This window comes from Thermobia domestica, chromosome 17 (assembly GCF_964235325.1).
Source record: "Thermobia domestica chromosome 17, izTheDome1.hap1.1, whole genome shotgun sequence".
NCBI classification, from domain to species: domain Eukaryota; kingdom Metazoa; phylum Arthropoda; class Insecta; order Zygentoma; family Lepismatidae; genus Thermobia; species Thermobia domestica.
In genome coordinates, this window is record NC_137470.1 from 148,118,519 (window position 1) to 148,262,697 (window position 144,179).

Below are 144,179 nucleotides of genomic sequence, written 5' to 3' on the forward strand. Positions count from 1 at the left end.
GGATCTCACATACAAATGGACGTATATAACATATAGCGGACGAATATAATACATGTATATATATGTAATGTACAGAAGACTGTTAGATGTCATACATCCTGCAACGACAAGATGTAACATCTAAGTGCAGTGCCTATGTAGCATATGGATAACGTATTCTCTCTACTGATTTCTCTAGTAAGCAAGAGGATTCCGTATACTTGTACAATATACTGCTGTCCGGAGAACGGATTTATCTCAGTGTTGTTGCGAGTAAACTTTTTAAGGATAGGTTGTATAAATATTTATAATTATAAAGGTAACCAAGAAAGTTCTGTCGCTTTTTCACCTACCACATTCGAACATCGACATGTCACCTAAGATGTGCTTGGAAAATGAAAAATAGTCCCCACCAGCATCGACGACCTTCAGCCAACGTTCTGCCCATGGATTTCATCGTGGTAGAATTTGATTTGCCGTGAAGCGAGTGTATTTTGCACATCTACTAGGAATTTGAACTTTCGTCTAAGGTGATTGTTCAAGGAATGGATCAGGTGATAATCGGACGGTGCAATGTCCGGGGAGGATGGCAGATGCAATAGTCCTTTCCCATCCAAGGTGTAGAATGGTGTCCCACGCATCCTAGCCAAGTGGGGCTTAGCGTGGTCCTGTAACAGGAGGACCTCTTTGCGATTCAGAAGTGCTGCCTGCAGAGATTTGAATTTTTCTTGAAGACGACTAAATTACTGACGGTATATTTTGTATTGCTCCTCTGACCAGCTGATAGAAATTCCCGTTGCACGATGCAGCGAACAGTCTATCGAACATACAGGAGGGCCTTCCTCTGGTGCAGTGCTGGTTTCGGTTGTTTCGGAACCAGTTTATGAGATGCTAACCAATGATAACGGTGCCGTGGATCTTAGTACAGGACCCACTTCTCATTATATGTCAACACATCTGTCAAAAAATTTCTTCTACGTCAGACGTAACAGCAAAGAAACACAGGTGTCTGATCGCGTTGTCTTCTGGCCCGGAGTGAAATTATGTGTTATCCCTCGATCTAACTTAAAATGCTTCCCAAGTTGATGGAGGTGTTATGAATGGTTTCTCTACTCACACTGAATTGTAGTCCAAGTTCCTCACATATCTGGCGACTGTTCGCCTCTATTGCTGCCTGAAGATCTTCATTTTGTACACGTGTTGATCTTCCAACACGTGGTGCGTCTTTGAGTGTTTTGTCACCGTCTCTAAACTTGTTAAACTTCCACTGCATTGTTCGTGTAGTCACGGCACCCTCATCAAAGTCATGGAATATCTTCCTCTAAGCTGCAGTGGCATTTTACCCCAGTTTGAACTCGTACAGTATACAAGCCCTTACGACGCTCTGTGAATATGTCATGTTCATCCTGTTCTTTCGCAAGTTCACGGTGCAACGGAACTGATATAAGAGGTAATACGTTGGATATATCCACTCCGAAAACTGACCTTCGTCTTATCTCAGTTTACATTCAACTCACGGTACGAGGGCCAATTGAACACAGATCTCCACAAAAAGCGACAGGACTTTCTTGGTTTCCTTTATTATTTTCAAGATATCATACTGGTATTTTTCACACTCTTTGCGTACACCACTTAGTATTTTTCAAATGTCTTTCAGATCTGTACGTTAACACATGCCTAATCTTTTGAAAAAATCTTTTTTTCAAAAGTTTGGGTCCTGTGTTAACGTACAGATCTGAAAGACATTTGAAAAATACTGCAAGTGAGTCATTACCCTTCTGTTCACAAGAGTTTGGATATCATTTGATTTCATGTGGAACGGATTTTCCATATCCTTCCCACTCCCCTCACTCCATGACTCCTGATGCCTGCAGGGGCCGCGTTGGCTCAGTGGTAGAGCGTTCACCTCTGGTGCTTGGGGTCCCTGGTTCGATCCCAGCCCCCACCAAATGTGCTTTGTGGTGGACAAACACCGTGTTCGTGGGTTATTTCGGGGTTCTCCCGTTTCCTCCCACTTTCTTCATTCCACCATTTCATTCATTACTCATCATCACCGTCTTCTTTAGCATAACCGGCATAACCGTGGGACGTAAAACACAAAGATTTCATTTCATTTCTTCTGATGCCTGCATAGAGGGAATGTTGGAGGATGCAATTTTCCGAACAGATAACTTCCTACCACCATACTAGAGTTAAGAGAAAAGATTCGGTCATTTGCTTTGTCATTCCACCAAACTGTGTTCACTAACATGTTCATCGATCTACAAGATCGCTATGAAGAATATGTGCGACATAATGTTCAACATTTTGAACAAATGATGTACGGAATAATTCCTTGTAAACTTACAATATATATTGAGTAACATTTAGTTGACATCCATTAGCCAACCTTTCTTATGTTTAATCATGTTGTACAAAAAATAAATAAATGTCAACGATGTGATTTTAGTACTGTTTGTTTTGCCGCATACTTTATTTCGATGCAACGACATTGCGCAAATTTTTCTAAAGATTAGATCGTTGATAATCTAAGTAATTTATGTCTTATTAACGAGGAGCAGAAAGTGCTGAAATTGCGCAAATTTCCGCCGCGACGTTGCCAACAACAGGATTTAAGGAATTGTGTGAAATTTTGCATCGAAATGAAATGTATAAAGCTATTCCTTTATGAGATATATTTTATTGCATTCTAATATTTACAAAGCAACATACTTATTTACAGAAAATTTCATTTTACAGTTTGAATGCTTGAAATTTAAATCCTACAGCTTTTAAAAATGTCATACGTGCCTTCTCATAGTTTCTCTGCGAATTCCTGAACTCAGCATACTTCCTCATGACAAACTCGCTCCTTTTGACTTCTGCTGGTCTTTGGGCCTTTGAAATTCCTTTTAATATGGACGTTATTTTCATGGCAGTTTCCGTTTGGATCTCTAACAAAGCAGAAATCACCGTATGAATATCAGGAGCAGGGAAGTAAAATTGACTATTATAATGTCTGTGAAAAGCTTCTGGTCCATTTGTCGTCCGACGCATCGTGGATGGTATAGACGCCCACATGACAGGTGGATACCTAAAATTAATAAAATAAAAAGATCCTTAGTTCATGCACACAATTATTGACAATTTATATAAAACACTAAAACATTTATAACACTAGATTCAAGAAATATTTATAGTCTTGGTCCGTAATTTGTTTACAACTATCAAAACCTGCATTTTAATCTACGTCTTACATGAAGACAGAAGAAAATTTCACTATAATTAAGTTGCATTGAGAGAAAATACCATATCAGCACAACCATTAATGTTGTGTTCAAACTAGGACAACAGTTTTTGCAGTATTAAGAGTTATTGAAGCATGTGCTACTATAGATGAAATTCAAAAGGAAGCTACTTACTTGCAACCGTCTTCTATGTAGTTTTCTAGGACGTAATCGGAAAATTTATGCCCTGTATCATCCGGCGTCATTGATATTAGTTGAGTAAAGGCATCTGATACTTCTGTTGGATGTAAATATGGCAACCCAAAAAATGCCTTTATCCATGAACCTGTAAGAAAAGCAATAATAATAATAATAATAATAATAATAATAATAATAATAATAATAATTTGTTAGAATAAGCAAGCATTGGGAAAGTAGTGAAATTGATGGATCTTACTGTTGGCTTTATAATTTCTTCATTTCGTACATTATTAGAACAGCAGTTTATTTGCTTTTAAGAATGGTGACTGAATTAAGATTCTTCAGTCAAACAGAATAAGATTCTATTTTCAACTGTATTCTGTATTAATATATAACAAAACAAAGTCCACATGGTATTATTAAATTAATAATAAAGAATAATAGACCATAATAATATCAATAATACCTAGTTCAGATTTTGGATCCATATATGCTTGTCGCAGATCATTGTCGGCTTGAATCCTCCGCCACCATGTTTGTCCCAAATGGAATCTGCAGCCACGAATGTCACAATTTGGAAACACATTCTTGATGGCTTCGTGAGCAGCTGTTTCAAAATCAACGTAAATGATTTTCAAGTCGAATCTACTGTCTAAGTTTCTTATCATCTTCCACATGGCCACACACAGAAAACTGAAAAGAAAATAAGATTAGTGTCAGAAAAGAAAATAGTAAACAAGACTGTAGTGTCATATCGTTAGGTGAAATGCTATGTTACGATATATTTTGTGAGAATCAAAAAAAAAAAAAAAACTATTTTACTATAATTTGGAAATAAGACGGAAAAAGGAACTTTTCTGTTCAAGCAACTACTTCCTATTCTACTTCTTGATGCTGTAAATGAAACTCATTTCAAAGTTAATGGTTATAAATGAAATTATACTTACTCGATATTTTTCTTACACGTGAAAAGAATTATATTAGCTTCATCATCAACAAAGATGAATCTTTCTCCGTCAATTGCTATATCATCCTGCTTCTGAACCATTTGCTGTATAGCCTCTACGGTGTTTCTGGGTAGACGAGGAGTCACCTTTCTTCGATTTTTATAAATAACGTCTCGGCATCTTTTAATTTCTTTATGATCAAGTGTGTCATGATGTTCCAATTTTGAAACTTCCTGCCTTATAATTTTATTTGGCTTCTCGTTCAATTGTTCAGTGGCTCGTCGCTTACAATTCTCTCTAAGAAAATGCCGTTGAACACCATCTTCATCTTCACAATGATTATGAATATCTTTCCTTTCTAAAACTTCACTTGTATTTTCATCCATTGTTATACTAGCATTACAGCTTTTCTTAGTACATCTGAAAGAAAGGAAATAATAATTAAATCGTATCACGTGTTCTAAACTTACTATTTAAAGAAAAATGTATTCACTATTTCACTGGCAAAAATGTTATATCTTCCATCACCTTTTAACAAAGTATAGGTCCAATTGACTGACATAAATACTAATGCAGGCTTACTTATTCACTTACGAAAGTATAGGACAAATTGCCTGGCATAAATATTAAAATAGGGACTAGACACATATTTTAACAAAATATAGACCCAACTGACTGACATGGATATTAATGTAACTTTCCATTACTTAACAAAGTATAGAAGCAACTGAATGGCATAAATATTAATATAGGTTACATCACTTAACAAAATATAGGTCCAACTTCCCGACATTAATACTAATAGTGTGTTACATCTTTTAACAAAGTATATATGGATCCTATTGACTAGCATAAATACTAATATAGGCTTACAGAACTTACTAAAATATAGGTCAAGCTGACTACTGAAAATACTAATGTAGGCTTTGCATAACTTAGCAAGCTATAGGCTTATATACATGCAAAAATTATGTACTACATTAACTTACCTCCAATTTGAGCCTTTTTTTCCTTGGCGAAAGAAACGATACTTAAAGCCTCCCATTAATACACAAGGTACACCTTTTTCTGTTTTCGTCAATGTAAACTCCATTCTGAAAGTTTCACTTATGTTTCTCCAGTTTATTGCTTCCTGTTTATATTACCCTCCTCACTAAATATCCTATGACTGCTTAAATATCTAGAAATTCGAACTTTTTTAGTCAGTATCACGGGAACGGTAAGTCATAGAGAGATGATATCAGTGTTAATCCCTAATAGAACATTAAACATTTTCGTACTGATATTAATTGATGGCCAGTTGCACAGTGGCCACCGGTTACTATTTGCTACCAAAATATTTACCACCCTTTTAGATATTGACCAACACCAATATGACCTCTCTATGACTTACGGTTCCTCAAATAATGCTCCTTAAATCTCTGGAAATCGGCCATTTTTGGCCAATATCATGGGAACGGTAATTCATAGAGAGACGATATTGGTCTTAATCAATACCTAAGAGGATGGTAAACACTTTGGTAGCAATATTAATTGGTGGCCATTGGCCAAACCAGAACTCTTTAAGTTCGTTGAAAACCGCGGCGAGACACAACATTCGACATGCTGCTTTAGAATTCTAACTGCATGTAGGAGGTACACGTAGATATAAGTTGCTGCATCACTCAAGGGGGCGAGCTTTCTTGCCAAGGGGCCCTATTTATCTCTAATACACTGACCACTCATTCTTGTAACAATTTATACGATAATACCTAGGTAATATATAACAAATGTTTCTCACAGCACCTAAGAACAACTAAGACGCAAATGCAAATCTAAGTATCATTTATAGAAAGGTGAAAGGATAGTTATTAAGATATGTGGTAGACACACCTGAAATATGTATACAAGTGCTTGTTTCTGATTGGCCAAAACTGGAAGATATAGACAAATCTTTATTTCTGATTGGTCGAACGTCTGTTCACGATATTTCAAGAGAACTTCTAGAAATATTTATATATATTGTTTATTTTATATATGTTTGTTTTCCTTACAGTATTTCAAAACTATTTGCTTTCAATAACTATATTCTTACAGTTTTAATCTTACAGTTAGATATGATACGGAAAATGAATGACTGGGACACATTCCCCAGTCACCCTCTCTAACGACGCCATTGCACACATATAATATAGATGACTGAAAATGCTATTGTTATCCATTACTTTGTATTTTTTTTTTTTTTTTTTTGTTAAAACGACTTGCATTTTGGTGACTGTTTTTATTAGTCGATATACTTATGGTAATGATGGCAACGTTGCACAAGATTTTTTTCGCAATTTCCAATTTTGTTGCCTGCTCATTAAGGCTTTATCTGTGTCAACAGATAAGCGTGGGAAAATTTGCGCAATGTCGGTGCACCCACTTTATTTATCCTCTGTGGGTGCACGTACAGAAAATTAAGAAAAGAAATGTCATTATGAGCCTTAACATGCGTCAATGGTTGAAATGTTAGCCTCATGGCCGGATAGACTTGTATGTGCTCTTGCAACAACATGCTGAGATTTTATTTCAGTACACAGAGGTGACCCGAATTGCAGGGGTAAAGATAACAAACATGTCACATTATTTTCAGTTTTCGTTTGTCATACAGGTTTCAAATACTGATGAAATTAATTACTCTAACAGATAGGAATAAGTACTAAACTCACTATGCTAGCCAGATGTAGCATGTTCAACTGCACGATGTGGAGAGCGCATCAGCTCTCAGGTGTCATTATTTCTGACTTTCTGAACCTGAGTTCGCTACTTCTTAATTCACTTAGTTCTCCAATTGTCTCATGATAATGAAAACTGAAATTAAGCTTTTCTTTTTACGTTCCATAATTATCCCTTGCAGGCAGAGGGACCTAATGATAATGAATGAAATGGTTGTTCATCACATGGTTCGCTTAGTTGAATAACATTAAATGGTTCACCAACCGGGCTCAAGATTTTAATGCAGTTACAGTACAGAATATGAGGCAAGACTATGTAGTACCATAATGGCAGCCATTTTGAAGTCTGACATTTTGGATTCAGGATCATTTTTTTAATAGGAAGAGTATCACATGACATGTGGATTCGGGGTAACTTTTCACCACAAACACACATCTAACATTATTTCCAACTTATTCGTAATCAGTTGTAGTTATTACCTTCAAAACACGTGTTTATTAACTTAAATTTGTCTTTCCAAATTTGCAAGGTGTCTCAGCTCCTTTTATGTAGATAGTGTACTCGCCTTTGGCGTGGGAGACACGGCTTCGATTCCCCGCGGGAACTCATGTGGTTCGAATACAACGTTAAACGGTAGCCTCGCTGCTCAATTAAACTCTAAAATTAAATTCAATGCAAAAAGTGAAAGAAATGAAATCTTTGAGTTTTAGGTCCCACCGTTATGCCGGTTAGGCTAAAGGAGACGGTGATGATGAATAATGAATGAAATGGTGGAATGAAGAAAATGCGAGGAAACGCGAGAACCCCGAGAAAACCCACGCACACGGTGGTTGTCCACCACAAAGTTCACTTGGCGGGAGCCGGGATCGAACCTGGGACCCCAAGCACCAGATATGAACGCTCTACCACTGAGCCACCGCGGACCCCAAATTCAATACAATGTAATACAAGGTGCATTTGCCTAATATTGCCTAGCGTAAAGGCATTAAAAGCTTGGGATCGCTCATAGCATTATATAATATTATTCAATTGAGCTGTTTCTCAACGAACTTTAAAAGTTCGTTACTAAATTCTATATGTAGGTGTGTCTGTCTGTCCATCTGTCTCTTATTTGCAATTTTTCATTCAATTTTGAGCCGTCCATTCGATATAGCATCAAAAACTATCTGAGAAACTGATAGAGCTTTTCGAGTCACTCTTACCGTTCCCGAGATATTGGCCAAAAAGTGGCCGATTTCCGGAGATTTAAGAATCCATATCTCGGGAACCGTAAGTCATAGAGAGATCATATTGGTGTTGGCCAATACCTAAGAGGATGGTGAACATTTTGGTACCAAATAGTAACCAGCGGCTACTGGGCAACTGGTTACTGGCAAACTGGCCATCGTTCCGCAGATATTGGCCAAAAAGTTCGAATTTCGAGAGATTTGAGGGTCGTTTTCTCGGGAACTATAAGTCATAGAGAGATGATAGTTTGCGAATTTTTGCGAGAAACAGAACGAGGTGTGGATAAAAAGATTTACATATAGGGATAATCACAGTTATCCTTTCCACTCCATCTCTCCATTCTTTTTAAGTTCGTTCTGGCAGTGCTCTTGGAGCATTCTCAACTGGTTCTTATTGGTTACTTTCGACTGATTTGGAGCCATTTTACATGTTGATACTCAAAAATCCTGGAACGCAAAAAATATGGCCCACTCTGTTAGACGTAGGTCTATATAGGCCTATATAAATTTACTCGATATCTCATACTGTTTTTATTAGCTAGCTTATAGATTTATTTGTTTGTTTAACTTCTGTGACTGTTTTCAACCTACGCTATATGAGACATAGACCTACAGTTGAGGGTAGACTTCAAACCACTGCGCCCGGCGGGAGCTCATATGGTCCGGATCCCACGTTAATCAGTAGGTCCCGTCTTATAAAGTCTCGCTGCTGAAAAAGACGTTGAAATAAATTGAACTGAACTCAAACCACCGCGGTGCACCGTACCACTAGCGTTCATTGCTCTCCCACCGGAAATCGAACCGAGGACCTCGTGTACTAAATCCATTAGCATTAGCTACTAGACCAGCAGGAAGAACATAAACTTTTGAAGATGAGTTGTATATTTATTTATTGCTAAATATTTTCCCATTAATAAGTTTTCAAGATATCAGATTGGCATTTTACACACGCATTGCGTACACCAGTTAATATTGTTCAAGTGATTTTGAGATCTTTACGTTAACACAGGGCCTAAACTTTTGAAACAGGTATTTTTCAGAAAAATCCCAATTTCCCTTAAATTTTTCTTTTCAAGTATATGATACAGACTTCCGAATGCTACCGTTTGGAGGGCTGCGTTATTCTGAAGAGAATGAAGTACGAGCTAAAATCCTAGGATAAGTTGTGATGATGCAGTAGCTGCTTGACTGAAAGTCTAAATTTTATTTTAAAAGTCCCAAAATCAAAAAAAAGGGTTAATTATACCGACCAAGATAATTGTGAAAAAAATAAAGAATCACTTCCGTTCAAGAGTTATCGTGAGAAGTTCCGTAAGTAGGTATAGACGTATTACTTCTTTGATTTACCTGTGCATGCGGCAGTAATGCGAACTAATTTCCTTGTTTGCAAGTGACACCACCATCATAATAGGGTTGCCAGAGGTACTGGTTTTACTTGAGACTTCTTTCATAAGCAGTTTTTCAGGAAAGTCCAAAGGACATTCTGAACCGAATCAAATTTAATGAGAGCAGTAGTATACATACTTGAAATAATTTTTGGCAGAATGTACTTTATATGTGTGTATATGTGTGAATGGAGGCAGTCAGGATATACGCGTTGAAAGAAGACAAGGCTTAAAAGTTCACACATCAAATTGATGTCGACACTTATGGGAGAGGGATGACGGGGGAATGATTTACATAAACTTTCTCGAACGCGGAATGACCATTACAAAATATCTCGAACGTGAATATTAGTTCGTCCTGAGAGAAGCTGCAGCACTTTGTGCAAACAAAGAGGCCAGGGTTGCACCTAAAGGACATCAAATTGCATCACAGTAATGCAAGACTGCACACATAACAGTTCACAACATTAGCCAACTAGGATAGACAGTGACGCCACAAACCCATAAAATACCGACCTAATGACATCATATTTACATTTCTGATGGACTGAAAACTTATCTGCGTAGGAAACAGTTTCAAGATGATAATGAGCTCATTGTATTTGTTAAAAGCGTGTCGCGACAACCTCAAAACATTTGCGAATGCGTTTGTGTAATGGAAACGAATATACGGTGTATCTACATTGCAATGAAGCAAATGGATTATATAGAGTATCCATAACTTTTTGGGTCAAATTTATACAGGTGATACAGGTATTCAAAATACCTTTTTGAAATAAGAAACTTAAGGTCGAAAAATGGCTAGGTCAAGCGTCACGCCATCTTAAAGTTGTAGCAATTTGTGGGAACAAGCACGACGTTTCAATAACAAATGTGTTTACTAAGTCGACGTAACCTCCTTTATTGTGCATAACACTACATCTGAGTATATAGGTTTAGTACAAACACACTACTGCTCCACTGTAATTACCAAAAACTCACAGTGATTGTACAAAGAGACGAAGAGCAACCTCAATTCGCGTAACATAACGACTAAGGAAATTTTGCCTCAAATATTCATGGCGTCTGTTGCACAATCAAACAGACAGATAGGACTTTCGCAAGCAAGTCCTCCTCGGATTCTACTAGAGATTCATACACCAAGGACCTTCGTTCCTTCGTGATGTACTACACGAACTATTGGAGACTGTACTTCTAGATGTTCGCGCGAGAATGTGGGTGCAACATGACGGCGCACCTGCTCACTTTGATGTGGATGTTCGCCATTATTCAGATATAACCTTCCCTAATAGTTGGATTGAAAGACGAGATCCTATCCGGTGACCAGCGCACTCTCAGTACCTCAACCCTCGCAATTTGTTTTTTTGCTTTGAGGACACATGGAGTCTTCGGTGTATGAATCGCCAGTAGAATCCGAGCATGACTTGCTTGCAAGAGTCCTAGCTGCCTCCTTAATTGTGCAACAGACGCCAGGGATATTTCAGCGAGTGAGGCAAAAGTTCCTTAGGTGTTGTGCTACGTTAATCGAGGTTGGTGGTCGTCACTTTGAGCCGTTACTCTGAACTTTTGGCACGTACAGTGTTCGTAGTTTGTAGTGCAGTAGTGTGTTTGTACTAAACCTTATATACTCAGATGTAGTGTTGTGCACAATAAAACGGGTTACATCGACTTGATAAACACATTTATTATTGACACTTCGTACTTGTTCCCACAAATTGCTGTAACTTCAAGATAGCGTGACGCTTGGACTAGCCGTTTTCAACCTTCGGTTTCCCATCTCAAAATACGTATATTGAAGCCCTCTATCACCTGTAAAAATTTGACACAAAAGATTATGGACACCCTGTATAGTGATTGACATTTCCAAAGAATCAGTGCTTCTATCTACAAATTTCGTTTCTCTACTACCTACAATTACCAAACTACAATGGACTGTGCGTTACATGCTGACGGACCTTTGTATATTCTAGAAATATTATTTGTAAGATAATGAATCTGATTTGAAAATGTAAACTATTAATTTTAGCTTTGGAAAATTCAATATTGTTAATAAAACTCCGACTGACCAAACTTCTTTGGTCAGTTGGAGTTTTATTAACAATGATTTGAAGAGTACAATTTCCATGTAAGATGCGTCTTAGTTGTTGGTATTATCTGATATATGGAATCGATTTTTTTTTTTGTATGCAGTCTTGTTTATTCTCGTTTCGATTACATGTATAAAAGGAATTAAGCAGGAATTTATTTGGTGGCTCAAACTTTTTCGGGGGCCAAACTCAATATAAGGATATATTATATAAAAATTTGTAAAACAACCTCAAAATTAGACAAAATTTACAGAAAAGTCAGGCTCTCGGGGGACCGGACTCTAAGAACACCCCATTAAGTATGTTTCTGAATACATACAACTTATCAATCTCCCTAGGAGCTCATTTCTTCTATGGTGCTTGGGGTCCCGAGTTCGATCCCAGCCCCCGCCAAGTGAACTTTGTAGTGGACAAACACCGTGTGAATTTTCTCGGGGTTCTCCCGTTTCCTCCCACTTTCTTCATTCTACCATTTCATTCATTACTCATCATCACCGTCTCCTTTAGCCTAACCGGCATAAGCGTGGGACTTAAAACTCAAAGATTTTATTTAATTTTTCTTTCATTTCTTCTATATTTTTCTTGGTGAAACACGAAATTAAATAAAAGTAACCTGTTAAATTTCATATAATCGAGTAAAATGATTCAGGGGACGTACACTGCAAGAATTATAGTAAAATTTAACCGCTCCTCCTCCTCCTCCTCCTCCTCCTCCTCCTCCTACTACTACTACTACTACTACTACTACTACTACTACTACTACTACTACTACTACTGCTACTACTACTACTGCTGCTACTACTACTACTACTACTGCTACTACTACTACTAGTATTACTACTACTACTGCTACTACTACTACTTGTACCACCACGGCTACTATTACTACTACAACTTATTACGCGCAGCGGCCAGTCTCATTATTTTTGGACACACCCTATGTGAGCACAGTGCTTAACCGCGAAGAATGATGTTAATATTTAATCGTTTGTAGTTAACATGGACAAACACACGCTGCAAAATCAGAAATCATTGTTGGAGGTTTGTGATGAATGCGAATAGGAGAACTTCTGTCCAGATATATTTTCACATAACACTGAAGGCAACGATACGCAGTCGAAGGGTAAAGAGCAACTATCAGGTGCGCACTCGCTAGGGGGTCTAGTGGGCCCGGATCCCCCAAAACTTACCATATATTTGTACAATTTCTCAATTAAAATATAATTGTTTAACACTGAAATGATTGATGTAGTATGAAAATTTGACCTTACACTTCATCTGTGTTCTTTTTCTTATAAAAGCTATCTACTTCCATCTTTTTTTTTTTTCTGAAAATATAGGTGGAAGTATTTTACAATTACTTATCGCCTTTTCGGTTAAGAATAATACTCGTTCAATACTACATAGACGTAATGGCTTGGAGTAATGAATCCCATCCCTTCCCAAAGCTTGGACACGTCTCAACAAAAAATTCTGAGTGCACGCCTTCCAATGATGATTTCAGTGGATGGCACGAAGGAAAGTCTCTCCCTTATCTAGAGCTACTGCATTATCCCACGGGGCATTTATCCGATCGTCTTCAACCTGGGTTCCCTGTATTTTCGCAGTACTATTACCACCTCCGCTTAATCAATATTCCTTCGCAAGAAATCTTCTGAAATCATCACTGAGGTAGGGTTGGTTACCATACGACAGATATGAAAAATGAAATTTGTCTGTTTAACGTCCCACAATTATGCCTTTTTAGACTAAGAGAGACGGATGAATTAGGGAAGTGAGTGATGATGGTATAATTAGTGGAGAGAGAATGTGGGAGGGAACGGGAGAAAACTCACGTACACAATGTTCTCCACTCCATATTTACTTGTCCCTGATGGAACCAGGGACCTCAAGCATCAGAGGTAACTGCTCTATTACTGAGCCTCCGTGCCTCCGTGACAGATATGAAAAAAGATGACATTACTAGATTGTATTCGACAGAACTACTGGCATACGATAACATATAATGTATGATGCTCATTACGAAAATATTAAGCGTCTTTCTTCTCGCTTACAGCTAAACGGCGTGTAAAACATCTTGGCATTTGAAGGCGGCGCTCCAAGTTTCCTTTAAATGCTGCTAGCCAATGAGAGGCCAGCGGTATTGCCATGTTTATTTTGTACACAACCACGTCTATCCTCTGCCACCTGACCGTGCTGTACTTCCTCTGCTTAGCCATAGTCACATCCCTTAGCACTCGGCAACGTCGCGTCAGAGCTTGCGTTTTATTCGTTTAGCTGAAATGCCAAGATGTTTGTCACAGGCTTTTTTTTTTTTTTTTTTTTTAGATACAGTGACGCATTCAGAATATCATTGAAGTGTGGGTTAAAACTCAGAAACTCTTCCCTTACGTACGCCACTGGCTGAATGCGTCTTATTTACTTGGAAATTGAACAAAGCGGATGATTAATCAACGATAATAAAAGAAGTCTTGGAATGAGAGTGTGGGAAGAAAGGAAAAAAGTCTCGAGAAAACTCATTGACATGATGTATTGGTCTGAGATCTAACCACCAAACATAAGCGTTTCACCATTCAGCCAATACGCTTCCCATTAATAAAACTATGTATATTACTTTAGATTCAAATTTTCTTCCTCTACATTTGCTTCACTTACTGTCTACAGCAGTGAGGAGAATGAGTGGTGCGATGGCCCCAGGCGCCGAAGTAAAAGGGGGCAAAATTTGGGAGAAAAAGAAAAACTAGAGGAAATATTACTTGAAATATATACATGGGGGCGCCGTCGTATACTCTCACCCCGGGCGCTGATTTTCCACGGCACGGTACTAGTCTACAGACATGTTTGCTTCACTTACTGTCTGCAGACGAGTCAATATATTTTTAGAATTCTAAACTTCTCAGAGCAATTTCCTGGCTAAGCGGTAAGCGTACGCGACTTTGACGTGGAAGATCGGGGTTCGATTCCCGGCAGGAGATCATGTGGTTCGGATTCCACGTTAATCAGTCGGTGCCGGTGCCATCTCATATAGCCTCGCTGCTGAAAGAGACCTTAAACTCAAAATCAACTAAACACTAAACTTCTCAGAATTGTTGGTTGAGATAAACGGTTCTGTTCCGTGAAATAATAAAAACAATATAAAACTAGCATCTTTTTCTTAGACTGGTTCTAAAATAAGTAAAGTAATTATTGTTTTGTTAATATAAGCTACAATTAGAGCAATATTAACCAATTTTAATAGCGACCTATAACAGTCCTCAATCACCGTAAAGATACAATAATAGATAGACAAATAATAGATTTATTTATCTTCGTGGGGCTCAAACTGAAAATACTTTGTTTTTAGTTTCACTTGTTCGCCAATATAAAGAGAAAAGTGTTTGTGTTAATTCCTAGAGATTTTCAAAATTGTCGCTAGATGTAATCAATATTGTCTTGTTAGATTGAAAAGCTATCAACAAAAGTTAACATATATTTATTTCACAGTCTCTGAGGCAAATAACAAAACTATTATTCTGTTAACATAAGCTTTGACTGGGGTAAGGTTAAGCCGTATTAGAGAAAATTAAGATATACAACAACAGTTCTCAATTGGAATATGATGCAATCAAGTTAGAAATAAGTTAAGGCTGAATTGAATGTTACTTTTTGTTTCTCCATTAGCATTTTATTTTTGGAGAGACATATGGGTAATTTAAGCCCGTGTCTTAATTAATCGTAATTATCTCCTATGATCTTGAACTAATTGATAAGTATTTTTTTTTTTTTTTAAGTTTAGTGCTCTTTAAGGTTGTCATATTTCAAAAATGAAAATCCAAGACGCTACTAAATTACGAGAATCATTGAAATGCTTAAAATGAAAAGAAATGTTCTATACTAATTTACATTCTTCCAATAAATACAGTTATTCAAGTATGACGTAATCATATTTTAATCACTTTAGCAGACTCTCTCCTCACTAACTAAGCAAACGTAAGTAGATGATTTATCCCCTCCGATGGTAAGATTTTTTTTTTTTTTTAATTTCTCAGGATCTGTTGTGTTTCGTGGCTTTCAAAGTCTGTTTTAGCTCATTCAAGGTATGTTGCTTCCTTTCACAATATGTTTTCTTCTTGCATGGCCAACGGAAAATTATCGAAACTATCAATCAGGGTATATTGATTAAAATATTTCAGAAGCAAGATGCACATTGAAACAGAGTGCTAAAGATAAAAATAATATTGGGCACCAAATTCTTTTGCCCCTGGCCCAATGAAAAAAAGTATTTGTTCAATGTCGAAGTAGTTAAATCGTGAACTTAATTAAATCCATCTTTTATGTATTCAAGTTTTTTCTTTCAACTTTTGAACTGCCATACTCAGAAGTTGAGGAGAATAATTATACACCTAATCCTGTCAAAAAAAAAAAAAAAAAAAACGAACTATAATATTCCATTTATTCCTCTTTTGCTGAGATCCGGGGCATTTAAGCGTCCTGAGAAATATTTTCGTAATGCCGGGAAGCAGATCTCGATTCTGAGACGGTTCCGGATTCCCCGGGACGAATGACAAAGCTAACTTTTCTAAATATGAAAGAAACACTGAGAATGCTGTGTTGGAAGTAGATGGAACTATTTGAGTGGAAAAGTGCTTAAAATGTTGCGAAATGAGTAATACAGATTTAATAGCAAAAGTTCGGTCTTTTTCTTGAACACGCTCATTATAAGAATTTTTTCTTCTTTTCATTTTCAGTTTAGGAATACATTTTCTCAAGTTTTTGCAGGTATATCAATATGTGAAGTAGATACAATAGTAAATAATTGAGCCGCTCGGGAGAACATAATAGTAAGCTCCACTTTTTAACAAAATTGAGTTATTAGGCAGAATAGGTTGGCATTGAACCACATAATAGTATGAAGGTAGTTTAATTTCTCATATGTACCTGCAGATGGTAAAAGAAGTTTGTTTGCTATGTGCCATTGCGTTCAAGTGCATGGGAACGTTGATCTCTTTTCCCCAGTTTTCTCGAAAGTTAGAAAATGTTACATACCATTATGTTCCCCCGAGCGGCTCAATTTGTTCTTATATGTTCTATGCGGGAATCGAAGTGAAATTTCCTCTTGGAACGTATGGATGTCATTAATATCTATTATACTCTAAACTTCAAGCGAAGAATAATGTATATTCTCAGATGTACTTTAAGCATGTCAGATAAGCAAACGATGACTGAAGTTAATCAAGATACGCAGTAAGAGGAAGTGTTCTTTGTACATTTATGAACAACAGTTCGTCCGTTTTCTAAATCTAGCGATAGTAGAATGTCGGCAGTGTTTCATAAATTGATAGAGTAAAGCGTCTATGAGCAAAAATGCAGATATAGCAAATATTTCGTCTTAAATTGCTTCTTTATGTTTTTTGGATCCAATATATTTCATGCAAAAAAAATTCTTGTAGGGCTTATATCTAGACAACTACATACAGTGTAGCCAAACCCAAACTATCACATAACTCAGTATGATGCGCTTATTAAGCAAAAAAAAAAAAAAAAAAAAAAAAACGAAAACTCGATTTAGGGACAGTTCGAAAATTTTGTGCCCTTGATCCAAAAAATAATTATTGATCTAGATCCCAACCTTTTGATGCATTTTTTTTTATCATTTCTAAAATTCTTGTTTAAGTTTTCTTTTAGTCTGTATATTTTACATTTGCGTCCCGACTGAAAACAAAATGACATTTTTCAGTTTAACATCCCACAATTATGCCGTTAGATGATGATAAAGCAAGTGAATGATGAAAGATTTGGTGGAATGAGAATGTGTGGGGAAACGGAAGTACCACGAGAAAACCCACAGACACGATGTTGTCCACCCAATTTACTTAGCTGGGGATCGATCCAGGGACCCCATCCACCAGAGATAAACGCTCTACCACTGAGCTACTGTGGTAGAGCAATCATATAATATTGTCATCTCGCCATATTTATATTCATTATCTTTATGGAGGCCATAAACGCACAAACTTGCATGACCAACATGCATGAAAGATTTGTTTCATCATGCATGTTGGAAGATTTTTTTTTTTGGCCACACACGTACCAACTTGCTGTTTAACTTAACAACCCTGGCATTACGAAGGAAAGAGTCACGTGATTTCTTCCGCTCTCGTGGTTGGCGAACCTAAATATAAAAACAACCAACTTGCATGAACGGGCACATATACGGTAAACATGCATGGAGAACGGCTAAACCATCATGCATGTTTACAGAAGAGTTTGAAAACTTTCAACATGCATGAAAGAGGCCATACACGATCAACTTGCCCGTGGTTTTATCATTTTTATGCATGTTGGACGGTTTCTTCGTGCACGTCTTCTTTTTCGCACACACAATGATTATTGCTCATAAAAAAGATGAAATGAAATCTTTAGCTTTACGTCTCACGGTAATGCCGTATAGACTAAAGGAGACGGTGATGATGAGAGACGAGTGAAATGGTGGAAAGAAGAAAGTGGGAGGAAACGGGAGAACCCCGAGAAAACCCACGAGCACGGTGTTTATCCACCTATTGCTCATAAAACTCAATAAAGGAAACAAGATACATATTGCATTTTATTATCTGACAACCCTGTCAGAATTACATAGTTTGCTATGTGTAATACTTTAACTTCTCTCCTCTTGAGACCAATCGTAAGTTGACCAGAAAACAGGACAGCCAAGCTGACGATCAGTGCACTGTAAAAAAATCGTTGTGTTATTTCAATGACATGTCAATGTATTAACACTATTGTGTTAAAATATAACACCAACAGATGGTTAGAACAACTCACTCTCCATTTGGAGTTGTGTATCAAATGCCGGTAGTTGAAATGACACACAACCTGTGCGTTAAATTACTACAAGTGTAGAATCTTCGGTGTTTTTTCTGCGTGATTGCCAAATATGCTGGCCATCTAATTATAAAGGCTTATGTTTGAAGCATTTTCTTGTTATTTCAACACACAATCTGTGTCATAATTTTGGATTTTCTACACTATATCTATGTTATTTAGCTTTCTCCCAACTTTCTAAAATTGTTTCTACAATGGTTCATATTTAACTTTATGCTCTATAGTCAGGTTCACAGAAGAATTCACAAAAACTATCAATTATATTTCGTCTTTAGCCAACTGGATCTAGTATATTCATATTTCTGCGACATCCACCTTAGTATTGTCCTCCTATCTGCGTCTAAGTCTCCCTAATGGTATTTCTTAGATTTCCAGTTAAAATTGTGAAAGCATTTCCACTTTCTTTCATTCTGGCTACACGACCTGTCCAACTGATTCTTCTTGACTTAATCACACTAACAAAGATAGTTAAACAGTATAAAATATGTGGTTGCTCAATATGATGTTTCCGCCACTCCATAGTTTTGTCCAATATTAGCCTCAGGATTATGTTTCCAAATACTTTTAGTCAGCGTTCTTCCTTCTAAGTAAACCTGCATATTCCGCAACTATGTAGCACAATAGCATAATCATCGTTTTATTAACTCCCGGCTTAAGCATAGGGGTGTTCATAGTTTCATTCTAAGTGTGTGTATCTGTGCGTGTGTGTATGCGCGTGTGTTTGCGTGTCTGTGTGTGTGGTACTATATTTCTGGGCAATAGTTGACATTATTAACTTCAACACGTAGAATTGCTGGTATTTTTTATTCGTTTGTGAACGAAAAACTCTGTTCCCAGTTGGTGATTTTTATTTGCTTTCGGGGGCCACAGTGGATCAGTTGTAGAACGTTCACCTCTGGTACACGGGGTCTTTGGTTCGATCCTAGCTCGTGCCAAGTGAACTTTGTGGTGGACAAACACAGTGTGTGTACGTTTTCTCAGGGTTCTCCCATTTCCTTCCACTTTCTTCATTCCTCTATTTCATGGCACCGTGGGACGTAAAATTTAAAGATTTCATTTTATTTTATTTTATTTACTTTCCCGTAAAAAGGAATGTAAAATTCCTGATTTACACTGCTGCCTTTTCCTCCCATCTAACTTTGTGAACTTCCACCAAGTCCGTCCTATATTTCGCACATCTAACTATGTAGTTCAATTGTTATGTATTTTAATGTGACTGTGTTGTAAAGAATTCTTGCATTCCATGCCTAAAACCATATTTCATTTAATTTTGTTAGGTCATGGCAAGTTATTAGTCTTGGTTCGAGGCTTCTATGAGTGTTGCTGATCAAGTGCCCTTTCGCAGCATGAAGTTCCTAGCAACGCGCCAACTCCCCAAGCTGGAGAACCACCCTTTCCTTTTGTCCGCGAGTCATTATTTAATATATTCGCAACTACCCTTCATATCTTGATATCTTCTCCTCGATCCACAACCTGGAGACTTCCCATGCTATGGTGCTAGGAACCTACGTAATATGGAAAATGCTTTCAAGTATAAATACGTGGTCAATGGTTCCTATTTAAGAATTTTTACTCGAATCAAACATGACGCTTTCCAAAATGGCCACTGAAGTCCTTATGTTTCCTACCATGTTGGCTTCATTGATCATATTATACAATGTGCGATGAAAAAACACTGTAAATGATTTTTTCTAGCATCAACTACTCTCGTTACAACCATTTGATGTAATGTCCGATACTCTGATCCATTGAGATAGACAACATCAAGTTGGAACACGTTCTGACTTGTTAGTCAGCGTCCAGAGCCGCTAGAGTGAGGTTGTGTTTGCTGAGTCTGTCACGCATCAACAACGCATGAACATTAAGTTATGTTTCAAGTTGCATAAAGGTGCCAAAGAAACTCAAGAAATGTTCAAATTGTTGTATGTCAACAATGGTTAACTCTAAAGACTGTTTATAAGTGGTATGAGTGGAAATGAGTCTGTAGAAGACGAGCAACGTTCAGGACGTCCACTGGCCTCAAAAACAGAAGAACGCGTGCAAAATGTGGCGAAAAGTGTTTGTTCAAACAACCGAATAACTATGCGAGAGCTTTCCAAAGAGCTAAACATCTCGTACTGGTCCGTACAAAGCATTTTAATCACTGTTTTGAAAATGAGATGAAAGAGTGCGAAATTCGTTCCCTACTTTTGTCTGACGTACAGGAGTCTTTGGTCGAAAAAATATTTCTATCTGCCCACGTTAACCGTACTCTCCAGATATAACATTACGCTACTTCTGGCCCTTTATCAATACCGTACTTAAAAGAAACAGTTTGGACACATGCGCGCCGATTACGTGAGTGCTCCGGGGCTTTGGCATGGATACAATTAATTTTGTGGGTGCGCCGCTCACACAAGAAGTTTAGTTTGGATCCGGGTTTGAAACCATTTCTCTTACGTTTAAGTCAGCCGTGTTACCGAATGAGCTAGTGCAGCCCCAATTTATCCTTATAGTACCGCTATATTCTACTTTATCACAGCACAGTCCCTTATGACAGTGTTCATAAAAAGATTTTAACTAAAAATAAATCAATCAAATATCGAGACTTCCCTGAAAACATATAAGCTAATATGTCCCGTCATTTATATGCACCCACATAAACTTTGGAAAGTCAACGCCGTTCTTTGGACACTATTCCTGATATTGAGCGCGCGCATCCAAAGGAAGCCTTCCAGAAATGATTCCAGTCATGGATTCAATGTTGGGTTAAGCGTATTGCTAGCCAAGGACAGTGCCTTGAAAGAGACTAAACCAAATTCCATGTAAACTTATTACTCAGTTTCTAATAAAATAATTCACCATATTCTTTGATCACACCTCGTATAGATGAGAATTTTACGAGTTTTACATCATTCCAAAAATACTTGCGTATTTAAGCTTTTAGACCATCCTGCGTTGTATGCTTACAAACATGACGAATAGGAATTAGAAAGAAAATTAAGATAAAATTACTGTTATGACAACGTACTTTTCATATTTCCAAATCCATTTTTATTATTATTTTGATGTTTTCTACGATCTACTTTTTTGTTGAGTCATCACTTAACTATGTCTTACATTAGGTGAAAAATGCGACATTAAATTATATATATTTTCGTCGTGACGGTGTATGAAAGAATAACCAGTGATTTTTCAACAGATGGTTTGGTAATAATAACAATAACACTGATAAAATGCATTTTTGCATGTAAATTACTTTCTCGTGGTCTCAGGTGTTCTGCTTATAAGTTTCTTCCTTTCACGGTCACTTTCACTCGAATAAAACGATGATACAGAATCTCCCTACGTTGAGATGAAGCTGAAAGTGAATGTGTGTGAGCAGCTCCTGATATGATACATACGCAAATGAACTTCCGTTAATATAGAAAAAATCATATTTCATTATATAAGAAAAAAAAAAAGACAATAGCCAAAATCATAATAGCTGCTTCCGTGTTTTTCGTTTTTCACATTTATTTAAAACTAGCCAAAGTGGCCGTTCTGTGCACGGGGAGAGTAGGTTTTCTGACAGTACAAGGTGTTTCAAAATGTATATATGTATTTTAAGGTTTTATTGTATTTATTACAAGAAACCCAGAATTATAAAAAACATATCAAATGAAAGAAAAACTAAGTTTCGCACACAGGCATGCGCATGCACTGTCTCCTCTGCCTACCGTTAGAACGAGCTAGTAGCGAAGATGTCGACTAATGAGCAGAAAGCTTTTTGTGTTTTATATATTGCTAAGACTGAATCTGTAGTTACAGTGCAACCGTCTGTATGGAAAATTTTAAGGAGACACATACAACTACGTCCTTATCATTTGCAGTTTTTACAAGCTCTAAAGCCCTTAAACTGCGGTTTACCAGTCAACTTTACAAATAAAATTACTCCTTCCAGTTTGGACATTACGGAAAAGCACTGAAATACTAGATTAAGGAAGATAAAAAACAAATTCGAACAACAACAAAGTCAACAAAGGAATACCATGGAGCTTACAATTAGAAAATGGCAACAATGGCAAGAATGGAAAACTGAAGATGGAGGAAGAAGGACGTATGAATTCATACCTAACATTAATTCATACCTAACATTTTTACTAAATTATGGATTCATACACTTTTTATCGCGACGTAGCCCACACGAAGCAACTCTACAGGTTGGAATTCTGGATGACACCTCCCAGGGGCGTCATTTCAGGTTTTACTGGGGGCCAAGATCCTTCATATACATATATACATAAGTATATATATATATATATATATATATATATATATATATATATATATATATATATATATAGGGGATAGGTAAAAAATCTAAAAACACTTCATACAGGATATGTAAGTTTGGCCATCCACTGTACAACACACACTGTACAATGTGTCATGCGGACCTTCCTTCTCCGTCAGCAGTAACCAGTTCACCTGTGAATGTCGTGGTGTGAAAGTGGTGCGGTAAAATGGGCGACCTGACAGACTTCCAAAGAGGCATGATCGTTGGTGCCCGCCTGGTTGGAGCTTCAGTGGCAACAGTGGCGAACATTGTGGAGGTATCGAAAGGCACTCTGTCCAATGTCACGAGGGCATACACATTTCATGGGCAAACGACGTCTGCAAAGCACAACAGTGGTCGAAAGACAATCCTGTCAGATAACGACCGGATAGCATTAAAACGGATTGTAGCAGCTAAAGAAAAAAAGACCACTGCAATGAAAATTACGTCTAAACTCAATTCCGTCCTACAGAACCCGGTTTCATCCAAAACAGTCAGACGGGAACTTCATAAAATGAAAATTCATGGCAGGGCCGCTATCGCCAAACCCCTCGTCACAGCAGTAAATGCGAAGTGGCGTATCAAGTGGTCCAAGGACCACAAGGCGTGGACTCATGAGCAGTGGAAACATGTAATGTAGTCCGATGAATCGACCTTCACCTTGTTTCCAACAACCGGTCGTGTTTACGTATGAAGAACACCGTCGCAGGCCTATGATACAGACTGTATACTCCCAACTGTAAAGCATGGGGGTGGTTCTGTTACAGTATGGGCAGTGATATCGGGTTTTCTGCAGGTCCCATCTTAGCCCTGCATGTAATGATGAATGCTAAGGCGTATGAGGCCATTTTGGGGACCAGGTTCTACCCATGGCCCAAACATTGTTCCCTGATGGCTATCACACCTCCCCTGGGTCCCACAATCACCAGATCTGAACATCATTGAGCCATTTTGGTCTGAGTTAGAAAGGCGTGTACGGTCTCATTACCTTCAACCAGCATCCCTTAAGGAACTGGAGCATGTTTTGGAGGAACAATGGTACAAAATTCCACACACCACGATTCAGGAGCTGTATACATCCATTTCGCGTCAGATCCAAGCTGTTTTGGACGCAAAAGGAGGCCCCACATCATATTAGGTATGATTTTCACACTTTTGCAAACGTTTTAGATTTTTGTCCAACCCCTGTATATATATATATATATATATATATATATATATATATATATATATATATATATATATATACAGAGAGAAAGAGAGAGAGAGAGGGAGAGAGAGAGATTAAAGGATAAATATATGTACAGTGGGCCACAGAAATTCTTGAGGTACAAAATTCGTGAGTTAGGCAACCCAACTAAAGCCCACTCCAAGATTCATTACGCCTCGTAGAGCAGCTAGAACAACAGCATGAAGTTGTCCCCACCTGTTAAAAGAACAAATCATAAAGAGTGTTTTTGTGCAGGAGTGAGGCAAAACGCTGGCTGACGAAATGTCAAAAGGGAGTCTTTGCATACCGGTACTTGTACTCACAGTACAAAACATAGTACCAGAAAAAAAATATATACGGACATCAGAGGCGCCGGTGAGACTTAAATAATCTTATAAGTAACTCAAATTAGGGATTATATAAACAAGTTAACTTACTTCAAACGATTATACATATATGCGTATCAAATAATATACGAATAGATTATGCGGTATATGTATTAGTTTATTTTTTAAAGTAAACACAAAGCCTTGCGCTGAGTTTCAAAACTATTAACAGTAGTCCTACCTGCAAATCAATTAAAGTATTGATTGATTATTCAGAGGAAGAACCCAGCACATAATGCAAATTTTGGGGGTCTAACAGAGCGTGAGCTCCTAGGTTCCGGTGCCAATGATTGAAACGTATTGTTACTTCGAAAGAAGAACATGTGTGATTTCGTTATTCGTTAAATGACTTTTGAAAACTCTAAATATTGTTATGCAGTAATTTATTTTTAAATATTAAAAATGCAGTAATTCGATAACACTTAAACGAGTTGGAGAACTCATCCGTACTAAGCGTCTTTCCCCTTATGTTGCAAATATAACTGAGGATTCGCGATTTGTTTAATATTTGTGCAAATTTACACTTTGAGACAAAGGAGAAAAGAACTGAATATAGTCAATAAAAAACAATTTTAAAATGCACGAAATTAACGGTAAATATCAAATATAGAACCATTAACAGAATTAACTCTGTAACTCATTTTCTACATTCATTTCTCTTCCTTTATTATCAGGATTGCATCATCACTGAATTTCTCCACTGGAGATTATCTTTCATTTAGCAGCATCCAACTGGAGCTCAGTCTTGTAAATGAAACATTTTAAAAAATGTAAACGGTGAAGTTGAGAATCGAACACGGATTGTTAGATTATGAAAATACAACGCTAAGCACTTATCTAAAGCGTTACTTCTTCCGACTCGACTAAATAAAGAGCCTTTTTTGTTCGCTGAAAACAGTAGCTTGTTAATAGACTGATTGGCAAAACACAGGAATATATAATTGAGGACTCGAAGGGCATTATATTATTGTATTCAGTAAATTATCAACATTACAGATTTGAAAAAAAAAATACTAAACTCCTTTATTTTGAATCAAATACGACGCGTGTATTATACTCGTAAACAAACTAAAGACAAATCAATTGCTGCATAGTAATCATGGTTTAGTAGTCAAGGCGCTCTACCAGTAATATGAAGGTAGTCGAATCGAATCGGATCCACGAACGACCAGTGCTTCTTTTTTTAATTAAAAATTTTTGGTGGTGATTGATCGGCGATGACACACATTTTATTATCTTTAGATATTTGAATACTCGGATATTTCAATACTTGAACTATCAAATCTCCAGGAATAATAATAGTAATAATAATAATAATAATAATAATAATAATAATAATAATAATAATAATAATAATAATAATAATAATAATAATAATAATAATAATAATAATAAACTAATTATAATTATTATTATCTCATTGAAGATTAAAAGTTAGGAGCTTATTATCGCTCAGGGCATAACATTACAACCAAAAACATAACATTTGGCAAAAATATTTCGATTTTGTTTAGTGTTGCTCACGAGAAGAGGAATTTCTCATTTAGTCTCTGGAACAAAACAAACAAAATTGAAACGAGAGTTAACATTTTACATTTGAGACGGGACAAGGCTAACTCAAATTATCGCTTTGCTTTGGAGATGGAATACGAGACGAGACGAAAAGTATCGTAAACATTTCTCATTTTATCTTGTACAGGCAGCATGTCTTGGCGGCCATTTGGAAACGGTGACGCATATGAACGATCTTCTGCCACAATGCTGTTTAGTGTATAAAGATCTATCGAAGGAGGTATCACTTGCTCCATATTTTCGTTTAAAATTTCTAAGTTGGGCCTGTGCCACCATGAAACGCGGCCCTGGGGAGCACCGCGACAACATCATTCGATTTGCACCATGGCTTTCCTATTTGGGTTCTTGTTTGGTTCATTTATGTTCTATCGTTTTCATACTAGTGGTACTGGACTAGCGATGGTACCGAGATCGAGACGCACTTTTATATTACGAGACGAGACCGAGATCGAGACAGACCTCTATAAATCGAGACGAGACTTCGGTCATTCTCGAAAGTCTTGGTCTCGTCTCGAATATTGATAGCTTTTTTATCGTTACTCAAAAATTGTTTCGTTACTGTGTGAGATAATATGGGAACTGTTGACTGATGTGCAGTGGCGTATTTAGGGGGAAAGTATCGGGCTCAAGCCCCTCCCGAAATAAATTTGAGATCGTTTCTCTCGCATTGCACGTACAACGCAAATGTTTCTTACACGTTCCTCAAGCCTCTCCCGAAACAAAATCAACTGCTGATGTATATAATATTTACTCTCTCTCTCTCTCTCTCTCTCTCTCTCTCTATATATATATATATATATATATATATATATATATATATATATATATATCAAACCAGGATTGAAGCTCATTTTATCTAGTGTATACCTTAGCGTTAAGGGGGCTATAGCGCCTATAGGCGTTCCTTTGGATCCGCGCCTATATATATAGTGGCGGATCCAAGGGGGTAGCTATAGGGTTTATCGCGAAATTTTAGAATTTACAACATTTTAGTGCCCTTTGTTGAAAAAAATGAAATAAAATCTTTCAGTTTAACATCCCACGTATATGCCCTTTAGGCTAAGGGAGACGAATCATTAAGGCAAGTAAATAATGATTAATGAATTAATGGAACGAAATGTGGAACGAAACGGGAGTAACACGAAATGAAATGAAATAAAATCTTTGAGTGTTACGTCCGACATATCTGCCGGTTAAGCTAAAGGAGACGGTGATGTTGAGAAATAAATGAAAATTTTTGAATGAAGAATATGAGAGGAAACGGGAGAACTCCGAGAAAACCCCCACACACTGTGTTTGCCCGCCAAAGTCCACTCGGCGCGAGCTAACATGAAACCAGGAACACCAAGCACCAGAGGCAAGCGCTCTTACACCGACCTATCATGCACTCCTTAGAAAATTTTAGAATTTAGTTGATATTTATTTTAAGAGAGACTGTACCATTCAATGCCTCCAGCGCCAGAAATACTGCTCAGTGCTACATAGAATTTCTTGTTTAAAGAAACTTACAGTCTTACACTACTGTAATGTATATGATTATTAATAATATATCAAACAAGTGTGGACGCGGTGGCTCGGTGGTAGAGCGTTCACCTCCGGTGCTTGGGGTCCCTGGTTCGATCCCAGCTCGCGCCGTGTGGACTTGGTGGTGGACAAACACAGTGTGCGTGGGTTTTCTCGGGGTTCTCCCGTTTCCTCCCACTTTCTTCATTCCACCATTTCACTCATCTCTCATCATAGCCGTCTCCTTTAGCCTAACCGGCATAACCGTAGGACGTAAAACAAAGATTTCATTTCATTTCATTTCAAACAAATGTGTCACTATGTCATAGATCGTTCTGTAAAGTGTATCGTCAATCGAAAAAGTTTGGAAACCACTGTATTAGTCTATACTAATTCTATGGAATCAAATTCAATAGCTTTCTACTGCAATAGAGAAGAATTTTGCTGCATGTACGGCTATCTTAAAGCGCTTATTAGCAAAACAGTCTGTATGAGCAGCTACAACATGCGTTCCTGATATCTAGAGACTAATTTGTGCCTACATACAAAGAAGGAGATACACATACTCGCTAGACACTTTGCGAACGTTTGTTGTTAGTAAGTAAGCAATAACTCTGTTCCAAGATGCAGTAGTCAGTAGGTTTGAGAATACGAATACATTTATACATGTAACCGTAGACACAATGGGCCGGATGCAGAGTCATTTTGACGCGTGATCAGTGCCATACTAAAATGTTCGACTAACATAAGGTTCCTGTAGTAGTCAGACCCTTACTATAACGTTAAACGACTCTGCACAAGGCAGAATAGATTTACTGTGCGTTATATTCAACTGTTCAAAGTGTAAATACTTTGTCGTTAATTTTACTCGTTTGCCGATAGAGGCGCAGCAACATTATTAGAATTCGCCCAAGACGTTTTCAGAATTGTTGCTAGATGTAGCATTTCCCGTTCTGTTGAGTTCAAACAGAATAATCAGAAGTTGACATAAATTAAATGTATTATTTCTGAAGAAAATAGAATAGTAATTATTCTGTTGGTATAAGCTATGAATTAACCAATATTAAGTTATGGTAGGTCATTCTAGGATCTAGAACAACAGTTCTCAATAAAAATATGTTACAACTAACTAAGAAATAAAATTAAACCTGAAATGGATGTGGCACAAGAAGGTCACTTTTTCTTTTCCTTTGTTTATTTTATTTTTGAAGAGACATATGGGTATTTTAAGCCCGCGTCTCCAATAATCTAACCTAATATAAAGAAAACAAACAGTTTGATTGTGTGACTGTCTGTGTCTGTGTGCGGCCTGAGGACCAGAGGAGTGGACCAAGAGTTACCAGTTTTGGTTACGGGTACGTTGGTCCAGGTCCAAACCAGAACGAAGCGTTTTTTTTTTTTTAATTCGCACAAGGTGGGTCTCAGAGGGGTGTTTACCAGAACAGTACAAGTACTAGAAAATGAACGATATTAGTGTCAAATGCATAGTTTTCGCGGTCGCTGAGATCAATGATAACACTTCCATTAGCGATGACTTTCAAATTCAGCTACCATTGTATGATTAATGGTGATCACCTGCTGGGGGTGGGGGTTACCGAGACATGTAAAAATAATCCAAAATGTCCGATATTAGTGTCAAATCCATGGTTTTCGCGGTCGCTGAGAGGAACGGTGATACTCCTGCAGGCGTTGACTTGCAAATACAACTCCCATCGGCTGGGGCGTCAGGCTTTTCTTTTTATTTCGAACCAGGTGTTTCAGGGGGCGTTTACCGGGATATGTAAAAGTAGTATAAAATGACCAATATTTTTCTCTTTCGTTGTTTACTTTGTTTACATAAATATTTTATATGATCCACTCGAAGAATGGGTATTTCAGCTAGTTGTTAATAATCTTCAATGCTAGAAGCTAACTTATAAGTTTCTTTAACTTCAGTGACCCTTTTCAGCTACTAGGCTATGCGAGACATAGACATATAGATTAAAGTAATACCGGAATGCGTTCATTCATCTGAGCCAGGAATCGAACCCAGAACGTGCATGCGCTGACTACCAGACCAGGAGGTAGAGCAGACATTCTTAAGAATGGGTTGTATGTATATCCGAATCCTAGTCCTTTCTATATATAAAACTACACGAATTGACATAAAATAAAATGGTACTTCCGGTTCATATGGAAAGTTGAAATTTGGCATGATTGTAGCTTTCTGAGACTAAACCACAGGAAAATTGCCAAAATTGAATATCTTTAAGTCTTAGGGAGTCTAAAGGGGGGATGAATTGAGTTGGTTTTGAGTTTAACGTCCCTTTTCAGGAGCAAGGCTATATGAGACGTGTACCTACTGATTAACGTGGAATCCGATGCACATGAGCTCCCACCGGGAGTCGAACGCGGATCCGCCACGCCAAAGGCGCGAAGGCTAACCGCTTTGCCACGAAAGGACTCTAAATATTGGATGAAGAAATTCCCCATGGCATATAAATAGACGTTATTTTAGACATATAATATCAGGTTTTTGAATATTTGGAATTAGAATAGAAACTTGAATTCGGCATGCTTGCAGGTTCTCGTTAGAGTTACCTGAACAAGTCACCAAAAATAAAAATTTCAAACTTTAGTGGGGATTTTATGGGCAATTGAAAAACCTTTCCTATGTAATTTATACGGAACATCTTCTACACCTCAAAATGTTCAGGGGGGGCCGCGGTGGCTCAGTGGTAGAGCGTTCACCTCTGGCGCTTGGGGTCCCGGGTTCGATCCCAGCCCCCGCCAAGTGAACTTTGTGGTGGACAAACACCGCGTGCGTGGGTTTTCTCGGGGTTCTCCCGTTTCCTACCACTTTCTTCATTCCACCATTTCATTCATTTCTCATAATCACCGTCTCCTTTAGCCTACCCGGCATATCCGTGGGACGTAAAACTCACAGATTTCATTTCATTTCATTTCAAAATGTTCAGGCAGTTCCTGTAGGGTTACAAAACTTAAATTTGGAACGATTGTAGCCTTTCGGCAGTAACCCACTGAAAAATTGCGAAAAGTGAATTTTTTTTTTATTTTTACGGGTCTGAAGGGGAAATGAAAAATCTCCCTGTTATTTATATGGACGTTTTCTTGGAAAATAAAATATTAAATTTTAGTTAGTTGAAATAGAAAAACAAATTTGAAAGTCGATAGAATTTTGGGTCTCAGGTGCAAGGCCGTAGGCCGAGCAAACGCGGGGGTCTGGGGGCAAGATCCCCAGCTGGTCAAAGGCTAGTATAAATATTTATAAAAGAAGAAGTGAGTCGCTTTTAATAACAAACTATTAAGTATAAACGTGAAATTTGAACCAAATACTACTTTTGTCAAAAGAGCAAAGAATAAGGTAGTAGTTTTAGAAAGATAAATATCTATAGCTGAAGTACCCATTCTTTCCATGAGTCAGATAAAATATCTATGTAAACAAACTGAACAACGAAATACAAACAATATGGGTGATTTTCTACTATTTTACATATTCCGGTAAACGCTCCCTGGGATCCCCTGGTTCGAATTTTGAGGGGGAAAAACGCCTCTGGCCTGCAGCCGATGGGGGATGTATTTGGAAGTCAACGAATGTAGGTGAATGACCATTCATCTCAGCAACCGCGGAAACTATGTGTTTGACATTGATATCGGTCATTTGGATTATTTTTACTGTCTCGGTTACCTCCCGGTGACTCCGGCCCGCAGCTGAATCGGGTAAATTTGGAAGTTAATGCGATCAGAGTTTCACCATTTATCTCAGACACCGCCAAAACTATGAATTCGACACTAATATCGGTCATTTTCTATTACTTTTACATGTCCCGGTAAACGCTCCCTTGAAACCCCTCTGGTTCGAATTTTTTTTTTAAAAAAAGTTATTCGTCTTGGTCTTGACCTGTACCAAGGTACCCGTGTGGTAACTCTCGGTCCAATCGTCTGCTCCCCAGGCCACACACAGTCTCACAGACAGACACGCAAACAAACTTTTTATTTTACATATATTCGATTAGATAAGGGGGTAAATGGGGGTTCATGACTTTTCCCCAAGAATAGTTTATCTCATATTGTAGATAGGAAGGTGAAACTTGGCATAAAAACTCACCATTTAAAATATAAATCTTGTCTCTTTACCCTTAGAAGCGCACCTAAAAGGAAAAGGAGCAATTTCTATAATAGACCTATTTAAATTTTCCCATTATTTATTTTCAAAATTCCAAATGCAAGGATATGAGTAAATTGGAGATACAAAATTCGCCATTTGAACTCTTAACTAAAAATAATGGAATATATATTTCAGAATCGGCGATGCAACTAGCTAGTTGTCGCCCGTGGCATGAACTCACCTTAGCGCCTCCGGCCCTGACGAACCAAACCAAAACACTCCCCGACTTCACTTGATATTGGTATCACGCAGTAAATCTCCTATTCTATTTTTATTCAAATGGTAAAGCAAAGCTTGGTTTCAAAATTGCAATTCACAATTTAGTTTTTATTACAAGATAAAACACCAAACTAATTGATATTTGATTGCCAAATAATCTGAGAGTAGCATGTTTGACGTATTCTTATAGTCTTATGATCATAATTGAAAATCACAATGTTTTTGGAATTGTATCGGGATGTGCATATGTGTAGAATGAATCAACAGTCTGTTGCTTTAGAATAGAATATCTAATTATGACAAACAGTCAATTTGGTGTCTCGAATACTATACTCGGATATTTAACAAATCTCTTAAATCGATGTAAGTGAAATAAAAACACAAAAGACTGGAATCAAAATTTAACTTTGCGGGCTCTTTTGGCTGCAAAGGATTTTACAATGTCCTCAAAACATACCTTTGAAGCTAACTTATGCTCCTTGGATATGATCCTAAGTTTGTTGACTGTGGGGCGCAGTAGCTCAGTGGTAGAGCATACACCTCCGGTGCTTGGGGTCCCTGGTTCGATTCCAACTTGCGCCGTGTGGACTTTGTGGTGGATAAACACCGTGCTCGTGGTTTTTCTCTTGGTTCTCCCACTTTCTTCATTTCACTCATCTCTCATCATCACCGTCCCCTTTAGCCTAACCGGCATAGGCGTGGGACGTAAAACTTAAAAATAAGGTTGGTGATCGTTGTCGTTTAGGTGGTTGTTGTTGTTCTGTTAAGTTTCTGAGGTATATTTTTTTATGATCTTTTAGTTTCCTAAAACTACTTTCCTTGCCTTACAGTTAAAATAAATATTTGCCCAGTTTTGCGCCCCAAATCCGGTGAATGGGGCACAAGCCCCGTTTGCCCCCTTAGTTACGTCCCTGTTCAGAACGTAAGTTTATGAACAAATAACTTAATTGAGGAATTTGTAAAGCATAAAACGAATTGAATTATTAGAAATCGAAAAATTTTGGTACTGTGACATTTTTATTTTCAATCTATCTTCATTGACATTGAGACTTTGTGAACAACCAAATATTAATATAACAGAATGAGATTTCTAATTAAGTATCGTTAAAATTTTAATGTCCTGAATTACAAGAGTAAAACGAAGATTTTGCCGCCTTCTCGAAACAACATTTTTAAAAATCCTATAGTTTACATACATTCATAAATATAGAAAAATAGATTCACGCTATCTTCCAGTGATCAAAATGAAAATACTTTCTCACTAGTTTTACTCGTTTGCCGATAGGGACGCGCCAACGCTTTAGAATATATTCCAGACCTTTCCAGAATTGTTTCTAGATGTCGCTTTCTTTCATGTTTATGAAATCAAACAAAATAATCAAAAATTAACCTAAACTAAATGTATTATCTCTGAAGCAAATATAATAATAATTTCTCTGTTGGTATAAGCTATTAATTAACCAGTATTAAATTATGGTAGTTCTCGTAAGTATCTACAACAATCGCTCTCAATAGAAATGCATAATGAACAACTTAGATATGAACTTGAACATCAAACGTGGGGGGCGCGGTGGCTCAGTGGTAGAGCGTTCACCTCTGGTGCTTGGGGTCCCGGGTTCGATCCCAGCCCCCGCCAAGTGAACTTTGTGGTGGACAAACACCGTGCTCGTGGGTTTTCTCGGGGTTCTCCCACTTTCTTCATTCCACCATTTCACTCATCATCACCGTCTCCTTTAGCCTAACCGGCATAACCGTGGGACGTAAAACTCAAAGTTTTCATTTTGAACATCAAACGGATGTTACCAGAAGAAGAAGCAGCCTTTTTCTTTTCCCTTTCATATTCTTGTTTATTTTTGCAGAGACATATGGGTAAGTTAAGCCCGCGTCTCTAATACTTGTTACTAATCTTTTATGGCAATGGTTTTCAGCCTAATTTCTACCAAGACCCCATTTCATCACATCCTCTTACTAGTGACCCCCCTGATAATTTATGGTTTGTAATAAGCTTGTGTGGGATTTTTTTTATACCTACTTGCTGAACCTGCCCTCTCTACCAGCGCATCATTCATAGATGAGCATGAATCCTTGTCATTGCTCACTACATCTGTGCATGTCTCTTTACAGACACAAGTTAAAAACTCTTCATAAAAATCGGCAAGAGATACCATAAATGGAAATTTTTTCGATTTTTTTCAATATCTCGCAGCGTTAGCAACATTTGAGTTTACTTCCGGTTGGAGTTTCTAATTCATGTATGATCAGTATTTTTCTTCTTACATGCAGTATGAAATAAGCAAATACATTACATAGACAATTAATTATATATCAGTGATATGATATTTATTGGGCAAACCACTCCGAACAATAAAGATCGATCTTAGACTGGAGAAACGGTTATCCTTCATTTATAGTTATCATTTGGCCATGAAACAAACGTCTGAGAGATATACAACCCTTGTATACAACTATGTGGTGCTGGAATGTATAACTCATAGGATAGGACGCTTTACTTAAAAAAAAATCAAAATTTCCCAATGAACACCTAAAAGCGTAATAAAGAAATAACACCCATTTTTAATACTCAATTAGAACTGGACAATCTACAAAAAATTTGGAATCGACGGCACGTTTCTAGCACTTCAGGTTTTCGAGGTCTCATTGTCGGAGGAATTGGAGACAAACATATAAACTTTTCTTTGAAGACAAATATATAGACCTAGCATTTTAATATATAGATTGCGGAGATCTCGTGATATTCATATATTTCTATAATATTAGAATCCATTTTTTTTTTTTTTTTTTTTGAAAAAAGTGAATGGATTAAAACCAAATTTAGTCAGTTCATTCATATTACAAATATCGAATCCAATCGGTCATACTGTTCCAGAATGGGGTCCGTTTGAAAATTTTAAAACTTCATAACTCCCTTAATTTTGGATCAAATGATAAAAAAATAAAGTTATTTATAATTTTGGTTTAAAAAAAGCTTGAAAAAATAAAGTTATTTATAATTTGGGTTAAAAAACTTGAACAGTTGTTTAAAAAGTTATTGACTATTTTAAAGGATTTGATGATGTGCACCACGAAAATTGAACCGGACATTGTCGCACTAGTGAAATCACACCGTACTCAGTTATCTCATTAGATTTCAATTTTAATTGTGTTTCAATATGCATTTTTGGTTGCATTTGTATTTTTTTGGTATTTCAATATGCTGTTCTCATTAGCTTCATATCGAACCTCATTCATTTAAATTGATTTTTAAACAACTCTGCACCTGTTGAAAACGTTTAGTACAATTATTTTTTGTTGTTCGTAACAAAAAATAAAAATAAAAATATACCTATCAGAACAAAATTCAAAATAATATTTAAAAATATTTTCCGGTATTAAAATCTAATTATGTTTTTCCTTTCCGCTTATCTTCGCAACCCCCATGAAACTCTCTCGTGACTCCCAGGTTGAGAAACTCTGTTCTATGATATTAACCTTAACTGTGCTGGTAAAAAAGTCACTTTTGTCTGCTGGTGGGGTATCTGAAAACCCCACATTAAATTTACACTATAAATCTTATAGTTTTATTGCATGCAATACTTGCAGATATGGTTACACATAATCAGGACAAACGTACAAATGATGTTCCTTGTAAATACTATCCTTGGAATTGCATTGAGCAACAAATATATCTGCCTACAACGAGAAAATGCACGTCGCTGAAGAGAGGCCGTGGGATATTTAATTACCCCACAGCACAGTCAAGGGTTAAGTTAATTTATAAGATTGTTTGTTTGTTTGTTTAACTTCAGTCACTCTTTCCAGCACCTATAAGATATGAGACATACCTAAGAATCCAAACCACCGTGATGTGCTCAATGCTATCCCACCGGGAGCCGAATCCAGGACCATGTGCACTAAATGCATGAGCACTAGGTACTACTCCAGCAAGAACATAAACTTTTGAGGATGGGTTGTAGGTATATTTATTGGTAAATATTTTCCCACTAGTTAGTTTTCAAGATATCAGATTGGCATTTTGCACACGCATTGCGTACACTAGTTAGTATTGTTCAAGTGACTTCACACGCAGTGATTTTGAAATCTGTACGTTAACACAGGGCCTAAACTATTAAAAAAGGGATTTTTTAAGAAAAGCATCCCAATTTTCCTCAAATTTCCCTTTTAAGGTATACTACACACACATCCGAATGCTGCCGTTTGGAAGGTTGTGTTATTCTGAAGGGAATAAAGCACGAACCAAAATCCTAGAGTAAACAATGATGATGCAGCAGCTGCTTGACTGAAAGTCTAAAATCTTCCTTAAAAATCCCCAAACCCCATTAACTAACTCAACCAAGATAATTGCTCAAGCTATCCATTGCGGAAAAAAAAATAACAAGAATTTTAGGAATGATCCAAAAAATGGATTAAAAGACTGCGATCATGGAAAATAAATAGTTTTTGGATCAAGGGTTCCACAAAATTTTGGAACGGCCCCTAAATTCAGAGTTTTCGTATTTTTTTACGGAATAAGCACATCATACTAATTTAAGTGATAATTTGGATTTGGCTACACTGTATGTACTTCTCCAGATATAAGGCGAATAAGAAAATGTTTGATTGAATGAAATTTACTTTTTTTTTTTATGAAGGACCACAAAATTTTAGAACGGCCCCTAAATCGAGTTTTCGTATATTTTAAGGAATAAACACATCATACTAAGTTAAGTGAGAGTTTGCGTTTGACTACATTATAATGTAGTTCTCCATATATAAGACTACAAGAAAATGTTTGATTGACTTAAATATATTAAATTTTTTGGATCAGGTGCCACACAATTTTAGAACAGCTCCAAATTCAATTTTTCGTATTTTCTGCGGAATAAGCACATGATACTGAGTTAAGTGATAGTTTTGGTTTGGCTACACTATCTGTAGTTCTCCAGATATAAAATGTAAAAGAAAAATATTGCCTGAAATATATTGGATCTTTCGACACAAAAAAGTTGTTTCCGTTGAAGAGTTATCGTGCGGAGTTCCGGAAGTAGGTACAGACCTATTACTTGTTTGATTTATCTGTGCATGCGGCAGTGTTGCGAATTAATTTCCTTGTTTGGAAGTGAAGCCACCATCATTGAAGGGTTGCCAGAGGTACTGGTTTTACTTGAGACTTCTTTCACATGTAGTTTCTCAAAAAAATCAAAAGCATGTGCTGAACCAAATCAAATTTACTTACAGCAGTAGTGTACATACTTGAAGTAAATTTGAACTGAATAGATATAAGTCGATCACTTGACCACGCGTTAATGATTAAAATGTTAGAAGCATGGTCATAGAGACTTTCATATGCTTCTGTGACATCACCCTGAGATTGTATTTCAGTACACAGAGGTGAACCAAATTGGAGGGGGGACAGATAACAAAAAAGTCACATTATTTTCAGTTTTCGTTAGTCATACAGGTTTGAAATACTGATGAAATTAGGTAGAATCCATGAAGGGTTATGGCTATCCAGATGTAGCACACTCAACTGGGTAATGTGGTCAGTGCATCAACTCTAAGATTATTTCTGACTTTCTGGAGCTGAGTTCGCTGCTTCTTAACATTCACGTAACTTCCCAATTGCCCGACGATAATGAAAAAAAAAAAAATCAAACCTTTCAATTTTACGTCCCTTGGAGGCTAAGGGAGATGACTCATGATAATAATGATCGGAATTGTTGTCCATTACATGGCCAGTTTGACTCGAGCTCGAATCGAATCAAGGACCCAACTCATCAGGTCGAGCCCTCTACCACTGAGGCACCGTGACTTTTTATAATTCAGGGTGAATCCACTGGAAAATGAAATGAAATCTTTAAGTTTTACGTCCCACGATTATGCCGTTTTTTTAGGCTAAAGGAAACGGTGATGATGAGTAATAAATGAAATGGTGGAATGAAGAAAGTGGGAGGAAACGGGAGAACCCCGAGAAAACCCACGCACACGGTGTTTGTCCACGACAAGGTTCACTTGGTGGGGGCTGGGATCGAACCCGAGACCTCAAGCACCAGAGGTGAACGCTCTACCACTGAGCCACCGCGGCCCCCTTCTGGAAAATGTTTGTTATTCAATTGGGAGCAGAACCGAGAACCACGTACTACGAATTTGAGTTCACGTGCGTTAACAATTAGGCTAAACAAAAGTTCAATATTTTTTTTAAAAGAACTTGAGCATTTCGTTTCTTTTCTTAATGGTCAGTACTTGCAACCGGAGATGGTAAATTTTCATCCATATGTTAATAAGAAAGAGACCCTTCCCAAAACAAGAAGAATACAGTACACAAAATCTCACGTGAGCTCCTTCGTGGCTAAGCGGTTAACGTACGCGCTTTTGGCGTGGCAGACCCGGGTTCGTTCCCGGTGGGAGCTCATGTGGTTCGGATTCCACGTTAATCAGTAGGTCTACGTCTCATATAGCCTCGCTGCTGAACGCTACGTTAAACTCAACTCAACAAAATCTCACTTGGAATTAAAGAAAGCTAACGGAAGGCATTTTTACCATGACTGTACAATACTTGTGATAAATTGTAAGAGAAGTCGTGTTATCGGTGATTACAAATGGAATATACTGCATATTAGCATAATTAAATTTTTCATATTACTATACTAAGAGAGGTGGAGTTGAGTGCGTCATCTCCTTGTCTACGCCACTGGTTTACAGTGTGCATTTACGCATATAGTTTTAACAGTACGGCTGCATTAAATATATCAACTTTAATAACAGTTATCACACTTCTGTGTACCTCGCAAACAGCTCTTTCTATCGTTTTATTATATACAATATGAATTCACTTTTATCTTTCTTTTCTAAAAAGTTTTAACACTTTGTATGTGGTTCTCAAATATCGGAGTACGTTACCATCTGTGTCGATTTTCTTTTTTTAAATTTTCATATTCTACTTCCAGATTCGGTGCCGCGGTGGCTCAGCGGTAGAGTGTTCACTTCTGGTGCTTGGGGTCCTGGGTTCGATCCCAGCACCCGCCAATTGAACTTTGTGGTGGACAAATACCATGTCCGTGGGTTTCCTTCCATTTTCTTCATTCCACTATTCTATTAATCACTCATCATCACCATCTCCTTCAGCCTACCCGGCATAACCGTGGGACGTAAAACTCAAAGATGTCATGTCATTTCCACTTCCCGGAATTAAATTTCTGGGCTTTCGGCATCTATAGCCATGGTAAACCTCTCGTATGAGAGATGATGTTCCTCGGCGATCACATTATTCGAGGAAAGGGAGGGAAGAAAGATTGCGGAAGAAGGAAGAAGCGTAGGACCTGTTTGTTAGGTAAGCAAGAAATGAACTACGCTGAAGGAAGTAGTCATTGAATGATAGGGATAGGTCGGAGCATGTAATCACGACAAATGAAATACGTTGTGGTAGACCATCTCATCTCTACACATTTTGGTGCTCTAATGTTCTAGCCACCCTGTAAAGTATTACAGAAATCCACTCATACTCACGAAAATTTCTCCAACTAATAACTTCCTGATTCGATCTCTGGCCAAGTAAGTTTGTGATGGACAACATCGTGTTCTTGGATTTTCTTGGGATACTCCCGTTTCCTCCCATATTTTCATTCGACAAATTATTTCATCATCATTCATCTCCCTTAGCCTAATGGGCATAATCTAGGTCTTAAAAGGGTACATTTCATTTCAAGTAATCGCAGCATATAAATACAACAACAGCGACTCCACAATCACACGTACTCATTAGATCTTTCATACCAGCATAAGTCTCACTTCTATAATTCTAATAAAGCCTACGATATTGCTTTGTAGTCTAAAATAATTTTATGATTTTTTTTTGAGGATAGTCATTAGACAAATTACTGTATTAAGAGCATAAATAGCTGTAGGTACGTAGAAGAATTGGAACAAATCGCGTCCGATTCACAAGCACGAATTAAGAAAATGGTGGTAAGGAATAGTGGAAAATACGAAAGTAGAAATTAAATACAAGAACACTGTTAAATTATATTGCATGGTAAAGCAATTCAGAAGGGATAGCATTCAAGTAATCCCTAACTGAAAAATGAAATCTTTAAGTTTCACTTCCCACGATTATGCCGGCTAGGCTAAAGGAGACGGTCATGATGAAAAATGAATGAAATGGTGGAATAAAGAAAGTGGGAGGAAACTGGGGACCCTAGGAAACCCACGCACATGGTGTTTGTCCACAACAAAGTTCACGTGGCGCGAGCTGGGATTGAACAGGGGACCCCAAGCACCAACTCCACCACAGAGCCACTGCGCCCCTAACCCCTGATGCTAAACTGAAAGATTTCATTTCATTTACGGTCGAACGGTGGCTCAGTGGTAGAGCGTTCACCTCCGGTACTTGGTGTCCCTGGTTCGATCCCAGTTCTCGCCGTGTGGACTTTGTGGTGTACAAAACCAAGCACGTGGGTTTTCTCGGGGTTCTCCCGTTTCCTCCCACTTCCTTCATTCCACCGTTTCACTCATCTTTCATCATCACCGTCTCCTTTAGCCTAACCTGCATATCCGTGGGACGTGAAACAAAGATTTCATTTCACTTACTATTCAAATATATTTATACATATAACCGTAAATGGAATATAATTACTCACCTCAACTTGTTAAATATTAAAATTTGTCTTCAGTTTTTTGAGTTTCTCACCCCAATCCGGTGCGCCAAACTTTTGGAGTACGCGTAAGTAACAGGAATGTTGAGTGGTAACGCTAGAGGTAGACAATTACGCTACGCTAAGTAATTAAATGGTCTTCGAAAAATAAATTAACTATAATGCACGTGCTCTGAAATAATTTTAAAAATTATTATCCTGTTCTTATACGTCATGATTTGAAAAATATTAAGACACGTTAGATTAAGTAATGGATCTAAAATGAAGCTTCTTAAATGAAAAGTGTTGCATTCAACTTAAAAATAATCCTGACTGTAAGGCTGACCGTAAGTAAAATTTTATTTTTAACAACACCTGGTAACGATTTTTATATCTAATTTACAATACTTTCAAGGTGATTTCCTTTACACTGTATAATTTCAGAAATTAATTTTCCACCTGGGAATTGAATTTCGATTAGGTTCAAGCACGTTCGCATTAAATCATCGTTGGGCGCTCACCTACGCATTTCGTTCTGCTGCTATGTATCTGCTTCCTCTGTTTCCATCTACCTTTCGTTCGGCGCTTTCAATGTATTATTATTAGTTGCTACATAAATGTATACGACATGTGAGAGGAGTGCTTACACCAGGCATGTATCCAGAAATTTTCAATGGGGGGGGCAGTATATATATATATATATATAGTGGCGGATCCAGGATTCGATCAAGGGAGGGGTTAAACCAAAGTCTGCAGCTTTATCCACTGTAAAGCAGGATTGAAGTCCATTTTATCCAGTGTATACCTGAACGTCAAGGGGGATATAGTCTATATAGCCCCCCTTGGATTCGCGTATATATATACACACACTGTATTCATACATTAACAAACATGCGCAGGAGAAATGTGACAAGAACAGAGAGTGCCGAATTGGAGTAGGGATTTAAAGCGTTCCGCTGCAAAAAAAAAAATTCGCTTGTTAAAAGAGTTGAGTTGATTTTGAGTTTAACGTCCCTCTCAGCAGCGAGGCTATATGAGACAGGACCTACCGATTAACATGGAATCCGAACCACATCAGCTCCTGCGTGGATTCGAACCCGGGTCTTCCATTCCAAAGGCGCGTGCCCTAACCGCTTAGCCATGAAAGAGCTCTCGCTTGTTAAAAGTGTTTGTTGGTATGTGTGTGTGTGGTGGGGGTGATGAGAGATGGGTCGTTCTGTTACACATATGCTGCCTTTTCTTCTGCATTTCGACAAGAGACGTTAGGTGACAATTTCACGAGTTTTTTTCTTATTGCTGCAAGTACATTAAAAAAATGCATTCAATGTTAGGGCTCGAGCGCCCTAAATACACTACTGGCTCACCCACGACTAATGACATTAATATTTACTCATTGTAGGTCCAATATGGACAAACACAAGCTGCAGAAAAGGCAATCACTGTTGGAGGTTTGTGATGAATGCAAAGAGGAGAACTTCTGTCCAAATATATTTTTAAGTACCACTGAAGGCAACGGTACTCAGTCAGAAGGTAAAGGACAACTATCAGGGGCGCACCAGTGAGGGGTTCACCGCGTTTGGACCCCCCAAGACTCAACATGCATTTGTACACTTTGTCAATAAAATTATATTTGTTTAGCAGAGAAATGATTGACGTAGCATGAAAATTTCATCTTACACTTCATCTGTATTTTTTTTTTCTTATAAAAGCTGTCTACTTCCATCTTTTATTTTCTTCTGAAAATATAAGTGGAAACAGCTTACTATTACTTATTGTCTTTTCGGTTGCAGAACAATACTTGTTCAATACTAATACTACATAGACGTAGTAGCTTGGAAGAGTGAATTCCCTCCTCTTCCAAAACTTGATCTCCTCTCAACAAAAATTTCTGAGTGCACGCCTGCCAATTATGATTTCAGTGGATGGCACGAAGGAAAGTCCCTCTCCTATCCAGAGCTATGGTACCTCCCCCCCCCCCCGTCGTGGAGCATTTCAACCGATCGTCTTCAACCTGAGTTCTCACTATTTTCCCAGTGCTACCTTCCCCTCCGCTTAATCAACATTCCTTCATAAAAAATCTTCTGAAATCATTACTTATATAGAGTTACCGTATGACAAATATCAAAAATTAAATGAGCTTAACGTCCCACGTTGTGCCCTTTAGACAGGGAGACGGGTGATTAAGGCGAGTGAGTGATGATAGAAGAATTGGTAGAATGGCAATGTGGGAGGAAACATGAGTACTTGGAGAATACCCACGGTTATCATGTTGTACATAACACAATTACTTGTCCGGGATCGAAACAGAGACCTCAAGTATCAGAGGTAACTGCTCTATTACTGAGCCGCCGTGTTTCCATGAGAGATATGAAGAAAGATGGCATTTCTAGATTGTATTCGACAGATCTACTGGCATACGAAAACATATGCGATGCTGATTACGAAAATATTAAGCATCTTTATTCTCGCTTACAGCTAGATAGAGTGACGCATTCAGAATATCATTGAAGTGGGCATTAAAACTCGGAAACCCCTCCCTTACGTACGTCACCTCTGGTACTTGGGGTCCTTAGTTCGATCCCAGCTCGCACCGTGTGGACTTTGTGGGGAACAAACACCGTGCTCGTGGGTTTTCTCGGGATTTTCCCGCTTCCTCCCACTTTCTTCATTCCACCATTTCATTCATTTCTCATCACCACCGTCTCCTTTGGCCTAACCGGCATACCCGTGGGACGTAAAACTTAAAGATTTCATTTCATTTTTCCCTTACGTACGCCACTGGCTGAATGTGTTTTATTTACCTTTAAATTGAACAAAGCGGATGATTAATCAACTTCAATGATAATTAAAGATGTCGTTTAATGAGAGTCTGGGAAGAAACGAAGAAATCTCCAGAAAACTCATCCACATGATGTGATCCACCTGAAACTCACTACGGGCGTCGTTAGCAGGGAGGGGTCGAGAGGCCCCCTAGATTTTAGTCAAATATATCTAAAGAAACTATACTACTTTGTGTATATATAAAATTTGTCAGAAAGAGGATTTTGATTTTGATTCATCCGTGTTAGGGATAAGAGGGTTAAAAAAAGCTAACGACGTCAGTGAACTCACTAGGCCTGGGTTCGAACCACGAATCCCTAACACCGAATATGAGAGTTCTACCAATGAGGAAATTGGCTCCCTTCTAAATATACTTAGATAGCTAAATAGGCTATATAATATTTCTATAATACTTTAGATTCAAATTCTCTTCACTTACATTTCCTTCACTTACTGCATGTATTCGGTCTTTCAATATATTTTTAAAATTCATAGAACTTCACAGAATTGTTGGTTGAGGTAAACGGTTCTTTTTTGGGAAATGAAAAAAAAATCAATACAAAATTAGCACATCCTTTCCTGAATTTATTCTAAAACAAGCAAAATAATTATTATTTTGTTAATGTAAGCTGCAATTAGAGCAATATTAGAGACCTACAGAAGTTCTCAATCACCGTATATACAATATATTTATATATCTTCACAGAGTCGACCCTAGGCAATTTGTCTCCCCGTGCAATGGTATCATTTGCAGCTCTCCTCCTTTCTTCAGAAAGAGCAAATCTTAAAAGCCACGGTTTTAAGTATGCTACCACTCATGAACAACAAAGGAGAGAGAAAGTGCACTCACACTCAGAAAGGCTCAAACACTACAAATATAATCTCTTTGCGTCTGCTTTTTTTTCTTTTAAATAATAATCTATTATCTGACTGAAAGACTTGTTTTCAATATCAAGCTTCAATCTCAATATATCAGTTTGCAATTCCAGTGCAACTAGCTCTTATATCTTTATTTCTTGATTTTCCTTCTAAAATTGTTAAAAAAAATAAAAAGAAACTTATTTCCACCTTCAATGATAAGGGACTTACTTGTGACAAAGACAAGACTAGTTTTCATATAACAACCGCGAGAACAAACTAAATGGAACAGATGTTCGCTACTGTTTGAGAATTGAGTTCTTGTATTTGACAACAAGTTCTTGTTGGGATTTGTTTGACCATTTGCTTTAGCACTGTCCATGTGACCTTAAACTAATGTGACCTAAACGTGATTAATGAATGTAGTATTTAAATAGAAGGTCAGCTTAGTAAATTTAAATACCATCATCATGAAGTTTGTTTCCAACTACAAATATTTATTTTAAATAATATAGTTATGATACATTTTTCCACCTGTCGAAACTTGCTGCTCCGTTCAAATGCACTTTTACACATTATGGTATAGCCAGCTCTGTATCTTCATGCGGTTCAACTTAAAATATTTCGTTATTAGTTTCACTTGTTCGCCAATAGAAGGAGAAAAGTGTTTGTGATAATTCCTCGAGCTTTTTAAAAATTGTCCCTAGATGTAATCAATACTGTCTTGTTAGATTAAAAAGCTATCAACAAAAATTAACATATATTTATTTCACATTCTCTGAGAAAAGTAACAAAATTATTATTCTGTTAACATAAGCTTTGACTTGGGTAACGTTAAGTTATATTAGACCAAATTAAGATATGCAACAGCAGTTCTCAATTGGAATATGCTGCAATCAAGTTAGAAATAAGTTAAGACTGAATTGAATGTTGCTTTTTGTTTCTCCATTAACATTTATTTTATTTTTGAAGAGACATATGGGTGATTTAAGCCCGCGTCTTAATTATTCTTAATAATCTTCTATGACATTAAACTAATTGTTAAGTATGTTTGTTTTATCGAAGTTTAGTGCCCTCTCCAGAACAGAGAGTATGAGACGTTGAACAACAATTTAAGGTTAAAACCTAAATCACAGTAACGAGATCAATGCTCTCCTCCCTTGAATTGAACCCTGAATTGCTTCCACCAAAAGTACCCAAACAGAGATGCCCACTTGATTTTTATTTCAAGAGGAAAGTGGTAAAAAAAAAAAAAAAAAACAATACGCATTTCGTACAACTTAATGTAAGTGTGAACATAATACTTACGTTAGTGTAACACACTTTGCATAAATTTATTAACTATAGTAAATATACTATATTATACACAGCGATTTATTTCTAAAAATAAAGGTGCCGGTATGCAAGACCTCAGGTTCATCATGGTTAAAATGTAGCATACCTTTCAGGGTAATAATAATAATAATAATAATAATAATAATAATAATAATCCATTAGCATATCACTGCAGTCTTGTAACTAAAAGGTCTAAGTACAGAAGCGAAGATATATAATGAAAGCATGGAAGTGAAAAAATGCACATTCAACCCTGTTCAGAACAGTGGCGGATCCAAGGGGACGATGGGGGAATCGTCCCCCCCCAAGAAGAGGAAGCTTTCTTATTTCATGTATATAAATAGAACCCATCCCAGAGTTTGAAGCTCTTAAAAGTAGCTCTAAGTAGCAGTATAACAATCCGCCGCCCCCCTCTAGAAGTCGGTCCTGGATCCGCCCCTGCTTATTTCATGCAGAGAATAAAATAAAATAGTCTGTCTACTCCTTGGCATTAAGTATTTGAAAACCAAAACTGTTCTGAATATCCATTTTCTAATTTCCATAAAAGAATAAAGGTAACAAGAAAGAAAAAAATATACATCACACAGATAAGGAAATAAAATACTATATTTTATTTCGTTGGTGTTGAGTGTTTTTAAAATTATTCAGAATGTTTTTCCTCATCTGCGACACGGGAGAAATGCGAACGAATCCTGGTGGGACCTTATGTGATTCGGGTACAATGTTAAGGTGTAGTCTACGTCTTAAACAGCCTCGGCACTGAACTCCAAATCAACCCACCACCTAACCAATTGAAGTCGGACTGGGCAGCGCCTTTCCCTGTTATAATTCGGGTATAGTGAGTGGCTCAATGAGAAAGGTCTCATCTCTGATTTCAAGATCGCAATCTTTTGATCCACTTTTTGGGTCATTCTTAAAATTCTTGTTTACCCCGTACAAACCATTTTCTTTCTTTCTTTTCTTTTTTTTTTTTTTGTATTCTTTTCCTTACAATAATATACGTTGAGCATAAAATTTCGAAAGCTGATTTCCAATATTATAACGAACTTGAAAATCAGATTTGAAACACTTTCCACTATTAGTTTAGGAAATAAAATGTTTTGAACTTTAAAAATCGTTTCTTGAAATATTAGTAAAAAGGATCATCCCCTTTTCTCACTGTACTCTTCAATTATTATGCATGTAGAGTATGTTAAAATTTACATGAACATTAGTGAACGTAATTATATATACAAGAAAAACAATTATCAAACGTGAAAAAGTGTAGTGGTTCTCAAGAGGAAAACCAAAGTTAATTAAGTGGAAAATAAAAATAATCAGGAGGGAAATCAAAATTAATTTTAAAAACCCAAGAAAGTAACCAAAAGTTAAAATGTTTATTTAATACATTTTTTAATGTAAACACACAGGGTGGACATTTATCTTGATCATCTGCTATAACGGAGAAACCAAAAGGAGAAAAAAGCGAAAATTTGCAAGAAGCAACTATAGGGAAGGGGACATCGTTGCGTGTATTAAAGAGAAAGACCCAAAAACGGTGTTGTCAACCCAATATAAGGTTATAATTTTTTTTTCAAATGGCACTACTTCAAGTTATTACATATTTCAAATCAACATGTCAAACGTAAACTTAAAATACAATCTTTATTATTTAGTGTTGCAAACTAAGGATGTTCTAGTATCACAAACATCTAAAGCTCGGAAGCCTCCAACACACATGAAGCACAACGGAGGTACACAGGATAATGCATATCGAAAGTGCTTTAGCGATGGATACTATAGTCATGGTATGACTTGTTTCGAATGAATAGGAACTACGTTATCAAGGCTTATTTTTTTTTTTTTTTTTTTTTTTTGAAAGCCTATATTTCAAAAAACTTACTTGTATGGTTTGTAATGAATGAGTAAATTATTTTGCCGTTTACAGCACTTCGATATCTCAACCCAGAGATATGATAAACATTGTTGAAGTTTGCTACACTGCTTAAATCGTGTAATTGCTAGAGCTTGATGTAATTACAGCTACTAAAAGCTATTGCTATAATGCTATGGAAGAGAAGGGAAACAACAATCATTTTAGATATTTTCCACAAATACGCCATTTTCAGCATTATATTGGGTTGACAACACTCTTTTTGGGTCTTTCTGTTTAATACGTGCTAAAATGTCCCTATCCTTATAGATGCTTCGTGCAAAGTTTCGCTTTTCTCTCTCTTTTGGTTTGTCCATTATAGCGGATGATCAAGATAAACTATTCACCCTGTATATTATCAAGGCAGAGGCAGGTTAAAGATTGTAATAAAGTTCCTTATGCAGTGATTCCCAGCCGATGTGTCACGAAGTCCCGTAGGGTTTGTCGCGAAATTTGAGAATTTACAACATTTTAGAAAAAATGAATCAGTTTAACATCCCACGCGTATGCCCTTTAGGCTAAGGGAGACGAATGATTAAGGCAAGTGAATAATGATTAATGAATTAATGGAACGAAATGTGGAACGAAACGGGAGTAACACGAAATGAAATAAAATCTTTGAGTGTTATGTCCGAGGTATCTGCCGGCTAGGCTAAAAGAGACGGTGATGATGAGAAATAAATGAAAATGGTGGAATGAAGAAAGTGAGAGGAAACGGGAGAACTCCGACAAAACCTACAAACATGGTGTCTGCCCGCCAAAGTCCACTCGGCGCGAGCTAACATGAAACCAGGAACACCAAGCACTAGAGGCAAGCGCTCTTTCACCGACCTATCATGCACTCCTTAGAAAATTTTAGAATTTAGTTGATATTTATTTTAAGAGAGACTGTACCATTCAATGCCTCCAGCGCCAGAAATACTGCTCAGTACTACATATAATTTCTAGTTTAAAGAATCTTACAGTCTTACACTACTATTGTGTATATGATTATTAATAATATATCAAACAAGTGTCTCACTATGTAAAGTGTATCGTCAGTCGAAAAAGTTTGGAAACCACTGTATTAGTCTATACTAATTCTATGGAGTCAGATTCAATAGCTTTCTACTGCAATAGAGAAGAATTTTGCTGCATGTACGGCTATCTTAAAGCGCTTATTAGCAAAACAGTCTGTATGAGCAGCTACAACATGCGTTCCTGATATCTAGAGACTAATTTGTGCCTACATGCAAAGAACGAGATACACATACTCGCTAGACACTTTGCGAACGTTTGTTGTTAGTAGTAAGCAATAACTCTGTTCCAAGATGCAGTAGTCAGTAGGTTTTAGAATACGAATACATTTATACATGTAACCGTAGACACAATGGGCCGTATGAAGAGTAATTTTGAAGCGTGATTAGTGCCATACTAAAGAATTCGACTAACTTAAGGTTCTTGTAGTAGTCAGACCCTTAGTATGACGTTAATCATACTTCAAAACGACTCTGCAGAAGGCGGAATAGATTTACTGTGCGTTCAAAGTGAAAATACTTTGTCGTTAATTGTACTCGTTCGCCGATAGAGGCGCAGCAACATTTTTAGAATTCGCCCCAGACGTTTTCAGAATTGTTGCTAGATGTAGCATTTCCCGTTCTGTTGAGTTCAAACACAATAATCAGAAGTTGACATAAATTAAATGTATTATTTCTGAAGCAAATAGAATAATAATTATTCTGTTGGTATAAGCTATGAATTAATCATTATTAAGTTATGGTAGGTCATTCTAGGATCTAGAACAACAGTTCTCAATAAAAATATGTTACAACTAATTAAGAAATGAAATTAAACCTGAAATGGATGTGGCACAAGAACAAGTCACTTTTTCTTTTCTTTTGTTTATTTTGAAGAGACATATGGGTATTTTAAGCCCGCATCTCTAATAATCTAATCTAATATAAATAAAATAACAGTTGGTTGTGTGTCTGTCTGTGTCTGTGTGCGGCCTGAGGACCAGAGGAGTGGACCTAGAGTGGGAATGAGGTACAGGACCGACACTTCACAGGATCGACACGGCATACGACCGACAATTCAGCTCAGTGTCGGTCCTGTGCATGTAACCCCCTAGAGTTACCAATTTTTGTTATGGGTACGTTGGTCCAGGTCCAAACAAGGACAAAGTGTTTTTTTTTAATTCGCACAAAGGGGGCCTCAGAGGGGTGTTTACCAGAACACTACAAGTACTAGAAAATGAACGATATTAGTATCAAATCCACTGTTTTCGCGGTCGCTGAGATGAACGGAGATACTCCTACTGGAGTTGACTTGCAAATAAGCCCCCATCGGCTGGGGGCGTTAGGCTTTTTTTTTTCTTCTTTCGAACCAGGCGGTCTCAGGGGGCGTTTACCGGGATACGTAAAAGTAGTATAAAATGACCAATATTTTTTTCTTTCGTTGTTCACTTTGTTTAAATAAATATTTTATCTGATCCCGTCGAAGAATGGGTATTTCAGCTAGTTCTTAATAATCTTCAATGCTAGAAGCTAACTTATAAGTTTGTTTAACTTCAGTTACCCTTTTCAACTTTTAGGCTATGCGAGACATAGACATATAGATTAAGGTAATACCGGAATGCGTTCATTCCTCTGAGTCAGGAGTCGAACCCAGAACCACGTGCGCTAACTACCAGATCACCTGGTAGAGCAGAAATTCTTAAGAATGGGTTCTATGTATACAACAATCGTAATCCTTTCTATATATAAAATTACACGAATTGACATAAATAAAATTGTACTTCCGGTTCAAATGGAAAGTTGAAACTTGGCATGATTGTAGCTTTCTGGGACTAACCCACAGGAAAAATTGCCAAAACTGAATACTTTTAAGTCTTAGAGAGTCTAAAGGGGGGATGAATTGAGTTGATTTTGAGTTTAACGTCCCTTTCAGGAGCGAGGCTATATGAGACGTGCACCTACTGATTAACGTGGAATCCGATCCACATGAGCTCCCACCGGGAGTCGAACGCGGATCTGCCACGCCAAAGGCGCGTTCGCTAACCGCTTTGTCACTTAAGGACTCTAAAGAGGGAATGAAGAAATTCCCCATGGTATATAAATAGACGTTATTTAAGACATATAATATCAGGTTTTTGGATATTTGGAATTAGAATAGAAACATTAAATTCGGTATATTTGTAGGTTCTCGTTAGAGTTACCTGAACAAGTCACCAAAAATAAAAATTTCAAACTTTAGTGGGGATTTTATGAGCAATGGAAAAACCTTTCCCATGTAAGTTATATGAAAATCTTCTACAGCCCAAAATGTTCAGGGACTTCCTGTGGGGCTACAAAGATTAAACTTGGAACGATTGTAGCCTTCCGGGAGCAACCCACAGAAAAGTGAATATTTTTGGATTTTTAGGCGTCTGAAGGGAAAATGAAAAATCTCCCTGTTATTTATATAGACGTTTTCTTGGAATATAAAATATTATCTTTAAGTAGTTGAAATAGAAAAAGAAACTTGAAATTCGATAGAATTGTGGGTCTGAGGTGCAAGTCCGTAGGCCGAGCAAATGCGAGGGTCTAGGGGCAAGATCCCCAGCTGGTCAAAGGCTAGTAGACCTATAAATATCTATAAAAGAAGAAGTGGATGGCTTTTAATCAGCAAACTACTAAGTATAAACTTGAAATTTGAACAAAATACTACTTTTGTCAAGAGATCAAAGAATAAGGTAGAAGTTTTAGAAAAATAAATATCTATAGCTGAAGTACCCATTCTTTTCATGAGTTAGATAAAATATCTATGTGAAGAAACTGAGCAACGAAAGAAAAACAATATGGGTCATTTTCTACAATTTTACATGTCCCGGTAAACGCCCCTGAGATCCTCTGGTTCGAATTTTGAGGAAAAAAAAATGCCTTTGGTCCGCAGCCGATGTAGGATGTATTTGGAAGTTAAGGAATGTAGGTGAATAACCATTCATCTCAGCGACTGCGGAAACTATGCGTTTGACACTGATTTCGGTCATTTTGGGTTATTTTTACTGTCTCGGTAACCCCCCTGGTGACCCCGGACTGCACCTGAATGGGGTGAATTTGGAAGTTAATGCGATCGGAGTTTCACCAATCATCTCAGCGACCGCCAAAACTATGGATTCGACACTGATATCGGTCGTTTTCTACTACTTTTACATGTCCCGGTAAACGCCCCCTTGAGACCCCTCTGGTTCGAATTTTGAAAAAAGTGATTCGTCTTGGTCTTGACCTGCACGAAGATACACCGGACCAAAATTTGGTAACTCTCTGTCCAATCGTGTGGTCCCCAAGCCTCACACAGCACACAGACAGACACGCAAACTAACTTTTTATTTTACTTATATTCGATTAGATAAAGGGGTAAATGGTGGTTCATGACTTTTCCCCAAGAATAGAGTATCTCATATTGTAGATAGGAAGGTGAACCTTGGCATCAAAACTCACCATTTAAAATATAAAACATGTCTCTTTCCACTTGGAAGTGTTCTTGAAAATTACGCACCTAAAGGGAAAAGGAGCAATTTCTATAATAGACCTATTTAAATTTTCCCATTATTTGTTTTCAAAATTCCAAATGCAAGGATTTGAGTAAATTGGAGATGCAAAATTCGCCATTTGAACTCTTAACTAAAAATAATGGAATATATATTTCAGAATCGGCAAAGCAACTAGGCTAGATGTCGCTCGTAGCAAGAACTCGTCTTAGCGCCCTCGGCCCTGACCAATCAAACCAAAACACTCCCCGACTTCACTTCACACAGTAATTCTCCTATTCTATGTTTCTTCAAATGGTAAAGCAAAGCTTGATTTCAAAATTCCAATACACAATTTAGTTTGTATTACAAGACAAAACACTAAACTAATTGATATTTGATTGCCAAATAATCTGAGAGTAGCATGCTTGGCGTATTCTTATAGTATTATCATCATAATTGAAAATCACAATGTTTTTGGAATTATAACGGGATGTGCATATGTGTAGAATGAATCAACAGTCTGTTGCTTTAGAATAGAATATTTAATTATGACAAACAGTCAAGTTGCTGTCTCCAATATTATATTCGAAAATTTAGCAAATCTCTTAAATCGATGTAAGTGAAATAAAAACACAAAAGACTGGAATCAAAATTTAACTTTAGTGGGCTCTTTTGGCTGCAAAGTTTTTACAATGTCTTCTAAAAAGATCTTTGAATCTAACTTACGCTCTATGGATATGATCCTAAGGTTGGCGAGCCGTTGTTGTTCTTTTAAGTTTATGTGGTATTATTTTTTCTATGATTTTTAGTTTCCTAAAACTCCTTTCCTTGCCTTACAGTTAAAATAAATACCGGTATTTACCCAGTTTTGCGCCCCAAGTCCGGTGAATGGGGCACAAGCACCGTTTGCCCTTCTTAGTTACGTCACTGTTCAGAAGGTAAGTTTATGAGCAAATAATTTAATTGAGGAATTTGTAATCCATAAAACTAATTGAATTCTTACAAATCGACAAATTTTGGTACTGTGACATTAAAAAAAAAAATCTGTTTTTGATATATTTACATTGACATCGAAAATTTGTGAACAACCAAAATATTAATATAACAGAATGAGATTTCTAACTTAAGTAGCATGTTAAAATTTTAATGTCCTGAATTACAAGAGTAAAACGAAGATTTTGCCGCTTTCTCAAAACAATATTTTAAAAGATCCTTTAGTTTACATACATAAATATAGAAAAATAAATTTACGTTATCTTCCAGTGATCAAAATGAAAATACTTTCTCGCTGGTTTTACTCGTTTGCCGATAGGAATGCGCCAACGCTTTAGAATATATTCCAGACCTTTCCAGAATTGTTTCTAGATGTCGCTTTCTTTCATGTTTATGAAATCAAACAAAAAAATCAAAAATTAACCTAAACTAAATGTGTTATCTCTGAAGCAATTAGAATAATAATTATTCTGTTGGTATAAGCTATTAATTAACCAGTATTAAATTATGGTAGTTCTTATAAGGATCTACAACAATCGTTCTCAATAGAAATACATAATGAACAACTTAGATATGAACTTGAACCTCAAACGGATGTTACCAGAAGAAGAAGAAGCAGCTTTTTCCTTTTCTCTTTCATATTCTTGTTTATTTTTGCAGAGACATATGGGTAAGTTAAGCCCGCGTCTCTAATACTTGTTACTAATCTTTTATGCTAGTGGTTTTCAACCTAATTTCTACCACGACCTCATTTCCTTACATCCTCTTGCTAGCGACCCCCTTATAATTTCTGGTTTGTAATAAGCTTGTGTGGGATTTTTTAATATACCTAATTGCTAAACCTGCCCTCTCTACCAGCGCATCATTCATAGATGAGCATGAATCTCCTTGTCACTCCTCACAACATCTGTGCATGTCTCTTTACAAACACAAGTTAAAAACTCTTCATATAAATCGGCAAGAGATACCATAAAGGGAAGATTTTTCGATTTTTTTTCAAAATCTTGCACCGTTTGCAAAATTTGAGCCTACTTTCTGTTAGAGTTTCTAATTCATGTACGAACAGTATTTTTTCTTCTTACATGCAGTATGAAATAATCAAATACATTATATAGACAATTCATTATATGTCAGTGATATGGTATTTATTGGGCAATCCACTCCCAACAATAAAGATTGATCTTAGCCTCGAGAAATGGTTATCCTTCATTTCTAATTATCATTTGGCCATGAAACAAAAGTCTGAGAAATATATAACCCTTGTATACAACTATGTGGTGTTGGAATGTATAACTCGTAGGATAGGACGCTTTACTTTTTTTAAAAAAATAAATCAACATTTCCAATGTACCTCTAAAAATGTAATAAAGAAATATCAGCCACATTTTTAACATTCAATTAGAACTGGACAATCTTCACAAAATTTGGAATCGACGACACGTTTCTAGCACGAGGTTTTCGAAATCCAGTCAGTGATGCTACTTTGAGGGAAATTTCCCGCTGCGTAGGGAGATTTAACAAAATTTTCTTATTCATACTTTACCTTGTACACCAAATACTTTAAGAGTTACAGATCGTGTAGACAAACCCAAAATACCACTTAAATCAGTATGACGTGCTTATTACACAAAAAAAAAAAAAAAAAAAAAATACGATAACTCGATTTAGTGGCCGTTCAAAAAATTTCTGGCCCCTGATTCAAAAAATCAAAATACTTTATTTAGTCAAACATTTTATTCTACGAATCAATACCTCGAGAACTACACATAGTGCAGCCAAACCAAAATTAACAATTTACTCAGTATGATGTGTTTATTCAAAAAATAAATAAATAAATAAATAAAATTGAAAACTAGATTTAGGGTCCGTTCAAAAATGTTTGCGGCCCTTGATCCAAAAAAAAATCGATATATTTCATTCAATCAAATATTTTCTTGTTCCCCCCATATTTTAAGAACTACATATATCGTAGCCAAACCCAAGCTATCACTTAACTCAGTATTTTTTTTTTTTTTTTTTTTTTTTTTACATTCGCTCAGTCGCGTTACTCTTAGTCGGTTACCTAGAGCATTCGAAAACCGACGAGTTATCATCATTGCGAATGATTTCTATGGTAGTTTTGTTGTTTTTTTCTTTATTTCCATAAGTGAAAAAAGAAAAAAATAGGAAAATTTGGGAGGGAAAGAATAGGGAAGGAAAAGAGACCAAAAAAAGGGAAAATTTACAAAAACGAAAAACAAACAAAAAACAAACAAAAAAAAAAACAAAAAAACTAAGAATTTAACAAATAAGTTTGAATCTAGATTGCTTGTTTTTTGTGTATTTCTGTGTGTGTGTTTGGTATCTGTGTTCTCTGCGTATTTATGTTTTTACCTATTGGCTGCTTCTTCTTTTTACCTTAGGCTTCTTCTTGTTTCTTGCAGGTTTTCCCTGTATGATTAGGTTTTTTCACCCATATGTTTTATATACATATATATATATATATATATATATATATATATATATATATATATATATATATACATACATACATACATATATATTTAAATATATTTCTTTGGTATTCACCTATTTCTTTCACTGCACTAATGGTTTTCACCTGTGTTTCCACACTAACACTTGTGCACCAAAACTAATATTCTTAACACTACACTAGACTGTATGCTTTTGCTGTCACTAACACTAATAATCACTGACACTTATTTTTCACCTATATGACTTTCTATTTATATATACTCGTATATATATATATATTTAACTTCACCTTGCACCACACGAATTTCTGGCTTAACTTAAGCTTTTAGTTTTTCAGCCTGTATGTTTTTCCATTTATTGTCTACTTTTTCTCTTCCACATACTAAAAATTTATCTTTTCATTTAACTCTAATACTGTATTCATTATTTATTTATTTCTTTTAACCGCTCATTTTGCGTTGCTTGGTATCTTGGCTGGTTCTTATAGACTGGGTCCGGGGTCCACTCGGAGCACTTAGTGTGGACCCCGGTCCGTTGTATCCCAGTACTATCCTCACCAACTTCACCTGGCGCCCGAAACGGTAAATGCGGTGTTTTCCATTTTGTCCTTTCTTGCCATTACCCTATTCCCTCCCGTGAACCCACCACCACTCTCCACTTCACGCACTCTTCTTCACACACTCTTGCACCGGAATTCCTCTTCCAGTCCCTAGGCTGGAGGTGCATACATTCATTCAATTTGTTCCCGGTGGGAGACACGGATTTCCTGTGTTTCCTCTCCTGGAGTCTTTTCTCCGGTCCAGGAACAAGTCTCACATTCGTTCATTTTCTTTCATTCATCACTTTAATTCTCTCCATTGTTTAAATTTCTTCTGTACATATTTCTTCTTATATCTGAGTATTCATTAGTTATTTTTTTTTTCAATTTCTCACAATCTTCCTTGCTAGTTAATATTTCTTGTAAAGTCTTGTTTCGAATATCCCTTCTTAGTATCACGTCATCTTCCATTGTTGGGCACCACATAATGTGGTGTTCTGGTGTGCCAATTTCTCCACATTCACAGCTTGGTGTTCGTTTGGATTTTATTTTATACAAGTAATCTTCATACGGTCCATGTCCTGTTAGGAAATGAATTATTCCGTAAGTGGGATTTAAATGTTTTATTTGTAGTCTATCTTTTATGTTTGGAAATATCTGATGTACTCTGTGAGTTCCTTCATACCGTTGCCAATCTTCATTCCAAATTGCTATCATATGATCTTCAATTTCTTTTTCGGTATTTAGTTCTTTATCAAATGTATTCCTGATTTTGTCTAGATTTCCTTTTCTTAACCAATAGTTCGCTGCCCTCTGCAGAGCTACAATATTCATGGGTTTTACTCCTAATATTATACTTAATGAGCTATGTGATGTTGATGAAAAAGCTCCACTTAATCTTATGAGTATGTTTCTTTGTGGTCTATTTAATCTATTCTTATATGTTTTATTTTCTAATGTTCTCCCAATCCAAACACTTGATGCATATGTTATTGCAGCTGCTAAAATGGTTTCTTGGTACAAATTTATTATTTTCAATGGTAGTTTGTATTTGTTTCTAGCTATCGTAATTAATTTATTTGCTATGCTGTTCCCTCTAGTTGTTATATATTTAAAATGTGCATCAAAATTTAGTTTTTCATCTAATATTATTCCCAGATATCTTATCTTTTGTTCTCTTTTTATGTTTATATTATTTAGCTTTATTATTGGGTTTCGTTGTAACTTTGTTCCAAAAATTAGGTATTTAGTTTTGCTCGTTGATAGTTTCAGTTTACTATCTTTGCTCCACTTGTCTAATTGTTCTATTATTTTTGCAGTTTTAATTTCTAATTCTCTTCTGCTATTTCCACTTGCTGTTATTGCAATATCGTCGGCAAATGCAACAACTATGTCCACTTCCTGCATCTTGTTTAATACTTCCAAGCATGGTTGTAGCTCAATGTCCCATAAAGTTGGTCCCAGGATAGAACCTTGTGGGCAACCTTTCTCGGTCTCAATTTCTATGTCTCCTTCTTCGTTCGGTATTATGATTTTCCTGTTTAATAAGTAATTTCTTATTAAGTTTATTATGTATTTAGGCAAATTTAATTTTCTGATATTTTCTAGAAGAGAGGGAAACCAAAGATTGTCAAAAGCTCCTTCAATATATATAAAGAGTGCTAAGACATATTTTCGTTCGTACCTTTTTTCCTTTATATTATCTACTAACCTATTTATGGCGTCTTCTGTTGATTTTCCAGTTCTAAAACCATATTGTAATTGATCATCCTTAACGTCTCTATATTTTTGTAACCTGTTTAGGATTATTCTTTCAAAAATTTTGGAAATGTTTTTAAGCAAGCAAATGGGTCTATAAGATCCAACTTCTGAGGCGTCCTTTTCTGGTCCTTTAGATAGGATACTTAACTTTGAAACTTTCCAGGAATCTGGGAAAAGTTGCTTCTTAAGTAACCAGTTAAATAGTCTAGCTAGATATGGTGTCCAAATATCTTTTGCCTTTTTGTATATTTCATTCTTTAGTCCATCTATTCCTGGTGCTTTTTTGTTTTTAAGTTTCTTCATTATCTTTTCCATCTCCTCATTTGTTACCAGATCTTCTTCTGGTACAGTATCAATGGTTTCCTCCATCATTTTGTTTCTTAACTCGATGTTACTTTCCGTATCTGTCTCCTTTATATCCTTTGGGAAGAACTTATTTGCTAGTGCCGTTAATGTTTCCTCTCTGTTCGTAGTTAGCATTCCATCAGGTTTTTTAACTGTGCTCAATATTAGAGGGTTGACTTTTTGTGTAATTAGTTTGTAGGGTGTTCCCCATGGATCTGATTCTATATTCTTTTTTAGGAATAAATCCCAACATTTCTTTTTTGCCTCTAATAGTTCTTCTTTGTATTCCCTTTTAGCAATTCTGTATTTTTCCAATCTCCTTTCCTTCAGAATGGGATGAAGTGTTGATTGGTAGCTTTTTCTTGCTGATGTTGCTATTCGTTTCAACCTCTGGAGTTTGGGGTTCCAAAAGTCTTCGTATTTCTTAATTTCCTTATTTGTTGGGGTAGCATCTTTTAGTGCTTCTTTGGTTACTAACTCTATTTCCTGTATTATTTGTGTAATATTACTATCTTCTTCTATTTGTGGTAACTTTAAATTATCTTTAAACTTATTCCAGTTTGTTTTCTTTATATTATATGTCTCTGCTACTTTGGTTGTTTGGTTTGCCTGAATCTCTATGGTTATAATTTCGTGATCACTTAGCGTGTTACTGTCTCCCAGATGCCAATTTGTTACTCTGTTTGCTAACTCAGTGGTTGCACATGATACATCTATGTGTGATTTTCCTCTGTTTCCTATAAAGGTTGGTCTATTTCCCACGTTTAAGATTTGCAGTCCATTTGGAATAATTAAATCTTCTACTAAGTCACCCTTGTCATCGTTTTCTTGTGCTCCCCACATTGTCGACTTTGCATTTGTGTCTGCCAACAGCAGAATACTATTATTACCTCTTTGTCCTATTATGTCCTGTATTTTGTTTACAAAATCTTGAGTTGGTAGGCGGTATTGAAAGTACGCATTAATTATCCAAAATTTAATTTTTTTTTCATTTAATTTCCACTGTTGTTATCCAATTATCTGCATACTGAGTTAGCTTCAGTATTTCAATTTCCTTATTCATGATTACAGTCACAGCTTTTGGCTCTTCTCCTACATAGATGATCCTACTTCCCACAGGAAAGGTTGTTAATTTGCTATTTAGAAGATATGGCTCCTGTATTGCCACAATATCTATTCTTTTTATTTCCGCTAATCTCCTTAATTCCATTGTTGCCACCTTGCTTCCCTGTGCGTTATTTTGCATTATTTTTAATGTGGGATAGTTTTCATCCATATCTCGTAAAAACGTAAGCATCCGCACCTGATTTCGTAGGATCATAATATACTCTACCGTGTGCTCTAACTAGTTGTTTATAAACGTTTTCTAAGGACCAGTATATTCCTTGTCTTTCAAAAACTTGATCCACCAGATCTAGAAGTTCAAATCCATTTGCTGGTAAATTATAGATTCTTAGCTCAATTCTATCTGTCTCTTCCAGAGTTGGATAAGTTATTGATCTACCATTTACATGCAAATCTCTTACTATTTGCCTCAGTGCTGTAGCCAATATTTGTTTTTCTTCTAGTTTTGATAGTCTATATGTCTGATTTATTTCTTCATATAGCTCTTGATTTGTTCCCTGCATTTTACTTTTATTTTTGTCTTCTAGCTTTTCTACAGTGTCTTCGCTTCCACACGTTGTACTAGATATTGTGTTCTCTTGTATTTGCTCCTTTCTTTCTTCCTGTATTGGGAAGAGATATTTTTCTTCTCCATGTACAAAGGAAGTATAAATATTTGGTACCTCTTCCATGCACTTATAATCTTCTTCTTTAAAAGTCTTTTTACTGTTCCTTTTCCTGTTTTCTAGCAGTGTTGCTAGTTCACCCTTTTTTGTAATACTATCATTAATTTTTCTCCTTTTTGGTTCAATTTGGATTTTGGAGTCTTCTATATTTTTCCTTGTTTCTCTGTTTATAAATCTGTGCATTTCAGTTTGTGTTATCGAGTTTATTTTGATGTTTTTCTCTATTTCTATATTTATAATTTCCGTTTGCGTCGCTTGATCGGATTTAAGTATTTGTTGTTTGTGCTTTCTTTCAATAAATAGTTCTAATCTTAATTTGTCCCTTCTTCTTTTACTTGGACTCTTTTTCTTTTCCTTGTTTGTAGTTTTTTCACTCTCCATAGTTGATTTTTGAGATTATTCTCTCTCGTGCTACCTTGTATGAAACACATTCTTCGGTCTGAGGGTTCTCACAATTTTTGTGACGTAATTTGCAAGGTACGCAGATTTTTTTCCCCTTCTCATCACACTCTTCACTTTTGTGTCTTAGATCGCCGCAGTATCGACATCTTGATTTCTCTTTATTATCACAATACTTTGTTACATGTCCGAATTCTTGGCAGATGAAGCATTGTGGTACTACCAGGAAGTCTTTGATGCGATGTGCTTCATAATCAATGTACACTTTTTCTTTCTCTACTAAGATTTTTCTTATTTTTGGTTCTACTTCTATGACGAGATGGCATCTTTTTTGTTGTTTTTTGCCAGCTCTAAACCTGGCTTTTATCTTTTTTGCCTCTTCCATGTCTTCTTGCTCGAAATTTTGCTCAACAAGAGCTTGTATAAGCTCCTCATCTTTTAAGTCAGAAGGTATACCATAAATTATCATCATTGGATTTCGTTTTTTGGTTTCTTCGCATTGGAAGTTTCTTTTAATTTCATCTTTAGCCATAATCTTTTTGATGTCGTCTTTTGTTGCTGTTTATATTACTACTCTGTCCCTGGTTGTCCTTAGTCAAGTAATCTTTAGTTTTTCTTTTCGTGGGTCAATTGTACCTGCTAATCTCTCAGCTGTCTGTCTGGTTGTTTCTCCTTGGCTCAGTATGATGAGCTTATTCCGTTAAAAATACTAAAACTCGATTTAGGGGCCGCTTCATATTTTATGGCCTCTGATCAAGAAACTAAGGTTGGCCAAGATCGCAATCTTTTGATGCATTCTTTCATCATTCCTGAAATCTTGTTATGTTATTTTCATGGTACTAGTTTCTCTACATGTTTCACGTAACATGAATAGTACTAACTGGATAAGAGACAGCTGTTAATGCTTCGAAAGGAATTCATCTTGCTTTTTTAGAGACTGATGATGTGGAAACCTCTGGCATACCACTCACTACTGTCGTGCTACTGTCAGCAGAAAGAATGGTATGACTGCTTCCGTGTCGTCGTAGAAGTTCTGCTTTAACAATGTGATAACGGGCTGGCAACCAGGCAGGTTTCAACTGTGTGAATCCGATTCTGTAGGCGCAGCGACAGAGTAAATGAAAGTTAGAGAGCAATCACATATCAACCATTTTGATGATATCTGAGAATTTCGGGGCATCTTTCCGTAACAATTTGGGTCAAAGAAATGCTAATTAGTCTTTTATTTTCCGATTGTTCGCATCGCATTTACAATTACTTATTGCGTTATTTGAATTGGATTACAATCCGCAAACTTTACACTAAACTTTATGAAATGAGACAATAGAAATCATAAATGATTCATATTGTCGATTAGAAAATATATTGATTTCTATTTACTCTCTTGTGAACGTTGTCATTGATATCTAACGGAAATACTACGTAGAAAATTGACAATTTTTATTTTTGTCACAAACTAAAATGATTATAGTAAGTTTGTTTGTAAGTATAAAATCAGTAGAACAGTGGATTTAAGGTCAAAGAGCAATATCACTAAACATAATTCGTGATGCACTCTGATGAACGAAAAATTCCTCTTGATTTTTTAAACACGAGAAAAATATTGCATCGAATAACCTGGCACTTTCTGCACCTGTTTGCGTAAACGCAACTCTAAATTTGCTATTTAGGTTGTGATAATCGACATAGCAATTATTCATGGCTTTCTGCACTGTTTGCGTTGCGTTGTTGTACGCAGAATTTTGTAAAGACTTGTTCAGAATGACAATCAATATCAGTAACAGAGGTGGCTTTCGACAGAAGTGACATTTTTTAAAAAAAATATAACATTTTATGGATGCAATCCATGAGAAGTTAACTCTGTAGAGGTATGATGGCATTTGATTTATAGTGAAAAATATTAATAGTCGGAGAACAAAAGTTCAATCTAAACACTCAGTGGGAGAGCGTTCACCTCCGGTGCTTGGGGTCCCTGGTTCGATCCCAGCTCACGCCGTGTGGACTTTGGGGTGGACAAACACCGTGCCCGTGGGTTTTCTCGGGGTTCTCCCGTTTTCTCCCACTTTCTTCACTTCACCATTTCACTCATTTCTCATGATCACCGTCTCCTTTAGCCTAATCGGTATAACTGTGGGACGTTAAACTTAAAGATTTCATTTCATTTTTTTTCAATCTAAACACATCAACCACTATTTGTTCATTATTGAGCATATCTTGTAAATTATTACTATTGTTATTATTACTAATAACAATTTACAAGGTCAATGGTAGCTCATACCGTCAAACCAGTATACGCCACTGGTTTTGCAACAGACTTTAATAAACTTGCGGATCGCCGAGCAATGCAAAAGATGCAGCCAGTACTTTAAATATTGGGCCTTATGCTGAGTCATTCTGACGCTCGATTAGTGCCATAGTAAAGAGTTCGACTAACATAATTCTTGCAGTAATCAGACTTTTAATATGACGCTAATTAGAGTTCAAAACGACTCTGCATAAGGCGGATTATGCCGAATATAGTAAACTAAAATGAATAATTTGCGTTTCGTTGGTACTAACCGTAATGGAAAGTTAAGCTTCATTCTTTTATTTCCTAATTTCATATAATTCAAAGAGCTTGTATTTATTTTTAAAAAAATAAGAAAATAGAAATTATCCATGCCAAGTTCCTGATTACATAAGTTTACAGCCACGTTCTGTAACGGTTTGCGTTATCGCGTCAGAAAATATGTACTTTCTTGTGCGAAAATCTGCATAGCAGTTATATTGGTATATTGCGATTTTTCATTGTGTTTCAGTATGCAAAATTTTCAGAGACTTGTACGGAATAAGGTCCATTTGTAATTTAAAAGTAATCGAGGGAGTCGAAAGTGATGACAGTTCAACTGAATCGACCACGAATCTATCAAGTGAAAATGCCCATTAATAAGTCGTTTCCTAATTACCATTACGTCGTTCCTAAATGAGTTTGCTCAGAGGTGACATCAAGAAGCATTTTATGCAAACTCGAATTAAGTAATATACAGTTTGTTTTATAACTGTTTGTGACTATAGTAAATGGAAGACAATGAAATTACATCGATATGAGACAATATGGTTCCGACCAATGAGGTAAATATCTTTTGAAATGGTGTCCCAAGTATTCTTTTCTTAATACCATCTCACAAAACTTTGCTTTTCTGGTTTCATGAAATAAGTGTTTAAAAAATTTTATTTTTATTTGTTAAACTATTATTTCCAGAGGCTGTTAGAAACGAAAGTTTTGATACAAATTAATTAATATTTAAAGCTCGATGAAAACCTAATGTCAAAACATGTGCTATGGTTGGAGTGAAAATTCATTGATGAAGATATAAAATTCCTTTTTATAAGTCACCCTCATTTGTAGGAGTTATATCAACTGCAACTAACTTTTCTATTCAATTGCTTTCAAAGATAATAGTGTGACTAAATAAATAGTTAAACTATCTAATATTTTAAAGTTGGTTTTCCCCTCGTTCACATTTTAGAAAGGAGTAAATGCGTTAAGTAAATTGCATATTTTTGCCTGCCATCTAGGAATTCTTATTAAAATAAACAGTAAGGGTCGCTTAGCTTCCCTCAGGTCGCTTACTCTGAGGGAAGAACATAGACTGAAAGTATTTGAGAACAGGATCCTGAGAAGAATATTCGGACCCAAGAGGAACGAGAATGGGGAATGGCGGAAGCTTCATAACGAGGAACTACATAGTTTATACGGTTTACCCAACATTGTTAGGGTCGTCAAGTCTAGGAGGCTTAGGTGGGCAGGTCATGTAGCTAGAATGGAAGAAAGTAGAAACGCTTTCAAAGTATTGACTGGTAGACCCATAGGAAAACGACCATTAGGAAGACCTAGGCGCAGATGGGAGGATAATATTAAGATGGATCTCGCAGAGATAGGAATACAAAGTAGAAACTGGATCCAATTAGCTAAGAATAGAAGTCAGTGGAGAGCTTTTTTGAACGCGGCACTGAACCTCCGGGTTCCATAGGCCATAGAGTTAGTTAGTTAGTTAGTAATTTTTATTTAAGTTTCTTGCAACAAGCTGTTGGTTATGTCAGTCTTCCCTGAATGCGAGAAATGCATGTTTTCCTTTGTAAGATTTTTCCAGGTAATGTAAATATCAAAGGAATTTTACTCTTGAAAGAGAGGAAATACATAAACTAAATAAAGTATATAAAATTGAAAATCATTGTGTTCGTGACTCTAAATCCCCTGAACCGCCCCACCGATCTCGATCAAATTTGTAACATGGATGTGGTTCGAAGCTGGGCTGGTTTTAGGCTGTTCACTTTGAAGGTAGAACTCAGAGTCGGTGAGTTGGGGAAAATAAATAAAACATAATAACTCCTGATCCACTCGACCGATAATGAACAAATTTTCAACATAGAGATCAGGTTTAGACCTGGAATCGCTTTTATGATTTAACTTTGTCGAAACAACGTAGGAGAGAAGAAGGAGGGGGAGATATATAAAAATCAAGTTTTATAAGACTGAAAGTGACTATTTTTGCATCTTAATAACTCTTGAACTTAGTAACTTAAAAACTCTGATCCAATCGATCTAAATCAAATTTTCAAGATACATGAGGTTCGGATTTGGAAACATTTTTGTAATTTCATTTTAACGGTAGATCCTAGGGGAGGGGGACGTATAAAACACTAATAAAACCTAATAACTTTTGAACCGCCCAACCAATCTGGATCAAAATCTCAACATATATGAGGGTCGGGCCTTGGGTGTTTTCTATTGTTTCACTTTGACAAGCCAACGTAGGAGAGAGGGAGGGGGAGATATGTGTATAACAATTGAAATTGAAATGACTGTCTTTGTGACTTCATCACTCTTGAACCATCCGACCGATCTCAATCAAATTTTCAACATACATGAGTTTAGGGGCATGGATTGCTTTAGGCTATTCAATTTGACGAAGCAACGTAGGGGAGGGGGAGAAGGACAGAAATTCCAAAATGGTCAAAAATGACCGATTTTACTGTTGAATACATAGTTTTCGGGGTCAATGAGAGAAACAATGGCACTTCTGATGTTGTTTCAATCCAAGTTTAGCCCTGATAGTTGGGGAGGGAGGATACAGCGTAGGGGAGGCGAATAAACATTTAAAGTGACTAATATTAGTGTCGAATCCATAGTTTTCGTGATCATTCAGATGAACAGTGACATTTAAATTCAAAATCAGCCCCGCCGCTTCCTTTGCATACGAGTCTAATTACCACTGCTGACGCGCCTGGACACTTCGGACGCGCTTCTGCACGGGCCCACTAGCTCTACCACCGTGAATCCATTAGATAGCATTCCTATACTTTAATGGTCGCCTAGTACACGTTGGTTTGTGTTTTTGCACTGCTTTTTTATGTAACACATCCGCATGCTGAATTTATAGACAAATTGTAAACAAATTGTAATTTTTCAACAATTAGTTATGATGACCCTCTTGAATTTCATCTATTCCAAGTAGGGTAATGTCATATCGTATAGTGTGAATCATATAAAATATTAAGTGAAATAATTATAAAACGTTAACAATTATTTCAAGTGCTGTGCCTAAACTTGACCTACACGCAACTTTCTGTTGGTGGCAGAATTAAATACTAAGTAAATACAGTTGAATTTTACAGCGCGGCAAGTTTTTACTTTCGTTATTTCATTCATTTTATTCGATTCAGTGATTTGGAATTTTTTGTTAGGGTTTTCAGATCGTATTTTTACTTCTATACTCCGTTTCAGGTTATGAACATACTAAAACACAAATGACGTTCAACGTGACATGGTGTAGTGCGACGTTGCCAGTAACAGTTGTTACTTGAACAGATGATCCCAACATCGGCAAGTGACTCAATAATAATAATAATAATAATAATATTAATAATAATAATAATAATAATAATAATAATAATAATAATAATAATAATAATAATAATATCAATGCAAGTGAACCGTTTTAATGTAACATGTTTTTCAATCTCTTGCATTGTATTTATATTCTCACCAGGAGAAAACATCCACATTCTAAATAATATTAATAATATTAATAATAATAATAATAATAATAATAATAATAATAATAATAATAATAATAATAAAGTAAATGTAATTTACATATTATACGTTAGCTACTTCCGTTCCCTCCTTTCCAGAAGGTGCCATGAGGCCTGGGGCCAATCTCTTTATCTTAACATCACGCTGTGCCTTTGTGTGCCCAGCGTTAACCCAAGTTTCGACCGCCTAAACAATGCACCTAACTGCATCACTTAGTTGCTTTAAATTCTTCAAATACTAAAGCCCGTCTCACACGGATCTGAACTAAGGCATCAACCCAGGCTACAACTTAACAGTGTTGCTTAACTCAAACTTCCATACAATTTCTTTTATCCTGAGGTGATGTAGGGGTCTCAGACGATCCTTAAAACTAAGTAGGTTTTACCAGCAGAGCCTCTCGTGGTCGCTGTATTAAAACAAACGAAAAACGCGTTACGCAAATCGTAAATATTATTGTTTTTCTATTTCACGATATGAGTTCATCTGAAGAGGATGAAATAGCCATAGCAGCGATATCTGCTCTGTCGCTGACACAAAATCCGCCCTCCCCTTCCCCTAAAAGAAACCAGAGAGAGAGAGAGAGTAAAGAGGAGCTGGTGGACCAGGGAGTGAATTCTTCGCCGCAATAATGCACAGGAAAGCACCGTGTTTCAATGGTGAATAATGAACTACTTACAAATCCTCGTTCCTACAAAAAAAAAAAAAAAAAAAAACTACAGAATGGATTTTTCAGTTCCATATCCTATTGAAATTAGTAACTCCGAAAATTCGGCAACAAGATACGAACATGAGGGAGTCTGTATCAGCTGAAAAATGGTCTGTAGATCCTTGGATTCACCAGATTGTAAAACTGAAAATCAAATGGCTTGTCCAAATATGGAAATGAGGGCAGTTATCAGACGCGGAAAACTAAAATAAAGAAGAAAGAGCAATTTTGTAGTATAGGTACTGAGTGCATCCTCTCAGCTCAGTGCCCACATAGCCCATAAAGTAAACTTATACCCACCGGGAACTCATCTCATACACTACACCTGGAATTTTTGTATTGTGCCAGCATTATAGAACTGTTCCCTAAAATTTCACAAAAGCCACATAACACTGATGACAAATCTCATTGTTTCTGTTTTTGGCGCTGGTTTACTTTTGGCGCATCACATCTGAATTTTATGTTTAGAAGTGTAGGATTACTAGTCTAAAATTATTACAAGTGCTTTACGACGGATAAAATAAATGATTTGATATGAAAGATGCCTATATAGAAACTATTTTCCACCGGCGATGAATTTCTGCACAGTTTACAGAAGTTGTATTTTGTTTACAAGAAGAACGCCACTAGTATGAAACCATGACAAATGCTATTGAAACTCGTATTGTTGTCAAAACCCACTCGTTTTCACTACCCTCGCTTATACGAATACCCACCTTCGCTGACACGCCTGTTCCCTTCAGACGCACCACCTCACTAACTTTCGGGCCCTAAAGCTTCGCTCTGCTACGACTCGGTTAGATAGCATTTGTGCTTTTTAGTGGCGACCTAGCGCAGATTGTTTTGTGCTTTTTTGGCTGTAGTTTTTATGCATGCATCCGGACACTGTATTTATACGCAAATCGTAAAGGAATGATAATTTTTCAACAATTGCTTATGATACCCCATTGAATTTTAATTATGCCATATGGATATTTTCATATCACCCAGCATAAATCATTTAGAAAACAATAAGAAGGTAATTAGTGAAAGAATTCTAGTTTTTGAACAATTATTTCGAGTGGTGCGCCAAAAGTAAACCTGCACGCTTTTTTTTAACATGTTACATTTTTGTGTAATACAAATTGCACAATAACCAACTATTTTTATTCTTTTAAAAGATGTAATTACATTTGTTCACAGCTGTAGTGTTCGGTTCGGACCTTACGTTAGGATATAGGTCCAAATCTCTTATAGCGACACTGGTGAGCGGGAGGCTAAACTCCAATGCAATCTTGTTTAATGTCTTGCGTTGCCATCCGCAAATTTTGCAAATACTTATTCCGAATGGAACCCTAGTTTTTTTTTTTTTTTTTTTTTTTTTGCGTGGATTAGAAACGTTTCATTAGACCTTAAGCAGAGTCGTTTTGACGTTTGATTAGAGTAATACTAAAGGCATGACTAATGCAAGAAACATATTTTAGTCGAACTCTTAGTATGGTACTAATCACGGATCAAAATGACTCTGCATAAATTCTATTTATTTTAGTACGATATAATTTCTGTTGAACTTTTAATATTGTTATGGTTCCATCTAATGTTGCTTCAGATGTCTTCTGAACTGCTTCTGAAACAGATTCAGTACTTCCTTTCGCTGTATTGCTTCGGAAATATGAATAAGCTTTTAATATAAATTTCCCATTTTTCCCTCCTTAAAAGAGCGTAGAGAATTCGCTGCCATTATCAAAAAAGAAGAAGGAGGAGGAAATAAATAGAGGTATTCTCAGCACTTGTAACAAGATAGGATTTTTAACGAACAGCACTAATATTAACACAGAGTAATATCACCAACAACGACAAGAAAATTAATAACAAGAGGGTATATTCAGTAATAGTTTGCGTCAACGCAACTTAAAATTGGCGATTTTGTTTTCAATAATCGATCAAGCAGTCATAATTCTCTATAATTTTGCGTCGTGTTGTTGAACGCAGACTTTTGTGATGAGTAGTACGAACAAATTTTGAAGAACAAGAAAAAAATTCGCAAAAAAAAAAAAAAACGTCACTAAGCTGCTCATACAGATCACAAGGCGTGCAAAATGTTATGGAAATTGTTCATTCAACCTTTAGAATCAGAAACTGTGAAACGGTTTGGATATGTGTCAATTGTTTTCTAATAAGGGTTTTTTATACAGCACTAATCACACGTCATAACTCTGCATAAGGTCCACAAGTTTGATTTAGATCGGACAAATATTACGGGAGTCACCATGATACGGACAGACACGCAAATTCCAGTCGATTTCAATGAAAGATGCTCTATGCGCTTGCTTCACTAATTTGTGATTATTATATATTAATTAGACATGTTACACAAAAGAGTAATGCTTTCAGAAATCGATTACAGACACCGTAAACGTTTTACTATTAAGGAAATTGTCACTCGGCAGACCATTTCTGCACATTAAGTAGCAAATTTTCAGTGACGTTATAATTTTACTCTCATTGATAGTAATGAGAAAGAAATATTTTTATTTATAAATAATAAAAGTTGTATTATGTATTATATTAAAATAGTTGATTCTATTAAATTACTTCCTTCCTGTATAAGGTCACTAAGATGTTGCTCTGTAAATACACAACGTGCTGCACCATCTATTGAGTTCGTGTTCATTGCTATTAACCTTGCAGAGACTCTTAGCATTGTCAATACTAATAATGGACTTCGATGATAATGGAATCTTCGTTCATAATTAATGGCCAGGGCCGGGGTGTATGCAGCAAGTTGGTCTAGTGGGGGGGAATGATTTTTAAACGGGAACTCGGCTTTGTAATACTAAAAGCAAATCAAGAGTCTTCTTTTCAGATATGAAGGAAATGATACTTCAACATACACACGTAAATATTATATATATATATATATATATATATATATATATATATATATATATATATATATATATATATATACGTATTATTATTATTATTATTATTATTATTATTATTATTATTATTATTATTATTATTATTAGATTTCAAACTATGCTATACGTAAGTGCCGGAGGTTAATGAACTGTTATGCCCGTCTGTCTGTTAGGAGGTATCAGAATAGAAACTTTAACCTCTACAGTCCTCCAGTACTCATTTGAGTACATTCATTTAATATTACGTAAATATATGCTGTTTCATTTCAATCGCACCTTTAAACGTTTTGCTTCTCAAGTACTCATTCGAGAACACATTTAGTGCACTCTGGGTCTTTCAGATGGCAAAATTGAGCATACAATGTTAGATTCAAAAGTATGGCTGCAGCAGGAGAGAAAGGGACTGAAAGTCCTGACAAAAAAAAAAAACGTGAGTATATTATTTTATTTACCTTCGGCATGGTATAAAAAATTATTTTCTTGTAGCTTAATAGAAACTTCTTGATATTAAAAAATTACTTGTGGTTTGGATTTTCTGTACATTTCAAAACTTACTAAAATTCTCATGTACTCAGATGAGTACTTCGGGACTTACGTATACATATTATTCCCCTGTTCTCATTTGAGTACTTTTCATATTGCTAGATATTTTTTATCTCTCAAAAGCTATTTTAAGTTTTGATTTCTTTTAATTGCATTTAGAAATAAATATGCTCCCTTTTGTAGATAACTTATCTAATGATCCCGAATCACCAGTCAAAATTTGGAAATTGAAGTCAATAGTTGATGAGATAGAACACGGTTGTTGCCTGTTACCACAAACAAAGTCCGTTGTTATCGACGAACAAATTATATCTTTTTCAGGACAGAAAGAAACTCCAGGTTTGAAGCAGTATGTTCCTTCAGGCCCAATTCTTGGGGATTAAAAAAATTGCTCTAGCAGTGTGTGATGGTTTGGATTTAATCTTTTTGAAATATCAAGGTAAAAATTCATTTCCTGAAGAGATAGTAAAAGTGTCTGGAGTAGGAGGAACTGTTGCGAAAAATTGGTTGAACCAATGGATTCTGTAAAATTTGTTTAGACTGACAAGTTCATTACTAGTGTATCCGTTGCTAAAAAAGTCTTGGAGGTAAATTTATATTGTACTGGTACAGTAATGCGAAATAGGCAGGAAGAGCAATTAAAAATCTGAGGAGTGATAAGGAAATGGTAAGAGGCGGAAGTGATGTAGTATGTAGAAGTGATGGTAAAATAGTTATAGTTAAATGGAAGAACAATAAGAGTCTTCTCTTGTTATCTACGGCTTTTGGTAGTTTACCACAAGATCAAGTCCTAAGATACAGCAAAGAAGGTAAGTATCATATTTATTTTTCTAGGCCTTTTGTAGTAAAACATTATAATGAGAAAATGGTGGTATAGATTTGCAAGATTGATTTCGTACTACAGAATCTCCACTAAGACTAAGAAATGGACAGTAATGGTATACACTCATTTCTTGGACTTTGCTGTTGTTGTTATGTTAGAATAAAGAATTTAGCTTCAAAACAAAAACAAGTAAATCTTTATTGATAGCTAGCTTCTAATACTTGCTTCGTTCCTAGCAAAAACATCCTTTTATTTTTATATTTAGAATAAATATATGTAGTACGCCCCAAAAGTACTCAAATGAGCACATGCCCTCCCTGTGCCCCTATGGTATATTTTAACACGAAATTGCTTTTAATACACTGAAATGCCTATAACTAGAAAATATTCAGAAATATTTTTCTGGTGCAGTAAAAAAAAAAAAAAAGAAAAGTCGGGTCTGTAGAGGTTAAGATACATCGAGAAGCGGTTTTCTGTAATCGATTGGACGTCCCAAGAATAGTTTCCATCTCCTCCATTCCCTTTCTGTTAGTTGCATACCAAGATACTTGAACCCGGTTAATTGCGTCCCTCTTTAGATGAAATAGGCAGTCAATTGCTTCTTAACTGTTTTACCAAAGCAGTCTATCAGCGTTTTACAGGAGACACCAGGAGGAAGTTGACTCCATAGTCTCCCATATATAGTATATATAAAAGAAACTTACTATGTTTGTGACTTCTTAACCCTTAGATCACCTGACCGATCTCAATCGAATTTTCCACGTAGATGAGGTTCGGGCCTGGGATGGCATTTCGCTTTTATGGTGCAACAAAGGAGAGGGGAGGGAGATATACATAAAATGATCGATATTAGTGTTGAAGCTTTTGGGGTCGCTGAGATGAACAGTGATACTTCGGATGTCTTTTAAATCCAAATTCATCTCCGCAACTTAGAGAGGAGTATATATATACAGGGTGAGGCAAAAGTCCGGATATCCCCTTATAAAAATCGAACGGTGTGAGGAATCATAATGTCGTTTGGTATGGGGTGTCTATAGGTTGGGGCGCAATTTATAGGAGCTATGTTGAGAGCGCCGGCGATCTTAAAATCCGCCATCTTAGATTTGTGTTGCGTTTTTCAATTGGAAAGGGGGTCATATCTCATATTATTTTAGACTGCCTTTTTTCTGACGAATACACCCGTGCAATCTGTTTTGCGATAGGAGCTATGTTGACAGAGTAAGCATTACAGCATATTCTCAATATGACCTCCATTCCGCTGAATAAACAATCGGAGTCTTTCTTTTTTGTCACTCCTGCTGCACACGTCACAGGGTCTTTGGGTCAACAGAGCTACATGCCTCCTCAATACGCGGGCAGGGATGGGGTACATTGTTGATTTCAAGCACAATTGATTTCAAGTGACCCCACAGATAAAAGTCAAGAAGTGTGAGATCAGGGGACCGTGTTGGCCATTCCATAGGTTCCCTCCTGCCTATCCAGTGACCTGGAAACTGTTCACTCAGAAACTGTTTGACCTCAGTAGTGGGAAGGTGTACCTGTCGTGTTGAGTCCTGTTGGAAGAAAGTTGCGAAATCACCCTGCGAATTCAACAACGTTGAAAACACATAATCACGGAGCATGTTAAGATACCTCTCCCCATTCAAGGTTCCATCAATAAACACCGGGCCTAAGATTCTTGTGTCCCAAATCCCACACCAAACCATCACTTTTCCACCACCAGCACATTTACAGGGATCCACCCACTAGAGGTTTGCATCTGATCAGTAACGTTGATTTTGTTTTTTTTTTTACCTCGTACATAAAACTTAGCTTCGATCACTGAATAACACCTGTTGTGTGAAGTTTGGATTACTGTAGCACTGATCCAGAGACTATTCTGAAAACTGTAACTGCCGATCAGAGTCATCATCCGAGATATGATGTTGAAACTGTAACGTGTACGGGTGCCATTGGTGTGTGTGTGCAACACACGCAGGATTGAAAGCTGACTGACACCGGATATTGCTGATAACTGCGCGTACTGCGAAGTGGACTTCTTACAACCGATGCTACAATTGCTGTTGCAGTCTCCTCGTCGGTGGCTGTTTTTGGACGTCCATTGCGGGGCTTCTCCGCCAAAGAGCCTATCGAACGAAATTTGTCCACTAACTTGGAAACTGTCATAGGTGAAATGACATCTCTCTCAGGATGCTGGGCATTAAAGTCAGTAGCAATCACTCTGGTACTTCTTTCATAACTCATTAACACAATGTCATTGCGTTTCTCCAGTGTAAGTGCCGTTGTGGATCACCTGCAGCGATAAATAAAATTGATCACCTCATGGGGTAAACGGCACTAGCGAACACTAACGAAGTGAGAAATCTAAATTGTGGCCTGCCAAGTTCATGGACGTGTCATAACAACTTTTAAAGCCTCGTCTCTGACATTTACGGATTTAACGCTAGGAAACACGAGGAATGTTATTTATCATCATTATTAATAATTGTATCAGAAACTTCGAGAAAACATCAAAATTTGTTCTAATTAATTGTTTATTAATAATCTAAAATTAATATTATTAGAATGCATATCTCGATCTTCCATTTTTTTTCTAAACTTAAATGAAAAGAAAATAAATGACATAATATCACCGTTGATAATACGATGTTTAGTGAGAATTTCAGTTTTTCCTACTTCAGAGAATTTATATATTTATTTACAAGAAATAATCGAAAAAAAAGGAACTAAGAAAACTTATTGTTATGTAAGAAACGGTTTTACAAACTGTTAAAACGAAAGCATTTAATGGATTTCCTCTTATCTAGAAATAATAACGCTCTACCGTCTGTTGAGTAACGGGAGAGAAACAGGAATTAATGTTAACGAATATTATTATTTTTCTTAGTAGGTGCTGTGTAAATATCTGTTAAACAAAATGAAATCAAGTTGTTGTTACTAATTTCACTAAAGTTTATTTTCATCGTTCAAAATAATAATAATAATAATAATAATAATAATAATAATAATAATAATAATAATAATAATAATAATAATAATGATAATAATAATAATAATAATAATAATAATTATTATTATTATTATTATTATTATTATTATTATTATTATTATTATTATTATTATTATTATTATTATTATTATTATTATTATTATTATTATTATTATTATTTGAAGTTGAAACATGGGTTATCATACTGTGCAAGATTAGAATCAGAGATTAAAGGAAATGTGCCAATCAACTTTTCATAAGAAAAGAAAAATTATTTTAGAAAGTCCATTTGTTTGGCTTGGCCTTTATATGTGTAAATAAAATGTACGAACGAACGCACTGAACTTGCTCTCTCTAATTTCTTAAACTAATTATGTTATTACTAGACTTCTTACTGAAACATTTATTTATGAATTACAAAATAGAGATTTTAAACCAAGAAGTCTTAAGCTTTTTTGATTTGGAACTAAAAGAAAAAAGAGAAAGAAATGCAATACAGACAATGAACAATTTTAACACGTAAGCATTAAATTTGAAATTTTCATGTGTAACAGATATTACACTTTTAATTATTTCAGCGTATATTCATGTTTAAAAAATAAATAAGAAATGTCTGAAACCGAATTTCAAACCCAAAATCCTCAAGTTTCACAAGTTTTTTTTTTTTTTTTTTTTTTTTTTTTTTTAACGATACTCAGTATCTCACCACGCTCGATTACCGTCGACACAAGTACTACTTGCAAATAGTGCCTACATAAAGAACGGAGGGAAAATATCATTCCCTGTGTACAGATCTGTGAGAATTGTGATGGATCTAGAGTCACCTTTTTGGACTTAGTCTCTGAAAGTGTTTCTTGGTTTCTCTAAACAGAAGTATACAAAAATACTTTCAGGATATATCCTTTTCGGTTATGCAACCATAAATTTCCTCGAGTGTGCAAGTGTTGAAGAACTTCCACTATTAATCCTATTTTCTTATGCAATCCGAAATGCTTCGAACCAGATGCGTACAGAAAACCTTCCAGAATATATCCTATTCCGTTATGCAACCAGAAATACTTTGGAGTTTGCGTGTATAGACGAACTTCCAGGATTTATCCTATTTCTTTCTGCAACCAGAAATACTTCGGGGTGTGCGTGTATAGACGAACTTCCAGGATATATCCTATTCTATTATGCAACCATAAATGGTATGGACTGTGCCTTTATAGAAGACTTCCATGATATTTTCGTAAATTAGTTTCCGATTAATACAGTATGATAAACTTGAAGAATTGATTAAAGTTAAAACATCTTATTAGAAAAAATAAATATATGTATAACAATAAAATTATAACTTTTATGAAAAGAAATGAAATGAAACCTTTCAGTTTAACGTCCCACAATTATGCCTTTAGGCTAAGAGATGCATATGATTAACCCTTTGGGGATTCTATGGTACAATTTGTAAAATACGGGTGTTTCCTAGTACATTGCGTTACAACTCTTCTTTTTGAGCTTTTTCGTCCGTTTCTTTTTGTTTTGTTTTTCAAGTCCAGAGGCATTGCAGAAGACGTTACGTATGGTTTCGCACCTTCCTGCGTCCAGACATAGGAGGTGATGACGTCATAATTTTAAAATATACATTTTCTCTTATGAAGTCTATGTTCATTATTTTTTGGCAGGCTTATTTTAGCACGTAGAAGATTGAAATTTTGCACAAACATTTAGTCCACCGAGTAGTATTCACCAGATTCTTTTTCAGATTTCTGCGTTAAAACGGAGGATCTAGAGGAGCAAAGGGTTGAAAAATGGGATATTTAGACCAAAAAATCCCTTTTTTCGGGATTTTCCCGCCTTAGATACATGATGGAGACACGTGGATAGTACCGCCAGAAAGGCAGTTCTATTTTGAAGAGAATGATTGGCGGATTATGGTTCTAGGGTAAATAGGAATGTCTCAGGAATTTTTTTTCTGTGATCATGGTCTTTTGCGGTAATTTGGGACATTGTGGGAATTCTTGATAAAATTTCTCCCGCCCTTAGTATTCAAGATAGAAACTTGAAATTTGGCACACACATTCAGTATGCCAAGTACTGTATATCAGATTTTTTGAGATCTCTACGTTCACACAGGGCCGCTCCAGAGGGGCCCAAAGTGTGAAAAAAATTACTTCCAAAATTTTCCCTTTGACATCAATTCTCCCTCCTTCGATAAATGATATGGGCATGCAAGTAGTACCATTTGAAAGCCAGCTTCATTCTAAAGAGAATGAGGTATGAGCCATGATCTTAGGATAAACAGTTATGATGCAGTAGCTGCTTGACTGAAAGTCTAAAAAATACCCCAAAAACCCACAATCCGGAAAGGGTTAAAGCAAATGAATGATGATAGAATAATATGTGGAATGAGAATGTGGGAGGAAACGAGAGAACACTCGGGAAAAACCTACAGACACGATGTTCTCCACCACAAACATAACTTTTATAAAATGCACAAATAGAGAAGAAATAAATCTAAGACTATTAAAGCGTTGGCCACTATTGATTGTAATGGATTATAGCACACCAATAAGAGCGCCTAATATGTTTTTATGCCTTAAGCCCATTTCTTCATTCCTGGAGCACTAGTTCTTTTCTGATAAAAACAATCTAATTTTATTATTTTTCGTGAAAATATAGGTGTCAGTACTTAAATAATTACTTATCGCTTTTTTTATGAAATAATAACACCCGTTAGATACTATATAAGTATAGCGTCTTCTACTTTATTAAACCTTGGATACCTTTAAACAAAAACTTCTAGGTACTCGCCTGGGTGTGTCATTCCTTAATAACTTTACATGCCTTTGTTTAACCTACAATGGGAGAGGGTCACAGTAGCACAGTGGTAAAGCTGTTACTCGTGGTGCGTGGTGACTGTGGTTCGATCGGAGGCCAAGTAACTTTGTGGTGGACAACTGTGTCCGTGGGTTTTCTCGGAGTTTTCCCGTTTCCTCTTAAATTCTCATTTCACAAATTCTTCTATTATTAATTTGTATTAATTACCGGTCTCCCTTAGCCTGAAATAGCATAATCGTGGAATGTTAAACTGAAATATTTCGTTTCATTTTCAATTATAAAGGAAACCAAGAAAGTTCTGTCGCTTTTTGTGGAGGTCTCTGTTCAACTGACCCTCACATCGTGAATTGAACGCGAATGAAGATAAGGCGAAGGTCAGTTGATGGTGTGGGTATATCCAACATACTACCTGGTTGTGACAGTTCACTTACACTGTGAACTTGCGTAAGGGCAGAGTGAGAATGGGATCTCCACAGAGCGTCATAAGGGTGTCTATGCTGTACGAGTTCAAACGTGGGTCAAACGCTACTGCAGCGGGGCGAAAGATACGCCAGACCTTTGGTGAGCGTGACGTGACTACGCGGATAGTGCAGCTGTAGTTTATCAAATTTAAGAACGGTGACGAAACACTCGAAGACGCAAAACGTGCCAGAACACCAACATATTTACAAAATCAAAATCTTCAGGCAGGAATTGAATCGAAGAGTGACCAGATTTGTAAGGAACGGGTATACAATTCAGTGTGAGTGGAGAAACCATTAGACAGCACCTCCATCAACTTGGGAAGCACTACAAGTTGGGTCGATGGGTCCCACATGATTTAACTCCTTGTCAGAAGGCAACGCGAGGAGACACCTGTGATTCTTTGCTGCCATGTTTGAGGAAGGAGCCATTTCAGGACGGAGTGTTGACATGTGATGAGAAGTGGGTCTTGTACAAAGAACCACGGTGCCGCAATCATTGGTTAGAATTCATGAACCGGTTCCAAAACAGCCGAAAGCAGTACTGCACCAGATGAAGGTCCTCCTGTGTTTGGTGGACTGCTCGCGGCATCGTGCATCGGGAGTTGCTACCAGCTGGTCAGAGCATTAATGCAACTGTGTACTGACAGCAGTTGATCCGTGTTCAAGAAAAACTAAAAACTCTGGACCAAGCACTTCTGAATCGCAAAGGGGTTCTCCCGTTACACGACAACGATAAGTCCCCGTGTGGATAGGATGAGCCAGGACACTATTTTAGGCCTTTGGTGGGAAACACTATTGCATCCGACATACTCCCCGGACATTGCACCGTCCGATTATCACCTATTGCATTTCTTGAAAATCACCTTAGAGGAGGCCGGTTCAAGTCCCTAGTAGAGGTGCAAAATGCACTTGATACCTTCTTCACTTCACGACCCTTCATGTTCTACCACGATGGAGTCCATGGAATTCCATAACGCTGACAGAAGGTCATCGATGATGATGGGGGCTATTTTTGACCTCCCAGGTAGGAATGGTTGATAAGGCTGAGAACCTATCGAATTTCTGGAGGGAAAAATTATCAAGTTGTCATCTGTTACGCAAAACCGTTCGAGTATTTGAAATTATCGAAGTTTCGGGTATTATCGAAAGTTCGAGTATTATCGAAGATTCGGGTATTATCAAAATTTCGAGTATTATCAAAGTTTCGTGTTTTATCGAAAGTTCGAATATTATCAAAGTTTCATGTATTATCAAAAGTTAGAATATTATGGAAGTTTCGGGTATTTGAAAATTCTAGTCAGTGGCGTATTTAAGGGGGATCTTCCGGGCTTAATTGTATTTACTATTTTAAAATAAATGAAATATTTTGCAGAAAGTTAGCAAAGCCCCCCGAAACAAAATCGTAAATATGCCACTGGTTCTAGTGTTATAAAAATATCATATAATTTTGAAAATTTGATTAGTACAGAAATTTGAATTATATTCTAAACTTCAAATATTAACAAAATTTGTGGTATTCTCGAAACTTCGGATGTTATAAAAATTCCGTGCATTATCGAAACATACAATATTAGTGATTTCGGTTATTGTCGAACCATTACGAAACTTAATTCGTTGAGTATTCAAAAGTTTTCGAATGTGCCAAATTTTGTCAACAATGATTTCTTTTCCTGAGATGGTTGTTGACCCGCCTCTAATAAGCGAGGCTAATGCCCTCCTCTCCAAATGTACAGGACTAACATTTGAATCAAGGACCCCTAATTTCGGACTTCAGCACGCTAACCTCATTTGCTAGCAAGGTCGGCATGAAATCTTAAGTGTCGGTAACAATACGCGAATTAATAATATGTCATGTATAAAGAAAAAATTGTTAATTAATGATTGATATTTTACCTGTAATTTGAAATGATTAGAATTTATCAATGTCGCCTCCTAGGTGAGGGAGTGAATGCAAGATGTTAACATGGTTTTCAAAAAAAAAAAAAAAAAAAAAAAAAGGTGCTTCAGATCCAAACCTTATAGCCGCCGAGCAGCCCACTCTGACTATATTTTTCTGTCTTTTATAGCCCGCCCTATAAGAACGGACAGGCTAATATAATTGCCCGGGCCGTGTATGTGTGTGTCTGTGTCATGCAAAGGGCACCAAATACAGCGATCCACTTTTCCACACACTCTAACATGGTAAGTTAGTGCCACAGACAACAGAACCGGCACGGTAAGTGTCAGTCGCACCATTTCATTTCAAGATGGTGTCCCAAACAAAATGGAGGCAGCAGGAAAGTGACGAAGTAAAATCGCTTTAATATTCTAAACTAGTGAACCGAATCGAGTGATTATTTGCACGATTACTGACATTACAGGTTACAAACTTATAATTTCATGGGGCGTGGGCTCCAGTGGGTGCCAAAAGGAATATTCGAAAATGGCAAAAATGAGGGTTCTTCTGCGACCTTCTCATCGAAGGGGAGCAATGGATCCGATTACTGCGGTATGTGGTCATAGGCATTTCAAGATAGCGGTAAAACGGAAACTTTGGCAATAGAAAGGCGGTCTCAAGCCCTGATTTCTAATCGATACGTATTACTGTAGTACATGATCATAGACATTTCAAAATGGCGGCAAAGAAGAAAATGGCGAGCAACAAGATGATGGCAGAAATGAAAATGCGAACACTGGCAGGCTTAACTTGTTTTTACTCACATGCAACAAGTATTTGGTGAAACGAGATCTATTATAAAACATATCAATAATTTGGTGTAAAATCTATCTACTTTATATAGCCTACATAATATCGTAAGTCGACAGATAAAGAAAAAATGAAAAAAATATAGTATTGAAACGTACTAAATGTCAGTTGCAAAAATGACAGTAAAAGACTATAGTGGTTGTAGTAGTCGTTGTAATACAAGTAGAAGTAATATTAATAGTGAAACAACAATAATATTAATAATAGTTGTAACTACGAATACGCTCAAAGTAGGAGAAAATCCTCGGATTCAGGAGAGTTCCCCTTGTCCAAAAGCAAACAAAAACAATAGGTCTCTATGCTTGAGATAGTTATAAGTCGAAAAGAGTGAAAATTTTCTAAGTTACTTACCGGAGTAAAGTTCCTATGTGGTCTAGATAACGAATCGCACTTGGAAGTTCATTCACTGGTTGATCTTCGATCACTGATACAAAATGCTGAGCTTTTTGATTTGTACATTTTAGAAACTTATTGCCAAATGTATGCTGAATATTGGTTACAGTATATTTAAAGAGGAAAATTTTCGTGTAGTTTTTGGCGAATATCTTTGGAACCACTGTTCTAACTTTGATATGGTTTTCACTATAATGTTCACCAAAAGTTTACGCATTCACTGATATAAAGCACTTCGCATTACTTAGATTTTTCCCACTTAGTGCTCCTTTGCGGAGCAGCGAGAAACACACTTCCACACTTAATCACATTGCTTCTCTTTGTCTAGTTTATTGTTTATATTTGAAAATATTTGTCATCAACAATAAGATAAGAAATATATCTCACTGAAAATTTGTTACTCATCATGTAGAAAATTACTGCCGCGAAGTAGTTTCTTGAATATCAGGACTGATACAGTGTCTGTTAATGATTTACAAAACGAATATACATTTCATTCATGTGATTTTATACAGCAAATCTCGTTAATGTGATTTAAAAATTATATGACTTATTCCCAATTTATAAGGAAAGACAATGTGCATTTGTCCATTGCAGTGTTTGGACTAACACAAGGTATATAAAATAATGGGACGAAGTGGGTTTGGCTGCCTGTGATTGTTTGAACTTTTGATCTTACGTAGTTATAGGGTCACCAGATAGAAAAACTTCCTTCATCCGCGCATGCGCGAACATCAATAGGAGAAGAGTGCGCCATCCAACTTCCCCACTATAATGTAAGCAGAGATAGTATATAGCCGGGTAAGACGTTGAAAAGTGTCCTATGGGTGAATTGCTGTGATGTTTATACCAAAAGTATCTAGTGTCCAAAGATAACTTTAACCAGAAAATTATCTTGAAATTCCTTCGAATTTCGAAGTTATTGTTGAAAACTTGAAAATCAATAATTGTTCATATTTCAGAAGCGACTTGAATTAAGAGGATGAAGAAAATAAGACTATACATTGTTTGAAGGGCCTTGCATGAAACATGAAACGATGTATTTTCGACTTTCAGAAAAGCGCGTCGAAAATATTCGAATTCAAATATTTTTGCTTTATGTTTGAGTGACCACCTTCGATTTTGCAATGTAGAAGCAGCACCAACCCACCTATAATGTGTTTTGACCACTGTTCCAAAACTTCGGTGAAACTTGGTGTAAATAAGGTGAACCAAAGTAGGGACTCTGTGTTTTGCTTCCAAGATAAGCAACCCAAGATAAGCCACAAATATTTTGGTCGGTATGAATATTCTCAGAAGTCTGATGATCATACTTCTTCCAGAAAGTTGTTTTCTGTAAACCAGAATTAAAGATATTGTTATCCTACTAAGGCAGACTGAAAATTAGTGGCACTAGCTCTCTCACGCGGTTTCTGGAAGAGATACCATTATGAGAATTATATTGCCATGTGGAGCCATTTATGACAAGCCAGAAACTAAAAGTTTGCCATCTTTGACTTCTGACTGTATTCATGCCTATCATTTAAAACATTTCACTTTTCACACAATACATGTATTATTAGCATTTAACGAAAAAAATATATACAAAGATAAGACATGTACCAATCCATAAATCTCATTAGCTGAACAAGTGACGTCTAAATCCTCATGCGTAGATTTCCAGAATTAGAAGAAAAGATTATTTGCAAACCTAAAAATTGCTGATGCACGAGAACCGTGCCACTTTTTGAGGTGAAACTGATCTTAATGTACTCCCATATTAAGCTTTTCCATTATGACGCTACCAAGATGATAATACATCGTATGGGTAGTGTAACATAACCTAAAATAATTATTTACTCTTAAAAATTATTTTATACTTAATTAAATATTGTTCAAATTGAAAATATGTGTCAGTTGGTATATCACATCGAGCTGAACAGAATAACGTTGTTGAAGGTAAATTTACATGTCTAGTTTTCGAGTAAATCAAAAAACGAATTTTTGTGGGACTTTTTTTTCAATAACAAGCAATTTTCATTTCACAGTGTAAAACTAAAGTAGACTTCCATACTTACGCGAATTTAATACTCAAACTTCCAGTAGTACAACTATAACTACAACTTGCAAAAGAGGAACCTATTCCTCGGATGCTGAATCCATATAAAAAAGCCATTAGTCACTATCCCTTACTGTTTCCTTTCCATAGCAACAAAATTTGAAACCGGAAATGAGGTTAATTTCAGCCACTTCCGGACTGAATAGCTGGTTTGGGAAGGATATGGAACTTACTCATAGGAAACTGAATCAACGTGTGCCAATTTCACTCCCATGTAAGACTGCTGAGGAGGTTTTACACCTACTTGGACTTAAACATCATCAGAACTACCACCAATTAATTTAAGTAGCGCTCAAAACTAATGATTCGACACTAATATTGAGCTCATTCGTGGCTCAGGCTTGCGAAACCCGCGTTCAATTCTCTGCAAGAGCTCGCGTGGTTCAGATTCCACGTTAATCAGTAGGTTCCGTCTCATATAGCCTCGCTGCTGAAAAAGAATTTAAACTCAAAGTCAACTCAACTCGACAATAATATTGGACATTTTTTATATTCTCACAAGTCACTATTTCATCCCCCTCGTGTGCTAATGGAAGATGAACTTAAATGACAATCGCAGGGTCACTATTTATCTAAGAGACCCCAAAACTATGAAGTTGACACATATATTAGTTGTTTTCGGTCATTTATATGTCTTCCCCTCCCCTCCGTTTAGAAGTGCTGGGAGATCTTACCCAAATGAGAACTAACTTTGGACTAAAGGGCGCCAAATTTGTAAACAATCAACTTAATGACTCCAAAACTATGGATTCAACACTAATTTCGTTCATTTTCAATTATTGTTACATGTCATGGTTTTCCCTCTGTGAGGTGCAGGTAGCCAGAGCCGAAACTAAGGATACCAGAGGAATACCACCACAATAAAATTAATAAAATAAGGTGTAGTGGCTGGGAATATTCAAATCAAGGTTAAACCTTTACATAAAAATGCAAATTAAAGGAATCTGCATACTTAATTCAATGCTTGGAGGTAAAGGTAATCTCCTGTAGAAGCAGCCACTGCCACATATAAATTCGGTAGAGCATATGAAAATTAATTAACTATAATAACAGATCTCAAGGTACTCTGTATGACAGTCATAGCATAGAAGCTACTATAGTGAGTTTCTGCAAGAACAATTAGGTTAAAAGAAATCTAATTTAATCTAACAGGTAGCAACCTGTTTTAAAACTCACTATACTCATGACTGATTCTTATAGTTCTATGGGCGTAATACTATCTGGGCCCCATTCAGAGAGCTGGTCAGATGTACAAACCACAAGGGAAAATGTTTCCTTGTCTCACACTCCTGAAACAAAACATTTTGATTAGTAACAGGTACTCACCCTGCAGCAAAACCAGACCACTAGAAATACTGGGTAAAGATGGCGGTTTATTTCCGTCTTGGTAGAACATAGGATGAGTGCTGATGCACGTTAACACTCCAGTTACACACTAATATTGAACTTTTCCTTCGGTAGTGCACTACTCACACACACTATAAAATTTTAATATTTTACACCACATTTTTCACTAAAAAAACAACAACATATAAATGGGATTTGTTGGGCTTAATACAAGAGATCTGTGTGATCTCAGAAAAGATACGATTTAAAATACACAATTTTTAGCTCCTCATTATTGTGAGTTCAAAGTCTCTGACTGTCTCAGAGAGGAGAATTGTAATAATAAAAATCATAATAGTGATACACACTTTTACGAGAATAGAACTTAAAGAAAAATAAAATTGATCAAATGTTTTATATATATATTGGTGCACTGTTCCTGTAGCAGATGTAACACTCATACCCACAGTTCTGGCTTGAAATCACTACGTTGTGTTGTACATTTTCATTCCACTGGAAACTGCAACGTTCTTGTCAGTTTGATAAGCAGGACGACGAACTATAATGACTTTGATATATTAAATGTCAGTAACAACAAGCAATTTAACTATTGCTTGGGTCCTTGTACAAAAGTCCAAGGAGGCACTGCCTTAAATGACGTGACAGGCCTGTAATATCTCAACTAGAGATATTATATATTTATATTTCCACTTCCATACTGGAAGTTATAAATGCACCCCTGTGCTAAGATGGAGTTTCTAGGCAAAACTGTCTATTTAGTTCTGCTTCCTAAAGTTACAGATAGCACTGTGCCATGACAGTAAAAAAAAAATATATTTTAAAAGTAACTCTTCATGTTCAAACGTTGTCGATATGTATTACTTAGTTTTTACAACTTTCAAAGGTTAGCACTGTTCAACACTTTGATATATATGTCACAATAAAAGGTGATGAGTAAAAGCAATATTCGCTACACACAATGCTTCCCGATACATGTCGTTACATGTATGTTCACAGGAATTCCTCGGGAGACGATCTCACACGTTCCTGGGTTAAAACTGCCCGATACTTAGGAAGTATAGCTGACTTCCTTCCGCAATCGTACGACGTTTACTCGTCTCGAGCTAAGAATCAACTTAACTTGTTCCCCCACTGAACAAGTATATAAACTGCACCAAAACTAAGAAAAAGAAGGACTCGCTCTTTCTCGAGTCTTCCAACAAAGGTTTTTATGCCTCCGGCTATATCTACTGGGAGGTCTTCCCCAAACAACACACGGAAGCTTGCCTCTCGCTGCACATTCTTCCAGCAATCCTTTGGCATGTGCTGCCCTCATGTAAAATGGCGGTAACATTTGAAGCTTCTGATCACAACAGAAGTCCATGGAGTTTTCACAACAACATAACTATTTTTACTTGGAACTAACCCTTAGAATAATAGAAATACATAATATTATATACAGAATAAAAGTAAAATATACATAGAATACATTTATATTGGTGTCATAAACTGTCATCTCTCACAGTACTTGAAAGAAGCCTATTTTCCTGCGGCTGCCTTTCAAACTGTCTGCTACCAATCCGCATCCATGTTTGTAGGAGAGAGAGAGAGAGAGGAAAACATCTTTGGTTATTATTAATTTTGAAGATTACAAGAGCCAAATGTCTTGTACGCAAGGGATACACGTTGACAAAAATAGTCATGAATTTAGAACGGTATTTCCAAGAACGAGTGAGCGTAATACGTTAATATTAATATTTCACATAGAAAATGAATCAAATTAAAGTACAAATTTTCAAAACTGCTGTGCATCCTGGGTAAAATTCTAGGCCCGTCCGCTGACGGAGTACTGGCCATGGGTGAAGGGGGCGGAAGGGACGCTACGAGCTCGCTAGTCACAAAATCACACCTATACAAATTCAAAAACTAGCATGTTGACGCTAAAATTTTTACAACATTTTCAACAAAAGATGTTGAGCGTCTGTAAGCACTGTTTCCAAATCAGCTTCGCTTCACTAGAGGAAGTGTGTAGGATCCTTCCTGTATTTAATGAATCTTATTCTCTCGCTCATTTAGTGATTTCCTGCAACTGTGAGTTGTGGTAGACCTCACATACAGTATTCCAGGCGACGAAGAGTCGCGAGAAAAAAATTCTCTGTCAGCGTAGCTCCGTCTTCCAAAGTTCTAACTTCAATGCATGAATCCATAGACTATGCCTTTATTTCTTCGTTAATTAATCCAATGTAGAATATTATAATATCTATCTTCCTTCATTCCCATGTATAATATATATAATACAATGTCCCAGTAATGAGATGCACGCAATAAAATCAAATATCATTAGCCTATAAAGGAAATAACATACATGAATAAATACAATATAATACAATATTGTATTAATATTTCCGTACTACGCTCGGTGTTTAAACATTTTTTAATCATAATAACTAGATAATATTCAATATGCATACTAATTTCCAAGCAATTAATTTTATCACAAATTAATATATTTACATAATGATATGTAAATGTGCCCCTCATCTGCATTTTGATAGGCAGATGAAGGAGAAGGACTTTGGCCTTCTACAGTTTTTCCCCCCTATGATTCTAGGTGCTGTATTTGCTAATACAGGACGTAGATCATAAAGAGGGCACATTTTTGTTCCTGAAACATAATCACAATAAAACATAGGTTTACGAAAAAAAAACATACAAAGTAAATCACAAAGTAAACACAATAAACAGAATTACCAATAAACAAAAGCTAAATTCAGGGAATTCAGGAAGCCCTAACTTACTTAACCTGAATTACATAAGTTCCCCATAAATACTCAATACACTAATACACTATTACACTAAAATAAACACTATCACTACACTATATACACTAGTTGTCCAGTCCGGGGTTCGATGCGTCATGTGTGATTACTATTGCGTCTCTATTGCACCAGTACCACTGTGCTTTGCCTCTTCTCTAGCAATATACCTTTTTAATAGGAAGGCATTTCTGGTCATCTTGACCTCATCTGTAGCAGGATCCGCTAGTGTGTACATATTTTTGCCGGTGGTAGCGACAATTTTCCAAGGGCCTGAATATAGGAGTAAGAACTTCTTCGAAACACCTGCTAGAGCATCCGACTTCGGGAAAACTCTAGATAAAACAAGGTCACCCACATTGTACTCTACTGTACGGTGTGACTTGTCGAAATTTCTCTTTCGTGCAGCGGCATTCTTTTTGTGATTCTTCCTAGCAATCTCTATGTAATACTGCACGTCATGGCGCTGATCCACTTCTGGGATCTCGAAAAGCCTGGCTATGTCTCTAGACATAGACTGTCCAAAGTGGCATTCATAGGCTGACACGCCAGTGGTCAAGTGTTTCCCAGAGTTCAAACATTTCTCTATTTTCTCTAAGTATTTGGGCCACAATCTTTGGTTATCATGACACAATTTACGCAGTAAACGTACGGTCGCTTTCACCGCCACTTCCGCCATTTCTCCCTGGGGATAATATGGAGTAGAAGTAATGTGCTTAATACCAAGGTCTGCTAACTCATTTTTCCAGCGGCCAGACTGGAAAGGTGATCCTCTGTCTGTCAAGACGAGTTCCACACTAGGGTTTACTTTTAAGTAGTCCTTAAGCTTCCTTATTGCAGTGAGAGTGTTTGCTTTCCTACAAGCGTATAAACCAATAAGTTTAGAAAATGCATCGTAGAACACTAGAATTGTAGTGGACTCCCCCAATTCCCTTGGTTATGGGTCCTAACCAATCAGCACAGTGGCTTCTCCACGACGACTGGATTCAGTGGTCCCGGCCGATAACAGTGGGGAGGGTTGCTTTTCTGACATAATTCGCAGGAAGCACAAAATCTCCTCACGCTTGCTCGCATCTTTGGCCATACGAAGAATTCAGATAGAAGTGGTAGTAATTTGCTGGCCGACATGTGCCCCCGATCTGTATGGTAATAATCGAGCAGTGGAATTACTAGCACTTCTGGGATGCATATTCGGGCTCCTTCCCGGTCACGCTTGCATAAGCGTCCGTTCAAAACTTCGAAACGGTGACAAGCACCATTCACTCTTGGTGAGTCCGTCTTCTCTTCTACTTCTCTCTAGATCTTGCCGTAGACAGGATCTGAAGACTGCATCTCCGGTAGTATGGCTGTCATCTTCCTCAACTCACATGGAATTTCCGTCAGAATGGACATCAGCGACTCCTGGAGAATAGGCTTCCGTGCAACACTGAGGTCTTCTTCTGTGTGAGGAGGATACCTTGAGGGATAATCACTCAAATTTTCGTTGGACTTTACAAACTGAAACTCAAAGTTAAAATTGGAGAGCAACATTGCCCACCGGTTGATGCGCTGGTTTGTAAGCCTACAGTACAGAATAAATTTTAGAGCAAGGTGGTCGCTGCGAATTATGAATTAGTTCTTACTAAATATTGTTTGAATTTTACAACCCCATCTATCAGTCCAAAGAACTCCTTCTCAGTTACGGAGTAATTCTTCTGCGCAGCGTTGAACACGCGTGATGTGAACACAATGACCCTAATGTCATCATTATCATCACGCTGGTACAATAGAGATGAACACGCAATATCACACGCATCCGATTCTAAAATGAGCTGTTTGTCAGGCAGGACGGTCTTCAGCACAACTTCTTCTTGGAAGATCTGTTTGATCTTCTCCATCGCTGCCTGATGTTCGGGTTCCCACTTGAACCTCACATTCTTCTTCAGTAGGTTGAACAACGGATAGAGAACTTCCGAGTACTTCCTACTGAAGCATCTGTAATATTAACAGTAGCCAATGAAGGAACACAGTTCCTTCACGTTCCGGGGTGTTCTGAAATCCAACACCGACTTCACTTTCTCCGGATCTTTACCGATACCGGATTGAGAAAGTTGGAAACCAAGTATGTTTAAACTTTTTCTTGCGAAGTTACACTTTTCAGCCTGAGAGTTAGGCCACCCGCAGTGAGTAAACCCAACACTCTGTCGAGGTGTACAAGATGATCACTGAAGCTCCTGTCGGCTAAAATCAGGTCATCGACATACGCGCCGCAGTACTCTCGCGCTTCAGTTTCTATAAGCATATCTAAAGCTCTAACACAAGAAGCAAGGCTTTGTTTAGTACCAAAAGGTAGTTTCTGAAAAACATAGGATATACCTTCATCTAGGAATCCTAAATATTTTTGGTCGCTTTCTTTAACCTTTACCTGGAGGAACATTTCAGTGGCATCTACACAGCTGAACCAAGAATTATCACAAATATCTTGGAGAACAGACAAGGGTGGCATTGGTCTGTCAGATAAATCGCCAGATATTTTGGCCAGATCTCGGCCGTCGATACAGACTCGAATACGTCCATCACTCTTAGGTGTCACTACCAGTGGGTTGATATATGCCGTAGGCTGTTTCTTGATCACCCCCCACGCTAGCCATCTCGAAATTTCATTGGATACTAAGTTCCTGTATCGTTTAGGGTAAGGATAAAGTTTGGTCTTGATTGGACGTTCGTCCGTTACTCCAATCTCATGCACGTAGTTAGCTATGCAACCTGGCTTGACATCAAAAAGGGCTTGATGCTTGAGCAGCACAGCTTTCAAACTATCTCTTTGTGAGGCTGAGAGATCTGAGTAGTTCGATACAAACTCTTCTATCTCTGAATGGGAGGCGCGAGTCTTCTCTTTCATCCACTCTTCTGGTGGGAATACGTGAACTGCCATTTCTTGGGCACTTGGGAACCTTCCATCGTCCAAGTTTGGGGCACGAGCTGCCTTATCTCTGGAGGTCTTAGACTCATTTTGTGCACTAACCCGTATGGCCTTCCGTCTTTCGTCTGACGGGGAAAAATTACTATTAACATTATCTATTTCATCCATTAAACTAAATGGTTTTATGCACTGTCCATTCAACTCCAAACATCGAACCACTAGATCCTCAGTCTCGCAATCTACAGATCTAAACGCTACTTCTACATCATGAGGATGTTTGAGATGTAGAAGGCCAGTGTCATAGTCTAACACGGCACGAGATTCAGTGAAAAGTTGGATCCTAGTATCAAAGACCTATTTAAGCCTGCTATAATAATACCTAAAGTATGATATTTCTTCCCTTGTATCACAATGACTAACAGAGTTTGGCCAATTAGTGTCTCTGATTTACTACCAAAAGCGGACGTTACCCGTATATTCTTCGCAATCAAAAATGCGGGTGGGGGTTGGCTGTTTGAGACGGTGTCCCAACATTCTTTTGAAATTGCGGAGCAGGTCGCCCCGGTATCCAATAAACAATTTACTTCCTTTCCAAATAAACACACATTTATCTCTGGTAGTGCTATGACGTTATTAGCTGGTAACGGTTCATTACAAGAGTCAAAAAGGTTCTTAAAAATGCCATTAGCTTCCTCATAAATTTCCCTGTCTATGTCTATATGTTCTCCGTTCCTACTTAATAACACTAATTTCTTCTCTAACATGCCTTCATCAAAATGCTTCTTAGTCTTTATCTGTAAACAAAAATGGCAATTTTCCTCTACTTTTTCTTCTTCTGATGTATAAATTTCTTTCACTGCGGTTTCGCAAGAACCATCAATATTTTCATTCTCTAAACTAGTTTCTGAATTTCGCACATACTTTGGATGTAATTTCGTCAACTCGGGTGAACAAGTTCTCTCCGTGTCCATCCTACCGCTGCCGCAAGTATATGCGGACAATCCTCATTCCCTTGAAGAAGGAGATGAAGATTGGTTACTCCTGGTAACATTGGTATGCTGGTTTGAAGGAGGGGGCGCACGGTCATAGTGTTCAAGCAACTGTATTTCTTCCTCTTCCCGTCTGAAGGAATTTCCTCGCTGACTATCCGTGTTGCGCGTTCCTCCCCTCCTACCGCGGGCTACACGACTGTTGTTGTTGTGGTGGGTGTGGGAGTTCCCCCCACGTGACCAACCAGACGACCCACTTCCGTTGCTCTGATTACGGGGTGGTGAGCGCTGGTTGTTTTGGTTCGTTTGTTGTCTACGTCTCTGGTAAGGACGCTGGTTATCTCGTGTTCTATTTATTTGTTTACGAGCCAGCTGCTTACCGCTATGGCCTGGGGGGTTATTTTCCTCGCTGTCAATGCTCACCTGGAGCATGTTGACCCCCTTCCTAGGGTTCTGCTGGTAGAACTGGTCTCGATTTGAAATCGAAGACTGCAGTTCTTGAACTAAATTAAGTAATTCCGCAATGGTTTTCGGGCGAGACGAGACAATAGCCCGAAATAACCAGTTTGGAAAGTGCCTTTGGAGTACTTTCAATAATGTGGCATCTGACATACGAGGCTCCAGTATGCTATTTTTGTGCAACAAATGCAGCAGATATTCTGCTGGGGATTTGTGCACTCGACTATCGAAATGTGAAGTTAGTATATTCGCCCTCAAATTTGCCAAACGTTCTTCACTCAAGTAGCACAGCCTGAATTCATGAACGAAGTCTTCATAAGTTCGGATTTTACTCCGGTTCACTTGGAACCATTGGTACGAGGTGTTTCTCACAGCCCTCGGGATGAAGCTCAATCTCATCTCGTCTGGTACCCCTCTGACCTCGAAGTATCGGTCCAGGTCTTGAAGAAAATTATACGTCTCTGTTTCGGTCTCAGTCCCCATATAAACTGGCAAAGTGACGTCTCTGTGGATGAGACCTAATGCTGTGGCCAAATTCTGTCTCGTCTCATGAGTACATGAGCGAGACGTCGACGGTACAGGGTCTGTCTCGTGGGATTTCGCCAGGTTCCCAGGTTGAGAACCGTGCAAGTCGCGACTCGAGGTGTTGTTAGCCGATGGAGGTCGTTCTTGTGAGGCAGAGACGGAGATATTCGCGAGACGCCCCTCGATCACCTCGCTCGTCTCTTTCTGCATGGAGTTTTTCCATTCCTCCATTTTCTTCTCCAACTGAGTGCAGACGTCTTGGACAGTATCGTGCATCTGACGGATGCTACCGTTGCACTCTGATCGTATTTCCTCGAGTTGCGTTTCCTGCTCGATTTCCCCCCTGAGTCTGGCTAGTTGGGAAGCAAAACTTACTTCCACTCTCCTGACCTGGTTATTTAACTGTTGGGTGGTCTGTTCTACACGAGACGAGACACGCTGTATGTTTTCACTAAGATCGGTACAATTTTCCTCAAGCTGTCTGGCAACACTGCTTGAGTTCTCTTGAACTTCATCTAGCCTACTCACTGTTTCGGCTACACGACTGGACAGTTCTTCGCGGGTGCTGTGTATCTCCCCCCTTAACTCGGCGGTGGTGAGCTCCATCCGCTCCGTTAACTGCCGCTCACTCTGCTCAAGCCTCGAACTCACGGTCTCAAGCTGGAGTTCAAGGCGAGCATTGCTTGACTCTATTGCCTGTTCTAGCCTATGACAACTATTTTCAACATGGTTATTGCTCTCTTCCATCTTCTTTTCTAGTTTCTCTAAACTTCTTGAACTTTCTTCTAATTTACTCTCTAAATGGGTCGCATTTTCAACTAGCTTTGATTCTAATTTTGACTCAAGGTTCTTTTCTAATTTTTTCGAACTTTCCTCTAACTTTTTCTCAAGTTTATTCTCCAAATTCCGCTGACCTTGTAGCAGCTTACCTAAAATGGCCGCAAGATTTAACCCACTAATATTTCCCATAATGCTACTTAGGTTACTGACTGGGCTAACTACGTTTTCCGGATTGACAGTCGTTTCGTTCCTTTCCTCCCGCAAAGGCACTTCCGGTTCCCTACCGGTGACTGGCGGAACCGTTTCCACCACATCAGCGTTTCCCACTACGCTCTCCGTGCGCCCGTTAGCGCCCTGCCTTTCAACAATACCCTCATCTGAGAGCTCGTCAGCTCTCTGAGCGAAATCTTCGTTAATAAACTGTTGATCCATGTTTTCCACTTTACGAGCCTGTGCTCTCGTTACTACCATTAAGACGAAAATTTACAAAGGTTTACTTCCCCCTAACTTCAATAGGCCTGAATTCTCTAATACACTGTTACAAAGCACAAAATTCAAAAGCACAAACATAAAAATTCAACATACAAGACACCGCAGTTCTTGGAAATTTTCAGAGGGATAGAATAAACATGAACCGAAAATTTTACTTCGAAACGTACACTGACCAAGGAGTATATAAAGAATACTCTATCGCCCTTTACGCTGTTGGCGCCAAGTAATTTGTGAGGTGCAGGTAGCCAGAGCCGACACTAAGGATACCAGAGGAACACCACCACAATAAAATTAATAAAATAAGGTGGAGTGGCTGGGAATATTCAAATCAAGGTTAAGCCTTTACATAAAAATGCAAATTAAAGGAATCTGCATACTTAATTCCCTGCTTGGAGGTAAAGGTAATCTCCTGTAGAAGCCGCCACTGCCACATATAAATTCGGTAGAGCATATGAAAATTAATTAACTATAATAACATATCTCAAGGTACTCTGTATGACAGTCATGGCCTAGAAGCTACTATAGTGAGTTTCTGCAAGAACAATTAGGTTAAAAAATCTACTTTAATCTAACAGGTAGCAACCTGTTTTAAAACTCACTATACTCATGACTGATTCTTATAGTTCTATGGGCGTAATACTCTCTGGGCCCCATTCAGAGAGCTGGTCAGATGTACAAACCACAAGGGAAAATGTTTCCTTGTCTCACACTCCTGAAACAAAACATTTTGATTAGTAACAGGTACTCACCCTGCAGCAAAACCAGACCACTAGAAATACTGGGTAAAGATGGCGGTTTATTTCCGTCTTGGTAGAACATAGGATGAGTGCTGATGCACGTTAACACTCCAGTTACACACTAATATTGAACTTTTCCTTCGGTAGTGCACTACTCACACACACTATAAAATTTTAACATTTTACACCACATTTTTCACTAAAAAAAAACAACATATAAATGGGATTTGTTGGGCTTAATACAAGAGATCTGTGTGATCTCAGAAAAGATACGATTTTAAATACACAATTTTTAGCTCCTCATTATTGTGAGTTCAAAGTCTCTGACTGTCTCAGAGAGGAGAATTGTAATAATAAAAATCATAAAAGTGATACACACTTTTACGAGAATAGAACTTAAAGAAAAATAAAATTGATCAAATATTTTATATATATATTGGTGCACTGTTCCTGTAGCAGATGTAACACTCATACCCACAGTTCTGGCTTGAAATCACCACGTCGTGTTGTACATTTTCATTCCACTGGAAACTGCAACGTTCTTGTCAGTTTGATAAGCAGGACGACGAACTATAATGACTTTGACATATTAAATGTCAGTAACAACAAGCAATTTAACTATTGCTTGGGTCCTTGTACAAAAGTCCAAGGAGGCACTGCCTTAAATGACGTGACAGGCCTGTAATATCTCAACTAGAGATATTATATATTTATATTTCCACTTCCATACTGGAAGTTATAAATGCACCCCTGTGCTAAGATGGAGTTTCTAGGCAAAACTGTCTATTTAGTTCTGCTTCCTAAAGTTACAGATAGCACTGTGCCATGACAGTAAAAAAAATATATATTTTAAAAGTAACTCTTCATGTTCAAACGTTGTCGATATGTATTACTTAGTTTTTACAACTTTCAAAGGTTAGCACTGTTCAACACTTTGATATATATGTCACAATAAAAGGTGATGAGTAAAAGCAATATTCACTACACACAATGCTTCCCGATACATGTCGTTACATGTATGTTCACAGGAATTCCTCGGGAGACGATCTCACACGTTCCTGGGTTAAAACTGCCCGATACTTAGGAAGTATAGCTGACTTCCTTCCGCAATCGTACGACGTTTACTCGTCTCGAGCTAAGAATCAACTTAACTTGTTCCCCCACTGAACAAGTATATAAACTGCACCAAAACTAAGAAAAAGAAGGACTCGCTCTTTCTCGAGTCTTCCAACAAAGGTTTTTATGCCTCCGGCTATATCTACTGGGAGGTCTTCCCCAAACAACACACGGAAGCTTGCTTCTCGCTGCACATTCTTCCAGCAATCCTTTGGCATGTGCTGCCCTCATGTAAAATGGCGGTAACATTTGAAGCTTCTGATCACAACAGAAATCCATGGAGTTTTCACAACAACATAACTATTTTTACTTGGAACTAACCCTTAGAATAATAGAAATACATAATATTATATACAGAATAAAAGTAAAATATACATAGAATACATTTATATTGGTGTCATAAACTGTCATCTCTCACAGTACTTGAAAGAAGCCTATTTTCCTGCGGCTGCCTTTCAAACTGTCTTCTACCAATCCGCATCCATGTTTGTAGGAGAGAGAGAGAGAGGAAAACATCTTTGGTTATTATTAATATTGAAGATTACAAGAGCCAAATGTCTTGTACGCAAGGGATACACGTTGACAAAAATAGTCATGAATTTAGAACGGTATTTCCAAGAACGAGTGAGCGTAATACGTTAATATTAATATTTCACATAGAAAATGAATCAAATTAAAGTACAAATTTTCAAAACTACTGTGCATCCTGGGTAAAATTCTAGGCCCGTCCGCTGATGGAGTACTGGCCATGGGTGAAGGGGGGTGGAAGGGACGCTACGAGCTCGCTACTCACAAAATCACACCTATACAAATTCAAAAACTAGCATGTTGACGCTAAAATTTTTACAACATTTTCAACAAAAGATGTTGAGCGTCTGTAAGCACTGTTTCCAAATCAGCTTCGCTTCACTAGAGGAAGTGTGTAGGATCCTTCGTGCATTTAATGAGTCTTATTCTCTCGCTCATTTAGTGATTTCCTGCAACTGTGAGTTATGGTAGACCTCACATACAGTATTCCAGGCGACGAAGAGTCGCGAGAAAAAAAATCTCTGTCAGCGTAGCTCCGTCTTCCAAAGTTCTAACTTCAATGCATGAATCCATAGACTATGCCTTTATTTCTTCGTTAATTAATCCAATGTAGAATATTATAATATCTATCTTCCTTCATTCCCATGTATAATATATATAATACAATGTCCCAGTAATGAGATGCACGCAATAAAATCAAATATCATTAGCCTATAAAGGAAATAACATACATGAATAAATACAATATAATACAATATTGTATTAATATTTCCGTACTACGCTCGGTGTTTAAACATTTTTTAATCATAATAACTAGATAATATTCAATATGCATACTAATTTCCAAGCAATTAATTTTATCACAAATTAATATATTTACATAATGATATGTAAATGTGCCCCTCATCTGCATTTTGATAGGCAGATGAAGGAGAAGGACTTTGGCCTTCTACACCTCCGTCAGGAGTACTATTGTGGGCGAAATTTGTATTTAAATAACATCGGAAGTGTCACTTTTTACGTCAACGACTACGGAAACTAGTCGTTTTCGATCCGTTTCCGATCATTCTTACAAGTATTCATTTGATGAGTTTTCGATCATTATTACAAGTATCCCTCTCCTCCTTCCCTAGGTGTACAAGAGGGGTCTTACTCTCCCTGGGGAAATGAACTTGAACTTAAAGGGCATCGAGTCTGTCACCAATCAACTCATGGACCTCAAAAACTTTGACACTAATATCAGTCATTTTCGTTAATTTTTATGTATCTCTCTCTTCCCCTCCCTATATGGTGTATTAGGGAGTCTTCATCAACAGTACTCTTTCTCAGACTGTCATTAACATGCGTGTCAAGTTTGGTAAAAATTGCTTCAGTCCTTCCAGAGATATGATGGAACATATACACGCATATACACATCCATTTTTATATATCAGTATATTAAGATAAAGATTGAATCGTTGCTCATTTGATAATATGTTCTGTTTGATTGTTCTACAAAATGTAATAATATATTTATTTATTCCTTCTCATCAATGTTATTTCAGAAAACATTGCATCTGAACTTCCAATAATACATCTCTTTTCTGATATTTCAATCCTGATGATATTTGTACAACGCAACAATCAGCAAAAATAAATCAAATATTGTTTTCAAAATTAGAAAAAAATGTAAACACGCATCCATTGATTGATTTAAATAAAAGAAATAAATAAAGTATCATTTTATAAATTAGAAAGAAAGTAAACATTTTGAGCATTCACAATCTAAATAAAAGAAAATAAATAAATCTGTTGCCTTTAAATCCATTCTTTTGCTTCCTTTCAGATCTTGATTACTTTTTTTCTGTTAGTACTATTGTTGCTATGAGGAACATTTTTAGATGAAATTCTCTGCAAATCTTAACACCTTGCGATTGGTATCACTGTTGTTATGCAGAATTCCTATTTTTTTTTAACAGGCGAAATTAGTTTGCCTTATTCTTGCTCCACTTTTTACATTCGACCAAGGAGAGAAATATGGTAATCGTGAAAAATATCGATATTTTAACGGATTTGCACGTTTCATGGCCCATTAATACCGAAAAAGTGATATTTCGACATCTGTCCGTCTATTCGTCTGTTCGTCCATTCCTCATAATGTACACTAGATTAGAGGCTATACCATTCAACGTATCTCAATCAAATTTTAAAAGTAAGATTTTCATATTGTTTTTCAGAGGAAGGTTTCGAATTTTCTTCTAACCCCTATAAATAATGGTAGTTTAGTAAGGGGTGAAAAGAAAAGCGTCCCATTTCCTCAGAAACAAATCTAGCAATTGGTTTATATTTTATAAATCAACTAGCCTTTGGCTAGCTGGGGGCTCCGCCCCCAGACCTTCGAGTCTGCTCGGCCTATGGCCTCGAATTTCTCATCTATCAGGCTTTGCATCAACAGTGAATTTCGAAAACTTGCTCTTCATATTTCCTGAATCTTCCCATCCGGGGGATTCGCCCCAACTCACTGTCTTTGCTTGGTCTACGGTTTCGCACCTCCTGAAACACACAATTCTGTCGTTTCTTTTTCCATTTCAACTATCTAAAGGATAAGATTTTGTATCCCAAAAAACGCCCATTTAAATAGCATGGGAATTTCTTCATCCCCCTTTCGAGCCTAAAAAAAAAAAAATCACTTTTGTCAATTTTCCTGTCGGCTAGTTCTGGAAGGCTAGAATCATGCCAAATTTCAATTTTCCACGTCAACCGGAAATACCTGTTATCTTATGTCAGTTCATGTAGTTTTATATACAGTTGTGATATATGTCTATATATGTGTATGTTCCAGCATAACTCTAGAGGACCTGGAGCAATTTCAATCAAACTGAGTACACATATTGGTAGCTATCTAATTAAAAAATGAAACTAAGACCCATCGATCACCCAATGAGGGAGTAAGAAGAGGATGACAGTTAAAAATGATCGAAAATGATCTATATTTGTGTCGTATGTATAGTTCTCGGATAGGTTGAGATGAATAGTAACACTCCTGATGTCATCTAAGTCAAGGTTAGATCTAATGAACACAATTGGGGGAAGGGGGAAAGTGTTTGATGTATGAAAACCAAAAACGAAGGATATTAGTGTCTAATCAATTATTGTCGAGCTATCTAAGCTCATTTGTAACAATTCTGATAACACGTAAGCTGAGTTTAGTGGAAGGGAAAATACACCTTCAGCGTGTGCATAGGACTCGAACCAGGTACCCACTCACCGTAATGTTGAAAGATTGATAACCTAAACATAATCAAAAATGACTAATTTTAATGTTGAATCCATTTAAGGCTAGTGATACTTCGAATGCCACTTATGTCCAACTTTAGCCCCAATCGACGTGGGAGAACAAGGGGACATTACAATGAGGTCGTCAATCTTCACAAGTATTACTGTCTTTTCAAAATTCCGATTTTAATAGAGCAAGAGAATTTCTACAATTGTTTTAGCCATATTCAAATGAATGCTGTATATTCTTTGTGATCGCATCATGGACAAACAACTGATTAGTTTGATAGGAATTTTGGACACAGTTAGTATCTACTTCAGGCTCGGCTTTTATCATAACACTTTTCTTAAAGGACGTAGATACTCTAATAAGGTAGGGATTCAAAATATGTTGTGAGTATTTATCATTATATTTTCATTGAAATGCGTATCTTAAGGGGAAAAGAGGATTCAAATGCTATCCACAAACCTACTCTCTCCCTACGAAGAACGGACATTTTATCCACTAAATAAACAAAATATATACCCTCTGAGCTACTGCTGATGGAGAGCAGTGACTAGCCAGACAGCACAGTTTGAGTGGTTAATGATTCGAGTGGAGTCCCCATTCCGTAACGGTTTACGTCAACGAAACGCAAAATCTGCGTTATAGTTAGGGATAGACAAAAGAGTTATAGATGATTTAAAAAAAATGCGTTGCGTTACGCTCCTCAATTTTTCCATAGCCTGGTAGGTAATAATACTGTTGGTTAGTACTTACATCGACTCCCTATAACTTTTATTTCTAACTTTCCATACTAGATTGGAGTCTGCTATATGTTAACCATTTAATTGGTTATGACGTAGTATTACGTCATGACATGTGTGCAGTGGAAATGGCTACGACGTAGTACTATGTCTTGGCTAAAAAGTCACTAATATTCAATGGTAATGACGGAGGTGTCTCTTGAAAAAAATTCTTCTTATATTTAAATCGGAAACAAATCAAGAGATAGCTCTGAATGCAAATAATATGCAAACGATATTGACTTTTGGAATAACAAACGGCACATTGTTGCTCGTAAAAAGAACATTGTTGCTGTAATAAAATAAGCAGAAACTCAATTTCAAAACAGTAGCAATCATCTTGGCGAGGCGGGGACGTCTTTGTAACTTTTCTTTGTTTATTGTTGTGTGCTATTATTGTTTGTATGAATTATCCATCATTGTTTCATAGTACTATGGATTTTTTGGCTACGACGTAGTATTACGTCTGCCACCTAAGAGTACACATTTAGAGAAAACTATCAGTAAAAGGTTAATGCAATTGCCTTATTATGCGGCTATACACTACGAGATAAATGTTAGGAAATATCTTAGGATTTTTCCTAGTGTCAAAATTTCAACGGGTAGGGGCATCAGATCGCATGTCATTTTCTATGTTCTGAGCGATCGTATGAGATTTCTTTTGTTTAAAACACGCTCTATTTAGGAAAGAAAATTCATAAGATTTCGATTTAAGCGACATCAGGGGGCAATCCGTGCTAAGTGATTCAGAAAAACGAAAATTTGCCGCTTGACCTTTTCAAAAAATCTAATTCCTTCAGAAATGTTGAGTCAATATATGAGTACTTCAAAACCACATTTTTTATAAACATCCCATGGCGATACACCGGCTGCCGCCATTTTGAGTTTTCTCGATTTCAGGCGTTTACGTTTTTTTTTTTTTTTTTTTTTTTTAATATCTCAATAAATTGTCAGTGTTTACAGTGAGTGAGCGTTCACCGACTGGGGAATACAATCAAACGAAAGGATAATAGTCTCCTGCATGAGTTGACAGTTAAAACAAGAATAATCATGATTGAATATCATTGATATAGCAAACAGCAATGAATACTTACGGACTTTTGGCCAAGTGTGCATTCTGAAATTTTTTTTTTTTTTTTGCTAGCCGAAGGCTAGCTCCCTTGCGAGGGTTACGCCCTCTATCCGGGGTGAGTGGTGAAAGTATTGGGGTAGTAAGGAGATTGGAGCTGGTCTATGGGATGTAGGAGAACTGGATCATCATTTATTGAGGTAGCACTTTATTATATTTCAACTTTATTTCATTTTATTATAGTATCCATTGGACTATGATCTTGTGATCATAATCATTGGGTCATGAAGAGATGATGATGAGGTGCACTTGACAGGACAAACACAAACAAGTTGTTAAAAACACGAATGCTGGTTATCTTCTTGTCCAGGGGCTACTCTGGACAGTGATGAAGACGAGTGAAGCCCTGTTAGTATGATGAGTTTACAGTGCAACATATGTTGGTGAAACGTGATGGGGAAGATGGTCGGAAGAGTAGGCAGAAGCGACAAAATGATCGGGGTGGTCAGGTGGAATTGTTTTCAGATAAAGGGAGAAGAGCAAAGATAGAGGGCAAGTGACGAAATTATATCCCAGATCGTAGTTGCGGTCGAGGTCCATGGTGTCCAGAAGTAAAGGATGTCGTTGCTGAAATCGGGTGGTAATGAATTTGAGCCTTAACTTTTCTATATGATGAAGTATGGTAGGAAAAGTTATGCGGTCATACAACTCCTGCGTTGGACTCGGGAGCTTGATTCGATAAGCTAAGCGGAAAGCATGGCGTTCGAGTACTTTCAATTTGGCATAGAAATAAGGCAAAGCACTAACCCAGGCAGGGTGGCCGTACGTCAAGATGGGACGTAAAAATACCTTATAGGTATTCAGGACTGTAGGAGGCTGTAATCCCCAGGTGGTGCCAATAAGTCGTTTAAGGAGATTTAGACGATTATAGGCCTTGCGAATGATTTCTTTCAAATGTGGCCGCCAAGTTAGATGATGATCGATAGTGAGACCTAGGTAAGTAACCTGTTTGGCGGGTTGAATTCGTGTGCCATCGACTCTGATGTTAAGAAGATTCGGATTTTTTTGTATTCGAGAGCGCTTGCGAGGTGGAATAAAGACTATTGCCTGCGTCTTAGTGGAGTTGATGTGAAGTCGCCACTTATTACACCATCGAAGGAACGAGTCAATCGCTATGCTGAGAGAAGAATTAATCTGTTGAATGGTCCGGGCTGTGCAGAGAAAAGCAGTGTCATCGGCATATTGAAAAGTGTGCACATTGAGAGGAAGGGCCGGCATGTCAGCTACAAACAAAAGGTATAGAAGGGGTGAAAGAGCGGAGCCTTGAGGTACACCAGAGTGAATAAAAATAGGATGAGATAGAGAGCTATTGATGGTTACGTAAGAGAGACGGTTAGAAAGAAAATGAAAGATGAAGCGGAGATAAGATAGTGGAAGCCGGAAGCGGTGAAGTTTAAACATGAGAGCTAGGTGCCAGACTTTATCAAAAGCTTTTTCGAGATCGAAAAGAATAAGACAAGACGGACGTGCAGTATTATAATGATTCGTAATGAGATTTATGAGTCGGAGTAATTGGTCATTGATGCTAAAATTAGGTCGGAAACCAGCCTGATGCACAGGTAACAGATTATGGGTAGTGAGATGAAGATGAAGTCTGATGACAATGATGCGTTCTAGGATTTTACTAAATACGGAGGTTAGTTGAATCGGTCGGTAGGATGCAACAGAAGCTGGAGGTTTGTTTGGCTTTAGGAACATGAGGGTAGAGGAGGTTTTCCAGTCTGTGGGAAAGTAGCCTGTACGGAGAATGAACGTATATATATAGGAAAGAAGGAGAAGAAGACAGTAAGGTGCTTCTTTGATGTGGCGGTACGTTATCCGATCCAGACCAGGAGCTGTATTCTTTTTGTGAGTTACGACAGATGAAATGTCAGCAGTAGAGATAGGAGCGGTAAGAGGATTTTTACCGGGGAGGATGTGCATTTCACTTGGTTGTAGATATGGTGCTGATAGGTTTAAGATGTCAGTAGGATGTCTCCGGGGAAAGTCTGGTGAAAAGGGTGTGAATGTAGTTTGCAGGTGGTCGGCAAAAGCGTTGGCTTTTTCTTCGTCTGTATGTAGCGGACAGTCGTTAATTAGCAATGGATAAGGCGTCCGGGTAAGCTTGCCCGTTAGCATATTAAAACGCTTCCAGTACTTTGTTGGGTGGGAAGTTTCTGCTAAGGTGTTGCAAGTCTTTACCCAGTTACGGAGTTTATATGCCTTGATATAATTTCGGACTGTGCGCTGGAGCTTGCGATGATGTCGAAGAGCTTCTAAGTTCCCAGTGCGCTGAAACTCACGGAAGAATTCACGAGAACGATGTATAAGGGGTAAGTAGCTTGGTGGTAAGCGAGGTTGATACCGGGTTATTGCAGTGGTTGGTATGTGGAGGTCAGAAGCATGACGAATAGAGCTAGTGACGTCGGAAATACGATTATATAGATCTTCTTCTGTAGTAGGCGGCTCAATATGGGGTAAGTCAGCGGTAATGGTTGAACGATAATCGTCCCAGTTTGCCTGGTCGAAGCGTGGAATCCTACGAGGTTCTGGTAATTCTCGAGGAGTAGGAGCCTGTGGTTGATCTAGGTGAAGCTTGATGGGAAGATGATCACTACCAATGGAATCTAGTACCTCAAGAGTGCACCGTTGTGAAAGGTTGGTAGAGGAAATTACTACGTCTGGTGTGGTTTCAGTGATAGGTCTAGTGGGCTTAGGGATGTGAAAAATATGGCCTGTGGTATGAGTAGTGATATAGTCAAAGAATCGTTGTTTTTGATTATCCGGTCGGCTATGAATGTTGATGTCGGCCATGATGATATAATATTTAAAGGTATTGGATATATATTGAAAGAATGAATGGGGAATTGGATGTCCAGGGCGTACATAGATGGTGGCAATGGTAAGGTAAAGAGAGCGAAAGTACAGGGTAATAATGAGATACTCTGGCAGATTAGGCAAGGATGGATGATACTGGCGATGACTGATTGAAGGATAGAAGCCGATGGCCACACCCCCGTTTGCTCGGCGTGCTGCTATCGTAGAGTCGCAACGAAGAAATGTATATCGAGGTACTTTGAACGACATGGATGGGGTAAGATGAGTTTCGTTGATGAGGAAGGCTTGAATGGTTTCTTCTAAAAGAAGCTGCTCAAAAAGGGTATAGTGAGAGGCGAGTGACCGGATATTAACAAATAATAAAGAAATACCCATAATTACGATGCAGCAGAAGGGTTGGAAGTTTCGGGTGATGCATGTTCCTCGAGTGGGGTAACATGAAAATATACGTGCGGGCCAGAGTATGTGGCTTGAAAGGAACATTTAAAGATAAGGCGAGCAGAGTGGTTGACCACGCCGAGAATGTGTTGGCGAAGAAAAGGATGGATATTTTGCATAGCGATCGTGAAAAATGAAAGGAGTTGTTGGATAGTAATAGCTTCGTCGGCAGTTGGTGGTGGTAGAGCTTGCTGAGTTGGTGGTAAAACAGGTCTTAACGGAACAGTTAGCTCCGGATTTAGAGGCTCAGCTGTAGGCCGTGCTTTGCAGCGATAACTATAAGTCGGGTGCTGCTCCGGACATGTAGAACACTGAGGGGGCTTAGCTAAGTTAGTGCAAGCCTTGGTGTCGTGGGCACCACTACAGTATCCACATTTGCTCGGTTGTGTGCATTTCGAAGTCGGATGAGAATTATACGCCTGACAGCGTTCACATCTCAGTGGTAGAGGTGGCGATGATTTGGAAGGCTCGACTCTATGCTTCTTTTTATAGATGAGAGCGCCGTAGGTTAACAGGTCATCAATGGTAGTTTGGGAGTTAGTTAAAACTCGTACCATGTACGTGGCTCCATGATCGCTTTTAATGCGAATACACTTAATTATGGAGTGACCCTCAAGAGTGAGTTCTTCCTGAATCTCGTCGTCTGTGAGTGAAAGATCAACCCCCCGAATAACAACTGACAGAGCCGGTGGTTTTCGTGGTGGTGGCGTCTGTTTAAACTCCTTGGAGTCGAGTCGCTTCATTTGAGCATGCTTCCCAAAAATTTCAAAGCTGCATTTGTTACGTACAGTGGTTAAGAAGGTTGACTCATAGGATTTGAAGATTATCCCGTTTCGTGTACGAACAATTTGAGCGACTGAAGCGCGGGGTAGATATTTGAGGAGCTGTTGGAAAGCCAGCTTGGTGTTTTCAAATTTGGTATCAAAATTAGTAAGTAAAAATGAATGGAGACGAGGTTTGGAGGAATCTTGTAGGGATGGAAATTCATTACCGTCGTCGAGGTTCATGGACGAAACAGACTGTTCTGACTCACTTACGGTGTGATGACGCTTAGACGGTGGCTGAGTTGAGGAAGCGTTAAGTTTATCCGGTGTGCGTGATCGGGATCTACCAGTATTTTTGCCTTGAGAAGTAGATGTATGCCTTCGGTCAGTCCCCTGGCCCACTGACGTGGGGTTCAGAGACGGCCCAGGAGCTTGCTGTGGTAGTCCCGGATGGCCACCTGACGCCATCCAGATGGGCGCAAAAGACTAACGAAGAGGATAAAAGTGACGATGAAATGAGGTCAAAAGCGTCCTAGATTGAGAGGAAGCCCACTGTGGCTCTCACTTGAGGCAGCAATACGTCCTCGCGGAGATGTCGGTCAGTGCAGGCACTGGCCCTCCACAAAATAGATGAGAAGACGAATATGATGATGGCCACGGGCTCCCACTTGAGTCAGCAATACGGACTGCAAGGGGATGTCGATTGTCTGTAACAGTACAATCCTCCCTATATGAACAAAAATACTACTGAATGCTCGTAGAGCGTACTGATCGAACTCAGATCTGTGAACCGATGAACGATTCTGAATTCTGAGTAAGTATGTGTTCTGAAATTTCTCGCATTCTGCTGATAGCTGCATTCTTTACCAGTGCTGCTGTGGGTGTGATAAGGTAGTGAGTTACAACTAGAGGAAAGAAACGAGCTTGAGAGCCTTGAGTGGACTAACCATTCATCCTACTTTATTTTACTTCAATACAACGAGTTTCCAGTTGCATTTGTGAACAAAAACCCTCCTAGAGTATGACGTCATTCCTTAATACTTTGACTCTCTTCTGCTCAAAAACACAAAACACGCTTTGTTGTGTGATATGGCATGCTGAAGGACTAACTAGTCACAAAATATCAGATTTTTTTTTGTCCAGGCCCATTGGAGATATTGGACAGTGAAATATGCCGAATTAACATAATTCTCCAATTTTACGATTTTTGTTTGAGGCCTTTAGAAGCAGCTACAGGTCTTCAATGTCCAAAAATGTTGCTACTGTAGGGCCTGATTTCACCCCTTTCAAGTGGTTTTAGGCAAAAAAAAAAAAAATGTTAAGAGATAAAAGTTTTAGCTCCGCACAGGTTGGAGACGCCCAGAAATTTTCAATTTGAACGACAAATACATTTTGAAATATTAAAAAAAAAAAAAAAAAAAAAAAAACGTAAACGCCTGAAATCGAGAAAACGCAAAATGGCGGCAGCCGCTGCTTCGCTACGAGATGTTTCAAAAACCCAATGATCGTGGTTTTGAAGTACTCTTGATATAATATAAACATTCATGAAAAAATAGATTTTTTTGGAGATGGTCGAGCGGCACATGCTTGATCACTTACAATGGATTGAGTCTCAGGTGGGTGAAAGTGAAAACAAATTCTGGAAAACATTGCTGCCCGAGTATGCGTTGTGAGACCTGACACCTTTTCTGAGGATATGAAAGAGAAGTTTAATCATCTTCAGCGGTCGTATGTGGGTGAAAATACTGGACAAAATGAAAGAGTGGTGTAAGTACTGATGAGGTATGTTTTGTTAATTTATCTTCTGATTTTTATGTTTTTTTTTTTAAGGTGTGCAATTCAACAATATAGCGTCTGGTATCAATATCAGTGGGATGCGCAACGTCATTCGGTCAGACAACAGTTGCATCAGAACGTTGGATGAATTCCCGACTTCTAATTGTTTATATGGAAATCTAAAATTTGTAGAGTCAGATTTAAATTATAATACTGCTACTGAAATAAATCTACTCTTTTCTCTTACTTGCAACACTTAACATGGACGGTCTATGTAAATTAGTCCATTGTTTACACCAGTATTAGATAACTACGTAGAAAAAAATGTTCAAGATATTATTATGCACTCTTCAAGAAAGATATTATTATGCACTGTATGTATGAAACTCAGACATATTTTGCGAGTACAAATAAGCAGAAATACTACAAATATTAATATCAATATGTAATTTCAAGAAATATTAAGTGTTAGTAAGTAGTGTATTATTGTATTTGCGATTTTCAATAGTAAGCTTCAAAAGCATTACTGAGATACAATAAGAACGTAATAATAACGCACACGTATTTTACGGTGTCAAAACTTGGTTTCAAACTTTTGAGCAGTTTTTTTCGTGACTCTGTAAGAGTTGACATCGATTTTATTTATTTTTATTTATAGTAATTTTATCTGAACCGAACAATGTTTACTTAGATTATAACGGAAACTTTTTAAATCGCATTAGTATATATACACACTTGCAACATATGTATGTTGCCCCGTTCACCCCCATATTTGTGATAGGTTTGAATGATAAACCATAGAATTATTTCTGAAGGCTAAAGGAACGTACACAGACTGTTTGATTGAAATGGGACAAATATTACGGGAATCACCATGAAACGGACATACACACAAATTCCAGGTGATTTCAGTGGATGAAGCTCAATGCGCTTGCTTCACAAATTTGTAATTATTATATATTATTCAGACATGTTACACAAAAGACTAATACTTTCGGAAATCGATTACAGACACCGTAAAATTCTTACTATTAAGGAAATTGTCACTCGGCAGTACTTTTCTGTACGTTGAGCAGTGAATTTTCAGCGACCTTATAATTTTACTTTCATTGATACCAATGAAAAAGAAATATTTTGATTTATAAATAATAAAAGTTGTATTATTAAATATATTAAAATAATTGCATCTATTAAATTACCTCCTCCAAATATAAGGTTATAAGATTTTGCTCTGTAAATACACAACGATATTCACCATCTATTGAGTTAATGTTTATTGCTATTAACCTTTAAACGCACATTGACGCAACTGCTGTGTTAAAGCTTTAAATATCAATAGCTCAGCCCTTAATTAAGCTAAGAAAATAATTTTGAAATCAATGTATTTCTGAAGAATGAAGATTTCCGCTGACATGCATTTTATGTATTTGGGAGGTACCACGGCGGAGAAGAGGGTAAATTTTGTGTTGCTGTTTTTTTATATCAGGTTTTTTGGGGAACCATACCCCCCTTCCTACCTAAAAAAAATTAATTACGCTTTTCTTTATTTTTATATTATTGTTACAAGTGTGTTGCTTACACTTTAGCATCATTTTGCTAGCGTAGGGTGACTGCAAGTGTTGCAAGGATTCCCTAAATTTTATTTTTTTCATATTTTTAGGACTTTTTGGTTTCCCTTTCTTCTTCTACGAATAGGGGAGGAGCTTCACAAGAGTTACCTCGTTGGAATCTGAATTCCACAAGACTTCTAACGATATGTCAATCATGAGTCTGTGGTAATTAAGGGGAGTTACCAGATCCGCCAACGCAAAAGTCTGCAACAACTCTTCCAAGATGAAAAACAATGCGTTTCTTTTATAGGAATTTCGTTCTGAATTTTTATCTCGTTCTGTATTGCAGCAATGGGCAACATTTTTTATATTATTCTCGAAAGTGTGTTGTCGAGACATTAGCATCATTTTCCCAGCGTAGGGTGACTGCAAGGGCTGCAAGGACCCTCCAAATTCTTTTTTTTTTTCATTTTAGAACTTCTGTTTCTTCTTGTTCCTCTTCTTCTTCTTCTTCTTCTTCTTCTTCTTATTATTATTATTATTATTATTATTATTATTATTATTATTATTATTATTATTATACTTCGAAACTATGCTATGTATAAGTGCCGTAAGTCTTTATGAACGTTATGTCCGTCTGTCTGTCAGGAGATATCAGAGCAGAAACGGTAAAATACATCTAGAACCGGGTTTCTGCAATTGATTGTGCGTAAAAGAAAAAAACTACATTCCAAATCATCCGTCTTGGTTGCTACGCAATGCACGATGAATACAATATACTTCCACATGAGGCGAAACAACGCTTACCAATATGATATGTTCTGGAAAGGAAACCTCGAAACCCGCCAGATGAAGGATCAGCATGTAACAGAAGCCAAAAAAATCAAAGAACATCAAACCAAAAAGCACTGCCAGTTCTACATCCAGAAATGTTAACTGGGAGGGGTCCAAAGTATTTGAGGGAGGTCCAATACGTCTACATAATATGGAACCTATCTTATACTGCACCTGAAAAGACGATAAGTAATTCTTACTTACTCTTACCTATATTTTTAGAAAAAAATGATAGAACGATTGTTTTTATAAGAAAAGAATAGTACATGATGAGGCGTAAAATAAAATATTTAGCCTACATCAATCGTTTGTGTGTTAAAAAAAAGTATAGTTTATTAAGAAAGTCTACAAATGTTGCTAACTAGTCCCTAATTCAATGTGGCGTTCCCATCATACAGTTTTATGTGGAAATTATCAAGAGTATAAAATATGCTTATTTTATAAAAGAAATATGTTTATACTAAAATACTATCCACAGTAGGGGGGGGGAGCGATTCTACATACTGACTTATTAATATTTGATTCACAAATTACTGTAGAAGAAGCCTTCATTATCACTATAAGGTAAGAATTAACTTGTAAATGCGGGTCTACTTTCATTTGTTTTCTCCTCTACTAGATATTTTCTTTCTTATTTTGTAACTTTGCAATCACTTTTTTAATTGTCATTATATTGATTTGCTTCAGTATGGTCCCGTAATTTAAAAATATGAATGCATAAAAAAAATCCATTTGTTAATTGCTAGTGAAAGAAAATTCAGAACTCTCATTTAGTGCGAAAATCCTTCTCGTTCACTGGAAACCGTGCTGTGTTGCAGAAGCACTGCAACGACCAGTCCCTTTAACTTCTGAGATAGGGGAAAGGAGACTTAACATTTGCTCCAATTGCCGCGCTGAAGGAATCTGGTCGTTGCATGCTCGCTGCAATACAATGTAAATTACAGACTCTGTGACGGATTATTTTTCGCTTCTTTAAAACGGATTAACGGAACGGACAGTTACAGAGGTAAAAAAAAAAAAGTTATTTAAAGTGTATATACGCAAGTATTAAAAAGTATTTTTTTCTGTTTTTTACTACTATTGATAATAATATTTTTTTCTTGAAATACCTTGGTTGTTGCGCAACGCTGCAACACTAACATTAGCCGCCACTGAATTTAAGTTTATTGTATCGCACATATTATTGTAACAAGTATCCTATTATATGACCAGACGTTAACGACAGACCTCAATAAATTTACCAAAGCAAAACTTTACGACAATGGAGAAAATTATTCACTTTTTCAATTTTCAATTTTTCCATAAAACTTGGCTAGTATTGGGAAGTATGTATGCTATATTATTATTATTATTATTATTATTATTATTATTATTATTATTATTATTATTATTATTATTATTATTATTATTATTATTATTATTATTATTATTAACATTAAGAATGTCATCATAAATGTTTGCTTTGTTTTATTTAGTTTCCCACCTAGAATATGGGCTTCAGAACCCTCAGTAGCTCCTCGAACGAAAATAGGGCGGAAACATTTCACAAACATTACAATTAATAATTCTATTCACTTGGTCCAGATATTTATCAGGTGATCTCTTCTTTGTTGAAGATACAATCAGAAACAAAATTGAAATTAAGATCAATTGCGAAAGGATATACCAATAAACAAAAAAGAGGAAGATTTAAAGAAACATAACATTATATTGAAGCAGTAAGAAATGCTTAACCCTTATAGATTCCGGTTTTTTTAAGGTAAATTAGACTTTCAGTCAAGCGGCTACAGTATGATTCCTATTTATCATAGGATCATGGTTCATACCTCGTTTTCTTTTTACAATAGAGTAACCTTTCAAATGGTACCATTGACATCTCCTTATCATGTCCCTGAGGCGGGAAATTTTGAGAGAAATCGGGATTTTTCTTTGAAAATATTTCTGAGACCCCCACTGTGTTAATGCAGAGACCTAAAACTCAACTGGAATACACTAAGGCCTGTACAAAATTTCAAGCTTTTATCTTGAACAGTCAGGGCGGGAAAAATATCAATAATCCCCACAATACCCCAGATTACTGTAAAATACCTTGATCTCAGGCAGAACATTTCCTGAGACATCCCTATTTATCCTAGAATCATAGTTCACCCTTTATTATCTTCAGAATAAAACTGCCTTTCAAACGGACCCTTCACATATCTCCATCATGCATCTCAGGCGGGAAAATCGCCAAAAAAGGGATTTTTAAACCACAAAATCCCTTTTATTTACCTTTTTGTCTTTCTGGATCCACCTTGTGCTAACGCGGAGATCCGAAAAAAAATCTAATAAATAGTACTTGGTAGACTGAATGTTTGTACAGAATTTCAATCTTCTGGGTGCGAAAGTAAGTCCGCCAAAAAATAATGAAAATAGGTCTAAAAAAATATTTTTTTAAAGTTATGATATCATCACCTCCTATGTCTCGATGCAGGAAGGCGTGAAAACATACGTAACGTATTCTGCAGTGCCTCTAGACTTGAAAAAAAGTAAAAAGCTTTACTGGTTCTTTTTTAATCGAATAATGAAGACGCTACTTTAGTACTAAAAGTAGGTACTAGAACTCCAAAGGGATTCAGATTATGAGACAAGAAAATTTTAACATTTGGATTGTAAATTCGGAGGTATCATGACTTCTTGTATCTACTGACCAAATTATATTTAGTTAATCCTCAATATAATATGAATTTTATTTCTAATTTCTGTTTCTATCCTAGTCTGAAGGAAAACCTTCTTTGCTCACAGATTTTAAATCTACCATTGTGGCAACGTTGGGCAAAAATCTGTGTTCAGAAAGACCAACAGAGATTTGTGCGCAATTCGGGATCTATAGTGTGCGCAATCCTGTTGCTCCCTATTCAAGGTGCCATAAAATATATTTTTCCCTCCTAAATACTTTCTTATTCTTTTTTTCCTTCTTTTTTTCTTCTATTGGTACACTTGCTTTTATTTCACGTTTGCACTTCATATCACCATAAATAATACTGCTCAGGTATAGAGAAACACTACCTGTTCTATTTCCCTGATGCTCTTATATTATGCCTAGTGGTGTTAGATTTTTTTAAAAAAAATATGATACAAAGCTACAAAACATCTGTGTTCTTCTACCCACCACGCTTCTTATTTGGCGCCCAGGGTTATAGACTGCCCCATTAACACAATTAAGGAGTTCTTCCCTATTAATTACAATATTTCGTTGATTTCCATCGAAGTCTGTTATCCGTATTGGCAGTGCTGAGATATTCTGCTATGTTAATGGTAATGTAACCAATAAATCATAACTAGCTCACTAGGTGGAAGGAAATGTTGTGCAATTAGAGAGCAACTTCTAAGTAAACTCGTATTTGATGGAGGTCGTTTAATATGTGTAGTTATTGTAACATAGGAGATAATTTACAATTTATTATTTATATCTCAAAATATTTCTTTGTCATTATTATTATTAAGATCGAAAATATATTTCACTGAAAATTTTTTACTCATCACGTATAAGAGTTCTACAGAGTTGCGGTTTGCTGAATATCAGAACTGAAACAAGAGCTGGTAAATCGTAAAATTTATGTTTTTAAATGCATTTTCGTGTAATAAATATAATTAATATTAGATATTAGTGGCGTAGCCAAAAACTCATCAAGGGACGGCTCATACACATGAGCATATACGAGGCACGTCCAGAAATACTGTAAGTGTACTAGATATTTGTAGCATTCAAAAACTTATTTAAAAGAAAACTTTTACATGGTTACATCACTACATATGTGAAGTATTCTTCCACGTAATTGCTATACCCCTCGATGCACTTAGTGAGACGAGGAATACATTTTTCTATGCCTTGGTCAAAGAAGTCGGCCGCCATCTATTTGCCCAATTCTTCACCTCCACCTCAGTTGCTCGTCAATTGAACTTTTCTCCACCCATGTGCATCTTCATGGAGGTGAACAGATGATAGCCTGGAGGTCAGAGGAATGCGCAGGGTGGTTCAAAACATCCCATGCGAAGAACGGATTTTTCATATAGTCTATATAAACAAAAAATAAATCTTTGAGTTTTACGTCCGTCGCTTATGCCGTGTGGCTTAAGGAGACGGTAATGATGAGAAAAGAATGAAATAGTGAAATGAAGAAAGTGGGAGAACCCCGTGAAAACCCATGCACGCAGTGTTTGTTCACCCCAAATTCCACTTGGAGCGAGCTGAGATCGAACCAGGGATCCCATCCACCAGGGACCTCACGTTCTCCCACTGGTAATCGAACCTGGGACTCCGTACACCAAAAGCGCACTTGATAGCCACTAGACAACCGGTGAGGGCAAACTGAACCACTGCGGCCCTTTATAAATAAAAACGAATGTAACTGTTTCCTAGCTAACCAATCCGCTCCCTTCGCACCGCTTTTGATGATTTCCGTTACATACGAGGACCGTGGCCTAATTTAGGTGTAGAGCACATTTACACCAAGGGAGAAGAACACGTAAGGGGATGCCATGTAAAAGTAATCAAAAACCATCTATATTAGTAACAAATCCATAGTCTTAGTGTTTGCTGAGATGAACAGTGTCACATCCAGTTCTTTTCAAGTCCAAATTCATCCTCTACCTATGTGGGAAATGGTAACTGACATAAAATTTTCATCTGGTTTATTTGTACATTGTAAAAAAGCTTGTGTTATTTCAACGACATGCCTATGTGTTAACACGATTAGATTAGACGGTTAGAACAACTCACTCTTCATTTGGAGTTGTGTCAAATGCCGGTAGTTGAAATGACACACAGCCTGTGTGTTAAATTAACACAAGTGTAGAATCTTCGGTGTTGTTTTCTGCGTGATTGCCAAATATGTTGGGATTCCATTATATATAAAACTACATGAGATGACATGAATTATTGAGCACTTCCTCTAGGGCTACAATGAATAAATTTGACATGATTGGAGCTTTTCGGGTCTAACCGACAGAAAAATTGCCAAAGTGAATATTTTTAATTTTTAGGGGATCTAAAGGAGAGGTGAAGAAAATCCCCATGTTATTTAAATGGACATTTTTTGGACTCATATTTTAAGTACTTGGAATTGAAATAAAAACTTGAAATTCGGCACGTTTATACGTTTTCGTAAATCGCTAAAAATAAAAATTTCCAACTGTAGAGTGGTTTTATGGGGAAGTGAAAAATCTTTCCCATGTTATTTATATGGAACATCTTCTACACCCCAAAATGTTTAGAGACTTCCAGCAGGACTAGAAAGATGAAATTTCGTAAGAGTGTAGCCTTCCGGAACTAACGTACAGGAATATTGCCAAAAGTGAATATTTTTAGTTTTTAAGGGGTCTAAAGCGGGGATGAAGAAATCCCCATGTTATTTAAATGGGCGTTTTCTTAGGATAAAAAGTCTTATTTTTTAGATAGCTGAAATAGGAAAAAAACTTGAAATTTGGTAGAATTGTGGATTTAAGAGGTGCGAGGCCGTAGGCCGAGCAAACGCGGGGGCTTGGGGGCGGGGGCCTGTGGGCGGAGCCCCCAGCTAGCCAAAAGCTAGTCTAATTATAAAGGCTTATGAATTGAAGCTACAGACAAATACAGTAGAAAGAAATATTGAAGCTATCAGAAATATTGAAATATTGAAATTCATTGAAGCTATCATCCAACAGAACTTTGAGGAGGAAGAATTAGCGGAAGCCCAGAACATAAAGGCAAGATTTAGAGCTGGTAAGAGAGGGCAAAAGAAATGCCACCTGGTTATAGAGGTCACACCAAACATAAGGAAAATGTTGATTAATAAAGATCGCATATATATCGATTATGAATCACATAAAGTTAAAGATTTCATTGTGGTACCACAATGTTACACGTGCCAAGAATTTGGCCACATCACGAAATATTGCGAAAGCAAGGACAAAGTACGATGCAGATATTGCGGATCCCTTCGCCACAAAAGTGAAGACTGTGAAGATAAAGGCAAAAAGGTATGCATTCCATGTAAACTCAGACACAAAATATGCCAAACTCCAAATACGGAAGAATGTGTTTCATATCGGGTAGCGCGTGAAAGGATAATCAGTAAAATAAATTATGGATAAAGGACACAAAGAAGTATGCAAGAAAAAGAAAAACAAATCACCAAGCAAGGCCAAAAGGGACAAAAAACGTTTGGAGGAATTTTTGGATAGAAAAAGAAGAGCTATGGTATCTACAAAGGATAAATGTATACAAACTGAAATAGAAAAAGATAATAATACTATTAAGAAACCACCTGACATATATTGGAAGAAAAAAGACAAAGGAACTATTCCAGATCCAGCAGCAGAAGAAAAAACAACACTTAAGATAAATTTTGTAAATGGCGAGCAGAAATATCTATTTCCAATCAAAGAAGAACCAATTCAAGATAACAAAATTACATCAACTCAATCTCCGAAAGAAGCAGAAAATACGAAACCAATTTTGATGGAACCAAGACAATTATATGATAATATGAGCCATCAATATAGATTAGCCAAATTGGAGGACAAGAACATTCTTAGTGTGGCATTTCGACAAGTAATTAGAGATCTACATGACAAGGGACGGACGATAACATACCCTACGCTAGAAGAAATCGATAGAATAGAACTGAGAACATACGATCTTCCCGCTAATGGATGGGAGTTAGTAGATCTAATAAATGAAGTATATGAGAGAAGAGGTATACACTGGGAATTAGAGAACGTATACAAACAGATGGTGAACGCCCACGGCAGAATTTGTTTCGACTACAGCAAAACTGGTATGGACGCCTTTGTATATACCAAACATGCTTAACAGCTTACTAACATTAAAAATTGCACAAAACAACTCGCATAGGTCGAAACTCGCGACAATGGAAGCAAGAAGATTTGTGGAAACAACAAATATCGATTTAATCGCTCTACAAGAACCATATACTTATAATAACAGATTAGTAGCTTTCCCAGCATCAGCGAGAATAATTTATGGTGGTGAGGCCTCCCTAGCAGTGATTGTGGTCATGAACAAAAATCTAGAAGTATTAAAAATCTCACAATACTGTGATAATTGGACTGTATGTGTTGAAATTACACAAGGAACTGATTCAATCTGGCTAATCAATTCTTATTTTCAATATAGTAAGGAAATTAAACCATTTCTAAATAAACTACAGCAAATAATCAGACAAAACCCTGGGAAAAAGATCATAATAATGTTAGATTCAAACGCCAAGAACATAGCCTGGGGTTCACCATATACCGATCAAAGAGGAGAGGAATTGGGAGATTTTATCATGCAAAACAATCTTGCAATTATAAATACTGGAAACAAGCCAACCTTCGTAGGATCAAGAGGTGAATCATTTATAGACATAACAATCAGCACAATAAACATTATGGACAAAATAGAAAATTGGATGGTTCACGATAAACAAACTACCAGTGACCACGAAGTCATAACCTTCGACGTAAAAATGGATAAAGGAAGGAATAAAGAAAGATTAAATATAAAGAAAATAGATTGGGAAGTTTTTAAAGACAAGCTAGACCTCCCCCAATTAGAACAAACAGAAGATGCTAACAATATGGTAATAAAGGTAGAAGAAGCCACAATAACCGCGATAAGAGAATCCACTCCGAAATTAGGGCAAAATGTAGGATACGGTGGCTTTTGGAAACCAAAATTGGAAAGATTAAAAAAATTGGTAAAAGCAAGAAGAAAAAGTTATCAGGCAACCCTAGAACCGAGGCTCAAAAATATTAGGCTCCAAAATTATAGAAAGGTAAAGGATGAATATGAACAGGCGGTATTACAGGAGAAAAAACGAAGTTGGGAATTGTTTCTGGCGAAAAACATAGAAATGGATCCTTGGGGTTTTCCATATAAATTAATTATGCAAAAGATTAATCCTACAACATTATGCACAATTAAAAATGCAGATGGAACGTATACAAAAACAAGAGAAGAAACACTAGACAAATTAATGCAGAAATTTTTTCCTAAGGATACGGTGGAAGATGATACAATGGGACAGATGCAGCTAAGAAGAAATCATGCAAGAGAAGCAACAGTAGTAGATGTGGACGACTCCGAATTGGTATCAAATGATGAAGTAGAAAAAATTATAAAAAAACTAAAAACAGGTAAGGCCCCAGGCCTCGATGAAATAACAAATGAAATATATAAAAGGAATAAAGATATATGGGTCCCTTACTTAACAAGACTCTACAACATATTGTTAAAGAAACAAACATTCCCAAATGAATGGAAAATTTCGAAGTTAATTATACTACTTAAGAGCCTGGACAGAGACCCCTTAGAAATTGGTGCCTACAGACCAATATGTTTACTAAAGAACATAAGCAAAATTTATGAGAGAGTTATAGCTAATAGGATAAAGAAGTATAGAAATACACAGAATGACACCTTACAATATGGTTTTAGAGCGGGAAGATCGACTGAGGATGCACTGAATGTTTTTAAAGAACAAATACAAAATAGTAGCTACCAAAAGAAAAGAAATATGCTCTAGCGTTGTTTGTTGACATTGAGGGAGCATTCGATAATCTATGGATACCAGCGTTATTAGAGAATTTGAAGAAATTAAGGCTTCCACAATATCTGCAAAACGTAATAAAAGATTATTTCCAACACAGAAAAATAGTTATACAAACAGAAATGGGAGATAAAGAAATACAAAATGAAAAGGGCTGTCCACAAGGTTCAATCTTGGGACCCCTGATGTGGGATATACAACTACAGCCTTGCCTGGAGAAAATGGCAAAGAATGAGTCAATAGATAGAATCATAGCCTTTGCTGATTATATTGTAATAATAACCTCGGCAAATTCCAGAAGAGAAATAGAAACAAAAACTAACCAAGTAGTGGAAAGTCTATATAACTGGTGCTCTGAAAATAAATTAAAGCTATCAGCGAAAAAAACTAAGTTTATGCTTTTTGGAACCAAATTAACTAGGGAACCACAAATAAAAATATTAAATCAAAAAATAAAAAGAGTAACAGAATTTAAATACTTAGGCGTAACAATAGATGAAAATTTAAACTTTGAGAAACATGTACAATATATAGTTGAAAAAAGTAATAAAATTGCCAACAAACTAATGACAACTGGCAAAAATACATACAAGTTACCAAATAAAATATTAAAGCTATACCATGATACAATACTATGTGCGACTATGGCATACGCTTCAAGTCTATGGGTACATCGAATTTTCGAGAACAAAAAAATTAGAGATTCCATAAATAGACCTCAAAGAAATTTACTTATAAGACTAAGTGGAGCCTTTAACACAGTGCCAAATGAAGCATTATGTATACTACTACATATAAAACCACTACATCTGGTAATACTACAAAGAGCAGCATTCTACTGGCTAAAAAAGAAAGAAAACGAAAAGCTAATAGATCTTCTTGGCAAGGCAGTAACAACAAAGAAGGAGATCGAAGAAACTATAGAAGAAATATGGAACTTAGAATGGACAAACTCAAACAAATCAAGAAGATTATGGGATATTATTCCAACAATTAATAAAAGGAAAAAGTTAAAACATCTAGATCCAAGTCCAGGTGTCATTCACTTTCTAAGTGGGCACGGCCCCTATGAAACTTACCTGTATAGAATAAAGGCCAAAGAAAATACAATTTGTGAATGCGACGAAATTGGAACACCAGAGCACCACATCTTTTGGTGCCCTCTGACAGAAGATGTAATACCAGAGAGGGAAAATATCAGACGTAAAAATCTAATACAAATAATCGAAAACGAAAATGATTTTAACATCTTAAAGCGAATAGCAAACAGCTATTCTGAAATAAGAAGAAGAACTTATTACAATGAAAACGAATAAGCATTGCATAAATGTAAATAGAATTAGAGTGGATGTGTCTTTGAGTGTTTTGAATGAATGAAATCTTCCGGACCGAAGAAAATCTTCAGGATGGCACTGGTATTCCGTGCCCCCCGGGGGAGAGGAGCGAGTGGATCATCGCATCCCCGGTTTACACCGGATGGAACTCCGGACGCGTATGGTCTTGTGTGTGTGCGTCGCATGTGTGCTTTTGTGTTCGTGGTCTCCGGGTTTTCGGTTTTCGGGTTTTTGGGTGTACCTCATTGCGTCATGGACGATAAGTGAAGAGGAGTGTCTCAGAGATAGTGAACTTAGTGACCGCTTCAGTCGATCTCGGCCGAAATGACGGTCCCAGCCTGGGTGTGCGGGCGGAAGGACACAACGGACCAGGATCCACACTAAGTGCTCTGAGTGGGTCCTGGACCTCAAGTCAGCACATACAGGACTGTGATATGACATGGACACGAAACTGGGAACACTCACAGAACACTACATGAATAACTATTAAATTTATGTCATATAAGAGTGGAAGTTATTAGTGAAGTGAAATGTTAGTGTAAATGTGTTCCGTGTCCACAGGAGAGAACCAACCATACAGTGAAAAACCATAGTGATCTGTTTTGCTGTGAAAAGTGAAGAGAAGTGCAGTTTGATAAATAATCATACAGCATACGGGAGAGGAACCATTGTCATACGGTGAAAACCGAAGAAAGATGAAGCAACACATTATTAAATAAAACTTAACTAAATAATATAACAATTTAAACAATTAATAAAGTAAATATAAAATTAATTAAACAATATCATTAACCACTCATGTGGAATAACAAGAGGGGAAAAAGGATAAATAGTAGCCTAATTAATAAATGTATTAATACATGATAATAAATAATATAATAAACCATTAAACAAGAATAGGAAACCATAATTACATTTTTTTTAAATAAAAATTAGAAACTAGGTAACTAAAAAACATAATAAGACTATCATCTTTTATAAAAAATCTTAATAATTAAGAAAAGAAATCAATCAGTAGGAATTAAATGGTTAAGAACTATAGGGAAATAATATATAAAAATAAACAAATAACAGCAAAATAGAAGAGTAGATTAGTTAGATAATATAGATAGATAAGTAGATAAGAATTAATAACAATAGAATATATATTTAAGTATTTTATATCGTATTCCATACTATTACAGTTGTTGGATCAGGAATTGAAATACTAAGTAGTATAGTTCAGGATAGGTGCAGATAGATTTAAGCTGAGTAGCACTTTGCAAGAAAATTGTTGTTATTTTTTTTTCTCATAGTTTATTCTTGTTGTTCTTTGTTTTTTGTTTGTTTTGTTCTTGTGCTGTGTTTTTTTTTTGTTCTTTCCTTTTTCCCTTTTCCTTTTCACCTTTTTTCTTTCAAACATGGATACCCAATAAAGATAAGAAAATAAATAAATGGCAATGATGATAACCCGTTCCGGTCAAAAGTTTCAGATGCCGGATCTGAAAGACGGGCCTGAGCCAAAAAAAAAAAAAAAAAAGTAGAAAGAAATACTTAAAGAAATCCAGGTATACGCAAAATTTCAAAATGCATACCGCGCAATGTGTTTTCAATTGTTTTATATAATGTTTCTGAAGAAACCATAACAGCACAAGACGTGCTAGGCATGTGCCATTTAGGTGTTTTAAATTCATCTCCCACATTTGATGCATTTATTGCTTCTTTTTCTAAGCGATTGTGTACTAGAAGCAACAAACGCATCAACTTTATTAGATGGCAACTGTCGCCAATCATTTTAAAGTGAATATAGAAGAACTATAAAATAAAGTAAATAGACAGTCGTCATTTTGTTATAAAATTAGGTCTATATGTCGAGCAGATTTTATCTTATCCCGAACGGTTATCGTCGAATATACGCGGCTTAATGAAGCACTCAGCAAAATTCCAAATTCAAAAGACCTCAGCAATTTATCCCTCTACAAGCGACGTTTTTTTCATCGCCTCCGTGGCTAAGTCGGAAGAGCACGCGGCTAGTGATTGAAAGGTTGGTGGTTCGTACCCCTCCGCCACTCTAGTACATTTTGTTTACTTGTTTAAAGTGTTTTTTTTAGACCTAGCATAATGTAAACACATTACGCATATAGGCGATTTAACATATTTTGGGGGAGTAATTTTGTGGTTCATTAACGCTTACGGCACGGCTCAACACCGGTTGTGTGTTAAAGACGTAACACACCCCTTGTGTTAAACGCCAACACCGCGGGGTATGTGTTGAACTAACACCGCATAGTGGTAGTAACGCTGGAACCACTATCCTGTGTTAAAATTGAGTTGAATTAACACAACCATTTTTTACTGTGTATAGTAGTATACAATTTAGTAAGAAAAAGAATAGAAAGAAAAAAGCTTGTGTTTCTTACACTCATGGATGGAAATTGCCCCCTGCCCTCCCCAAATGACGCCCCTGGTTGTACCTCGGTTTTGTACCCTGGTACACGCGGCAACGTCCATTTTTAAACTCCCACATGAAAAACACATTAACGATGTTCATTTATTAGGCTTACAAGCAAGGGGCGCGATATCGAGACTCGAATTGCGCAATAAGAGTTACATATACTGAAAGAGCATCAGGTAGTTAGTAAGTTACCAAATTATTAGCTGCAGTCCGCCAGTAGGGAAAAAGTTATGGGACTGTAAAGTTGAGAGCCTGGCGTACGAAAACCACACAAAACTTAGCATTTGGTTTGTTCCTCTTTGTATTGACAAGATATAATGAACTCTAAGGTATTCCCATCACAGAACATGATGTTTGGCATAAGAAAATCTGTATGAGAAGAATTGTCAGTGTTGCCATCCATAGAAATTACAGTGTTTCCCGAATAAGAATACCGCAAAAAGCTTGGTATTAACATTAAAGCTTGGTATACTTGTATTAAGATTACAGAATATTATTAAAACAGAAGTGCAAAAGCTACCAAGAGAATATGTCGAAAGCGCTGCTATCGGAGTTTTATAACAAAGTGTTCTGGGATAGCATTCCCCACAACAGAGAGAACATTTATCTCTTGCTGGACTCGTGGACCCCAAACCAAGACGACGAGCTTTCCGATAAATTTGTTCCTGCAAATGTCACATTCAGGAAGCAATTGATCCCGGCTGGATATACAGGACTGGTGCAGCCCTTGGACGTGTATTTTTTCCGTCCTTACAAGAACTTTGTCAAGTTCGTCACTGACACAATTGTCTTGTCGCAGGAAACGAACATCTGGCACCGTGACAATTTCCTGCGTTTCTAGTCGTTCACGCTGTACCAATCCTCGCTTCCCTGTTCCGCAACATGATTCGCTTTGCTTTCTATAAAGCGGGATACCTGGACATCGCACCGGAAGCAGTCCAGACACCAATTCAGTACTAGTTTGACTCACTTACCACAGAAATGCGTTATCCCTGCGCGTCGCTACCTATCGTCCGATGTGTATATTGTACTAACTGTTTTTGTTTGGATCACTCTATACTTTCTGCTCTTTATATCAATTGTGTTTCTTAGCACTGTCATTTACATAGCTATCTGCCCTTCCCAAACAAATACCATTTGCTATTGCACACACAAACAGGTTATTCCTTCTGTTTGCCATAGTCTCTCATGTTCACTTTGCAGCCCCATAATTTTGCCCTACTGGCAAACTGCAGCTAATAGCGTGGTCACTTCATGATTGATGCTCTTTCAGAATATACATTATAACCCGTGTTATGCAACGCAAGTCCCGATCACGTACTATTTGGTTGCAAGCTTTTCGAGGTATTCTTATTCTGGCAACACTGTAATTTCTATGGATGGCAACACTGACAATTCTTCTCACACAGATTTTCTTATGTCAAACATCATGTTCTGTGATGGGAATACGTTAGCGTTCATTATCTTTTGTCAATATAAAGAGGAACAAGCCAAATGCTAAGTTTTGTGTGGTTTTCGTACGTCAGGCTTTGAATTTTACAGTCCCATAACTTTTTCCCTACTGGCGGACTGCAGCTAATAATTTGGTAACTTACTAACTACCTGATACTCTTTCAGTACATGTAACTCTTATTGCACAATTCGAGTCTCGATATCGCGCCCCTTGCTTGTTAGTACGCCTTTTATGGATTGTAATGTTAGGAACGCGCATCATTTGTTATTATTACTATTAGTATTATTATTAACAGTAACAGGACCTAGGAGAAATTCTCATGTTCTAATTGCTTGTATAGAAATCTAAAATGTGTAGTCATATTTAAATTATAATATTTTTACTCAATTAATTTCTTGATTTCCATAGACTTAAAACGAAAGACACCAGAGGAGATATAATAACAGTCGTGAATTCAATGTTTAATGAGAATTTCAGTTTCTTCTGTTTCGGAGAAAGAATGTATTTCTTTATAACAAAGGATGGAAATAAAGGAATCAAGGAAACTCATTTTCATATAAGAAAATTGTTTACAAACTGTTAAAACGAATACAATTTATAGATTTCATCCTATATAGAAATCATAATTCTCTGCCACCTGTTGAGCAACGGAAGAAAAGTGGAAATTTCTGTTTACAAGGGTTTATTATTTCTTATTAGGTGCTGCGTAAATATCTGTTGACCCAAATTAAATCTAGTTATTGATACCAAATCCACAAAATTGTATTCTTATCATAAAAAAAAAAATAAATATATACCAATCTTGAATCCGTGCAGATAAACAATAGGGACACAGCAAGATATTAAATTTCTTACTAATTTCACTAAATTGAAGTCATCTTCGAAAATACTATGGACCTTATGCAAAGTCGTTCTGACGTGTGAGTAGTGCCATACTAAATACTTCGACCAACATATGTTTCCTGCAGTATTCAGGCTTTTAGTATGACGCTAATCATTCGTCAAGACGATTCTGCATAAGGCCTTATATGTTTAATTCAAACGAAATTTTTAGTTTTGCGTCCAATTATGTCTTTGAGCTACAGAAAGTGAATGATTAATGAGAGTAAATAATTCTAAAATAATTGGTGGGATGGGAATGAGAGAGAAATTTGGAGAACTCCGAGAAATCTATAGACACGATAAATTCCATCACAAACTAGGGTTTGGATGGGTCTCGAACCAGGTACCTCTTACACCAGGATGAGAGCACTACCGCTGTCTCCGTGCCTCTAATACATAGTAACTCTTTGCTGGTAGTTACTATAACGTTTTACACTCTATGTTCACTTTCTTCTAATTTCCGTGCGACGACAGGAGAAAAGAAATATGGTTATCTTGGAGAAATGGAATTTGAGATTTCATTGAATATACACGTATCAAGGCACCTACAAACCAAGAAAGTGATTTGTCGTTGTCTTCTTTCTGCCCGTTCGTTCGTTTGTTGCAATGTAAATGTGCTCACTCGTCTAGAGGCCTTACCATTCAAACGTATCCGCACCAAAATTTAAACTCAATGTTTTTATAAGCTTCTCCAGAGGATTTACGAATTTATTTCATACCCCTAAAATTGAGGGTAGGTTACTGAAGGGTGAAAATAAAAAAGTCATTTTCTTGAGAACAAATCAAACAATTTTGTCTATTTGTCATATTTTAATTTTTTATTGGAACTCCACACTGTGGTATAAGTTGTTTTTCTGAGAAGAATTCAGAAGGAAAAGTTCACTCTTGACGGTGATATTTTCAGAAACGTCTCAGACGAATTTGTTCATATTTCACAAATTAACATTTCATTAATAATCTTACGAAACGCTTTAACTTTGTACTAGAAAAAAACATTTACAAGGGATACTTCACTCTTCAATACAATGGAATTGAAACAAAAATTTGAAAATGGGGAGGATGGTAGCTCAATAGGAAAGTGCTTACCTCTGGTGCATGGAGTCCGTGGTTCGATCCCCAAACAAATAACATTCTGGTGGACAACATCGTGTTCATGGGTTTTCTCGTGGTACTCCTGTCTCTTCCTCCAACTCATTCCAAAAATTATTCCATCATCACTTGCCTTAACTACCCGTTTCTTTTGGTTTAACGGGCATAATAGTGGGATGTTAAACTCAAAGATTTCATTTCATTTCTGAAAGAAAAATGAAATGAAATCTCTGAGTTTTACGTCCCACGATTATGCCGGTTAGGCTAAAGGAGACGGTGATTATGAGAAATGAATGAAATGGTGGAATGAAGAAAGTGGGAGGAAACGGGATGACTCCGAGAAAACTAACGAGCACGGTGTTTGTCCACTACAAAGTCCACACAGCGTGAGCTGGGATCGAACCAGGGATCCCAAGCAGCGGAGGTGAACGCTCTACCGCTGAGCCACCGCGCGTCCATTTCTGAAAGAAATTTGCAAATAGATTTGTTCAATCCTATGAAAGAACATTAAATCGTCTGCTCTCTGATATGGACCTGAATGCACACAGATCTGTTAAGAAGCCAAAATTAACTCCTGCCATGATTTGCAAACATTTTCTTTGGACAAAAGCTCTCAAAGATAAAGTCAGTGACTGTTGTTTCCATCTCCTACTGGTTGGTGAAGCATTGTGATTTCAGGAATTGAGACAAGTAATAATCTGAAGGGTCAACGTCAGCACTGTATGCTGGGTGTGGCAACTGATCGATGGCATCAAGTTTCTTAATTTCTTGTTACGTTCTTTGATCCGAGTGTGGTTTTGTGTTATTCTGTTAGTAGCAGGGACCTCGTTATGACTTAAACTACGCTGCTTGATGGATTCAGATCACATGGAGGTTCTGATTGGTTCTTAGAGGTCATGTGGCGTTAGGCTCCGCGGGAAATTCAAAATTAGACCCTCCCTCTAGGTCACATTGTATGACGTCATGAATTCACATGGTACTGGGCTGCACCCCATGGGTAATTCAAAATTAGCAACACCCTCGACATATGACGTCATTGAACCGGAATTTTTAAATCAGAGACTATGATCTAGAGGTACGTAGCATCACCTTTGGTCTATCTCCTTACCTTCATGGGTATAAAGTTACCAAAAAGTATAAATTTTGGAGGCTTTTGACTTTTTCGATGACGGTTTATTACGTTAGAAATCTGCATAGAGTTACAGCGCAGGAGTAGATTAACGACCCTTAATCTCGTTCCATGTTATGGTATTAAATTACCAAAGATATAAATTTTGGAGGTTTTGACCTAATGTATTCCCTTTGATGTTTTTTTTATTACGTTATGAATGACTATAGATGTCCATGACAAGTGTGCATTTACACTCGCCCTGGAAGGAGATGTATAGTCCGACTATTAAATTTGGAAATTGTCTTTATGATAGTATAAGACTATGGTAATACTAGTTCTAACCTCACCGCTAACAGCTCGGTGCTGAGGTCGCAGTCTGCCTATTGCCAACCTAGACATTTGTCGTGTTTCCAACTCCAGGTGATTTTATTATTTTGGTAACGAACAGTGTATATTTCCTTATAAAAATGGAATAAAAATGAACTATATTGTTCCTGGAGTACAAGCTTTAATCTTCGTTATGATATAATCACGGCCGTCGTAGCATTATAGCAACTTCGAGTATTTGACGCTTCCTTGGAATTTAGCAGGCATTTTTTTTATTTATACATGGAACCAAAGCGTTTCGGTAGTGACATTGTTAATTTTTAACACCAGGGGCTCCATTCCATACCAGTTTTCATAAAATTTTGCGGACAGCAATGCAATATAAAAGCTGGAGCAAGCTAAAATGTTATAGATATTATTTCTAACTGAAACTAACTTTTTATGTTGCGTTGACGGAAGCCCGTACAGAATGAGACCCCACAAATAGATAATGCAGGGGAAACCAACCTAAATTGGGGAAGCATCTGCTTCTTTGGTTTGAAAGCCAAGAAATGCAATGGAATTTCCTAAACTATTAAAATTCCTTCATGTAATGCCAGGAAGCATGAAAACTATATGTAAAGCAAAAGAGTGCTAAATATGTTTATCAAAAATGTCAAAGTTAAGCATATTTATTTACTGTTTGAAAAAGTCTTCAACTTCTGCTAGTAAACATACAGGGTGTCCAAGGAGAAAATTGCATCCCTTCGGGAGGAGACAGGGGAAGTCATTTTAAGCAAAAATATTCCTACCATCATGTATCCCATTGTCAATGGTTTGCGAGCTATAGGTTGTTAATCATTTTCACTTTATGTTATTTATTGCTCATCTTGTGTTTAATCTACAGAGGTGAGACATAGAAGATTTGAATGGTGATGAAGTGGTCTCTGCATTTATATAAAGCAGTGACATTATAGTGAATGAATGGAAGGCAATGAAGATATTTATAGTTTTTTTTTTAATCCTTAGTTTGGACGTTCAACAGATTTTGATTGAAAATTAAGTCACAATAATTAATAGACCATTAATATGAATCACTTCCGGTTTGAATAGAGGGTTAACGGAAATGGTGGAAAACATTCTTGAAAAGCTGATCAATTGCAAAAAAAAAAAAAAAAAAAACACATCTCAATAGTTCTTACCCTTTTCGTTCCATGGAAATCAGCATTGAAACCGGACATAGTAGTAAATTTCAACCACTTCCGGTTTTGGTAGAGTGTTGTGATGAGACTGATTTTATGTTGAGACTATGAACCGATTGCAGAAAACCGTTTCTTTGTATTATCATTTATGGTGATGTATTGAAACCGGAAGTGGCTAATTTAAACCACTTTCGTTTGAATAGATCTTGAACAAAGAAGATGGAACGTACCCTTCGGACGCTGAAAAGATTCCAAAAAGCCGCTTCTTGATATATTTTACTTTTTTTTTTTTTTTTGCTCCAAGGATATCAGTATTGAAACCGAAAGTAATAGTAAATTTGGACCACTTCCGGTTTTTGTAGAATGTTATGGGTTGTGATCGTACATTTTCTTGAAACTCTGAATCGACTGCAAAAACCCGCTTCTCGCTATCTTTTACCGTCTTCGTTCTATGTCAATAAATGTTGAAACCGGAAATTATTGATTTCAGACACTTCTGGTTTAAATAGAGAGTTAATGGAGGAAATGGAACCTATTCTTGGGTCGACGAATTGATTGTGAAATACCACATCTCGATATCTTTTACCTTTGTTGCTTTCATACCCGTTAACAGACGGACAAGGCCGTTCCATAAGTGTTCCGACAATTATGCATAACATGGTTTGAAATTCTAAAAGTCCTGATTATTAATGATGAATGAAGATTTTATTGATTTCCATCGAAGTCTGTTATTTATGTTAGCAATGTTGAAATAATCAACTAAGTCAATGGTAATGTAACCAATAAATCACAACTTGCTCGCTAGGTGGTGGGGAACCTTGTGTATTTCCCGTGCAACTTCTGAGGGAACTCACACTTCATGGAAATTGTTTAATATTTGTAATTTTTATAACAAAGGAAGTTTATTATTTATATTTGAAACTATTTCCTTGTTATTATTATTAAAAAAGAACAAGCATATAGCTCACTGAAAATTGTTACTCATCACGCAGAAAAGGTCTGCCGCATGGCAGTTTGTTTTAATATCAGGATTGATGCAAAAGCTGATAATATTGTCAAATTTATATGCATTTCATTAATGTGATTTTATGCAGCAAATCTCGTTAATATTATTAAAAGTTACATGACTTATTCCCGATTTATAAGGAAAGACAATGAAGGCTTATGTACATTTGGTTCCCTGCAGTGCTTGGGCTAACACAAGGTATATAAAATAATGAAACCAAGTGGGTTTGACTGAATGTGATTGTTTCAGTTTTTGACCTTACGTAGTTATAGGGTCACAAGATAAAAAAAATTTCTTCATCCGCGCATGCGCGAATGTCAGTATGAGAAAAGTCTTAGTTTCAAATTTCTCAATATAACGTGAGCAAAATTACTAACCACAGAAAGGGTATAACCACATAAGGGGGTGAAAAGTGCCCTTGCATAGATTGTTGTGATATTTATGGCAAAGGTACCTCAGATTTAAAGAAAACTTTAGCCAGAAAATCAAACTTCAAATTCTCTAGAATTTCGAAGTTTTTGTTAAAAATTTGAAGATCAATAATTGTTCATATTTCGGAAGCGACTTGAGTTTCGAGGATGAAACAAAATAAGAGTATACTTCGCTCAAAGAGCGTTACAGGAAACAGGAAACAGTAAACAATGTATTTCACCCTTCAGAAGAGCGTGTCAAAAATATTCGAATTGAAATCTTTTTGATTTATGTTTGAGTGAACACCATTTATTTTCCAAAATAGATGCATTATCAACCCACCTATAATGTGCTTTGGCCATGGTTTCACACTTTCGATGAAACTTGGTGTAAAATGAGGAAAACCAAAGTCGGGACACTGTGATTTGCTTGCAAGATAGGCAACCCACGATACGACATCAATGTTTCAGCTAGGGATGGCCGGAACCGGTTCTTGGTCGAACTGGTTTTCGACTCTGAACGGATTAGGTTCCGGAACCGGGTTTTTGGATCCTGGTCTATAACCGGTTCCTAAGATCCGGTTCTGGAGCCCGGTTTTCGGATCCAGTTGATGTTGATTTTTCAGTAGCGAGGTTATATGAGACGTGGACCTACAGATTAACGTGGAATCCGAACCACATGAGCTCCAGCCGAAAATCGAACCCGGATCCTCCACGCCAAAAGCGCGCACGGTAACCGGTCAGCCTCGGAGGAGGTCTTCGTATCCAGGTCTGGAACCGGTTCCTAAAATCCGGTTCTGGAACCCGGTTTTCGGATCCAGGTCTAAAACCATTTCCTGAGATACGGTTCCGGATCCAGTTTTGAATTTATGTATGATTTTGTCTCGAAAGGAGGAACGTGTGAACGTAATGGAACTGGAGTTTTTTGTGTGTAAGCTATAACTGATTTTATTTTTCGAAATGAGTTCTGGAACAAATGGTGTAATGCAAAATTACTACTGAACATAAATAGCTTGGATTCATTCCAGCTTTATCTACTCAAATAACTTTTACTTTTCCCGTGTTTACTTATTTATTTCCAATGAAAAATTACCACAATAATGTACCTACTGACAATCCCTGCAAAATTTAAATACATTGTAATGCAAAGGCAAAAATACAGCTACAGAAAAAGAAACAGTGGCCAGTTGGACAGTGGCCACCGGTTCCTATTTAGTATCAAAATATCTACCATCCCTTTAGATATTGATCAACACCAACATGATCTCTCTATGACTTACGGTTCCCGAGATATGGTTCCTTAAATATCTGGAAATCGGCCATTTTTTGGCCAATATCTCCGGAACGGTAAGAGTGACGTGAAATATTTAATCACTTTCTCTGATAGTTTTTGATGCTCTATCAAATGCAGGGTTCAAAATTGAAAAAAATCGCAAATAACAGACACACAGACACAGAGAATTCAGTAACGAACTTTTTAAGTTGTTTGAAAATATCCATTGTTTTGTTTGCACTAGCGGTTGCCGGAACGGACGGATCCGGTTCCGAAAGCGGGTTTCCAGATCCAGGTCTGTATCCTAAAATCCGTTTCCGAACCAGTTTCTTCGCGTGCAAGTCTGGAACCGGTTCCGAAACCGGTTCTGAATGCCAAACTTCCAAGAACCGGTTTCTCACGGAGTCGGGTCAACCGAAACCGGAACTTTGTGGCCATCCCCAGTTTTGGCCACCATGAATATTCTCAGAAGTCAAAGGTGGTCGTTTTTGAGTTTCTCACTCGCCATAAATTCGTCTACATGGCAATATAACTATCATAATCGTACTTCTTCCAGAAAGTTGTTTTCTGTAAATCAGGGTTGAAAATAAGGTATTCTACTAAGGCAGACTGAAATTAGTGGTATTAGCGCTCTCACGCTGTTTCCGGAGGATATTTTATTATGGGAATTATGTTGTCATGTAGAGACATTCATGACAAGTCAGAAACTAATAAGCTAACATTTTTGACTTCTGTCAGTATTCATGCCGGCCAAAAGAGTTATGGTGTAAGGTGGGTTGCCTACCTTCAGGTATAATACATCATCCCAATTTTGGGTTTCTTCATTTTACACTTCATTTACATGGGTAGGTCCAATAGTTTTGAAGTTATGGACCTGTAAAGTTATTTTTGTCGTTTTCGGGAGCCTATAACTCCGAAAGGATGCATTTGTGCACTTAGGTTGGTCTATACTTTTTTGTTTTATCTTGTTGTCAGGAATCACCTCCCAAACGTTGTCGGTGTTGCTTTGAAACACTCTGTATATGAAATACAGTAGATCTATATTCCGAAGTTGGTTCATTGAGTAAGGAATAATATTGATGTATTTTAAATACCAATGACGATTCGTGTAAGATATTTATTATTATTATTATTATTATTATTATTATTATTATTATTATTATTATTATTATTATTATTATTATTATTATTATTATTCTAAAGATCTTTCAGCTTGCTAAAATACTTTCTCATAGTTCATAGGCATAGCACAGTTATGCTATAATGTGGACCATTGTACTCAGAAGCGCCATTTCATTGTTTTTAATGGAGGAGGGGGAAATTATCCATTGACATTAGAATTTCCTCTATTTTATTAGTATACAATTTATTTAAAAAAAAAACTTTTTTTTCTTAAACCCATGGAGGGCAATTGTCTCCTGCTCTCCCCAAATGACACCCCTATTGATGCACCTTTCTGTCGCAACTTTCAAATGGTTTTGCACCCCGGTACCACACCAAAACATCTATTTCGATATATCAACATAAAAGCATATTACAGGCTGTTTATTATTGTGTTTATGAAGTTCGGACCTCACCTCTAAAATGCCAGATGTAATGGTGTTTGGATTCGATAGACTGATCACTCATAACAACTTGTACGGCTCCATCTCTGCCAATCATGGATTTAAAGCTAGGAAAACTGCGCAACATTATTTTATTATTATTAAGAATTTTATCAGAAACTTCGAGAAATGTTCTAATTTGTTCTAACTGATAATTTATTAATTAGCCTAAATTAATATTATTAAAATGAACATCTCGATCTTCCATTTTTCCTAAACCTAAATCAAAAGTTTTTTTTTTTTTTTTTTTTTTGCTAGCCGCGCACGACTAGCCCCGCCCAAAGGGTCATACCCTTTATTAGGGGATGAGGAATTAAGGAAATCTCGGGTGAGGAGAAAGATAGATGGGTTAAGTGAGGTGTAATTAATTTATTAAATCTTTATTTTATTTCAAAATCATAATAACATTAGGGGGGAAGCATCAATTTTCAGCTCTGGTACTGACTGGAGGAGCTGCAGGACATCATGGCCTTTAACCATGATCATACTATTAGGTGATGATGAGATGAGGATGAAGTGCAGAAGACGTCACAACACAAGGTATTTGGTTAGTTGGACAAATGCTGATTATCTTCTGATCCAGGGCTACTCTGGATCGTGATGAAGACAGTGGGAGGCCTGTTGAGACAGTAGGACTACTGTGCAGTAGATGGGAAAATGTAAGGTGAATCGAGATGAGTGATGAAATCGGAAACAAGAGGAAGATCAATGCTGTCAGGTGGCAGTGAATAATGATATAGTGAGAAAAGCAGAGACAACGGTGTATGACGAAGGAGTTCTCGTTTTGGGAAAGTGGCGTCGGCGTGCATGGTGTCAAAAAGTAAGGGGTGGTGGTTCTGGAAGCGTTGAGAAATATAGCGTAGGCGGAGTGTTTCAAGGTGGTAGAGAATATGTGGAAATGGAGTACGGTCATACAGATCTCGAGTAGGGCTGGGAAGACGGATACGAAAGGCAAGTCGGAGTGCGTGGCGTTCTAGAATTTGAAGGCGTTTATAGAAAGAAGAGGGAGCGTCGATCCAAGCTGTAAAGCCGTAGGTAAGGACTGGTCGGAGGAAGGATTTATAAGTATTAAGAAGAGTGACAGCAGAAAGACCCCAAGTAGTGCCCGTAAGGCGGCGAAGAAGGTTAAGGCGTGAGTAAGCCTTGGTACAGATGTACTTGAGGTATGGAGTCCATTTAAGATGTTGGTCGAAAGTAATGCCTAAATACGTGACTGTTTTGCTGATAGTGACAGGAGTATGGGATATACGGAGATGGAGATTGGTAGGATTGCGATGAACACGGGAGCGCTTTCCAGGTGGTAAGAAAATAATCGCTTGCGTTTTAGCGGCATTGATGGTAAGACGCCATTGCTGACACCAAGAAAGAAATGAATCTATGGCAGGTTGGAGAGAAGAATTAATGCGTTGAATCGTATTCCCTGTGGCTAAAAAGGCAGTGTCATCTGCATATTGAAAGAGGGTAACGTTCGGGGGGAGTGTGGGAAAGTCTGCGACATATAGAAGGTAGAGCAGGGGGGATAGGGCTGACCCTTGGGGGACTCCGGAATGAAGGAAGATAGGATAGGAAAGGTGATTATTAATTGATATATAGCTAAGTCTGCAGGAGAGAAATTGATAGATAAGGCGAATATAACAGTAGGGCAGGTGAAAGGAGAAAAGTTTATAGAGGAGGCCAAGATGCCAGACTTTATCAAAAGCTTTCTCGAGGTCAAATAAGATGAGGCAGGAAGGTTTGGATGTGTTAAACTGATTAGTGATGAAAGTAGAAAGGCGGAGGAGTTGATCGGAAATGCTAAATGAAGGACGAAAACCTGCTTGATGGAGAGGGAGTAAATTATATGCTGAAAGATGGGTGTGAAGGCGAGTGACGAGGATACGTTCGAGAATCTTGCTAAACACAAGGGTGAGTTGGATAGGGCGGTATGAAGAGACAGATTGTGGGGGTTTGCCAGGTTTGAGAAACATTAAGGTAGTAGAAGTTTTCCAAGGTAGAGGATAGAAGCCAGTGCGAAGAATGAAAGTAAAAATGATAGAGAGAAGGTAAAGCAAGACATATGGACCTTCCTTGATGTGGCGGTACGTGATTTTGTCTATGCCAGGAGCAGTGTTCTTCTTTCGGGAGATGGTCTGCTGGATATCAGAAACGGTGATAGGAGCTGTAAGTGGATTGTGAAGAGGTAATGGATGATCGGGGTGAGGTTGAAGATCGGGTGACGAAAGATCTAAAGTGTCAGTGGGATGTCGGCGAAATACTGGATCTGGCGCAGAAGGAGTGAATATATCCTGGAGGTAGGTGGCAAAAGCGTTGGCTTTAGCAGTATCGTCGGGAAGAGGTAGTGCATCATCTAGAAGTGGATAGGAAGTACGTGTGGATTTGCCGGTAAGCTGATGAAAACGCTTCCAGAATTTGGTGGGGTGGGAGTTATCAGAGAGAGAATTGCAAGTTTTGATCCAATTTCGGCGTTTGTAAGCTACTAGGTAATTATGGACAGTACGTTGGTATTGACGATGGAGCCTAAGGGATTCGGGATTGCCGGTACGGGTGAAATCACGATAGAGTTGTCTAGAACGCCTGATTAAAGGAAGGTATTGAGGCGGGAGGGGCGGTTTGTGTGGATGAATGGTAGACTGAGGTATGTATTTCGTAGATGCAAGATGAATGGTGTCGGTGATTGTGTCAAGAGTTGTATAAAGTTCAGTTTCGGTTGTCGGGGGCAGAAGAGGTTCGAGAGCTATATCAATGTGGGAGCGGTAACTAACCCAATCGGCCTTGTCGAAGCGAGGGGTGGTGCGAGCGGAAAGAGATTGATAATTGACAGGAGTGCGTTGCAGGAGCAGAGACAGTTTAATGGGAACATGATCGCTTCCAAGCGGATCTAAGACTGAGATCGTGCAACGGTGAGAGAGATTGGATGATGTGATCACCACGTCAGGTGTGGTATTACTGACAGGGCGAGTAGGTTTCGGAAGAGTATGAATAAACCCAGTAGTATGAGTGGTAATGTAAGTTCGAAAATCCTGCTGTTGTTGGGCTGAGCGGCTATGAAAGTTGATATCGGCCATAATTATGAAAGAGCGGAAATTTCCAGAGATGAAGTGAAAAAAGTCGTGCGGAATGGGATGGCCAGGGCGAACATAGAGAGTAGCGACAGTGACAGATATATTTCTAAAATAGAGAGTGAGAATGAGATTCTCAGGGAGATTGGCAACAGCAGAAGTATGTTGTCGGAAAGGAATGCTGGGAGGAAAGCCAATGGCAACCCCACCATTTGCACGGCGTGCCGGGAGTGCATTATCATGGCGAACTATCTGATAGCCAGAGATGCGGGGATGGAGACGTGGAGTCAGATAAGTTTCGTTGAGGAGAAACGTACTAACATGTTCTTCTCGGAGCAGTTGTTCAAAGAGAGGTTGGTGTTGGCACAAGGAACGAATATTCAAAAATAGAAAGTTCAATTCCATGATGAAGGCAATGAAAGATTTGAGTTTCTGGTGGGGATACCTAAAATGGTTACACTGCCGTCTGGAGCACATCAGAGTGAAAATATACAGTTGGACCGGAATAGGTTGCTTGGAAGTCGACGTTAAGGATGGTTTTAGCTGTTTGTTGAACCTGTTGTAAGATGTGATGTCGAAGGAAAGGGTGGATATTCTGAAGAGTAACAGTAATGAAAGACAGGAATTGATTAATAGAGATTGGTTGGTATACAGATGATGGCGGAGGAACATTAGTATCTTGAGTCCCGTGAGGACGCAGAGGGACAACGAGTTCTGGCTTGAAAGGTTCGGCTGTGGGTCTGGCTTTGCATTTGTAACTGTATGTGGGATGTTCATGAGAACCACAGGTACTACAGAGTGGAGGTTGCTGAAGATTCGTGCAGGTTTTGGTACTATGAGGTCCGGAGCAGAAACCGCACTTGGGTGTGTTCGGGCACTGAGAAGTATGGTGCGAGTTGTACGTTTGACAGGTTTCACATCTGATAGGGAGGGGTGCCGGAGATTTAGATGGTTCAACCCTGTGTCGTTTGCGATAAATATAGGCTCCGTGCGAGAGAAGATTGTCAATAGTTGTTGAGGAATTTGTAAGTACACGGACATGTAGGTGTTCCCAGAAGCGTTTTTAATGCGGATGCACTTAAGAATAGAGTGCCCGTCGAGTTTGAGTTCCTCTGCAATCTCGTCGTCTGTGTAGTCAGGTGGAACTCCTCTAATGACAACAGACAGTGCTGGTGAACGTCGAGGTGGTGGTGGTTGTTTGGTGCGAGAGGGAGCCAGCTTAGTAAGATTTGCGTTTCTGCCAAAGACTTCATATGAGTGGGTGTTAAGAAGTGAAGCAGCCAGATTTGAATCAGGAGACTTAATGATGATGCCCTTACGGGTCGAGACGATTTGGGTGATTTGTGAACGAGGAACGTATTTGGTGAGACGAAGGTAAAGCTGTTTGAGATCTTGATATTTCGGGTCGTAATTAGAAAGTAGGAAGGAAGTAGTTGCTGGAGTCTGTAGGTTACTGACTGAAGATCGATTTTGCGAACGAGGTAGTGATGGAAAGTCTGTATCCATGTTGAAGTGACCAGAAGTGGTTGATGAAGATGATTCACTAAGTGTGTGATGACGTTTAGCTCGTGGTGAAAGAGACTGGGGGTCCTCTTTAGAATGAGGCGATCGTGAACGCTCAGGACTTGGATTAGAACGGCGTTCCTTTCTCTTATCCACCTTAGTGGATACAACAGAAGTGTCTACATCAACAGATGTTCGTCCTGTAGAAGACATAGCGAGAGCAAACACAAAGATGATACAACAAATATGGGTATCAGGTTGTAGGTTAAAGACCACCCATTCGGATAGTGGTCTAGGTGAGGAAATGCCCCAGTCTAAACGTGTCGCAACAAGCTACCCTTGGCTGAGATAAGTCTGATAGCTGTTGCTCACCGAATATCTGACGAGCAAGTCCCAGGATCGAGGACAGGTATACAAAAAACAGCCGTGCTGACGTTTGGTACGTCACAGCTGATGGTGTCGATATGCCTATCGACCTGAAAGATGTAAATCAAAAGACACCAGATGAGATAATATAACAGTCATGTATTTGATATTTAGTGAGAATTTCAGTTTTTGCTGCTTTAAAGTATTTTTATATATTTATTTATAAGACACAAATCGAAACGCTGGTACTAAGAATACTCATTGTTATGTAAGAAACGGTTTTACAAACTGTTAAAACGAAAGCATTTAATGGATTTCCTCTTATCTAGAAATCATAACGCTCTGCCACCTGTTGACCAACGGGGCAGAAACGGGAATTAATGTTAACAAATATTTATTTTCTTTACTAGGTGCTGTGTTTATTCTGATCATACAAAATTGAATATATATCATTCTTTAATGCGTTCAGATTAAGAATAGGGACATAGCAAGTTATTCAATTTCTTACCAATATCACAAAATTGGCGTCATCTTTGAAAGTATTACACATGGCGTCATTTAGGGGGATGGAGGGGCAATTGCCCTCTGAGTTTGAGATTTATATAGATTTTATCAACAAAATAGTAGTATATCAGTGAAAAACACGAAATTTTATTTATATTATGGGTAGTGTTGTAAAAAAACGTTTTTTTTTCTGTGAAGATTTTTTTCAATAAAAATACATTGTTCTTTTTCATGTTTTTTTTCAAATGTCTTTTTTTTCTGGCAACTATTATTTATTGATTTATGTTGCAGATTATTGAAATAATCAACAGAACTTGAGTCGAAGCCCTCGTAACTTACAAATCGTTTGTTTCTTTGTACCTATACGAGCAAAATTGCGTGATTATTCCTTTCGGACCCAGGTCATTTTCGGCGATTTCCTACATTTTCAATTACTGACTTATTGCTCAAAAAACATTCATTCGATTGATACGGTTAAGGCGTTGTTTTTTAGAAAATAGATATGGCTATGTTTTGGTGTAAGTTGCATTGCAGTGATCCCAACGGGTGGGAAATTATTAAGGTAAATGTAGGGGTGAAAATATACAAAAAATTCCCTAACGGAATTTCATTCATTCTTTTTTTTTTTTTCTTGTATCTAGCACCACTGCTGTTATATGAGTTCAAGTCACCTGCACAAATTCTTTGGTGTGTTGACAAGGTACAGTGAAATCCTGAAATCGTTGGCTTCCATTCAAAGAGGGAAAGAAAAAATTCTCTGTCATCATACACATGAAATTTTGACACTTTTTACGCCTCAGAAGCAAAAATCAACAAATATGCCGGGGCTACAGCTTCTCTAATTATCCTATTGAAACTTTTTATGGTGCATTATGTAGACCAAAGAGGAATCTTTCAGGTAGGGGTACGTTTGTTTCAATGTAGCCAGCAAGAGGGTAATAATAGAGGGGAAATGGGAGTTTTCCGAATTTCTCATCTAAAATTGGGAATAATTGTTTTCGCTGAAAATACTGCCATCAGACAGACGAAAGTTATCTGAAAATAAACCTTAGTACTCCAAGAATATATCCTACAAGTATCATGGCGATATCTAACAAAGTAAGCACGAAATTTAAAAAAAAAAATACCTCATTCTACCTCAATTCACCATTTTCTTACCATTTCCAGAACATGGTTTATTATAAACCTCAACTGTACTTCTTCTAATTATTCTAGTGAAAGTTTCTATGGTGCGATGTGTAGGCTAAAGACAAAGCTTTTAGACACTGGTATGTTTGTTCGAGTGTAACTAACAAAAAGGAAATAATAGAAAGAAAAAAAGGAATTTTTCCAAAATTTGCCCCTAAAACCTGGAATTAAAATTTTCTGTAGCTTGCAACAATGCTATCAGACATACACAAACTATCTTAAAATAAGCTTTGATATCCTCCTAATATATCCTACAAGCATTGTGACGATAACTAATAAAGTAAGCATGTCAATAAAAATTATCTCATTCTACCTTTAAAAAATCTCAGTTATTTTTCCAATTAGAGAACAAGGTCTACTGTAAACAACAACAGTATTTCCCCTAATTATCCTATTGAAACTTTCTATAGTGCGTTGTGTAAGGCAGAAATGAGACTTCCAGATACTGGTACGTTTGTTCCAATGTAGCCAACAAAAGGGAAATAATAGAGACAAAACAGATAATTTTCCTAAAATTTCCCCCTAAAATCTGGAATTAAAATTTTCTATAGCTGGCAACACTACTACCAGACAGACGCTAACTATCTTAAAATAAACATTGGTACACCACTAATATATCCTATAAGTATTATGTCGATATTTAAGGAACAAAGCTTCTAATTACCAAAAATATATTATTTTAAACATACAAGTAGGGAAAAGCTAGAAAAATCAAGGGTTAGAACCTAAATACGAATTTTTCGTGCGCCCTCTAATTACCCCATTGTAACGATCTGTACTTGCGTTTGTTAAGTAAGGACGAATGTTCGGTTGGCGTAAGTTGGCTTGCACTCGAACGTACAGGAACGGATTTTTAAACAAAAATTTCGAATTTTTTTGCCGAAATTTAGAGAAATTCTAATTTCCCTAGTTGGCAACACTGCGCGAAGGCCCGTCCAATTTATGTCAACAGTTAGGCATTAATCCTAGGTATCTACCTGGTAAGTCTTAAGGAGGTGTTTCTGCAACGAAGGAAGCTACAAGGAAAAAAGAAGTAAAAGAAATTTGAAATTAGAAAATCCTCGAATTTTTGACTGAGGTGAAGTTTGAGAAGGAAGTTCGACATCAGAAGAAAAATAAATTAATATGATAAACTATGGTCCAACCATATTTGGCAAGAATAATATCCAAATATCTTAAATTAGTGTCCACACAGGAGCGGATTAAAAAAGTGACAACCCGTGTGTGCCACTTTGGCCACCTGGGCCAGCGAGTGTACATTTGATTACATTTTTTTTTTACTAGTAACCCGTATTGTTGTTGTAGTTATAGTCTCGACTAATAATAATATCGTTGTTGTAAACAATAACTTTATAAGGTAAATTTTCTCTGCTTTTTACATCTTAGTTCCAACACTGTTGGTGAGAAACGCAGGGTGTTTCAAAATGAATATCTTGGTTTTAAGTCTTTGTAGTACTTATTACATTTTACATACAATTATAAGCAATGCATCAAGTAAAAGATCACCTCAAACACTCTTTGCTGCAAGTGTTCGATGTGAGACCCATTCGTCACACGGCACACATCTAGTCGATAGGCGAGAAATGCCCATAAACTTTCCGCCATATGGCACAAAACACATTCAATTTAGGGGAGTCTCCTTTCAAGTGTACCATCTCCTGAGGATTTGCTGACGGCCAGATGCAAACATTATGAGTGTTCACATTAGCTCTTAGGTGAAATGTCGATTATCACTGAAGACGACACGATCCAGAAAATCCTTATTGTTATGCAGCAATATTTCACTTGCGAAATTGGCACGTAAACTGTAGTCTGTAGGCTTTAGACTTGTAGCAACTACAAACGATAAGGACGTAGTTGCAAGCGTCTCCTTAATATTCTTCTCATAGACGGTTGCACTGCACAGATTCAGTCTTTATTAAACACTAAAATCTTTCTGCTCTCTAGTCTCCTTCTTGCTACTTGCTCTTTCTAACGGCAGACAGAAGAAACAATGCATGTATATACATTCGTGCGTACAAAACTGTTTCAGTTGCTCTTTCATTTGATATAATATTTATAATTGCAAGTTAATTGTAATAGATACTACAAAGTTTCAAAACCTTAATATTAATTTTGAAACACCCTGCATTTGAAACACAGTCTCTGTGTATCTGATAGCAGTGTTGTCAGATACAGAAAATTTTAATTCGAGATTTAGAGGCAAGTTTTGTAAAAAAAAATCCCGTATTGTTTGTATTATTTCCCTCTTGTTGGCTAAACTCAAATAAGCGTACCAGTGTCTATAAGCCTCGTTCTTAGCCTACACAGAGCACCATAAAAAAAATTCACTAGAATAATTAGGAGAAGTACAGTAGAGTTTTATAATAAACCATGTTCTGGAAATGGTAAAAAAAAAAAGTGAATTTCCGAGGTAGATTGAGATTTTTTTAAATTTCATTATTAATTTGTTATATATCGCCATGATACTTGTAGGATATATTCTTGTGGTGCTAAGGTTTACCTTCAGATAGCTTTCGTTTGTCTGATGGCAGTGTTTTGATCCAAAACAATCATTTCCCAATTTTAGGTGAAAAATCGAAAACTTTCCTTTTCCCCTCTATTATTATCCTCTTGCTGGCTACATTGAAACAAACGTACCGCTATCTCAAAGCTTCCTTTTAGCCCTAAACAACGCACCATAAAAAGTTTCAATAGGATAATTAGAGAAGCTGTAGCCTCGGCGTATTTGATTTTTGCTTCTGGGGCGTAAAATGTGTCAAAATTTCATGTGTATGATGACATAATTTTTTATCTCCCCCTTTCAATGGAAGTCAGCGACTTCAGGATTTCACTGTACCTTGTTAACACACCAAAAGAATTTTTTAGGTGACTTGAACCCATATAGTAGCATTGGTGCTAGATAAAAAAAAAAAAATGAAATTCGGTTAGGGAATTTTTTTTGTAAATTTTCACCGCTACATTTCCCTCAATAATTTCCCACCCGTTGGCAACACTGTAATAAAACGTACACCAAAAACATAGCCACATCTATTTCCTAAAAGAAAAGGCCTCAACCGTATCAATCCAGTGAACGTTTTTTGAGCAATAAGTCACTAACTGAAAATGTGGGAAAACGCCAAAAATGACCTTGGTCCGAAAAGAATAATCACACAAATTTAGTCGTACAGCTACAAAGAAACATATGATTTGTAAATTACGAGAGCTTCAACTCAAGTTCTGTTATTATTTCAATAATCTGCAATATAAGTCAATAAATAATAATTGTCAGAAAAAAAAACAGGCATTTGGAAAAATAACATGAAAGAGAACGGGTTTTTATTGAAAAAAAAAACTTCACAGAAAAAAGTTTTTTTTTTTTACAACACTATCTATAATATTGCAAATCGCGCACTATTCCATTCTCATTTTTAGGAAATGAAAAAATCTTATAAATGAGTACCTGGAAATTTGCCTTGAGCTCACAAATGCAAACACGTTTGAAAATAATGAGCCATTCTTTTCTCGAATGTGAGTAAAAATTATTTGGTTTTGAACATGCATTTTTCTCATTTTTGAGCAAGGAAACTTTTAAAGGTGAGGGGTACCTGTTTCGAGCCTTGTACACATGCTAGTTTGTGGTGCACAGCATCGTATGTATGGATTTTTCGGAGTTCTTCCAATTCCTCCCACATTGTCATTCCACCAAATATTTTTGCTCATTGATCATTCATTTCATTTAGAAAATAAAATCATAACGGGAAGCCAAATTTCGTTTGAATTAAACATTTAGTGCTTAAGAAAATTGTGAAATTAGTATAAATTAAATATCTTGCTGTGTCCGTATTATTTATCTGCACGCATTCAAGATTTATATATATATATATATATATATATATATATATATATTTAATTTTGTATGATAAGAATAAAATTTTGTCGAATTTTTAACAACAACCAGATTCAATTTGACTCAACAGATGTATACGCAGCACCTAAGGACAAGAAATAAATCTTTGTAAACATTAATTTCCACTTTTCTCCCGTTGTTCAACTGGTGGCAGAGCGTTATGATTTCTAGATAGGACGAAATCTATTAATTGTATTCGTTTTAACAGTTTGTAAATAGTTTTCTTATATAAAAATTAGTTTCCATAATTCCTTTATTTCAATCCTTTGTTATAAATATATTCCTTCTCTGAAGCAGATGAAACTGAAATTCTCATTAAACATCGAATACACGACTGTTATAATATCTTCTCTGGTGTCTCTTGTTTTAAGTCTAGGGAAATAATAAGATGTTAAAGTAGAACTTTTATAATTTAAATCTGACTACAAATTTTAGATTTCTATACAAGCAATTAGAAATTAGGAATTTGTCAAGTGTTCTGATGTAACTCATAAAAGTAATAATAGTAATAATAAACGACCGCGGCTTTCAAAGCGGTACAATACACAAATGGCATACTATATCTAATAAACGAACAGCATATAATTTGCTTTTTATGTGGGAGTTTCAAAATAGATGTTGTGGTGTGGTGCCAGAATACAAAACCATTGGAAATTGTGGAAGAAAGGAGTACAACCAGGGGCGTCATTTGAAAAGTGCAGGGGCAATTGCCCTTCTATAAGTTTAAGAAACACAAGTTTTTTTTTGTTTTTTTAAATAAATTGTATACTAATAAAAGACATTAAGCAATTAAGTCAGTGGACAATCTTGTCTCCTCCCCCTCTTGGCGAAATCTGAAATGAGGCTTCTGAGTACTCAATATTAAAGCTTAACTGTGCTTCACGTTGAAATCAGATAATAATAATAATAATAATAATAATAATAATAATAATAATAATAATAATAATAATAATAATTATAATAATAATAATAATAATAATAATAATAATAATAATAATAATAATAATAATAAAGCTTTAAACGTATTGTTGATTAAAATACATCAATATCGTTCCTTGTTCATCGAACCAAATTTGAACAATGACCTAATATGCTTTGGTGTGCATAGTCCTGAAATAGAATCTCGCTCCTGAGGTAATCCTACCATAATAAGGCAATTGCTTTAACAGATGGTAGACTCCGATCTTGTGTAGAAAGTTAGAAATGATAGGCCTTATCAGAGTTGTTCTTACAAGTGATTAGTGCCATATTAAAGATATCGACTAGCATAGGTTCCCTGCAGTAGTCAGGTTTTTAGTATAACGATAATGATACGTTAAAACGATTCTACATAAGATGGAATAGCTTCAGAGAGATGATATTGTACTAACCAAAGGCCTTATTCCTAACCAGGCTTTGCAATAACTGTGGATCGTAAGACAAAGCAAAGTTTGCGAGAATCAGTTTAAAAAAAAAATAATAACTGCTTTGTTTATTATCCGAAGTAAAACGCAGATCTTGCATTGCGTCGACGTAGACCGTTACGGAATGGTTCTTCAATCATTACCCAGTCGAACTGTGTCATCTGGATGGTCATAGCTCTCCATCAGCTGTAGCTCAGAGCGTATAATTTTTATTTGTTTTCTGTTGAAATGTCCGTTCTTCACACGGGGAATATGTTTATGGAAATCATTTGAACAATCTTTTTCCCCTTAAGATACACATTTCAATGAGAGTATAATGATAAATGCACACAAGATATTTTGAATACGCCCTTTAACAAAGTGTCACAGCAAAGGCCCAGCTCGAAGTAGGTACAAACTGTGTTCAAAATTCATTTCTAAAGGGTCAGTTGTTTCTCCATGATTCAATCACAAACAACATACAGAGTCAATTTCAATATACCGAAAACAATTGTAGAAATAATTTCTCCTCATTAAAACCGGCATTTCGGAAACAGTTAGGTCTACACTTATGCAAATTGACCACTTCATACGCATATCCTTCCTTACCTACATGCTGATGAGGGCTGAAGTTAAACTTAAGCAGCATCGGAAGTGTCACTATTCATCTCAGCTGTTTCAAAACTTAGTTCCGACACTAAAGTCGATCATTTTAAATCATTTTTATATTACACCCCAT

The 144,179-nt window shown here is 37.0% G+C and overlaps 1 protein-coding gene across 1 annotated transcript; it reads right to left on the reverse strand.

The window, feature by feature from the left end:
- Nucleotides 1–24,230: 24,230 nt before the first annotated feature.
- LOC145674209 (uncharacterized) lies at nt 24,231–58,943 on the reverse strand. Its single transcript, XM_081744044.1, has 6 exons — nt 58,754–58,943; nt 57,679–58,618; nt 57,272–57,531; nt 56,390–56,815; nt 31,666–31,708; nt 24,231–24,312 (listed from the first exon to the last, which is right to left on the reverse strand). Exons 1-6 carry the CDS (start codon nt 58,941–58,943, stop codon nt 24,231–24,233), a joined length of 1,941 nt encoding a protein of 646 aa, XP_081600170.1.
- Nucleotides 58,944–144,179: the final 85,236 nt, after the last annotated feature.

Coding starts and splice junctions, on each gene's coding strand:
- LOC145674209 (XM_081744044.1), bottom strand. CDS start 58,943: ATGTGGGGAGCACAAGAAAACGATGACAAGGGTGACTTAGTAGAAGAT. Junction 57,532..57,678: donor GATAATATAAAGGAAAAAAG/GTACGAACGAAA, acceptor CTTATTAAACAG/GAAAATCATAATACCGAACG. Junction 56,816..57,271: donor AGACAAGTGGAGCAAAGATA/GTAAACTGAAAC, acceptor TGAATATTGTAG/CTCTGCAGAGGGCAGCGAAC.